General features: G+C 40.0%; 1 protein-coding gene and 1 long non-coding RNA gene across 4 annotated transcripts; one reads left to right on the top strand and one right to left on the bottom strand.

Moving 5' to 3' along the window:
• Positions 1-19,365: 19,365 nt before the first annotated feature.
• On the top strand, positions 19,366-30,589 carry LOC128655645 (uncharacterized). Its single transcript, XR_008401864.1, has 3 exons — positions 19,366-19,441; positions 28,454-28,537; positions 30,466-30,589. It is a non-coding gene; the product is annotated as an uncharacterized LOC128655645 (long non-coding RNA).
• A 50,858-nt stretch (positions 30,590-81,447) lies between these two features.
• LOC128657278 (gastrula zinc finger protein XlCGF26.1-like) lies at positions 81,448-136,785 on the bottom strand. 3 transcript variants are annotated; one of them, XM_053711557.1, is made up of 8 exons: positions 136,653-136,785; positions 133,877-133,939; positions 99,061-99,208; positions 98,628-98,726; positions 98,324-98,410; positions 97,575-97,682; positions 89,832-89,939; positions 81,448-83,674 (listed from the first exon to the last, which is right to left on the bottom strand). In XM_053711557.1, the coding sequence occupies exons 1-8, from the start codon at positions 136,728-136,730 to the stop codon at positions 82,434-82,436; spliced, it is 1,932 nt and encodes a 643-aa protein (XP_053567532.1). In that variant the 5' UTR covers positions 136,731-136,785; the 3' UTR covers positions 81,448-82,433. The 3 variants fall into 3 exon arrangements, with proteins under 3 accessions (XP_053567532.1, XP_053567533.1, XP_053567534.1); XM_053711558.1 differs by lacking the exon at positions 98,628-98,726; XM_053711559.1 differs by lacking the exons at positions 133,877-133,939; positions 136,653-136,785 and adding an exon at positions 131,854-131,927.
• Between the last annotated feature and the right edge of the window lie 7,394 nt (positions 136,786-144,179).

Here is a 144,179-nt window from a genome sequence, read left to right as displayed (position 1 = left end):
GGGTAGATACGCTGCACTCCCGGCTCTCGTTGCCATAAAGGAGAGAAGGCTGTGTAATAGCTTGTAACTCCGGATCAGCTCGACAGATACTACAGGTTTCTAGGGTTGAGGAGCTAGCGAACTAGATACCCTCGATGGCTCCCATGCTTGTGCAGGCGAGCACCATGTGGCTTTCCTGTCGGGCTTAAATCCGTCTTGCCATCCAAGTCACAGTTTTTGAAGCCTGCCCATATGTAGTAGGGAACCTCAGTTTGTTACCGTGAAAGTTGTGGCCCATGAGAGGCAGATAAGCTTAGAGGCTCCGCCCCCTTTTCTTATAATTTTTATATATAACATATCACTTCACATAATCGTGAGTAGGAGGTCTCCTAATACAGCATCATGCAGAGTAAAGACCAGAGGACTAATAATAGGCTGGCTCTAAGGGATAATGATAAATCTATGGAGATTTCAGGGAGAGTACCTTGGAACTATCCATGGTTCAATTATTCTACAAACTAGAAGATACTCTAAAAAGAGAACACAGACATTGGTGGGATGTAGATACCCTAAAAAAATATAGGGAAAGGGGACACATCCCTAGAGGTTTAAGGATCTTAAAAATTTGTTCTTTTAAAAATGATAATGATTTTACTAGTAAATGGCAAAACATCTTAACTGAATGCTCACTGAAACTTAAAGATTTGTTGATTGAATATAGAGAGAGTGTGTTAAATGACACTGGTTTAGAAATAGAAAAAACTCAATCAGCTCTTGTTAAATATGAATCTAACTCTGATTATTCAAGGAAAATGAGTGAGATACAAGAGAAGGTAGATGCATATCAGAGGAAACTTATACAGACTAAATTGAAAAAAATAGCTAGAGACGAGAAAGACTATTTAGAGGGAAATGTATATAATTATAATTCCAAAATTACAGCTGAAGGTAGAATATCTGAAAATTCCGGTAATGACCAGGTAGAAAAAGAACATAAAACTGATACTTGGGTGAAAGTGGGGTATAGGAAACCAAAAAATAAGAGGAAACATCTGAATGAGAACTATAAGAATAACTTTTCCCCTAGAACATTTAAACAACCCTCACATTTTTTAGACAACAAGATTCAACATTTTATGTAAATGGAGATTCTGGAGAACAAGGTTTATATGAGAAATTTGAGAATGATGAATATAAATCCCAACAACCTCAACAGAGGTATGACTATAGACATAAAAGGGAGGGATATAGTCATAATTTTGAAAGAGAGGGATTACACCATGAGAGAGCAGGAACATCATACCAGGGGTACAATAACCACCATGGAAATTCATATGTGGGGAACGAACCGAAACATATATATACACCTTATGAAAAGAGACAACACTATAATGGGAGTAGACAACAACAGTTTAAACCACAGGTTTTTTATTCCAATCAGAACCCGAAACCCAGATTTCAACAACACGACAAATACCCATACGTTTGAAACAATTAGAGAGAGAACAGATAGACAACAAAGTGACAACACCTCCTCACAACATAAACAACTACAACAATCACAAAAAGAGATCCTACGCGGGGGGGCGGAGCTAGCCACTGATCTGACTAGACGTGTGCACACTGAGCTCCGTGAAATAACTTTCTAAAAGAGACTTATAAAGCATTAATTTCGGTTTAACCCAAAGATAAAATCATCCATTCTGCTGCTGGACATTACTGTAATGCAGAGTGACCTCTTTTATACACCCTGGTAGCAGCCGAAAACCATCGCAGAAGGGGACGAGTGGTCCCGCTACCCGCTAAGGAGAGTGCAGACGGGTGTTAACGACAACTTGAGGAGTTTATGGTTCCCTCACCGGACTTTCTGCAGTTATCCGGACTAGCCTGATTAGATACAACTATCCTCTCTGCCTCTGCTGCCACCCGTTTGTGAACTGTGGTCCACACAGCAACCCCTCACCTCTGGCGGCAGCCGTTTCCTAACTCCGGAGGGTCGGGGCTCCGCTCCGGAGTTGCGGCCTTCCCTCACACCAGCTAGCATCGAACACCTGCCGTCGCCGACTGACTTCGCTCCGGAGGGCCGGGGACCCGCTCCGGAGCACTCAGCTGTAGCCAATTCCTGCGGGAGGAAGAACGGAATACTAGCCTCGGGACTTACCTGGAAGTCTTGAGATACATACCCGCATACCTCCAGTGCCAGTCGGATTCAAGAGAGAGCTCAGAACGCCTAGATTCTCAGCGGCCAACAAGTTCTTGCCGTGCGGTGGACCCGGTAGCCACCTTGGAAGACTGCCCATTACCGGAGCTGGTGTTACTCACGCCTTGGCCCCTACTGTGACCCGGGGGACCCGGGAACGGCCCTCACAGGCCGCTTCATCTAAGTCCCGATTTGGCGCGAAAGATCGCCATTTTGAGGCCTATGTGGAGGACTCACCAGTGTTCTACGCAGAGAGCATCTTGTCACAAGCGGAGTGTGAGGTAAGAGTACATGCCTGGCCACAACTCCATACACTGCTCGCATAAGCATAGCTAGTCCGTGGATGGTTAGGACATAAACGGCTCCATTGCAAGCATAATTTTTGGTACAAGCAAGCTGCAGGCAGGTCTGAATAAAGTAATCTGTATCTTCACTACATGTGGGTGTTACCAGCTGGATCTACTGAATAAAACTCTGACACTAGCTCTGATATTTAATATTTAACATTTGCTTCCTTTGCCTATAAGCCCACAGAGCTAGATTTAACTAACTTGCTGTCAAGGCAGGGTACTGACACCCCTCCATATCTTACATAACATTCTGCCATCTAGCAGACAGATTACCTAACAGTAACTGAACTCAAGCCTGCATTCAGAGCAATAGCTTGGGACACTAAGTGATATTTTCATACAGCTGCTGCGTCAGCCAAATGTTCTCTGTTACAAACAGAGTGGAGTGTAACTTTCTTCAGTGTATTGCTGTATATGTGTGCTGTCTCTGCTTATGGTTTAAGAGTACTGATTATGTACAATAGTCTCACTACACACCTTCTCCTTTTTAAACTCTAAGATACCCCTCACAACTGGTACAACATACTGACAACCTTTTAGAGCCCGCACTACACTCCCCCTACTGTAAAAGACCTTCTGCAATTTTATATCCAGAAGCACATCATCTTCACCTACACTCCTGAACTAACAATCTAAGGACTCAATAGCAGGGTACCTTATCCACCCCTGTCTGTTAATTCTCTCTGGCACCTCTCCCTTTCCGGTCCAGCCAGTCTGGGCTGGTCACTTCCCTTCTCCCTTTTCCCTTCTATATAGTCGTATCCCACCACTCCCTGGGGTGCCAGTGACTCACATACTTGCATTTACATGTTGGGACCGAAGGGTTCAATTACTACCTACTATTTGATGTTGTAACAAAATGTCATAAATATAGAAAGTGTTATTGACCCCTGCTCCGCAGTCTAGCAATACATAACAGACCTAGTAAACTTTACTGTACGGTGCTTTATACTTTTCAGATTGTTTTCAGAGCGCTCTATAACAGAAGGCTGGTGTTAATTTTTAACCTATAGACATACCTAACAGTCTTAACACAATGCCCCATGGGCCCAGACGTCAGGGGAAACCCTCCACTAACACTCAGAAGACTGTTTATGATCATTTTACTCAATCAGGAAAGGAATCTAACCCTGTCACCAACGAGGAGATGAGCGACCCTGAGTCGATCGATGCTGAATCTCATTCCAGTGTGCGCTCAGAAGCGCCATCACATCATTACATTACTAAGGCTACCCTACAACATATGTTGGCCAGTCAAACACGCTCTATCACCCAGGAAATTCAACGGTCCTCTGCGGAACTGAAAAAGGAAATCTCAGAGATTGGAGAAAGAGTTGAAGCACTAGAGCGGAAACAGGATGATCTAGCAGTAGATCAATCAAACCTGCTCACTTACTCTGAAACCCTAGCGGATCAGATGACTCAACTTGAATTTAAAATGGCAGACATTGAAGACAGATCTCGCAGAAATAATATCCGGTTTAGGGGCATCCCAGAAACCGTGGAAAATACTCATCTCCAACCCTACCTTAAGGAGCTGTTTACAGTACTCGTGGGCACCCCAGATGGACACACTGATACAATGGAGAGAGCCCATAGAGCTTTAAGATCACGACTTACTCCTGCCGATAAACCAAGAGATGTAATTGTCTGCTTCCACAGCTACATATATAAAGACAAACTTATGCAAGCAGCCTTCAAAAGACCACCTATGCCAGAAAAATTCAAGGATGTTCAACTCCTGCCTGACCTCTCAACTCATACACTACAGTACCGTAAAACCTTTCAACAAATTACTCTGACACTCAGGAAGGCTAATATTAAATACAGGTGGGGCCACCCCACAAACCTAGTGGTCACCAGAAATAACCAGAGCCACACAATTAACTCCATACCTCAAGGTATGGCTCTCCTGGCCACATGGGGCCTACACCAGGAACAACCTCCACCGTTACAGCCAACTTACCCAAAGCTGAGAGCTTCGGCTCCCGAATGGTCTATTAAAGAGCAAAGAGCCAAGAAACCTAAAACCAACCCACCGTAAAAACACGTCTAGTAGCCTTTAACGGAACTTACCTAGACTCTATTAAACCTGGAAGTTTGACCTGTCTCCAACAGATCATAACTGAGACTGAGCTAAAGTTTAAAAAGTTTACTACTAGATAGTACAATTAAGTTATGTGTTTGATTGTTATTTTAAGGTTGTTGTCTTAATTTAAGTATTGCACATATGTAATAGCAAGTTAATTTACAATGATTACTGCGGAGCAGGGTCCATTCCAAAAACCCCTGTTTCTATTAGCTTCTCGCCCCCCCACGGGCAGCCCACACTAGGGCTCCACCATAGCGAACTATTTTCGCTAACTTTTCTTTACTCTATCTGTTGTCTATTTCCCTCCCCCTATCCTCCCCACCTACACTAACTCTCATTGGTAAAGGACCTGACCTACTTCCAATACTTCCCCATGCCACCCCTCAAAATACTAACCCATAATGTAAGAGGCCTAAACTCCCCACATAAGCGTAGCCTTTTAGCTAGATCACTCAAATTCCATAACCCTGACGTAGCATTCCTTCAGGAGACACATTGGTCGTCAGACAATCCTCCTTGCACAATATCTAAAGACTACACTGTCCTCGAATACACCTCTTTTTCAAAAAAAGCCAGAGGTACGGCAATTTTAATACATAAAAGAATAGCTTATGAACCAATCCAAGTTCTAAAAGACCCCCAATCTAGATTTCTCATTCTAACATGTAAGCTGGACCATATTGATCATACCTTAGTTTCTATCTATCTACCTAACTCACATCAGCCTAGATACCTCAAACGGATCCTACACACAGTTGACCGGATAAAAATAGGTAGAGTCTTGCTAGCGGGGGACTTCAACATGACTTGGGATCCAGCACTGGACAGAAAAAGAACTACCCGGACAAAACACACCACCCCTCCTGCCCAACTCTCCCAAAAGTTCAGACAAATTATTACCCACTTCTGCTACTTCGATGTATGGCGTTCACTCCATACTAGAGATAGAGACTACACTCACTTCTCATTCCCTCATAAAACATACTCCAGACTCGATTATGTTTTTTGCTCAGCAGAAACCCTTGACCAAGTCAAACATTCTAACATCTCCCTATGCCCATGGTCAGATCATGACCTAGTTTCAGTAACTCTCCGCTCAGCGGAGCGACACCATGTGAAGCCTTCATGGCGCCTCCCACATGACATCCTACAGGATGCTGCATTTAAGGAAACCTTGAGAAAAGACATAACCTTCTACTGCCAAACCAATGATAATAATCAGGTCAGAGATGACACGCTATGGGGGGCGGCCAAGGCCACCTTTAGAGGTCTCATAATTAAAAAGCAAGCTCATCTTAAAAAACTATCTGGCCTACCCCTTTCCAAATCTCACATTGAATTGCGTCGACTAGAGCTCCTAAATAGAAGTACACCCTCAGATGAAACCACAGCTCAAATTACACTGATTAAAAACCATATTAACCAACTAGAGCTAAAACGCACCCAGGCTAACTTATTTAAACTGAAACAGATTACTTACCATAAGAGTAACAAAGCAGATACACTACTAGCAAATAAACTTAAAAACAGGGCGAGTACCTCAATAATTCACCAGATTCAATTTGAGAACCAGACATACCGCAAACCCTCAGACATTGGTACTTGTTTTGAGAAATTCTACTCAAACCTGTACAATCTAGAAAAAAATGCAAGCGACAAACTAACTCCTGTTGACAAAATATGCTCCTTCCTTCGCAGCTTAAATCTCCCCTAATTGTCGCCTGACGACCAAGAAACACTCTCATCCCCCTTCACCTCTATGGAAATCAAACACGTAATAAAGCATCTAAAGCCTTTCAAAACTCCGGGTCCAGATGGCTACTCAGCAGCCTTTTACAAAACATACACAAACAAACTAACCCCACTACTCCTAAGATTTTTTAACCACGCTAGAGATCAGGGTAGGTTTAGTCAGGAATTCTTGGAAGCAACGGTGATTACTATTCCTAAGCCCCAAAAAGACCCATCCTTATGCTCCAATTACAGGCCAATCTCCCTGATTAATTTAGACATTAAAATTTATGCTAAATTATTTGCTACACGCATCTCTAAATTACTTCCGAAACTCATAAACTTAGATCAAGTAGGATTTATCCCTCACCGCGAGGGACCAGACAATACTAGACGTCTCCTAAACATCTGCACTGAATCCACCAGACTAAATAGGCCATTCTCTGTCATCTCATTGGATGCAGAGAAGGCTTTTGACCGCGTTAGATGGTCCTACTTATGGGAAGCTCTTAAAATCTTTGGTTTCCCAGATCAAATTATCAAAGCGATACAGGCTCTTTACTCCACTCCCACAGCAGTAGTTAGAGGCCTAGGCTTTGCCTCACCCCCCTTCCCAATATCTAATGGCACCAGACAAGGATGTCCACTCTCACCCCTTCTCTTTGCCCTGGCAATCGAGCCACTAGCAGAACAAATCAGACAAGATAAAAAAATTGATGGCATTCGCCTACATGGCACTATTCACAAAATTGCACTCTTTGCAGACGACATTACTATATTTTCAGCAGACCCCCTATCTTCATTCCCGAGACTGATAGAAATTTTAAACTCCTTTGGAGACATGTCACTCTACAAATTAAATCTAGATAAAACAGAACTCTTTACCTGGGGAATTCCACAGAACACAGTAGACACCCTCAGGGTCCAATACAGAGTACATTGCGTCAATAACTTCATCTCCCACTTAGGTGTTAAGATATCGAATAATATCCCTCAGATGATCAAAGACAACTACCTGCCCCTTTTAACCGAACTACGTACCCTGAAAGACAAATGGGACTATACTCACATCTCATGGATAGGTAGGTTAACAGCCCTTAAGATGTCTTTTCTACCTAAAATTACTTATCTATTTAGATGTCTTCCTCTCCGCATCCCGGGATATCTCCTTCACCAATTTCAGAGTGAATTTACAAAATATATATGGCAGCACAAACCCCCCAGAGTGGCGCACAAAATCCTTCAAAGCCCCCTTAGTAGAGGAGGTATAGCCTCCCCATCAATAACTAGGTATTATGAAGGAGCCATGCTCACCCACATCTCACAATGGGGTGCTAAAGACTCCCCTAGCAAATGGAAAACCATAGAACAAGCCTCCCTCCCAAATCAGATATTTTTACCCGACTTAATTTGGATTCCTGCCCACCTAAGACGTACCACAGACATCAGAAATGACATAATACGAGAATGCCTCGCCATGTGGGACAAGCTTAGACACTATCCACACATCGCCCCACACCCTTCACCTATTACTCCCTTGACAGGTCTCCTACGAGGCTTACCTGACTCTCATCCTTATGGCTGGACTAGATTTGGAATACAAACAGTAGCTGACCTTTGGGTTACTTCACCAACCCCGCGCTTCATGACACTTTCAGAAATAAAGGCTGGCTCCAATTTACCCAGATACATGACATACGAATACACAAGACTAAAGAGCTTTCTTACTAGTTGGGGATTTCAACCTGAGTTACACCGACCCCGTACACCCTGGGAAACGACTTGGCAACAAGGTAACAAACTACACAGACCGTTATCAATGCATTACACCTTAATAGGAAACACAGACCCTGAGAATAAACTTCCTCACTTACTCACTTGGGAATCAGTTCTAAACCTGACTCTACCCCCACAAGTATGGCAACATGTAATTTCCCTCACTAAAAAAGCACTGCACTGTGTCACACTCTTCGAAACATATTACAAACTCTTAACGAACTGGTACCTTACCCCTGCGAGACTTAATAAAATGTTTGTCTCTACCTCTCCCCTATGCTGGCGTAATTGTGGCAAAAAAGGAGACTCTCTACACATATGGTGGGAATGCCCCAAGTTAAAACCCTTATGGAGTACCTGCTTCCGTACGCTAGGGAGATTAGGCATAATACTTCCTGCAACTCCCTCTAATGCCCTCTTACACATAGGCATTACTAAATTACCTAAACACCAAGCATTTCTAGCAATTTATTTGCTAACCGCTACTAAAGCGACAATAGCCAAGGCATGGAAAACTGAGACGCCCCCAAAATGGTCATGCATCCTAAACTATATGGCATACATCTACAATATGGAGAAACCTATCTTTTACTCTCTAAATAATTCAGATCTATTTGAATTAGTATGGGCAGATTGGCAATCTAACCACACCACTACTTGGGCCCCGTACACTAGAGCAAACACACACTAGGTAACCCTCTCCAAGTACCACCCGCATACGAACCAAAGCTCTGCCTCTAACAACTACCCTTCCTTTCCTCTCTCCCCAGTCCCTTCCCCCCACCCCAGTTAACCCACCCCACCTGACTTGAGCTATATTTCGTTCACCTTTTCATTTTAGGAACGCATTCTAACCTGACATATTTTTAATGTTCCAATTTTTCTGTTCATACTTTCTGTAGGAGCCTACGTGCTCCAAGTCATCTAATATGTCATTGTTGTATTTGAGAAATCTTTACCAATAAAAATCTGAAAATTTAAAAAAAAAAAAAAAAAAAAGAGATCCTACGCAAGCGTGGCAGCCGAGGGAGAGCTAAATCAGTCAAAAAGGAGAAACTTGAACGAATGAAAAAGGGAATTTTCAATCTGTCCAGCCATAGTCTAAGTAATGAAGAGATTTGTGTACTGAATAGAGGCTTGTCATTTTGTCCCTCAAATAACCATAAATTGTTTGAGCTATTTGTTGACCTAAATAGGTTTATACGAAAATTGTCCATTCAGAGGTATTTCTGTGATAAAAAAAACTTACAGAATACAGATCAGATATCCATTGTAACGGATATGGTGGAGAGACCTTTATCAGAGATTATATACTTTGAATCGGACATGCTTTGTGAAGAATTATTTGAAAGTTATATTCACACAGACTTAACAGCGAAGTCTAATTTTAATCCCCCCATTACTAGTTATAGTATACAGTTATTTCAAAATTTGGTTTTAGAAGAGTTTGGGAAATTAAAAATGGGGAAGAATAAGAATTCAAATTTTTACGAGTATAAAGCACTATGCAGATTGGCTGCTAATAAAGATTTGGCCATCAGGCAGGCGGACAAGGGAGGTGGTATAGTAGTGCAGGATTTCGGTGATTATCTTAAAGAAGCCAATAGGATCATTTTGGACACCGAATATTACAAAAGGTTAACATTCAATCCCACAAACAAATTTCTTGCCAGTTTAATCAAAATAGTAGATACTGGAGGGGGGGCGGAGTCTGGAGCCTAGGAGAATGGCCGCATAATCTGGCTGCTCTGATCCTACCTATCCAATATACACCTTTATTTATCGTTTCAACATAGAGATAAATCCTGAGAAATCCTCTGAACACACCTTGGACTCTCATCTAACAGTTGGTGTAAGCCAAATTTATCCTCAGGTGTTACTTTCTTGAATCGGGACTAGGCCTTTATTCTGAACCTACATAAGTGGCGGCCCGGACTACCAAGCTATACTGAGGACTTTTACCACCATTTAGACCCCCAGGCGGGTTCTCTCTGTAGGCCTGTCGTTAAGGAGCAGTGCTACCTCTTTAATCACTGCAATAAGAATACTACTCAATATAACCCGCTAGAAGTGTATCAGCGCAACATTCATTGTGAACAAACAGAGCTCTCTTTATTTCTGTATAGCAGATACTCATGAGTCTTTTCTATGGAGATCCCTCTAAGTTTCTGGGAGGACCTGCGTGACTTGTTTACTGCCCATTATGCCGCCTTAGAAGACCAGCTTGGCATATCATCCAGGAACAGGGGTAACGGCTCTTTGGGTGAACTCACCCAACCGGCACCTCTAGATGTGGGAGGCGGAGGTGGTGGCGCTTTGGGGCCCCGGCGTCAGCACTCTGTCCTTAGCATGCCAACAGGAGCTAGAAATGAAGAAAGGATACAGATTCAAGGCGACTCAATGATAGAGGTGAGCCGCTCTACTGTTTTACTTCCAGACTACCCCACAGCAGTTGCAGGACTACGGGTGGTAGAACCGCTGAGCAGAGAAGATAAATGGCGCAACGCTCATCAGTCTGTGGTGCTATATTCGGACCGTTTACATATGGCACTGTTTATCATTTTCCCATCCACGGCTGCAGTAAATTCATGTGGGCTTATATTGTGGCCGCGGTTTTGTTTTCTCACAGTCTGGGATCCAGGAGGATGGCTGACTGAGAGGTAATATGGATGTTGACAACTATTGTAGGGTGGTATATCAGTTGGTGCAGGGGATCGCGAGTGTTATCCATTGGCGCAGCCTGTGGTCTTTCTATTATGGGACTGTAAGGTATTCAAAGATGTTGGCACCTTAAAAGGGGACATAATGCAGATTGCCGGGAGGTAACATCACTGTGGGTTACTACTTCAACATGATATATGAGTGGATACAGGGGATCGCAAGTGTTATTTACTAAATGCAGCTTGTTGTCTCTTGCTACGGGGCTGTATTGTCGTTAAAACTGTTGACACCTTAAGATGAGACATGATGACACTCATTTGCGATCTGATAGTCGCCCGCAAGCAAGATTCTCATCTCATGACATATGTTAAAATCTCCTGAAATCGCATAAGTGTTTGGACTAAGCAGCTGTTACCCCTGAACTGTAGCATGGAGACCGTTGCTTTACTGTTTTTCTTTCCGTTATTTTTACTATGCTAAGTTTATGTATGTATTAAGCTTTGAACAAATAGCGGATATCATGTTTGTTTTTGCATGATGGGTTATGTTAAAAACCTACTGTACTATTTTACCTTCATATGACATCCCGGAGCCTAGCACAATGACAAGTGGCCCTTGGAGTTCAGCATATTTTATCCATGTCTCCATCCTTCTGTATTGAATCCCCAGTTCCTTATTACAACTACTACACACACTCATCACAGTTCTCTTTGCTCAGCCTAAAATTCAGTAAGCTATATGAATGGTATTTTGGATGTTATAGACTCTTTTGGGTCAAACAGTACACTCACTCTCACATAGTCGTGGCTTCAAATGCAGGCTGGTCCTGCTCAAGTGGCACTCTAAAAACATATAGCATGTATGTTCCGTATGACACAAAAGAGAGTGCATTGTAGGTATGAGAAAGCTAAGATTGCAGCTAGACCCTATATAGTTATATTCAGTAATCCAAAACCTGATTCTGCAATATCACTGGCTGGGTATGCTCCTTGTCACTCACATTTTATTCTACTCAGTAAGACGAGGCAGTCTGTAGTGGACTTTAATGTATATGTAAATATGTCACATTGCCGACAGTATAGCAGTAAAATTCAGCCAGCTGCAAATTATGCCTGAATAACCCTAGTAGGGACCTCAGTCCTGTAGGGCATTATCATTATTATATCAGTTTGGCCCCCATCATCCCTTCCTCAACATGTTATTGGGGATTTCTTGGCAATAATTAAGGTCTTTGTTAACATACTATTTGCTTCTATCAACTTACTGTCAGATAATAAGTACCTACACCATGTTTTCTGTGCCTTTTTTAAATGTATTAAGTATAGCGTTAGAAATCCCATCTGCAATCAATTCTTAAGAAATCATAGCATACCATATGGCCTGTGAGGTCCAAGCGTTTGTTTGTTGTCTGTAACTTAACCTCCTATCTCTGCCCATTTAACAGTAAGGATCTCCAATATTGGGGATACATCCTGTATCTTTAATAAGCATAGCTTTTCCTACTACCACTTTTCATATTCTGAGTATCTGCACCATGTTTCATTGTGTTCTTTTGTTCTACAGCTATTAGTTAAAGTTTTCAAAGATCACGTAAGCATTTTTCGCAGATCTTAATAAAATTATAAAAGAAGATTTGTCACTAAGATCCAAAAGTGATCTTCTCAGTTGGTAATACCTCCCAAACTGTGAACTTGCATTGATGCGGTCCAAAAGTGGCCCCTCGTAGTATTTTGGAGGTATATTGATCGTTAGGCAACTAATCTATATTTGCTTTCTCCTGAAGATCTTTATTTCAAGACTGTATAATGTACACTTAACATCTTGTATCACAACTTCATTTGAATGTTATTATGTTGTTATTTCAAGATCTTTGTATGTATGCCTTGTCACAAATCTTAAATAAAATCTATACAAATAAAAAAATAAATAGTAGATACTGGTTGGCTGGAAGGTATACTCACTAAGAAGGAGAGAGATTACTTGATACCACATTCACCGAATCTTGCGTACTATTACCACCTCCCTAAGATCCATAAATCAACCATAGATCCCCCAGAAGACCCATTATTTCGGGCATTGGGAATTTGACCTGTAATCTATCAGAGTATGTAGATCAATTTTTAAATAAAAAAAAAAAACGGTTTGTATGTTGCCATCATACATTAAAGACACTCCAGATTTGATCTCTAAAATATCTAATATAAAAAAACTTGATAGGAACCTGATATGGATGACCTGTGATGCATCATCACCATATTCTAATATCTCCCATCAAATAAGCTTAGAATCCATTAATTCCTTTTTAACAAGAGATATTTATTTACCTGAAAAACAACGAATATTCATTTTAGAATCAACCGCGTTTGTAATGAAACACAATTATTTTGTGTTTCAAGAAGAATTCTTTATACAAATCAAGGGGACGGCCATGGGGACCAGGTTTGCCCCTAGTTTTGCCAACTTATTCATGGGGATCTTTGAGGAGACATACATTTACTCCTCCCCCCTAGGGGCAAGCCTGGTGTTCTATGGCCGTTTCATTGAGGACCTCCTGTTTATATTGGAGGGATCATCTATTCAAACTGAGGATTTTGCCAAAACACTTAATTCCAATGATATGGGAATAGAATTTACATATAAAATAGAGGAAAATTGTATTGAATTTTTGGATCTTATTCTGGAATGGGACATTGATGGAAACATTATCACCAGTACATATTTTAAGCCAGTAGATACTAATAGCTATCTTAATTACAATAGCAATCACTACAAACCTTGGAAAACCAACATTCCATATAATCAATTTTGTAGGATCCGTAGGAATTGTACGAACCTTTAATTTGATGAACAATCTTTAATTCTTAAAAAAAGATTTGTAGAAAAAGAATATCCTAGGGAGCTAATTGAAGAGAGCTACATAAGAGCTTGAAACAAAGATAGAAGGGATTTTCTTAACAATGGGAATAAAGTAAATAGGATGGATAATAGTTCTTTCAATGTACCAAGTAGATTAAATAGGAATACAATAGTAGCAACTGTAGAGGAAAATAAAATGAGAAATGGTATGATATTTACTACTCAATATAATAATAAAGAAATTAGAAGAATTTTAAATAAACACTGGTTTGCACTTCAGGGAGATCCACTTTTAAAGGATATTATAGATTAATACCCTATGTGTACGTTCAAAAGGGCACCGACCATTAAAAATAGACTTGCACCTAGTAAAATTTTGATGAGAAAACAATCATCAATATATAAAGATAAGTATAACAAAAATAACAATTCTATATTAAAGAAACCTGGATTTTATAAATGTAGTAGACCAAATTGTGGCCTATGTGATTTCACTTTAGGAACAAAAATAATAGTTACTTCGTTTGCAACCAAGGAGATATTTGAGATTGAAGCACACTTTACATGTGATTCAGCATTTATTGTTTATTTACTTGAGTGTAAATGTGGCCTCCAATATATTGGAAGGACCTCTAAAACCCTCAAAAAAAGATGGGGGGAGCATAAGAGAAATCTAAAAAATAAGGTAAAAAATCACAGTGTACCTAGACATGAGAACAAATGCCATTTGGGAGAGAAGGATATCTTCAAGATTATTCCATTAGAACAAGTCAATGCTAAATGGGGTAGAAATAGACTCATCTACCTAAGACAAAGGGAGACATTCTGGATCTGGAAGATAAGGACTCTAAACCCCTATGGGTTAAACGAAAATATAGATATGGCAGCATTTAACAACTAGGACAGTAGAACTCCGGTATATAGAAAGATCATACCAGCCCCCATGTACTCATTCTAATATGGAAAAATATAGATATGGCCATATTTAACAGTTAGGGCACTAAAACAGTTCCCTTGCCCCTTACATAATGAAAGTTACATTCTGGTATTTGAAAGATACATTAAAGTATGGGTTGAACGATAATATAGACATGGTAACATTTAATAACTAGGACATCAAAACTTGTGTTTTTAGAAACATCATAGTAGTTCCCACGCCCCACACTACATCAAGCCTATTTTTGTATTTAAAAGATACATACGGGGAACAAGTATACATAGGAACATGAATGTACTTTTATACTGATGGTGCATATACGTGCATTTCTTAAGAGACAAGATGGACACATATATACTTTTACACATATGGTCAAATATATTCTACACCATATGGGCTTTAAGGTTATAGGACATTAGTATAGATTTCACACTTTGGATCTAGGTGAGGATCATATAATAACAACTATGGTGTTTCTATTCAATAGTGTACTAGGGTAATTTTAGAGTACAGGTATAGGAGTATCTAATAGGATAAATGGATAAAATATAGGTATAGGATATTTATGTCCTATACTACACGTATACTAATATAAGCTTATCTCATCAACAATACTTTTAACATACAGATATGTATCAAGATGAGGAAGCTATAATATTACATCGTGGATTGTATACGATTGATTGAATAGATTAGTTATAGGGGACTATCTGAACAAGATAAGTTATAGGGGAAAATCAGGATCGAACATATCAGCTTTTAGGAGTACATCAAAATGTGGGTACATTGGAGATGTGATCTTTATTTTTAAATTTAAAAATGTATATGATTTTATCTATTTTTATAGTTTTAATTTTGTTTTTGTATCTATATCTGTTTATTTGTAGTACAGTATATAGTTGTATTTTGGGAGAGTCCAGATTGCAGGGGGCGTGTGATACTGTGCTTTGCTTGTAAAACCGGCTGATAGATTTATGTATGTATCAAGCGTTACAAGGATGACAGTTAATGGGTTAATGTTCTAACACTGTTGCGTATGGAGCCTAGAGGTGTGTCAGATGCTCATTGATTTTGAGCGGAACAACAGCCCGGGAAGGTTGGGCTGAACAGCTAACACCTAATATCCGATTGGATATTTTAGACCAATCCGATACTCTTGCAGGCTACAGCAACAAGGTTACTAATACGCAAGCGCAGTAAAACCCCTAGGACGCAAAAAAAAAAGTGTATTTAAGCCGTAGGTATTTTAATTTTGTAATTACACCTGATGAAATGGTCAATATAGATTGTGAAACATTGTGTTTTTATTGAAATAAAAGTCTTTTTTTTTTATACTATTAGACTTATCCACAAGCTTTATTTGTATTTCTATATCAGTATAACCCTTTATTATTACACGCAAGTGTATAGAGGTATACTTGATCACTGCAGTCTTACACAACTTCTGTGAACACTGTACGGTGGAGGCTGATTTGAACATCGAGAGGCTTGGAGAACACGGGAAAAGTTGTCTGGGCGACTTTAAGAGCCCAGGAAGCCTTTGTTGCACTTCTCAAGTGCCTTGAATCCCGTGGGTACATTTATTTGTGCGCTGGTCTTAATTTATCATATTGATTGTGCACTATGGTGGAGCCTTCTTTTTTTTCTTTTTTATATGATATAGTACTCTAATTTGTATACCAACAAATTTGGAAGAAGCAGCTTACCACGACCCTCTGGGATTTGCTGAATATTGATGCGATACCATTCAAGAGGTGTTGGGAGAAACCCTATACAGACTTTGGACAAGTGATATCAAGTATCACAAAGCGTATGAACTTTTCACTGATGTTTATACATCACTTTATGTCACTATTTATTATTAACATCAGTATATTTGATATTATCACTATTTGGTGCTAGGGAGTGCAGTGTATTTACGCATAATATTACCCTGAGCAATCCAATATTTATATGGCTATGAGTGTATTTTGAAATTTAATGTGTATAATATTTAAGATTATACATTGGCGCATTCAATACTCTAAACATATTTTTTTTACCACCCAGACTGGGCCCCTGAATAAGTGAACCCTAGGATAAAATATATAATGATGCTTAAATCTGGGCAATAAAGTGCCACATAGATTAGTAAATGACAAAATCCAAAAGATGTATTACTACATCTGCTGTAAGGCTGCTCCTTATACCTAGTACCCTCTGTACAGATGCGATTGTGCTTTTGTTTCCCAACTTCATATCATTATACAGACATTGCTCTGTGACAAAAGGTTTACTTGTAATATTTAGTTAAACTGATTCATATAACATTTTTCTGCTCTATTAATCTCAGTGTCTTTCATACACCTTAATAATAATAATAAAAAAAATATTATCAGCATAATCATGACTATATTTGTTTTTAAAACATTTCACAATAATGTCACTAAACTAACACACATGCAAATCATTAATTGTAACACACAGACTGTACCTCATCCTCTTACACCAGAACCCTTCACAAAGCCCCCTTTTCACCCTCTAATCCCCCTCTCCCTCACACAGCTACCTCCTCAACCTCTAACCTCGCACGCTCAGCCACCCTCTCCCTCACACACAGTCCCTCCTCATCTTCTAACCCTCCCACTTTTTTTACACACAACCCCTTCCTCACTCTCTAAACCACTCTCACGCATAGCTCCCTTCTCTAGAGATGGGAAGTCCGATTCTTCTAGATGAATCGGTTCATTTCGGACGGTTCGTTTAAAAGAACCGGTTCATGAACCGATTAATCAGTTCACTTGTTGAGCTGCAGACACAGCAGTCAGTGGTGCACACAGGGCAGACAATTTTCCGATTATAGACGATTATACCGTTCTTGACACACAAAGTAGAACCTTTCTCCACAAAACAAAAAAGTTTTTTTTGTGCTGCTATAAATGATCTTCCATTATAAGCATAATTTTAAATATACTGTATATTACAATCCATCAGTTGATGTATAGTTGTGGGTTTTACAGTCTGATCACTTTTTACTTAGCAAAACAAATCTGTTTTTATTTATTGTATACTAGGTTACACTCATCAATTAAAAGCAATTGTTCCACACTTCTAATGATGTATATTGCATACACATTTCAATGCGTGATTATTCGATGTGCATTTTATTTAATTTAAAGAGGCAAATCACTGTTAGTGGACTTCCCATAGCTGCCATTCCCACTCCCCATGCTATGTCATGTCTATCTGTAAAGCTGTAGCAGTTTCCTATGTCTCACTATAGTGCTTTCTGCTAAGCTCCACAGCAATATTTGGGGATAATTTAGGAGGTAGTTAGAGTTAACAGGAGTCCTTATGGTGAGGAGTATTTATGGTAAGGGGCAGTAAGGGTTAATTTAATGTGCAGTTAGGGGTAAAGGCAGGGGTCTATTTAGAACTGCTGTGTCCTGCTATTTGAATCAGTGAACTGTTAACTGAACGATTCATTGCAAAGGAGTAAAAGATTCATTGCAAATGAGTTAGTTAACAGCACACTGATTCAGTACACTGATACAACAGTACTGGTAATATGATCCTAGAGTGAGGATGTCTTATTCTGCTGAGTGATTCGTTGCAAAGGAGGAGTTAGCAGAAGCAGAACTCACTCTAGGATCGTATTACCAGTGCTGCTGCAGAGTCAGGAAATGAACTGTTTCAAACGAATCAGTTCAGTCTGGTGAACTGATTCATACAGCTCAGTGAAAAGATCCGGTTCAAAAGAACGATTCGTTCACTACCCTTCTCAGCAATCAGCATCTAATCCCCTCTCCCTCACACACAGATATCTTCTTAACTTCTAACACCCCCTCTTCTTCACATGGCCCCTCATTAACCTCCATCCATCACACACAGCCCCCCTCACCATTTAACCCTCACACACAACTGCATCTTTACCCCCTCTACCACACACACAGCACCTTCCTAGTCCTCACCCTCTAACCTCTCTCTCCCTGACAGCCCCTCATCACCTTTTTATGCCCCTGTCCCTTACACACAGTACCTACCTCACCCTCTAACCCTCTTTCCCTCACAGACAACCCCCTCCTCACCCCTCACAGAAAGCTTGTCCTCACCATCTAACCCTCGTCTACTTCACAAAGCCCTCTTTTCACCCTCTAAACCCCCTCTCCCTCACACACAGCCCTGAGAGCCCTCACCCTCTAACCCCCCCCCCCTTACACACAGCCCCCTCCTCAACCTCTAATCGCCCTATTCCTTACACACAGTCTCCACCTCACACAAAGCCCCTCTGCCCCCTCCTAGTCCTCACCCTCGAACAACCCACTCAAACTCACACACAGCCACCTCCTCACCCTATAGCCCCTTTTCCTCACAAAAAAGCACGCTCCTCACCCTCACAGCCCCCTCTACCTCACCCACAGCCCCCTCCTCATTATCTAACCCTCCTCTATTTTACAAAGCCCCCTCCTCACCCACACAGCCCCCTCATCATCATCAAACTCTCCTCTCTTTTACAAAGCACCACCATAACCCACTAAGCCCCCTACTCACACAACAAGCGGATTCCATTAGCTGTCACACGCAGTCCTCTCCTCACCCTCAGACAATAAGCTGCTGCCGTTACCTGTTACGCTGCTTCCTGTGTCTCACACACAGCCGCTATCTCACATAAGGTATCACTATACACAGTTGTAGGGTGTTGTGTCGGATTCCCGATTTTGATAGATCACCAGTTTCCACACAACACCTGTAACGGCTAGATTCCAAAACGCTAAAGGACCTAAATATGTCACATGGTACAGGCAAGAGGAGGGAGTGGGTGGAGATATTACTTCGGCTTTGTTCCTGCTTGCCTGAATGCCTGTTGTGTTTATAGTGCGGTAAGTACATAATGTGATATGTGTAATTTACAGAGTGTAACTGTGTCATGTGTGTAATTCACTGTGTTCAGCTCTGTAGTGGTTTATGTCTGTGTATAAGATGCTGTGTGTTTGTACTGATGGCACCTCTCTACAGTGTGATATGACTGTGTATAAGGTGCTGGGGAGAGGTGATGTGAGTGTGAGATAGATGGTACCTCTCTACAGTGTTATATGTCTGTGTATAAGGTGCCGGGGAGAGGTGATGTGAGTGTGAGATAGATGGCACCTCTCTACAGTGTTATATGTCTGTGTATAATGTGCTGTGTGTTTGTAATGATGGTACCTGTATACAGTGTTATATGTCTGTGTATAAGGTGCTGTGTGTTTGTACTGATGGTACCTCTATACAGTGTTATATGCCTGTTTATAAGGTGCTGTGTGTGTGAGATATAAGATTGTACCTCTGTATAGTGTTATTTGTCTGTGTATAAGGTGCTGGGGAGAGTTAATGTGAGTGTGAGATAGATGGTACCTCTCTACAGTGTTATATGTCTGTGTATAAGGTACTGTGTGTTTGTACTGATGTACCTCTCTACAGTGTTATATGTCTGTGTATAAGGTGCTGTGTGTTTGTACTGATGGTACCTCTATACAGTGTTATATGCCTGTTTATAAGGTGCTGTGTGTGTGAAAGATATGATTGTACCTCTGTATAGTGTTATTTGTCTGTGTATAAGGTGCTTGGGAGAGGTGATGTGAGTATGATATAGATGGTACCTCTCTACAGTGTTATATGACTGTGTATAAGGTGCTGGGGAGAGGTGATGTGAGTGTGAGATAGCTGGTACCTCTCTACAGTGTTATATGACTGTGTATAAGGTGCTGGGGAGAGGTGATGTGAGTGTGAGATAGATGATACCTCTCTACAGTGTTATATGACTGTGTATAAGGTGCTGGGGAAAGGTGATGTGAGTGTGAGATAGATGGTACCTCTTTATAGTGTTATATGTCTGTGTATAAGGTGCTGTGTGTTTGTACTGATGGTACCTCTCTAGTCTCTACAGTGTTATGACTGTGTATAAGGTGCTGGGGAGAGGTGATGTGAGTGTGAGATAGATGGTACCTCTCTACAGTGTTATACGTCTGTGTATAAGGTGCTGTGTGTTTGTACTGATGTACCTCTCTACAGTGTTATATGTCTGTGTATAAGGTGCTGTGTGTTTGTACTGATGGTACCTCTATACAGTATTATATGCCTGTTTATAAGGTGCTGTGTGTGTGAAAGATATAAGATTGTACCTCTGTATAGTGTTATTTGTCTGTGTATAAGGTGCTTGGGAGAGGTGATGTGAGTATGATATAGATGGTACCTCTCTACAGTGTTATATGACTGTTTATAAGGTGCTGGGGAGAGGTGATGTGAGTGTGAGATAGATGATACCTCTCTACAGTGTTATATGACTGTGTATAAAGTGCTGGGGAAAGGTGATGTGAGTGTGAGATAGATGGTACCTCTCTACAGTGTTATATGTCTGTGTATAAGGTGCTGTGTGTTTGTACTGATGGTACCTCTCTAGTCTCTACAGTGTTATATGACTGTGTATAAGGTGCTGGGGAGAGGTGATGTGAGTGAGAGATAGATGGTACCTCTCTACAGTGTAATACGTCTGTGTATAAGGTGCTGGGGAGAGGTGATGTGAGTGTGAGATAGATGGTACCTCTCTACAGTGTTATATGTCTGTGTATAAGGTGCTGTGTGTGTGTACTGATGGTACCTCTCTGCAGTGTTATATGACTGTGTATAAGGTACTGGGGAGAGGTGATGTGAGTGTGAGATAGATGGCACCTCTCTACAATGTTATATGCCTGTTTATAATGTGCTGTGTGTGTGTGAGATATGATTGTACCTGTGTATAGTGTTATTTGTCTGTGTATAAGGTGCTGGGGAGAGTTAATGTGAGTGTGAGATAGATGGTACCTCTCTACAGTGTTATATGTCTGTGTATAAGGTACTGTGTGTTTGTACTGATGTACCTCTCTACAGTGTTATATGTCTGTTTATAAGGTGCTGTGTGTTTGTACTGATGGTACCTCTATACAGTGTTATATGCCTGTTTATAAGGTGCTGTGTGTGTGAAAGATATAAGATTGTACCTCTGTATAGTGTTATTTGACTGTGTATAAGGTGCTTGGGAGAGGTGATGTGAGTATGATATAGATGGTACCTCTCTACAGTGTTATATGACTGTGTATAAGGTGCTGGTGAGAGGTGATGTGAGTGTGAGATAGATGGTACCTCTCTACAGTGTTATATGTCTGTGTATAAGGTGCTGGGGAGAGGTGATGTGAGTGTGAGATAGATGGTACCTCTCTACAGTGTTATCTGTCTGTGTATAAGGTGCTGTGTGTTTGTACTGATGTACCTCTCTACAGTGTTATATGTCTGTGTATAAGGTGCTGTGTGTTTGTACTGATAGTACCTCTCTACAGTGTTATATGTTATATGTCTGTGTATAAGGTGCTGGGGAGAGGTGATGTGAGTGTGATATAGATGGTACCTCTCTACAGTGTTATATGTCTGTGTATAAGGTGCTGGGGACAGGTGATGTGAGTGTGAGATAGATGGTACCTCTCTACAGTGTTATATGTCTGTGTATAAGGTGCTGGGGACAGGTGATGTGAGTGTGAGATAGATGGTACCTCTCTACAGTGTTATATGTCTGTGTATAAGGTGCTGGGGACAGGTGATGTGAGTGTGAGATAGATGGTACCTCTCTACAGTGTTATATGTCTGTGTATAAGGTGCTGGGGAGAGGTGCTGTGAGTGTGAGATAGATGGTACCTCTCTACAGTGTTATATGTCTGTGTTTAAGGTGCTGGGGAGAGGTGATGTGAATGTGAGATAGATGGTACCTCTTTATAGTGTTATATGTCTGTGTATAAGGTGTGGGGAGAGATAGATGGAACCTCTCTATAGTGTTATATGCCTGTTTATAAGGTGATGTGTGTGTGATAGAGATTGTACCTCTGTATAGTGTTATATGTCTGTGTATAAGGTGCTGGAAAGAGGTAATTTGAATATGAGAGAGATGGTACCTCTCTATAGTGTTATATATCTGTGTATAAGGTTCTGGGAAGGGATGGTGTGTGTGATAGATGTTACCATTCTGTAGTATTAATGTGTCTGTGTATAAGGGGTTGTGTGTTTGTACTGATGGTACCTCTCTACAGTGTTATAGGTCTGTGTATAAGGTGCTGGGGAGAGGGGATGTAAGTGTGAGATAGATAGTACCTCTCTATAGTGTTATATACCTGTTTATAAGGTGCTTTGTGTGAGAGAGAGAGATTGTACAATTGTATAGTGTTATATGTCTGTGTATAAGGTGCTGTGTGTTTGTACGGATGTACCTCTCTATTGTGTTATATGTCTGTGTATAAGGTGCTGGGAAGAGGTGATGTGAGTATGAGATAACCCACCTGAAGTTAGACACTTTTTCGTTATTTATTATTCAAAACCTTATGGGGATTTCCATGTTAAATAAAAACAAAGAAAAAATATGAAAAAGAAGCTTTGAGTCACTTAATGACTACTACCCAACCATACCCCTGACCGAGCATAACAAAATAATATCAAAGTTACAAATCTAACTTGGGGATAGGACCCCTCAGGAGCCCCCTGAATGCACTGCCACTATCCACTCTCATAGGTGATAATGCAAATACAAACATCATATTAACATTTACCCTATAAAAACTAGGCTTTGTGTCACTTAGTGACTATTATTCAAGAAACCCCCAGAGAGAGCAGAATTCAATGACATCAAAGTTAGGACCCTAACTTTGGGATAGGACCCTACAAGAGCCCCCTAAATGCACTGCCCATGTCCACTCTCATAGGTAATAATGCAAATACATACATTGTATAAACACCTACCATATAACAACTAGGCTTTGTGTCACTTAGTGACTACTACCCAAATGTACCCCTGACTGAGCACAATCAAATGACACCAAAGTTAAGACCCTAACTTGGGGACAGGACCCCTCAAAAGCCCCCTGAATGCACTGCCCCATCCACTTTCATAGGTGATAATGTCAATCACATACATTGCTTAAACTAGGTTTTGTGTCACCTAGTGACTACTACCCAAATATACCCCAGATTGAGCATAATCAAATGACACCAAAGTTAAGACCCTAAATTGGGGATAGGACCCTCAAGGGCCCCTGAATGCATTGGCCCATATCCACTCTTATAGGTGATACATACATCATATAAAGAGCTGCCCTATAAAAACTAGGCTTTGTGTCACTTAATGACTACTACCCACGTATACCCCAGACTGAGCAGAATCAAATTACACCAAAGTTAGGACCCTAACTTGGGGATAGGACCCCTCAAGAGCACCCTGAATGCACATCTCCTATCCACTCTAATAGGTGAACATGCAAATACATACTGTACATCATATAAACATCTGCCCTATCAAAACTAGGCTGTGTGTCACTTAGTGATTACTATCCAATAAAATCCCAGACAGAGCAGAATCCAATGACATCAAACTTAGGACCCTAACTTGAGGATAGGACCCCTCAAGAGCCCCCTGAATGCACTGCCCCTTTCCACTCTAGGGGAATTTCGAAGGGTCCTATCCCCAACTTAGGGTCTTAACTTTGTTGTCATCGGATTCTACTCAGTCTGGGGTATACTTAGGAAGTAGTCATTAAGTTACACAAAGCCTAGTTTTTTAAGGCAGATGTTTATATGATGTACGTAGTTGGATTATCACCTATGATAATGGATAGGGGCTATGCATTTAGGGTGCTCTTGACGGCTCCTATCCCCAAGTTAGGGTCTTAAATTTAGTGTCATTCGATTCTACTCAGTCTGGGCATTACTTGGGTAGCAGTCACTGAGTGACACAAAGCCTAGTTTTTATAGGTCATATGTTTATATGATGTATGTGTTCGCCATTTTCACCTATGGGAATCAAAAGGGGCAGTGCATTTAGGGGGCTTTTGCGGGGTCCTATCCCCAATTTAGGGTCCTAAGTTTGATATCATTGGATTCTGTTCAGTCTGGGGTTTACTTGAATACTAGTCACTAAGTGACACAAAGAACAGTTTTTATAGGATAGATGTTTATATTATGTATATATTTGCGTTATCACCTATGAGAGTGGATAGGGGCAGTGCATTCAGGGTACTGTTGAATGGTCCTATCCCCAAGTTAGGGTCTTAACTTTGGTGTCATTTGATTATGTTCAGTATGGGGTATACTTGTGTAGTAGTCACTAAGTGACACAAAGGCTAGTTTTTGTAGGGCATGTGCTTATATGATGTATGCATCACCTATGAGAGTGGATGGGGTAGGGCATTCATGGGGCTCTTGAGGGGTCCTTTCCTCAAGTTAGGGTCCTAAGTATGATGTCATTGGATTCTGTTCTCTCTGGGGTTTACTTGGATAGTAGTCATTAAGTGACACAAAGCTTAGTTTTTATAGTGCAGATGTTTATATGATGTGTGCATTTGCATTATCACCTATGAGAGTGGACAGGGGTAGTGCATTCAGGAGGCTTTTGAGGGGTCCTATCCCTAAGTTAGGGTCTTAACTTTGGTGTCTTGATTTTGCTCAGTCTGGAGTATATTTGCGTAGTAGTCACTAAGTGACACAAAGCCTAGTTTTTATAGGTCAGATGTTTATACGATTTATGCCTTTGTCATTATCACCTATGAGTGGATAGGGACAGTGCATTCAGGGGGTCTTGAGGGGTCCTATCCCCAATTTAGGGTCCTAATTTTGGTGTCATTTGATTATGCTTAGTCTGGGATATACTTGGGTAGTAGTCACTAAGTAACACAAAGCCAGGTTTTTATAGGTCAAATATTTATACGATGTATGCATTTGCCATTATCACCTATGAGAGTGGAAAGGGGCAGTGCATTCAGGGGGCTCTTTAGGGGTCCTATCCCCAAGTTAGGATCCTAAGTTTGATTTCATTGGATTCTACTCTCTCTGGGGTTTACTTGGATAGCAGTCATTAGGTGACAAAAAGTCGAGTTTTTATAGGGCAGATGTTTATATGATGTGTGCATTTGCATTCTCACCTATGAGAATGCATAGGGGCAGTGCATTTAGGGGGCTCTTGAAGGGTCCTATCCCCATGTTAGGGTCCTAACTTTGGTGTCATTGGATTCTGCTCTCTCTGAGGGTGACTTGTATAATAGTCACTAAGTGACACAAAGCCTAGTTTTTTATAGGGCAGATGTTTATATGATGTGTGCATTTGCATTATCACCTATGAGAGTGGATAAGGGCAGTGCATTTAGGGGGCTCCTGAGCGGTCCTATACCCAAGTTAGGGTCTTATCTTTGGTGCCATTTGATTATGCTCAGTATGGGGTGTACTTGTGTAGTAGTTACTAAGTGACACAAAGCCTAGTTTTTATAGGGCAGATGTTAATATAATGTATGTATTTGCATTATTACCTATGAGAGTGGACATGGGCAGTGCATTCAGGGGGCTCTTGAGGGGTCCTAATTTTGGTGTCATTTGATTATGCTCAGTATGGGGTATACTTGTGTAGGAGTCACTAAGTGACAGCCTAGTTTTTGTAGTTTTTATGATGTATGTATCACCTATGAGAGTGGATGGGGCAGTGCATTTAGGGGGCTCTTGCGGGGTCCTATCCCCAAGTTAGGGTCCTATCTTTGATGTCATTGGATTCTGCTCTCTCTGGGGGTTACTTGGATAATAGTCACTAAGTGACACATAACCTAGTTTTTATAGGGCAGATGTTTATATGATGTATGTGTTTGCATTATCACCTATGAGAGTGGATAGGGGCAGTGCATTCAAGGGGCTCCTGAGGGCTCAGTCAGGGGTATGGTTGGGTAGTAGTCATTAAGTGACACAAAGCTTCTTTTTCATATTTTTTCTTTGGTTTTATTTAACATGGAAATCCCCATAAGCTTTTGAATAATGAATAATGAAAATGTGTCTAACTTCAGGTGGGTTTTATAATATTAATTATCTGTATATAAGGTACTGGGGTGTGGAATGTTTGTTTGTGGTAAAGGGAACCATTCTATAATATTATATAGCTGTATATAAGGTACTGGGGAGGAGTGGTGTGTATGAGAGAGTTAGAGGGAACCTCTCTATAATATTTATATCTGTATATAAGGCATTGGGGTGGGGGATGTGTGTAAGGCAGAGGGAACCTCTATAATATTATATATGTGTACATAAAGTATTGGGGAGGGGGATGTGTGTGTAAGGCAGAGGGAGCCACTCTATAATATACGTGTGTTAAAATATGAGTTTAGCGTTCGAAATATTTTTCAGCCATACACCATTATTTTACTTTAGAAATTGGTATGGGGTTTCAAATGAGGGCTACCAAAACTCAGATTTTACATATATCTGGATATAGGGTACTGGAGAGAGGTCTGTGTGTGTGGCAGAGGGAATCTATTTATAATCCTATATGCCTGTATATTACATACTGGGGAGGGAATGTGTGTGTGTGTGGGACAGAGGGAACCTCTCTATAATCTTATATAGCTGTATATAACAAACTGGGGTGAGGGCTTGGTGTGTGAGGCAGATGGAACCTCTCTATAAGATATACCTGTATATAACATACTGGGGAGTAGATGTGTTTGTGTGGGACAGAGGGAGCCTCTCTATAATCCTATAAAGCTGTATATACCATACTTGGCTGAGGGCTTTGTGTGTGTGAGAGGGAGTGGGAACCTCTCTATAATGTTATATATCTGTATATAGTGTTCACAAAAGATGTTGCTAGCCAGGTGGCATTATGAAGTAGCCTGGAGGGGGCAGTGTAATTCTTTGCAATATTATCAAATTTTCTGTCATTTATAAATGTTACTTACCAAGTGATGGTAAACTTTCCAATTCTATAATCAGATCCTGAATGTTAGTGATGTTTTAGATAGACTTTAAAGGGACAGTCTAGTCAAAATTAAACTTTCAGGATTCAGATAGGGCATGCAATTTTAAACAACTTTACAATTTACTTCTATTATCTCATTTGCTCAATTCTTTAGATATCCTTTGTTGAAGAAATAGCAATGCACATGTGTGAGCCAATCACACAAGGCCTCTATGTGCAGCAACCAATCAGTCGCTACTGAGCATATCTAGATATGCTTTTCAGAAAGTGATATCAAGAGAATGAAGCAAATTAGATAATAGAAGTAAATTAGAAAGTTTTTTAAAATGACATGCTCTTTCTAAATCATGAAAGAAAAAAATTGGGTTTCGTGTCCCTTTAATTGATCACTTCTAATGAAGATGCGCTGTAACTTACTTTTTAATCTTGTGATTCATTCTAATACCGCACGCTCCCACTTCAAAAGTAATATCTTTGTGAGCTAACGGTTTGAACTGTTCTCTGATCAGCGCCCTCCTTATACGGCACTTTTATTGTAGCTAGAGCACCTATTGGAGAACAGTACAAACCATTAGCTCATAGAAAATATTACTTTTGAAGTGGCCAGTGGGAGCGCAGGGTATAAGACTGGCATGGCTAGATTAAAACGTAAGTTACAGCGTTTAGTCATTAGAATTGATCAATTAAAGTCCATCTAAAATATCACTAGCATTCAGGATCTGATTTTAAAAAGTGGAAAGTTTGCAATCACTTTTAAAGGGACATTGTACACTCCTTTTTTTCTGAAAGATATCTGTATTATTGTGCTTTGTTCTGTTTGCCTTACATTTTTTGCCCTTTGTACAACCTTGTATTTTTTAAAACATTTTTATAGTAAAGATGCCGTTTTTCACAGCACTTACGAAACCCAAGCTGCCTGTATGTATAAGTTTGTCTACATAGCAGGTGCGTTCCCTTCTCATATCTCGCTCCTGTGTCACCTTCTGTGTTTGTTAATGCACTGCGCATGTCTGGAATCTCTGACGTCATTTTCAGTGTTAACTTTGTAAGGCACTGATTAAAAGCTCGTTCACAGCTACAGTCCCTCATAACATTTGTGGCTTTGTTCCAGATTGCTAGATGCTGAGGCTTGGATTCCCTACATTAAAAAACTGACAGTGCAGGATCGTCTGTACTCTGGGAGCTGCAGCGGCAGGTAATATGCTTTTACAAACTGAGCATTCATATACTGTTGTGGGGCACCTGTGCAGTGATTCAGTGAAGCGCTCTCTCTGTTTTTTTTTTTGTTTTTTTTTAAACTGGAAATGTAAAACTGTAAAAAAGAAAAAAAAAAAACTGGTAATAATATTGCCTGTCTTTGCTGCTCCCACCGTACATACTATTCTGCTCTGTTAGTTCTGCAACGCTTTGTTCCAATTTGCTACATGCTGATTATTGACAGGCTTCAAATCCCTACATTGAAGAGCTCTCAGTGCAGGATTGTATGTACAGTGTGAGCTGCAGCGTCGGCCAATAATAATTTTTAAATTGAAAAAACTTTGTTACTCCACTTCTGGACAGTGTATATGTTTATCCATAAGAGAAAAAAATGCACGATAGAGCTGTGCACCGGTACCCTCTTTGTTGCTGGTAATTGAAAATGTATAAAAAAATAATTAAAAAACAATCCAATCACACTGCCTTGCATATTCTATATTGTTAAAGTATACTCCATACAGGGTAATCAATATGTGGATGATATGGATAACATACTACAGCTGCATTTGTACCTAGTTTATTAGCAAAGATGGGATTATAATTTTTTTATGGTGTAATGTATGAAACATGTGAACTGCCCACTTTCTGAAGCTGTCAGTTTTAGTTTGTTATGCAGCAAATTCAAGGTATTATGTACAGTTATTTCAAAACAAATTCAGAATGTGTAAAATCACTGCAAGAGCTAAATCTAAATGTATTCAAATATAAATGAGAAAGTACAAGCTGCTTAAATGCTATAATATTAAAAGGACCCAATCTGAAATGTATAGTAATATAAAATACAAAGCACAAAGTGTAAGTGTAATAAAACTGTCATATCATGCAGTGCTGTATTGCACTGGGCTTGTCTCTCCTTCATATATAGAAATGAGAGGGATCTTGAAGTGCTGGAAAGTTCAGCCCATGTAAAGTCTGAACTGCAATTTCTCTCCAAGCTGGACATATTTGAAAACGAGAGAAATCTCAATGTATCCTTCCTGGTAAAATATTTTATAAATAAATAAATATCAGGGCCAATGTGAGAATTCTTCACACATATTTGTAGTTTTTTAGTGATACACAATCATTGATGGAACCAGACATAAATCTTATTCCTTTAGGAATGCATTATGTGTACTAACTGACTATTATAGGTTTATATAAATACACTTATATCTATAAATATTACTACTTGCAAATATAAATCTCTCTCTCCTGTATAAACAATTTTCTTCTTATTATTATTGTCATTATTATTCCCATTTTCTTTAAATATTAATCAAATCATGTCTATGTCACATTTGAAAAATGTAAGATAAACAAATGTTGTAGACAGACAATGTACATAATACTACTGCAGCATTAGATTTGTCATTGATATTACATTTTAAAAAAAAAATAAAAAATGTTTAGTACGAATTCCATAATTCTGTTCACCGTGAAACTATTTGCTTCATTGGACTGTAAGTTTCTTCAGATTTATGTTTAGTATATGTACTATGGTATGTACTGTATGATAAAATCAGAGTTATAGAAACAGACGTAAACAACAATATATTATCTAATTTAGCAATAGTAACATGGCCTAATACACCTTATACATGCATCATAATGGTAGTGATTTTTGTAAACATCACTATACTTTTATAGTCTGACACAGAACCATTATATAATGTTGCATAACGGAGGGAATAACAAATAGTAATATATTCTTTAATTATCATTACATCTAAATTGTTGCAATTATACTGTTCTTTCATATTTATATACAGTATATATATATATATATATATATATATATATATATAAATATACATTTTATTTTTTAAACGGGTACATTTGAGTTGAATAATGTTTCTCATTACACTTTTCATGAACTATTTATAGTTATCTACTCTTCAAAGATGCCACGTTGTTTTGCAATTGGTTGCTCTACAAAACAAATAAAGGGGAGAAAAACAAGCGATATCTCTCTGCATTGCTTTCCGACATCGCCTAACAGAATAAGGACATGGATACATAGCACCGGACAAGCTGTGGCAGATATGGATCATCTAGTTGAAAGAATAATTAAAACAAAGAGAAACTCTATATTCCGAATGTGCTCAAGGCATTTCAGGGAAAATGATTATGAAATGATTGGAGTACGCAAATACCTAAAGAAAGACGCAATACCATCCATATTTGACAGTCATTCAACAAATCCTGACATTTCAAATATAAATGAACCACAACCTACAGAAAGCATTCAACCTCCACCCAAAAAGAAAAGGACATGGTCACACAAAAGTAGACACAATACTACACAAGGTCTAATAACACGGTCTATAGGAACCATGACAATGAGCAGTTATAACACTACAACACAGGAGAAAACAACATGCAATATAATAAATAGTCCTTTGAAAGTTACAGACATCAAACCAACCTGTACAAGTGCACCGCGAACAAGCGACCCTCGAACATCAATGGTCCTTAGCCCCATTACAAGGCAAGTGGAAAATTATGTTGAAATAGGAAACAATAGCACTGTTTCTGGGGTATCTATGCTTCAAGATAAAACAAGTGAAAGCAAATGATGTAGACCCGGCTTATAATAATGTTTAATTAGTCAGGGAGTATGTTAGAGACACCCGAAAATGATTATTTTTGTTTTGTAAATATCTAAAAAGCTTTTTGAGTCTGAGGCCTTTTTAGCTTTTGATGTTTGGAGACTTTTTTGTATTATGTTTATCATTTGTAAGTACTAAATACATCATTTGCATTTCTCACTTTTTCTTTTATGTTTTTTATAATCCCACTCTTACACCTAGATTTAGAGTTTTGCGGCCAAAGGGGTGCGTTAGCTACGCGTGTTTTTTCCCCCCCCGCACCTTTTAAATAACGCTGGTATTTAGAGTTCTCTGAAGGGCTGCGTTAGGCTCCAAAAAGGGAGCGTACAGGCATATTTACCGCCACTTCAACTCTAAATACCAGCGTTGCTTACGGTAGCGGCCAGCTTGAAAAACGTGCTTGTGCACGATTCCCCCATAGGAAACAATGGGGCAGTTTGAGCTGCAAAAAAACCTAACAACTGCAAAAAAGCAGCGTTCAGCTCCTAACGCAGCCCCATTGTTTCCTATGGGGAAACGCTTCCTAAGTCTACACCTAACATGAACCCTGAGTCTAAACACCCCTAACCTTACACTTATTAACCCCTAATCTGCCGCCCCCACTATCGCTGACCCCTGCATATTATTATTAACCCCTAATCTGCCGCTCCGTACACCGCCGCCACCTACATAATACCTTTGTACCCCTAATCTGCTGCCCCTAACACCGCCGAGCCCTATATTATATTTATTAACCCCTAATCTGCCCCCCCCCCAACGTCGCCGCTACCTTACCTACACTTATTAACCCCTAATCTGCCGACCGGACCTCGCCGCCACTATAATAAATGTATTAACCCCTAAACCGCCTCACTCCCGCCTCGCAAACCCTATAATAAATAGTATTAACCCCTAATCTGCCCTCCCTAACATCGCCGACACCTACCTTCAAGTATTAACCCCTAATCTGCCTACCGGACCTCGCCGCTACTCTAATAAATGTATTAACCCCTAAAGCTAAGTCTAACCCTAACACTAACACCCCCCTAAATTAAATATAATTTTAATCTAGCGAAATAAATTATTTCTTATTAAATAAATTAATCCTATTTAAAGCTAAATACTTACCTGTAAAATAAACCCTAATATAGCTACAATATAAATAATAATTATATTGTAGCTATTTCTCTTGCAAGGTGTATCCAGTCCACGGATTCATCCTTTACTTGTGGGATATTCTCCTTCCCTACAGGAAGTGGCAAAGAGAGCACACAGCAGAGCTGTCCATATAGCTCCCCCTCTAGCTCCACCCCCCAGTCATTCTCTTTGCCGGCTCTAAGCACTAGGGTCTCTCTCGGGAGGGTAAAGTGAATGTGGTGTTAGAATTGTAGTTTTATTATCTTCAATCAAAAGTTTTGATACTAGTGGTGCAATCTTATTAAGGCTTTAGGTACATACTGTGAAAATTTCAAAAGGATTGCTGCATTTTTCACTGTTTTGTAAAATTGTGTGCCTTTTTTATCTCTTAAAGGCACAGTAACGTTTTTTCAAATTGTGTTTACTATTTGATTAAAGTGATTTCCAAGCCTGTTTGTGTATACTACTAGTCTGTTAAACATGTCTGATACCAAGGAAAATCCTTGTTCTTCACTTGCTAAACGCACAACCATACCAATTGAAGACAGTTGTGCTTTTAAAGACCCTATGGATAAAAAGTTAGAGGGTTTACTTAAGAAAATTTTTGTTCAACAAGGTTTTCTTCTCCAACCTATTGCCTGCATTATTCCTGTAACTACTGCAGCTGCTTTCTGGTTTGAGGCGCTGGAAGACTCACTCCAGACGGAGACCTCATATTAGGAAATTATGTATAGAATTAAGGTTCTTAAGCTAGCTAATTCTTTTATCACTGACGCCGCTTTCCAAATAGCTAAGCTAGTAGAAAAAATTCAGGTTTCGCCATTTTGGCGCGCAGGGCGCTATGGCTAAAGTCCTGGGTGGCCGATGTGTCATCTAAATCAAAGCTTTTGAACATTCCTTTCAAAGGAAAGACCCTCTTCGGGCCTGAATTGAAAGAGATTATTTCAGAAATCATTGGGGGAAAAGGCCATGCTCTCCCTCAGGACAAGTCCTTTAAGACAAAGAACAAAGCTAATTTTCATTCCTTTCGTAATTTCAGGAGCGGCCCTGCTTCATCCTCTCCGGCTGCAAAGCAAGAGGGGAGCGCTTCACAGCCCAAGGCAACCTGGAAACCTTACCAGGGCTGGAATAAGGGTAAACAGGCCAAAAAGCCTGCAGCTGCCACCAAGACAGCATGAAGGGGTAGCCCCCGATCCGGGACCGGATCTAGTAGGGGGCAGACTCTCTCTCTTCGCTCAGGCCTGGGCAAGAGATGTACACGATCCTTGGGCATTAGAGATTGTATCCCAGGAATATCTTCTAGAATTCAAGGACTCTCCTCCAAGGGGAAGGTTCCACATTTCTCGTCTGTCCACAGATCAGACAAAGAAAGAGGCGTTTTTACCCTGTGTAGAATATCTACATACAATGGGAGTGATCCAACCAGTTCCAATTGCGGAACAAGGGTTGGGTTTTTACTCAAACCTGTTTGTGGTTCCCAAAAAAGAGGGAACTTTCAGACCCATCCTGGATCTAAAAATTCTAAACAGATTCCTCAGCGTCCCATCATTCAAAATGGAGACCATTCGGACAATCTTACCAATGATCCAGGAAGGTCAATATATGACTACCGTGGATCTAAAGGATGCATACCTACACATTCCTATCCACAAAGATCATCACCAGTTTCTCAGGTTCGTTTTTCTGGACAAGCATTACCAGTTTGTGGCTCTTCCCTTCGGCTTAGCCACTGCTCCCAGAATTTTCACAAAGGTGCTAGGGTCCCTCCTGGCGGTGCTAAGACCGCGGGGCATAGCAGTGGCACCTTACCTAGACAACATCTTAATTCAGGCGCCGTCTTTCCAAAGAACCAAATCTCACACGGAGATTGTATTGGCCTTTCTGAGGTCTCACGGGTGGAAGGTGAACATCAAAAAGAGTTCTCTTTCCCCTCTCACAAGGGTTCCCTTCCTAGTGACTCTAATAGACTCGGTAGAAATGAAAATATTTCTGACGGAGGTCAGAAAATTAAAACTCTTAACTACTTGCCGAGCTCTTCATACCATTCCCCGGCCATCTGTAGCTCAGTGCATGGAGACAATCGGATTAATGGTAGCAGCAATGGACATAGTCCCTTTTGCGCGGATACACCTCAGACCACTGCAACTATGCATGCTCAAACAGTGGAATGGGGATTATGCAGATTTGTCTCCTCAAATTCAGTTGGACCAGGGGACCAGAGATTCTCTTCTCTGGTGGTTGTCTCAGGATCACCTGTCTCAGGGAATATGTTTCCGCAGACCAGAGTGGATCGTTGTAACGACCGACGCCAGTCTGTTAGGCTGGGGTGCAGTCTGGGACTCCCTGAAAGCTCAGGGCTTATGGTCTTGGGAAGAAACTCTTCTCCCGATAAACATTCTGGAACTGAGGGCGATATTCAACGCTCTTCAGGCATGGCCTCAACTAGCTGCGGCCAAATTCATCAGATTTCAGTCGGACAACATCACGACTGTAGCTTACGTCAATCATCAGGGGGGAACAAAGAGTTCCTTAGCGATGACGGAAGTAACCAAGATAATCAGGTGGGCGGAGGATCACTCCTGCCATCTATCAGCAATTCACATCCCAGGAGTAGACAACTGGGAGGCGGATTTTCTAAGTCGTCAGACTTTTGACCCGGGGGAGTGGGAACTCCACCTGGAGGTATTTGCCCAGCTGACTCGGCTATGGGGCACTCCAGAGTTGGATCTGATGGCGTCCCGTCAGAACACCAAACTTCCTCTCTACGGGTCCAGGTCCCGGGACCCCAAGGCGGTATTGATAGATGCTCTAGCAGCGCCTTGGTCCTTCAATCTGGCTTATGTTTTCCCACCGTTTCCCCTTCTCCCTCGTCTGGTCGCCAGAATCAAGCAGGAGAAGGCTTCGGTGATTCTGATAGCGCCTGCGTGGCCACGCAGGACTTGGTATGCAGACCTAGTGGACATGTCATCTGTCCCACCATGGACACTGCCAATGAGGCAGGATCTTCTAATACAGGGTCCGTTCAAGCATCCAAATCTAATTTCTCTATGTCTCACTGCTTGCAGATTGAACACTTAATTCTATCAAAGCGTGGTTTCTCTGAGTCAGTTATAGATACTCTGATTTAGGCTAGAAAGCCTGTCACCAGGAAAATCTACCATAAGATATGGCGGAAATATCTTTGTTGGTGTGAATCCAAGGGTTACTCATGGAGTAAGATTAGGATTCCCAGGATACTGTCTTTTCTCCAAGAAGGATTGGAGAAAGGATTGTCAGCTAGTTCCTTAAAAGGACAGATATCTGCTCTGTCTATCCTTTTACACAAGCGTCTGGCAGTGGTACCAGATGTTCAAGCGTTTGCGCAGGCTTTAGTCAGAATCAAGCCTGTCTATAAACCTGTGGCTCCGCCATGGAATCTAAATCTAGTTCTTTCAGTTCTTCAAGGGGTTCCGTTTGAACCTTTACATTCCATAGATATTAAGTTGTTATCTTGGAAAGTTTTGTTTTTGGTAGCTATCTCTTCTGCTCGAAGAGTCTCAGAATTATCTGCCTTACAGTGTGATTCACCTTACCTGGTATTCCACGCAGATAAGGTAGTTTTGCGTACCAAACCTTCTAACAAGAATATTAACCAGGAAATAGTTGTTCCTTCTCTGTGTCCTAATCCTTCTTTGAAGAAGGAACGTCTGTTACACAATCGTGATGTAGTTTGTGCTTTAAAGTTCTATTTACAAGCAACTAAGGATTTCAGACAAACATCTTCCTTGTTTGTTATCTATTCTGGTAAGAGGAGAGGTCAGAAAGCGACTGCTACCTCTCTTTCCTTTTGGCTGAAAAGCATCATCCGTTTGGCCTATGAGACTGCTGGCCAGCAGCCTCCTGAAACTATTACTGCTCATTCTACCAGAGCAGTGGCTTCCACATGGGCTTTAAAAAAGAGGCTTCTGTTGAACAGATTTGTAAGGCAGCGACTTGGTCTTCACTGCATACTTTTTCCAAATTTTACAAATTCGATACTTTTGCTTCTTCGGAGGCTATTTTTGGGAGAAAGGTTTTGCAAGCAGTGGTGCCTTCCGTTTAAGGTACCTGCCTTGTTCTCTCCCTTCAGCTGTGTCCTAAAGCTTTGGTATTGGTATCCCACAAGTAAAGGATGAATCCGTGGACTGGATACACCTTGCAAGAGAAAACAGAATTTATGCTTACCTGATAAATTACTTTCTCTTGCGGTGTATCCAGTCCACGGCCCGCCCTGGCAATTAAGTCAGGTAAATTTTTTTTTTTTAAACTACAGTCACCACTGCACCCTATGGTTTCTCCTTTTTCTTCCTAACCTTTGGTCGAATGACTGGGGGGTGGAGCTAGAGGGGGAGCTATATGGACAGCTCTGCTGTGTGCTCTCTTTGCCACTTCCTGTAGGGAAGGAGAATATCCCACAAGTAAAGGATGAATCCGTGGACTGGATACACCGCAAGAGAAAGTAATTTATCAGGTAAGCATAAATTCTGTTTTTAGGATTTATATTTATTTTACAGGCAACTTTGCATTTTTCTGCAAACCGTTCTCTGTATTGTTAGCATGTTAGATAATATTGGGTCTGCACCTATTCTATGCATTTCAATCTGCTGTGATTAATAGGCAGTTAGGCACACTCACCTCGAGAAGCTGGACAGGAAGATAAAAGGGAAGTGCCTGCTAGATCTTGTTGCTCGATAGGTTTGGTCTGCTCTGTGTACTCAGATCAATTTCAGTCTGCTAAGCTTGCATTACTTTGCTGCAACACAAGCGGACAGCTCCACCTACTGGCTGTTTTAATTAGTGCACTGCTTTCCAATGATTTTCACTAGCAGTCACAAAAAAAGTTTGTTTTTCTGAACCGGCGCAAATTGAACCGGCGTAAACCGAGGGCCACCTGTACTTTGTTTGTAGTAAAGGTGGAGACTTCATTCAGGTTTATTATTGCATTTCAGATACCTTTTCTGTGAGTGTAAGTTTCTGTTTTCTTTATGATGGTTATTTATTGAGATTTTGAAAATCCAGATGTTTGTAGTCTCAGCTATTTCTGCTATACTGGGCTCAAGGACCCTTAAAGTTAAAGTTTCTATTCTTATGTCTTGGCTTATATGTTACTTTCCAAGGAATAGCTGTACAGTCTTGGGACCTTCCTTTAAGTTTAGTAGCATTTATGGTAACACCACTTAGACCGTTCTGGGGGTCTCTTACTGTTTAGACTACTTAGTTTTACTTTTGAATAGTCTTGAGATGTTTTTATGAGAGCTGTCACTTTATCTTAGTCTTTTAAGACAGAGGCTTTACCTGGGTGGATTTCTTAAACAGTAGTTTGAATTTGTTTCGTTTTAATTCTTGACGTGCCAATCTGCTGCTAAAAGTTGATTGTTAAATTTTGTTTAACATGTAATCTTAGATAACGTCTATTTTTTGCAGTATAAACTTATATTTGTAGTCTTTACCATCCATCTTATATTGTGTATAGCTTTATAAAAAAAAATTTCACTGATAAGTATTACCAGGGAAGGACAAGATAACTAGAAATTACCAACCAAATATAAGCAATTTCCATATCTTGGCCTATATCCGTGGATAATACTTACCCAGGCTACCTTAACCTTGTTGCTGGGCAGCTCTATGGAGAGGAAGGGGAAGTGCTTGAGGATTACCTCTATAGGTAATCAGGGGAGTGGGCAGTTCTGTCCATGCCCTTTGGGGGAGGTGTTTCACTGGTAATATTACCCAGGGATATAGGCCAATATATAGAAATTGCTTATATTGTTATTTTCTAGTTATCTGTATATAAGGTACAGGTAGGGGGCTATGTTTATGTGAGGCAGAGCAGACTTTTTATATTGGTTTGTGCAAGAGGCAGAGGGCACCTTTTTATAATAGTCCTAAAGCCCATGCACACGGGCCATTTCTTGCAGTACAGCAGTCACACCCCTTGCTCTATCTCTCCCCCTCTCTCTTTTGCTCTCTCTCCCCCCTCTCTTTTGCTCTCTCTCTCTCCCCCTTCACTTTTGCTCTCTCTTCCTCTCTCTTCTCTCTCTTTTGCCCTCTCTCCCCCTCTTTTTTGCTTTCTCTCTCTCCCACTCTATTTTGCTCTCTCTCTCTCCCCCTTTCATTTGCTCTCTCTCCCCTCTCTTTTGTTCTCTCTGCCCCCTCTTCCCCCCCTCTCTCTCTCCCCCCCTCTCTTTTGCTTTCTCTACCCCCTCTCTTTTTCTCTCTCTCCCCCTCTCTTTTGCTCTCTCTGTCCCCTCTCTTTGGCTCTCTCTTACCCCTCTTTGGCTTTCTCTCTGTGTTCTTTTGCTCTCTCTCTCCCCCTCTCTTTTGCTCTCTCTCCCCCTCTCTTTTTCTCTCTCTCTCTCTGCCCCCTCTCTTTTTCTCTCCCCCCATCTCTTTTGCTCTCTCTATCACCCCCTCTCTTTGGCTCTCTCTCTTCCCTTTCTTTGGCTCTCTGTCCAACTCTTTTGCCACTCCCGGCTGTCCACGCCCCCATTATGGTGCCACACCCCACCATGGCGCTCCCGTAGGTTACACCCACCAGACCACACCCCCATTGCGGCGCAACGGCCGGTCACGCCCCCATTGCGGTGCTCCCGCTGGCCACGCTAGTGACACCACACCATCTCTGTTGTCAGGATCCTAAAGGCCAGGTGTGTTTGTCCTCGCGCAGTCTCTACTGTGCATGACAGCTTCGGAACAAACACACTTGGCCTTTTATATTATAGGATATCTGTATATAAGGTACTGGGGAGGGGGCTGTGTGTGCATGTGGCTGGGGGAACATATCTATAATATTACCTAGCTGTGTATAAGATACTTGTACTTGTGCATTTCTGTATATGACAGTTCCCCTGTAAGACTCCCATACACAACCCCCTCTCCTTCATTCATAAACAGCCTCAGGCTCCCCTCTCAACCCCCTCTCCTCTTGCTTTGGCTGGGGTTAAACCAAAATAGTGATTATCATATGTTTAGTGTGTGCCTGGTGTATATGTATGTATGTATGTTTGTATATGTTTATGTGACATATATATATTATATATTTCAGGGTTGGAGTTTAGATATATGTGTGTGTGTAGATATATGGATTATATAGACGTGTGAGTGCATATGTATATTTGTTGGTGTATGTATGGCCATTATACCCATATTTGTAGTTACTGTATGTGCCACTGTTACAGGTCTCAGTGTTACAGAATATCACTGACCATGAACAAGATAAAGAAGAAGCTGCCTGAGCAGATCCTGAATCACATCCTGGAGATTCTCTACCTGCTGACAGGAGAGGTGAGAAAACATCATAATGACACCACGGTAACCTCCTGCAGTGAATATGTGTATTAGTTGCTTAGCAACAAGAGGTGACAGATGCACAGAGGTACAGAAAGAGCCAGTGTTTAAAGGGACATGAAACCTAAATTTTTTCTTTCATGATTCAGATAGAGAATACAATTTTAAACAACTTTCCAATTTACTTCTGTTATTTAATTTGCTTTGTTCTCTTGTTATCCTTTGCTGAAATGTTTATCTAGGCAAGCTCAGGAGCAGCAGAGAACCTAGGTTCTAGGTGTTGATTGGTTACTGCATATATATATTTATCGATTGTGATTGGCTCACACATGTGTTCAGTTAGAAACTATTAGTGCATTGCTGCTCCTTCAACAAATTATACCAAGAGAATGAAACAAATGAGATAATAGAAGTAAATTAGAAAGTTGTTTCAAATTATATTCTCTATCTGAATCATGAAAGAAAAAATTTGGGTTTCATGTCCCTTTAAGGTGTTTGTGCAAATTCAAAAGTGTAGAGTTGTTCTGGGAATATTCTGTTGTAGAAATTCACCTGAGGAGACCGTTATTTCCCAGCAGCCTTTTGTTATTTGTTCCATCATCCCCATACACAGGCAGCAATAGACAGCTCTTTAGGTTTCCTTCAGCATTTATACAGCTTTATTATGTGTGCAGACCGTTTGCAATGCTGCATTTAAAGAGCTATTCTAGTGAAAAAAATGACCGTATAATTTATTATTAGTGACGCTGTAAAGCTGTGTTTAACACCTAAAAAGGAGTTAATTGTTGTTATATACTATACAGATATACAACATTTATTGTATGTACATAACTTTTGCAATGCTGTGCTTAACTTCTGATATATACTGTGCACACATATAAATATTTATTCTGTGTGCAGACCTTTTCCATTGCATCACTTAATTGCTTGTATATGTACTGCGCATATATAACATATATTGTGTCTGCAGACCTTTTGTAAATATGGCGTTTTTTTTTTTTTTAGATTAGGGTTTTTTTGGGCTTGAAAAAGAGCTGATTGCCCTTTTAAGGGCAGTAAAAGAGCTGAATGTCCTTTTAAGGGCAATGCCCATACAAATGCCCCTTTGGGGGCAATGGATAATTTAGTTTTTTTTAGTGTTATTTTTTTTTTTTATTTTGGGCGGTTTGGTGGATGGGGGGGTTTACTGTTAGGATGGGACTTAGTATTTTTAGAGGTAAAATAGTTGTTTAACTTAGGGCAATGCCCTACAAAAGGCCATTTTAAGGGCTAATGGTAGTTTAAATTAGCGGGTGTTTTTATTTTGGGGGGATTTTTATTTTCATAGGGATTAGGTATAAAACATTTTTTTTTTATTTTAATTGTCATTTAGTTTTAATTGGGGTTAATTTAAAGTGTGTTAGTTTAGGGGGCTTAGTAATTAAATTAGTTATTTGCATTGTGGGGGGTTTAGAGGTTAATAGATTAATTAGTTTGATTGCGATGTGGGTGTTTGGCGGTTTAGAGGTTAATAGGTTAATTAGGTTTATAGCGATGTGGGGGGTTGGCGGTTTAAGAGTTAATAGGTTAAATAGGTTTATTTCGATGTGGGGGGTTTGCGGTTTAGGGGTTAATAGGTTAATTAGGTTAATTGTGATGTGGGTGGTTGACGGTTAAGTGGTTAATATTTTTATTATGTTATCTGCTGATTAGGGGTTAATTACTTTATTGTTTTGTTATGTGGGGGTTGACGGTTTAGGTGTTTTTTTTGTTAAACTTCGTGCGGGCAGTTACATGTTTTTACTTTTATTTCTTGCAGACGGTCACGTGCTTTTTTAGTTATTGCATGTTTTGTTTTGTTTTTAGACTTCGGGTTTGCCTACGCTTTGCAGATGCATTGCAACTGGCGACGGCGATGAACTCGTTACAAACGTGATTATAGTATATATTTGCTTCATTCTCTCTATACCCAGCTAGCTGAACACATCGGTTGAGCCTATGACAAGAAGCATATGTGTAGCCACCAATCGGCACCTAGTTCACTGTAGTGCATTTGAACAATGGTTACCACGAGAATGAAGCAAATTAGATAGCAGAAGTAAATTAGAAAGTTGCATAAAACTGCATGCCCCATCTGACTCCTGAATGTTTAATGTTCCTTTAACTAAGATGATGTTTAGCAGTCACACTATGTGCTCAGAATGTGACCATGATGAGATGGAGAATATGGTAACAGGATACACACAGGTGATGTGAGAGGCGTCAGTGATGTTTTTATGTTTCACTCTTGCAGCGTGTGACTAACTTACTGACAGCGAGTCACATGACCAGGGACAAGATGACAACAGAGAGGATACTGACCCACACCCTGCAGATCATGCACCTGCTGACAGGGGAGGTGAGAGCTGATGGAATATGTCATAACTAAGAGCGTAGATCTCATATGATGCAAAAAATCTTTTCTTTATTTAAATGTCCAGGATTGGAACACAGAACACCATGACGTGTCTGGGTCAAAACCCCTTAATCATGTGATACAAATACAATTAAATCACCAAACTTATATAGGTGTGCACACAGGATTAACCCTATACATGTCTTCTGAAATTAAATTCATACATAATTGCCCCACCTAAAGGATAAACAGGTTAAAGAAACCTTAAAAAATCAGCTATGTAGCCACTAGGAAAAAAATGCAACAATAATACTGTTACAGAAACAAAAAAACATCTTACAAGAGGGTCAATGTAATGTTAACTACAGCAATATCAAGAGTATAACCCTGACTGTCAAGCATATCAGTAAATCTTAAAAACCAGAAGAACAATAATACAATACCATCCATTACAGATAAAGTTAAAGAGGTGATTATAAGATGACAATTAAAAATATTTACACTCTCGTCAGGCAAATTAACATTTTATCCATAAACTGTCACATTAGGAACATAATTAATAAAAAGCATCCCAATTGATCACACTGTTCATCCCCCTAGACTCCAGTGTATCTAATTTAAAGATCCAATAGGTCTCACGTTGTTTGAGTAATAGATTCCCTATTACCTCCTCTCCTAGGGGTTTTAACCTGTTCAATAACTTGATTAATTTGATGTCCTGCTGCCAGGAAATGATGGGCCACAGAGGCTGTGAGTACCTTGCATCTAATATTGCTTTTGTGTTCTGTTATCCAACATAGCAAGTATTACATGTAACGTTATCTCTATACTGATATTTATGCCCAGTGTGTGGATGTAAAAAATAAGGGCTCCTAATAATAGAACTGCAGTTATTACAGCAAAAACATGGAAAACAGCCTACATTTTTTTTTTTTTGGTAATAAACTGTTGTTCCAAAATTTTCCCCGTTCCAATGTCAGCCTTAATCAATATATCACGCAAACTCTTGCTCGGTTTGTAGGCAGGCATTGGAAATTGTAAGAATTTCTCTATATCCGGATTGCATCTATACAAAATATCCCAAGTCACTGTTAAACATGCAGTGGCGAATTCCATCATAGATGACAAAACGGCAACATTCTTACAGGTCAAAGACCCATTGACACCTGTTTTATACATCCTTCTAAAGATTCACAAGTCTTTGGTTGCTCCCCCTGGTTGTCCCATTGTCGCTGGCACTAATTCTGTGTTCTCCAATATAGCGACTTATTTGGAAAAGATACTTAGACCTTTGGTGGAGCAATCAAATTCTTTTGTGAAAGACACTAATGATTTTTTGAATAAATTGACTAATCTGCAGTTAAATACTGATACATTAATTTTATTCAGCTTAGACGTTGCAAGTTTGTATATATCCATACTGCATGAAAGTGGGTTAAGTGCTGTTAAGTTTGCTTTAAATTCTACAGGGGCTTACACTAAAGATCAGATTCATTTCATCATGCAGTTGCTTTAGATTATTTTGTACAATAACTACTTCCTATTTGAAGATGCTTTTTATCTTCAATTACAAGGAACTGTTATGGGCTCCAATGTGTCCCCTAACTATGCCAATATATACAAAAACATCTTTGAAGAAAAATTAGTTTTTGAGAACAGATTGGTTCGTCAGTGTGGCGCTACATTGACAATATTTTTGGCATATGAGTGGGCGACATTGGAGCCCTAGAAATGTTCATTGATGAGTTGAACCATTCTACTTCTAACATCAAATTCAAATTGGTCCTTAGTGAAGTTAAAATTGATTTTTTTGGATGTCACTGTAGTTAAGGATGTTTTTGGCTTTAAGACAGATATCTTTAGGAAAGACACTGACAGAAATAGTCTGTTACATTATGAGAGTGCTCATCATCCTTCATTAATTAAATCATTATCATGCAGTCAGATGCTAAGGGTTAAACGTATTGCGTCTGCCGAATCTCAAGTCGGTATTAGGCTTGAGGAAATGGGCAATAAATTCCTTCAGAGAGGATATCCCCACACTTTGCTTGATAGTGATCTACAAGCCATTCAGAGAGATACTTTGTTAAGATTAGGGAAAAAAATTGAGAAGAAAAGGATGACATTTGTATCTTTATTCTCAAGACAAAGCAGAGAGGTTGCTAGGATTGTTCGTAAACATCCGGATTTAGAGGCATTATTGCAATTTCCGATGCCTGCCTACAAACGGAGCAAGAGTTTGCGTGATATATTGATTAAGGCTGGCATTGGAACGGGGAAAAATTTGGAACAACAGTTTATTACAAAAAAATGTAGGCTGTTTTCCATGTTTGGGCTGTAATAACTGCAGTTCTATTATTTGGAGCCCTTATTTCTTCTACAAGATACGCTGAGTCCACGGATTTCATCCTTACTTGTGGGATTTATCCTCTGCTAACAGGAAGTGGCAAAGAGCACCACAGCAGAGCTGTATATATAGCTCCTCCCTTCCCTCCACCTCCAGTCATTCTCTTTGCCTGTGTTAGTACTAGGAAGAGGTAAAGTGAGGTGTTAGTTTTAGATTCTTCAGTCAAGATATTTTTTATTTTAAATGGTACCGGTGTGTACTATTTTTCTCAGGGAGATACCATCAGCTGGATTCATGAGAGGAATGAAGAGATCTTTTTTTCTACCCTGAGATTGATGATCTTAGCAGACGTTACTAAGATCCATTCTGTTTCCCACAGAGTTTCTGAAGGTAGTGCAAGAAAAATCTTCAGTGTGGAGACCGGTGTCATGCTACAAACAGCATTGAGGTATGTTCAGTCTTTTATTTCTGAGGAGACTTGTTATATCAGAACTGGCTGACATTATTCCCTGTAAGGGAAAGGGTAAGCAGTAGACATATAAGTATTATGGGTTTCTGTGTTTACTAGTGTATACATAAGGGTTACTACGTTTATGTAGATCACTTGGGGCTTGACACTGGGAGAGGCAGCTGTGATATTTGCTATGTTTATTAAACAGAGGTAAACTATTTGGCATGATAAATGTGTACATAGGCACTTTTGGGGGACCACATGGCTTTTCGAAACCGCTTCCCATGCGGTTATGGAGTTTAATACGACGCCCATGGTGGGCGGGGCCTGTTTCGCGCACTCAGACGCGCAGTTTCCTCCTCACTAGAAGACAGCAGGCACTAGCTCTGGTGGGGCCTAAAGTAGATATTCAATCACTGGATTGTTGAATCTTTCCTGAGTTCCCTGGGGGCAGGTAGGCGCCACAGGGGATGTTATTTTTGTTTAATGTTTATTTACCAGATTAAAATACTTTTTACAGGGTAATTTAGCTTTGTTACGTTAGTGCAATAATTTTTGGCAAATTGGAACTGCTCGGAATAATTTTTTTAGTAATAAAAAATAGTTTTGCTGCAGTACAGTAAAATTGTTGCGCTTTTATTATTTAAAGGCGCAGTAGGTTTTTTTCTGAAAAGATTTTTAATCGATTAAAGAGGTTAAAAGACGACTATTGTGGTTTTTGCTAGTCTGTTAACATGTCTGACCTTGAGGAAACTCATTGTCCTATGTGTTTAGAGGCCATTGTGGAACCCCCTCTTACTTTGTGTACTTCTTGTACTGAAAGAGCCTTACAATGTAAAAAGCATATTTTATGTAAAGAAAGTGTGCGTAAGGATGATTCTCAGTCTGAAGAGAATCAGGATATGCCGCCTAATTCTCCCCAAGTGTCACAACCTTTAACGCCCACCCAAGCGACGCCTGGTTCCTCAACCGCGTCTAATTCATTTACTCTGCAGGATATGGCTGCAGTTATGTCAACTACCCTTACAGAGGTATTATCTAAGTTACCAGTGTTACAGGGCAAACGCAGTAGGACAGGTATCAATGTGAATACTGAGTCCTCTGATGCTTTGTTGGCTATTTCCGATGTACCCTCACAGAGATCTGAGTTGGGGGTCAGGGAATTGTTGTCTGAGGGAGAACTTTCGGAATCGGGAAGTGTGTTACCTCAGACAGATTCGGATGTCATGTCCTTTAAATTTAAGCTGGAACACCTCCGCCTGTTACTTAGGGAGGGCTTAGTGACTCTGGATGACTGTGAACCTATTATGGTACCACCAGAGAAATTGTGTAAAATGAACAAATATCTAGAAGTGCCCACTTACACTGATATTTTTCCGGTTCCTAAGAGAATCTTGGAAATTATCAAGACAGACTGGGTATACCGTTCTCTCCTCCCCCTAATTTTAAGAAAATGTATCCCATATCAGACACCATTCGGGACTCTTGGCAGACTATCCCTAAGGTGGAGGGAGCTATTTCTACCCTGGCTAAGCGTACAACTATTCCTATTGAGGACAGCTGTGCTTTCAAAGACCCTATGGATAAGAATTAAGAGGGTCTTCTAAAGTAGTTATTTATTCATCAGGGTTTCCTTTTACAACCAATAGCCTGCATTGTTCCAGTTACTACTGCAGCAGCTTTCTGGTTCAATGCCTTAGAAGAGTCTCTCAGAATGTAGACCCCCTTAGAGGACATTTTGGATAGAATTAGGGCGCACAAGCTAGATAATTCTTTTATCACAGATACCGCCTTTCAAATGGCTAAGTTGGCGGCTAAGAATGCAGGATTTGCCATTCTAGCACATAGAGCGTTATGGTTAAAATCGTGGTCTGCTGATGTGTCATCTAAGTCAAAGCTCTTGGTTATTCCTTCAAAGGTAAGACTCTATTCAGGCCTGAGTTGAAGGAAATCATTTTTGACATTACTGGAGGTAAAGGTCACGCTCTACCTCAGGATAAGTCTGTTAAGATGAGGGGTAAATAAAATAATTTTCGTTCCTTTCTGAACTTTAAAGGAGTACCCTCTTCTTCCTCTTCCTCTACCGAACAGGAAGGGAATTTTACTCAGGCCAAGTCCGTCTGGAGACCTAACCAGACTTGGAACAAGGGTAAACAACCCAAGAAACCCTCTGCTGCTACCAAGACAGCATGAAGGGGCGGCCCCCGATCCGGGACCGGATCTAGTAGGGGGCAGACTTTCTCTCTTTTCCCAGGCTTGGGCAAGAGATGTTCAGGACCCCTGGACACTAGAAATCGTGACCCACGGGTATCAATTGGAATTCAAAGGTTTTCTCCCAAGAGGGAGATTTCTTCTTTCACGATTGTCTGTAGACCAGATAAAAAGAGAGGCGTTCTTACGTTGTGTAAAAGACCTCTCTACTATGGGAGTAATTTGTCCCATTCCAAGACTAGAACAGGGACAGGGGTTTTACTCAAATCTTTTTGTGGTTCCCAAAAAGAGGGAACTTCAGACCTATCTTAGATCTCAAGAGTCTAAACAAGTTTCTCGGAGTCCCATCTTTCAAGATGGAAACTATCCGAACAAGTTTACTAATGATCCAGGAGGGTCGATATATGACTACCGTGGACTTAAAGGATCCATACCTTCATATTCCTATCCACAAGGATCATCATCAGTACCTAAGGTTTGCCTTCCTGGACAAACATTTTCAGTTTGTGGCTCTTCCTTTCGGGTTGGCCACAGCACCCAGGAACTTCACAAAGGTTCTAGGGTCCCTTCTGGCGGTTCTCAGGCCGCAGGGCATAGCAGTGGCGCCTTATCTGGACGATATTCTGATTCAGGCGTCGACTTATCATCTAACAAAGCCTCATACAGACACTGTGTTGTCCTTTCTGAAAACTCACGGATGGAAGGTGAATCTAGAAAAGAGTTCACTAATTCCACAGACAAGGGTTCCCTTCTTGGAAACTCTTATAGATTCTATAGCCATAAAGATTTTTCTGACGGAGGTCAGAAAGTCAAAAGATTCTAAATACATGCCAAGCCCTTCAGTCCAATCCTCGGCCATCAGTTGCTCAGTGTATGGAGGTAATTGGATTGATGGTGGCGGCAATGGAAATCATTCCGTTTGCTCGGTTTCATCTCAGACCACTGCAACTGTGCATGCTCGGACAGTGGAATGGGAACTATGCAGATTTATCCCCTCTGATAAATCTGGATCAAGAGACCAGAAACTGTCTTCTTTGGTGGTTATCGCCGGAGCATCTGTCCCAGGGGACGTGTTTCCGCAGACCCTCGTGGGTGATAGTGACAACGGACGCCAGTCTGCTAGGCTGGGGTGCAGTCTGGAATTCCCTGAAGACTCAGGGTGTAGGGACTCAGGCGGAGTCTCTACTTCCAATCAATATTCTGGAATTGAGAGCAATATTCAATGCGCTTCAGGCGTGGCCTCAGTTGGCTTCGGCCAGATTCATCAGATTCCAGTCGGACAACATCACGACTGTGGCTTACATCAATCATCAAGGAAGAACGAGGAGTTACTTAGCGATGATAGAGGTATCCAAGAGAATTTGCTAGGCAGAGTCCCACTCTTGTTATCTATCAGCAATCTACATCCCAAGAGTGGACAACTGGGAAGCTGACTTTTTAAGCCGGCAGGCTTTTCATCCGGGGGTGTGGGAACTCCATCCGGAGGTATTTGCCTCACTGATTCTCCGATGGGGCAGACCAGAATTGGATCTGATGGCGTCTCGACAGAATGCCAAGCTCCCAAGATATGGATCCAGGTCGAGGGATCCTCGGGCCGAACTGATAAATGCCTTGGTCGTTCAACCTAGCCTATGTGTTTCCACCGTTTCCTCTCCTTCCCTGGGTGATTGCTCGGATCAAACAGGAGAGAGCTTCAGTTATTCTAATTGCGCCTGCGTGGCCATGCAGGACCTGGTATGCAGATCTAGTGGACATGTCCTCTCTGCCTCCGTGGAAACTTCCAGTGAGACAGGACCTTCTCTTTCAAGGTCCTTTCCAACATCCAAATCTAGTTTCTCTGCAGGTGACTGCTTGGAGCTTGAACGCTTGATTTTATCTAAGCGGGGTTTCTCTGATTCGGTCATCAATACTTTAATTCAGGCACGTAAGCCTGTCACCAGAAAGATCTATCATAAGATATGGCGTAAATATCTTTTTTGGTGTGAATCCAAGGGTTACTCATGGAGTAAAGTTAGGATTCCCAGGATTTTGTCCTTTCTCCAAGAAGGATTGGTGAAAGGTTTATCAGCGAGTTCCTTAAAGGGACAAATTTCAGCCTTGTCACTTTTGCTACACAAACGTTTGTCAGATGTTCCAGATGTTCAGTCCTTTTGTCAGGCTCTAAACAAAATTAAGCCTGTATTTAGACCAATTGCTCCACCCTGGAGTTTGAATTTGGTTCTTAATGTTCTTCAAGGGGTTCCGTTTCAACCCATGCATTCCTTAGATATTAAGTTGTTATCTTGGAAAGTTTTGTTTTTAGTTGCTATTTCTTCTGCTCGTAGAGTTTCTGAGCTTTCAGCATTACAATGTGATTCACCTTATCTTATCTTTCATTCTGATAAGGTGGTCTTACGTACCAAACCTGGTTTCCTTCCTAAGGTTGTTTCTAATAAGAATATTAAGGAAATTGTTGTTCCTTCATTGTGTCCTAACCCTTCTTCTAAGAAGGAGCGTATGTTGCATAACCTGGACGTGGTCCGTGCCCTGAAGTTTTACTTGCAGGCGACTAAGGATTTCCGTCAATCATCTTCATTATTCGTTGTTTTTTTTGGAAAGCGTAGGGGGTCAGAAAGCTACGGCTACCTCCCTTTCTTTTTGGCTGAAGAGTATCATCCGTCTGGCGTTTGAGTCTGCTGGACAGCAGCCTCCTGAAAGAATTACGGCTCATTCTACTAGGGCTGTGGCTTCCTCATGGGCTTTTAAAAATGATGCTTCTGTTGAACAGATTTGCAAAGCTGCAACTTGGTTGTCTCTTCACACTTTTTACAAATTTTACAAATTTGATACTTTTGCTTCTTCTGAGGCTGGTTTTGGGAGAAAGGTTCTTCAAGCAGTGGTGCCTTCCGTTTAAGTTCCTGTCTTGTCCCTCCCTTTTATCTGTGTCCTATAGCTTTGGTATTGTATCCAACAAGTAAGGATGAAATCCGTGGACTCATCGTATCTTGTAGAAGAAAAGTAAATTTATGCTTACCTGATAAATTCATTTCTTCTACGATACGACGAGTCCACGGCCCACCCTGTCAATTTTAAGACAGATTTATATTATTTTTGTTTTTATAAACTTCAGTCACCTCTGCACCTTTGGCTTTTCCTTTCTCTTCCTTACTTCGGTCGAATGACTGGAGGTGGAGGGAAGGGAGGAGCTATATATACAGCTCTGCTGTGGTGCTCTTTGCCACTTCCTGTTAGCAGGAGGATAAATTCCACTCGTCGTATCGTAGAACAAATTAATTTATCAGGTAAGCATAAATTTACTTTTTTTACATCCACACACTGGGCATAAATAGCAGTATAGAGATTACTTTACATGTAATACTCGCTATGTTGTGTATCTGGTTATGTGCCCATGTGGGCGTTTCTATGTTGGTGAGTCCACTAGACGGATCCGGGATCGGATAACAGAACACAAAAGCAGTTTTAGATGCAAGGTACTCACAGCCCCTGTGGCCCATCATTTCCTGGCAGCAGGACATCAAATTAACCAACTCCATTTTCAAGTTATTGAACAGGTTAAAACCCCTAGGAGAGGAGGTAATAGGGATCTATTACTCAAACAATGTGAGACCTATTAGAAACATAGAAACATAGATATTGACGGCAGATAAGAGCCATAGGCCCAGCAAGTCTGCCCCACCTTACCTAACAGTATAAACTTATCTAGTTCGTAGGATAGCCCTATGCTTGTCCCATGCATTTTTAAAGTCCCCCACAGTGTTTGTTGCTACTACCTCTTGAGGAAGTTTATTCCATAAATCAATCACTCTTTCTGTAAAGAAGTGCTTCCTCAAATTACTCCTGAATCTACTACCCTTTAGCTTGAGCTCATGACCCCTTGTTCTTGAATTTTCCATTTTATGTAAAATACCCACAGCCTCAGTTTTACTAAACCCTTTAATGTACTTGAAAGTTGCTATCATATCACCTCTTTCCCTTCTCTCCTCTAAGCTATACATATTTAGGTCATTGAGCCTATCCTGGTAAGTTTTATTTTTTAGACCATGTACCATTTTGGTAGCCCTCCTTTGCACAGATTCAAGTTTGTTAATATCCTTCTGAAGATATGGCCTCCAGAACTGCACACAATACTCAAGATGAGGCCTAACTAATGATCTATAAAGTGGCATAAGAACCTTACTATTTCTGCTGCAAATACCTCTACCAATACATCCAAGCATTCTGCTAGCCTTACTCGCTGCCTTACTACATTGTTTACTAAGTTTTAAATCATCTGAAATAATAATTCCCAAGTCCTGTTCCTCGTCTGTAACAGTCAGTAAAGTGTCATTGAGTCTGTAATTAACATTTGGATTTTTCTTGCCTAAATGCATTATTTTACACTTTGCTGTGTTAAACTTTAGATCCCAGTCGTTTGTCCAATCCTCCAATTGTTGTATATCACTTCTCATTTTGTCTACCCCCCCTGGAACATCCACTCTGTTGCAAATTTTTGTATCATCTGCAAAGAGACATACTTTCCCCTGTAGCCCTTTGCTGATATCGCAGATAAATATGTTAAACAAAACAGGCCCCAGAACTGACCCCTGAGGAACACCACTAGTAACAGCCCCCTCTGCTGAATGAACTCCATTTACTAAGACACTTTGTTTTCTGTCCTTAAGCCAGCATTCCACCCAGTTCACAATTTTTGAATCTAGACCAAGGAGATATAGTTTGTGAATAAGTTTATTGTGTGGGACGGTGTCAAATGCTTTGCTGAAATCTAGATATGCTACATCAACTGCTCCTCCCTTGTCTAATACTTTTGTTACATAATCAAAGAAGTCAATTAGATTAGTCTGACATGATCTCCCTGAAGTAAAACCATGCTGATTTTGGTCCTCTAAATTGTTTGTCTTTATGTAAGTCATAATTCTTTCCTTTAAGAGGCTTTCCATTAATTTCCCTACTACTGAAGTTAAACTAACTGGCCTGTAGTTGCCAGATTCTTCTCTACTGCCCTTTTTATGAAGAGGTATTACATTTGCTATTCTCCAATCATCTGGGACAGCTCCTGTTAATAGTGACTGATTAAACAGATCAGTTAATGGGACAGTTAGCACTGAACGAAGTTCTTTTAAAACCCTTGGATGAATATTATCAGGACCCACTGCCTTTGTAACATTTATTTTTGATAATGCTAACAAAACCTCATCCTCTGTAAAAAGATTACTGTTAAGCTTGTTTCTATTTTGCATAGCATCCCTTAATGTAGACATTGTATCTTCACAATCTTTAGTGAAAACAGAACAGAAGTAATCATTGAGACAGTCTGCAATCTGCTTATCTCCTTCTATTATTCTACCATCAACTGATTTCAATTTTACTATTCCTACCTTATTTTTTCTTCTTTCACTGATATATCTAAAGAATGTTTTGTCCCCATGTTTTACTGACTGTGCTATCTTCTCTTCTGCATCAGCTTTAACCTTCCTAATTAACTGCTTATTTAAAGAACTGCTATTGGTTCTTTAAATAAGATACACTGGAGCCTAGGGGGATGAACAGGGAGATCAATTGGGCTGCTTTTTATTAATTATGTGGCCAACCAATCCCTAACCATCTAACACAATTTCAAACTCTAATACACAATCTTTGTTTACAAACATTCAGTTGCAGCTTTGTTTATAAACATTCAGTCACAGCTTTGTGTACCTTGATGGAAATATTATGTCAACATTACATATGGTATCACTGGACTTATATACCTCTATTTTAATCCCAAACATAAAACATTATACCTAAGAGGACCTGTTATTATAAGCAGCTGTGCCTACAACCACTCTATATATAGACTGATGTGAATCTTTCAATTGATAGTGGGATAAATATGCACAACACATCAGTGGATTTATTGCATCAACATATAGTGTTCTGTACCACGATGTAAGTATAGTGTACTAAAATAGAGAATGTATTTTCCTTAGCTAATCTATTAGTATAGCGTATTTTAAATAAAAAATAAAAAAAGGAAAGATCCTGTAGCTATCTATGCATCAATGTGTTTATTCATGGAGCTGTTAAAATATGTGTTACACTCTGTTTGTTATCCAAATTATAGTTTAATAAAAGGGGGAGATCCTGTATTATGCAATTGCCTAACTATCCAATCATTAATGTGTGTGTTAATGAAACTATTGATATATGTATTACACTCAATGTTCGTAAAAGATGATTCTATAAATACCTTAATGTTCGATAGGGGTTTCTTATAAGCCTACTTCAAATAACATGAAAATACAAACGGAATTGCTTCCGTTAACAACGTTAACGGAAGCAATTCCGTTTGTTTTTTTCATGTTATTTGATAACCAACAATTTACATCATATTTTCAGCATTTCTAATCACCGCAAAACTGCCACATTTGAAAGAAAACAGGTCCAAGCACCTTAGGGGTTAATGGTGGTTAGTGGGTTTTTAGTGTTAGGGGTTTATTATTATTGATGGTCTGGCAGTTTAGGGGTTAAACATAAGGGTACAGTAGATTGTGCGATAGTATCACTTTATACCAGCTATTTAAAAGCATATTATCATGTACATCTGGTGATATAATGGTAAATTTGATTAGCTGCTAATTATCGAGTCCTATTATTAATACTGGATGCACTTATATAGCTGCCAACAACAAACAAGTATTTTATTAGAATTTTTTAAATGTAATACTTCTAATACCAAATTAAACAATACTGATGGTGCAAGGCCTTGAACAAAGTAGCGCACCTCACACAATCAGTATCACTAGACTTGTACTCAGCACCTAGTCATTAGTTTAGATAAGTGACTGCATTTGTATCTTATGAAAAACATTCCAGCCCTTGTCTGATGGTTGGAAAATTTGTTTCATAGAAATTCATGATTATAGAAAAAATTAACTCCCCCCCCAACACAGCAGCATTCACTGGCTGAGCACTGCTGGAGAATATCACATTATACCAGAGTCAGGTCACAGTGACTTCCACCACAGCTCATCTGGCCCGTTGTGTGTATTTCCTACCTTCTGTCTGTGTCTCTGCTTGTTCTCAGTAACAATACCCCCCCCCCCCACACACACACACACACAGCAGCATTTGCTGGCTAATCAGAGAGGTGAGCTCTGCTGTGGGGTATGTGCCATTATACCAGCATCAGGTCAAAGTGACTCCCGTTACTGACTCATACAGCCCTATACATATTTCCTACTTGCTGTCTATGTATGTTCTCAGTAACATTATCTTAGCTCTGTCAGTAAAAGTGTGTGACAGAACCAGTCACTGAATGAGTTGTGTGTGTTTCAGGTGCCTATAAAGTGTGATGATGTTGCCGTGTATTTCTCTATGGAGGAGTGGGAGTATATAGAGGGACACAAGGAGCTTTACAAGGACGTCATGAGGGAGACTCACCAAGCACTAAGGACTATGGAGATCCCAGGAAATGAGAGCTCAGGTAACGCTGTGTAGTAATAAATATCTCACTCAGGAAATGCACAAACACTACTGACGTGACTGACACAGAGTAAATCTACAGTGAATCCATCATGTGTAAGCTAATGAACTGCCTGATTATAAACATTTTGTACAGAAGTGTGAGGCAAACAAAGTTAGTCAGGAACATTAGAGTGATTTATTAATGTTTACAAAGATGCTTATTTCCTTCCTAACGCCTAGATTACGAGTTTTGCGGTAAGAGGGGTGCGTTGCTAACAGTTTATTCTCACAGCTTACTTCCATACAGCGCTGGTATTATGGGTTTTTACAAACCCGGCGTTAAAAGGCAAGAAGTCAGCGTAGAGCAAAATTGAGCTCCACACTGCACTCCAGTACCAGCGCTGCTTAAGTCAGCGGTGAGCTGGTTGTACGTGCTCGTGCACGATTTCCCCATAGACATCAATGGGGATAGCCGGCTGAGAAAAAGTCTAACACCTGCCAAAAAGCAGCGTAAATCTCAGTAACGCAGCCCCATTGATTCCTATGGGGAAACACATTTTATGTCTATACCTAACACCCTAACATGAACCCCAAGTCTAAACACCCCTAAACTTACACTTATTAACCCCTAATCTGCCGCCCCCGACATCGCCAACACCTACATTATACTTATTAACCCCTAATCTGCCGCTCCGGACATCGCCGCCACCTACATTATACTTATGAACCCCTAATCTGCTGCCCCCAACATCGCCGACACCTACATTGTATTTATTAACCCCTAATCTACCGTCCCCAACATTTCCGCCACTATTCTAAATTTATTAACCCCTAAACCTAAGTCTAACCCTAACCCTGTTAATGAGTGGGGAGGCGGACAGCGCCTAGGACTATATACCGGCTACACTATTAAGAAGACCCCCTATTGGGTCTGAAAGAGATAACAGTGAAGGGTAAATAGGAGCGCCTGGGGCTTAGGTATAATCAGGAATCACACTTTCAATTAAAAATATATAAAGCAGTTTATTACAACATACCCGAATAAAAACAGAAAAGGTTAGAAAAAATAGAATAGATTCAACCTTTCGGTGGTTGAACTAAGTTGTTAGGACCCTTATTTGAGGGTCTTTGCGTAAATGTATCAGTATATCATCTGATTAACATACATGGCTGATTGGGGACTTTTAAATCCTCCAAAAAATGTAAGATTGTATATAAAACAAATATTGTACTTTGACACAATAATAAATCAACAAATTAATTAACACAATAACAATTGACACAAATTTACAATGTATATTGTGTAACAGCAGTGGTGAAAATCAGTGGTTCCAAAAATGTGTTTAAAAATGGTGTGAAAAAAAGGATAAAATCCAATAATTCTTTTGTCAAAAATTAAAAGATCTTTATCAAAAAATAAAAAATTAAAAAATATATTAAAAAATTTGAGAATTAAAACCGGTTCAAAAAAGATATTCTCGTGGGTAAAAGTGTGGAATAAAAATTGTGGAATAAAAATTTGGTGATAGTGACAATGGTTAAGAAGTTATCTTAACTGATGGCATTGTCATTGTATATTTAGTAAGATCATCTTTTCAATCAGAACTAGTATTATGGCTGATTAGAGATCTGATTAAATCTCTGTTTAAATTACTATTGTCACTATCATCACACATCACCATTGTCACTATCACCAAATTTTTATTCCACAATTTTTATTCCACACTTTTACCCACGAGAATATCTTTTTTGAACCGGTTTTAATTCTCAAATTTTTTAATATATTTTTTAATTTTTTATTTTTTGATAAAGATCTTTTAATTTTTGACAAAAGAATTATTGGATTTTATCCTTTTTTTCACACCATTTTTAAACACATTTTTGGAACCACTGATTTTCACCACTGCTGTTACACAATATACATTGTAAATTTGTGTCAATTGTTATTGTGTTAATTAATTTGTTGATTTATTATTGTGTCAAAGTACAATATTTGTTTTATATACAATCTTACATTTTTTGGAGGATTTAAAAGTCCCCAATCAGCCATTTATGTTAATCAGATGATATACTGATACATTTACGCAAAGACCCTCAAATAAGGGTCCTAACAACTTAGTTCAACCACCGAAAGGTTGAATCTATTCTATTTTTTCTAACCTTTTCTGTTTTTATTCGGGTATGTTGTAATAAACTGCTTTATATATTTTTAATTGAAAGTGTGATTCCTGATTATACCTAAGCCCCAGGCGCTCCTATTTACCCTTCACTGTCTAACCCTAACACCCCCTAACTTAAATATAATTTAAATAAATCTAAATAAAATTACTATCATTAACTAAATTATTCCTATTTAAAACTAAATACTTACCTATAAAATAAACCCTAAGCTAGCTACAATATGACTAATAGTTACATTGTATCTAGCTTAGGTTTTATTTTTATTTTACAGGCAAGTTTGTATTTATTTTAACTAGGTAGAATAGTTACTAAAGTTATTAACTATTTAATAACTACCTAGCTAAAATAAATACAAATTTACCTGTAAAATAAAACCTAACCTAAGTTACACTAACACCTAACACTACACTACAATTAAATAAATTACCTAAATTAAATACATCAAATACAATTAGCTAAATTACAACCCCCCCCCACTAAATTACAGAAAATAAAAAACAAATTACAAGATCTTTAAACTGATTACACCTAATCTAAGATCCCTATCAAAATAAAAAATCCCCCCCCCCCCAAATAAAAAAACCCCTAGCCTAAGCTAAACTATCAATAGCCCTTAAAAGGGCCTTTTGCGGGGCATTGCCCCAAAGAAATCAGCTCTTTTACCTGAAAAAAGAAATACAAACAATCCCCCCAACAGTAAAACCCACCACCCACAGAACTAACCCCCCAAATAAAACCCTAACTAAAAAAAACCTAATCTCCCCATTGCCCTGAAATGGGCATTTGGATGGGCTTTGCCCTTAAAAAGGCATTTAGCTCTATTGCTGCCCAAAGCCCTAACCTAAAAATAAAACCCACCCAATACACCCTTAAAAAATCCAAACACTTACCCCCGAAGATTCACTTACCAGGAGAAGTTTTCATCCAAGCGGTCCTCAAGGAAGCCGGCAGAAGTGGTCCTCCAGACGGGCAGTAGTGGTCCTCCAGGCGGGCAGAAGTCTTCATCCAGACGGCATCTTCTATCTTCATCCTTCCGACGCGGAGCGGCTCCATCTTCAAGACATTTGGCGCGGAGCATCCTCTTCTTCTGACGTCTTCTTGCTAAATGAAGGTACCTTAAGTGACGTCAACCAAGATGGCGTCCCTTAGATTCCGATTGGCTGATAGAATTCGGAATTAAGGTTGAAAAAATTGCATCAGCCAATAGGATTTTTTCAACCTTAATTCCGTCACTTAAACGTACCTTCATTCAGCAAGAAGACGTCGGAAGAAGAGGATGCTCCGCGCCGGATGTCTTGAAGATGGAGCCGCTCCGCATCGGAAGGATGAAGATAGAAGATGCCGTCTGGATGAAAACTTCTGCCCATCTGGAGGACCACTTCTCCCGGCATCCTTGAGGACATCTTGCCGCTTGGATGAAGACTTCTCCCGGTAAGTGAATCTTCGGGGGTTAGTGTTAGGATTTTTCAAGAGTGTATTGGGTGGGTTTTATTTTTAGGTTAGGGCTTTGGGCAGCAATAGAGCTAAATGCCCTTTTAAGGGCAATGCCCATACAAATGCCCTTTTCAGGGCAATGGGGAGCTTAGTTTTTTTTAGTTAGGCTTTTATTTTTGGGGGTAGGTTGTGTGGGTGGTGGGTTTTATTGTTGGGGGGTTGTTTGTATTTCTTTTTCAGGTAAAAGAGCTGATTTCTTTGGGGTTTTTCTTAGGTTTTTTTTTATTTTTTTTATTTTGATAGGGCTCTTAGATTAGGTGTAATTAGTTTAAAGCTCTTGTAATATGTTTTTTTATTTTCTGTAATTTAGTAGTTTTTTTTTGTAATTTAGCTAATTTTATTTAATTTATTTAATTGTATTTCATTTAGGTAATTTATTTAATTGTAGGGTTAGGTTAGGTGTTAGTGTAACTTAGGTTAGGTTTTATTTCACAGGTAAATTTGTATTTATTTTAGCTAGGTAGTTATTAAATAGTTAATAACTATTTAATAACTATTCTACCTAGTTAAAAAAATACAAACTTGCCTGTAAAATAAAAATAAAACCTAAGATAGATACAATGTAACTATTAGTTATATTGTAGCTAACTTAGGGTTTATTTTATAGGTAAGTATTTAGTTTTAAATAGGAATAATTTAGTTAATGATAGTAATTTTATTTAGATTTATTTTAATTATATTTAAGTTAGTGGGTGTTAGGGTTTGACTTAGGTTTAGGGGTTAATAAATTTAGAATAGTGGCGGCGACATTGGGGATGGCAGATTAGGGGTTAATAAGTATGATGTAGGTGGCGGCGATGTTAGGGGTGGCAGATTAGGGGTTAATTATATTTAACTAGTGTTTGCGAGGCGGGAGTGCGGCGGTTTAGGGGTTAATATGTTTATTCTAGTGGTGGCGATGTCCAGAGTGGCAGATAAGGGGTTAATAATTTTATTTTAGTGTTAGCGATGTGGGAGGGCCTCGATTTAGGGGTTAACAGGTAGTTTATGGGTGTTAGTGTACTTTTTAGCACTTTAGTTATGAGTTTTATGCTACAGCTTTGTACCATAAAACTCTTAACTACTGACTTTAAAATGCGTTAGGAATCTTGGAGGTAGTTGGTGAACCGCTCACTTTTTGGCCTCACAGGACAAACTCGTAATACCGGCGCTATGCAAGTCCCATTGAAAAAAGACTTTACAAAATTTACGTAAGTTGATTTGCTTTAAGGCCAAAATAGTGTGCAGTGCCCCTAAACCTGCAAGACTCGTAATAGCAGCGGTAGTAAAAAAGCAGCGTTAGGACCTGTTAACGCTGCTTTTTCAGCTTACCGCAAAACTCGTAATCTAGCCGTAAGATAGGGAGAGTCCACAGCTTCATTCCTTACTGTTGGAAAATACTGAACCTGGTCACCAGGAGGAGGCAAAGACACCCCAGCCAAAGGCTTAAATATCCCTCCCACTTCCTCATTACCCCAGTCATTCTTTGCAGTTCGTCACAGTTGGAGGTGGCAGAGAAGTGTCAGAAGATTCGGAGAGTTCTGAAAAATAGTATCTGCCCTTCGAGATAGGACTGGAGTTTTAAGTAGTCATGTCAACCTCTCAGTGAGAGTATTGATGTAAGTTAGAGTCTGGAGATGCAGGGAAAGTTTTTCTGTGAAACCATTCAGACTACTGCTAACAGCTCCTAAGCAATCAGTGTTGACGAGTTTCACTGCTTGTTTTCTCTCACTCAAGTTCATGTCGGGAGCGCTGCTATAAGACTGTCACACTTGAGAGGCTATGTTCTGTTTCCTCCATTCCGGATGAGACTTTAACCTGAGGAGAGCAATTCCTCTGTTAACAGTCTGGGTCTAGGAGGTGGTGAGTGCCCCAGCCATTGGGAGTATAAAGGGGCAGTTTTCTATAATAAAAAAACATTTTTATTTGTGTCCTTCTGTGGGTATAACCTGAGCTATGGAGGACTTTGACATGTTAGAAGGTACTCCTTCTGTACTACCTGTTTGTATTGTAAAGAGGCTGTGGTTTTCCCGCCCATTTAATTATGTTCTACATGTCTTAACACCATTATAAAGTTTAAGAAGGGAGACAAACCTGCTAAGGCTCTTAGTCCCTCTGATCCGTCTACCTCTCAGGACTCTGCGTCCCGTGAGATTAATTACCTTTACTACATTATCCATTCCACATGCAGTTCCCCGTAGCACATCTAATCCTCCATCCGGAGGGGGCCTTTTTCATGCGGACTTTGCCACGCAGTTACAAACGGCTGTGTCTAGTGCCCTCAGTGCATTACCTCGCTCTAACAAATGCAAGAGAAAGGTTAAACATAGCTCTCCTAACCCGGAGTCATCTAAATATTTATCGGATTTAGCTATTATGTACCAGTTATCCTATGATGAGTTAACCTCTGTAGCTTCATAGGGTGAACTTTCTGGGTCGGAGTCCTTAGAGTCTAAGCCTCCCGCTTCGGAGGAAACATCCTTTAGATTTAAAATTGAGAACCTGCATTTTTTATTAAAGGAGGTTCTGTTTACGTTAGAGGTTCCAGAGGCTGTGCTGCCTGAAGAACCTATGATACCTAAATTAGACAGCGTTTACGAAGACAGGAAAGTTCTTTGACTTTTTGTGTGCCGGTTTTGATGGCGAACATTATTAATAATGGGAAAGAATTGGTTCTTCCTTTTCCCCCTCATTTACTTTTAAAAAGTTGTTCCTGGTCCCGGACTCTCAACTGGATTTGTGGGGCTCCATTCCTAAGGTGGATGGTTCTGTCTCTACACTTGCTAAATGTACTACTATACCTCTTGAGGATAGTTCTTCGTTCAGAGAGCCGATGGATAAGAAAATGGAAACCTTTCTGAGAAAGATGTTTCAACATATGAGATTTTTGTTTCAACCGGCAGCTGCAGTTGCCACGGTTGCCGGAGAGGCTACCTACTGGTGCAACTCTTTGTCAGAACTCATTGAGGTGAAGTCTCCCCTCGAGGATATTCTACACAGAATTAAAGCTGTATAAAGGTAATTGGTCTCATGGTGTCCTGCATGCACATCATTCCCTTTGCCAGGTTCCATCTCAGACCTTTACAACTGTGCATGCTGAGGCAGTGGAACGGCGATCATTCAGATCTGTCTCAACAGATTGTAGTAGACAGCCAATCGAGAGAATCACTCTCTTGGTGGCTCTGTCCAGGTCATCTGTCCCGAGGGACATGCTTCTTAAGACCATCCTGGGAGATTGTAACTATGGATGCAAGCCTATCCAGATAGGGAGCTGTTTGGAGTGCCAGGAAGGCACAGGGGTTGTGGACTCAGGAGGAGTCCTCCCTCGCAATCGATATTTTGGAACTACAGGCAATCTTCAAGGCCTTGAAGGCTTGGCCACTTCTGGGTTCGTCCCAGTTTATCAGATTCCAATCTACTGATACAAGGTCCAGTTGTTCATCAAAATCTAGATTATCTGAGGCTGACTGCGTGGAGATTGACGTTTAGTCTAAGCCAAGAGAGGTTTCTCTGAGAGTGTCATTGATACTCTTATTGAAGCTCGTAAACCAGTTACTCGGCGTATCTACCACAAGGTGTGGAAAAGAGCGTGGGTTTTCCTGGCACAGAGTTAAGGTTGCCAGGATTTTATCTTTTCTCCTGAATGGGCTGGAGAGGGGCCTTTCTGCTTGTTCCCTGAGAAGACAGATTCCGGCCCTGACGGTTTTATTGCACAAGAGACTGGCTGAGCTTCCAGACGTGTAGTCCTTTGTTAAGGCTCTGATAAGGATCAGACCTGTTTTTAAATCTGGGGCTCCTCCTTGGCATTTACATTGGCCTGTATTGGGGAGATAGACTAATGTGTCTGAGAATTGATTGAGTTTACATTTTAAAATTGTATATCTGGCATGGGGGTCCTTTTCTACAAATATGATCTTGCACGCAAAGTGTTTATGGATGAGGATAGCAACCCCTCTGGTTAGCCATTTACCTGTGCTTTAGGTATGTATAGCAAGAGCCTGCTGGAGGGGAGGGAAAGGGAGGGGTTGAGGGTATAAAACATATATAACATTATGAGATTCATCAGTAACAGAAGAAAAATTGTTGTGGTGGAATTAGTACACCCCACTGTTGGGCCTGGATGAAGACTTCTTGCCGCATGGATGAGAACTTTGCTGTCTGGATGAAGACTTCTTGCCGCATGGATGAGGACTTCGCCGGCTGGATGGATCCTTCAAGAGGGACTTCAAGAACTATAAGTATATCGTCGGGGTTAGGTTTTTTTTTAAGGGTTTTTTGGGTGGGTTTTATTTTTAGATTAGGTTCTGGGCAGTAAAAGAGCTAAATGCCCTTTTCAGGGCAAGGTTTAGCTTAGGTTATTTTAGATTTTTTAGTTTAGTTTAGTTTTTTTATTTGGGGGGGGGTTGGTTTGGTGGTGGCTTTTACTGTTGGGGGGTGTTTGTATTTTTTTTGCCAGGTAAAAGAGCTGTTATCTTTGGGGCAATGCCCCAAAAAAGGCCCTTTTAAGGGCCATTGGTAGTTTATTTTAGGCTAGGGTTTTTATTTTGGAGGGCTTTTTTATTTTGATGGGGCTATTAGATTAGGTGTACATTTTTATTTTTTATAATTTGGTTTGTTATTTTTCGAAATTTAGTGTTTGTTTTTGTAACTTAGTTTTTCTTCTTTTTGTAATTTAGGACTTTGTAAGAATGTTTAATTGTATATTTAAATAATTTTAGTAAGGTTAGGTTTTTTTAATATGTAATTTAGTTTATTTAATTGGTAGTTTAATTTAATTGTAGTATAATAGTTAGTGTAGGTTAATTAATAGTTTAAAATTAATTAATTAAAACTTTAATTTATTTGAAGATAGGGATGTTGTAATTTTAATTTAAAGTTAAGGGGTTGTTATGTTTAGGGGTTAATAGCTTAATTTAGTTTTTTGCGATGTGGGGGCTGACTGTTTAGGGGTTAATAAGTTTAGTTAGTGGTGGTGATGTGGGAGGACAGGTTTAGGGGTTTAAAAAGTTTAGTTAGTGGCGGTGGTGTCGGGGAGCGGCGACATAGGGGTCAATAACGTTACTTAGGTTGCGGCGATGTCGGGGAGTGGCAGGATAGGGGTTAAACATTTTAGTATAGTGGCGGCGTTTAGGGAAATTGTATAAAGTTGGGAAAAAAAAACAAATAGATGCAAGATCGATGACTGCTAATTAACAACAGTCCGATGCTCATCGCCCCATACTTGGTGCGCGTGTTTTTGACTGCTTTTTTTATAAATAAGGAGAGCGTATTGAAATCCGCGGCCGCGATGTTAGGCGAGCGTATCGATGACGGCGAATGCAACATAGTTGACACTTTGATAAATATCCCCCACTATTTGGTGCCATAATCTGACCTAATGTTTCTCACAAGAATGTGAATATAAGTTAAATAGATATATCAGAGTTTCAGCTACCACCATCAATAGAGAATAATAGATTGTATATGGAGATATAGTGTTGTGCCTCCTCTCTTATTGTATAATAACTGAATCTGTTTGATAGCTGCTATCTTGTTTTGGGTGGCAAAAGGCCATAACCTCACTTTTTTTTCTTCTTTTTTTTTTATGGCCATGAATATCCTAAAAGATGAATAAATTCACTTATTTTAAAAAACAAAAAAACACAAATTCACTTGGTTTTGAACACAAAAGGCATTATTGTTGTGCCATTATAATTCAAGTCTAGTAATCTCAATAACTAGACTAGCACAATAATATAATTTCTAGTGATTTTATATTGTACTGTTTTTTCACTTTTTTTTTTCTTGTGTACTCACATCTGCATTTTTTTTTCTCACATGGAAAGGTAAATGTCACACAGTAAAGGTAGTTCACCAGTTCACCAGCCATGCCAACAAAACATAGAGAGAAAAATCACCAAAGGCATAGAAACCAGTACAGAATTCCTTTAAGTTCAGATGGAGAATAGTCTAACACAGGAATATCTGATATAGCTATGCAGATATCTAAAATAATCTCTCCACAGTTAAACTCGCTTTAACATGAAATCAAACTGAAAATTAACATCCTAGCTAATGAGGTAAGAAAATTTGCCTCTAGACTAAACAAAGTAGAAATGAGGGTCTCTGATATGGAAGACAGAACCAACGAAATAGAACATACAAACGAAATACATACCAATAGTATAGCATCATTACAGGCACAACTAGAAGACCTAGAAGTCTGCTCTTGGGGAAACAATATTATAATTATTGGAATACCCGAAAGCTATGAATACCAAGATCTAATGCACTTTGTTATAGAAACAATACCAAAACAACTCAAGTTACAAACTATATCACACCCTATACACGTAGAGAGGATACATAGGGTAGGCCCAGTTCGGAAAAATCTAGATCACTCAGTTAAGCCCAGACCCATTGTTTCCAGATTTCTGAACTTCCAGGACAAAGTCACCTATCTTAGGAGCTTTAGAGAAAACAATCCTTTTATTATAGATCAGAATAAGATTTTATTATTTCAGGACTTCTCAGCTGAGATGTCAGCTAAGACGAGGTTAATGGCTCCCTATTTTACCAAATTACTGAAGGCCAACTTTAACGTCAGATTAGTATATCCTGCAAAACTGTTTCTGAATATTAATGGCAACACTAAAATTCTAAACATTGTTCAAGAGGCACATTTTTTTGCAAAGAAAATGGGATTGAATACATATCAAAATGAATATGTACCTTAATCAATCCAGTGAAAAATGGAGGTTCTTTGTTTATAAGGATTTGTTATTTATGCTATAATATTTTAAGAAATAGGGAACATGAATACATGACAATAGTATATAGGTTGGTAAGGAAGAGAATAATCTCTAACCCCCATTCCCCTTTTACTCCTTTATTTAAAAAAAAAAAAATACCCCTCTCTCCATTTCCACTCCCCCCCCCCTCATAGATCTTAAGTCTACATTTAATTGTCCCTCCCTTCCCTCCTTTAGTTTGGTTTTAATCATTGTGACTTTGCCATATTAACTTTCAAATAATCTTGGTAGAATTTGATGCAGAGAAACTCACTTAAATGTTTTTCCTGGAATATAGGGGGGATAACCTCTCCAATCAAAAGGAAAGAAATAATTAAACAATTAGGTAATTACAAGCCAGATATAGTAATACTTCAGGAAATACATCTAAAAGACCCTGAAATTGTTAAGTTAAGAACTAAATGAGTTTGGGAGGTTATCCCCGCTTCTTGTAACGTCAGGAAAAAGGGAGTTGCAATTCTAAACATTTAAAATACAAAATCCTACATAAAATAATAGACCCAGAAGGTCGATCCTCACCAATTTTTGTAACATATATGGCACCAACACGGTAGATAATAATTTCTGGGATGCACTCACACTAAGGTTAATGGAATTTAGAGGGGAAAACCTGGTAATAGGAGGAGACTTAAACTTAACCCCAAAGCCAAATCTAGACAGGATGAATAATACGTTCTCAAATACAAGAGACAGGAATACACATATTTTTCAAAGATTTTGCAAAAAAACAGGGGTTCGAGATATTTGGCGCATTAATAATCCAGATGTAAGAGCCTTTACGCGTATGTCCAGCGCACATCAATCATTGTTACGGATAGATATGTTTCTAGTAGCTGATACACTGGTTGGGCTTGAACTAGTAGCCAACATTAAAGATATATCATTATCGAATTATGCGATTATTTCACTAGAAATCAAAACAGACGCTCTTCAGCCAAGCAGGTCAAACAATTTATTTTTCCCAAAATATCTACTTCACAATATTAAATTTCAGAATTGGCTTAAAGTCAGGTGGCAGGAATTCGTAAATTATAACGATAGTTATAGAGAGAAAATATTTTTTTTTTGGGAAGCAGGGAAAGCGGTAATGAGGGGTGATATTAAAGCTTACCTATACCTAAGCTTACTTAAGAAAAAATCTAAGCAACAAGAATTACAATTATCTAACAGCGTAAAGAATAGTTATAATACATATCTTGCAAATCAAACCAGATGTGCTTGGAACAAGATACGTAAATTTTAAAACACAAAGGGGTCTTCTCTTAAAACAGAGATCAACACAGGAGCTTTTGAAGCAAAGTGCACTTTATGGGGGCTTCAAGGGCAGAGCAGCTAAATATTTAGCCAGTATAACAAGACAAAAATCTAATAATTATATTGAGGCAATTAAAGCAGGATCAAATGGATATACAACTAATGAAGAGTTTAGGAAAACAATTCTCAATTTTTTTTTCAGAAACTATACACTAATAGAAGCTATGATTCTGAACTAAAAACTACTTTCTGGGAGGATTTGAATCTCCCTAGAATATTCTGTGAATTAGTTTAACAACTGAATAGCCCAATTACCCTACAAGATATTAGAGAGGGAATATAAAATGCTAAACTTAACAAAGCACCCAGGCCAGATTCGCTACCATCTGAATTCTATAGGATTCTCACAGAGCAAATTTCTCCTATATTATACAACCTATTCAATACATATTATAACAAGAATATCCTTTGCTCAACTTACTTCACGGCATCTAATATTTCTTTAATACTAAAAAAGATAAGGATCCAGAAGATCCATCTTCATATAGACCTATATCGCTGCTCAGCTACAATTACAAACTATTAACATTGTTAGCGCTGCGGAATCTGTTGGCGCTTTACAAATAACAGATAATAATAATAATAATTGCCTATCGGCTAAAACCACATATAAACAAAATAATACATGAAAACCAAGTAAGGTTTATCCCGGGTCTAAATCCAGCAAAAAAAATACGTAAGACTATGTTAATGTTGGAATTCTTCTGGAATAAATTTAAACATTAAAAACTACATCAAACAGTGGACGCAGCAAAATTAACAGTAGAGGCAGAGAAAGAGTTTGACTATATAATTTGGGATCATCGCCTCTTCTCAATAGAAACATTTGTTTTTTCGGGTAATTTTACTAAATTTATAATAATCCTACGTCTGCGATTGTAGTTAATGGAACAACAACAGATAACTTTAAACTGAATAGAGGAACCAGACAAGGATGTCCCCTATCTCTTTTTACTATTTAATATATCCCTAGAACCACTGGCAAGTTTGCTCTGCCAGCATCTAACAGGGATTTGAGTAGGAGGACAGAATTTTGTTCTATCACTTTATGCAGATGACCTGTTATTATACCTAAGTAACCTACAAGAAACTCTCCCAAAGCTACTAACTTACATACAATTATTTGTATCAATAACAGGATATAAAATCAATCTGGGGAAATCGGAGTTACTGTGACTTAATAAACTCCCTAAATTCATCACCCCTTCAGAGAAGTCTATCAAATAAAATATTTAGGAGTGATTTTATCTAGAAACCCTCAAGTATGGTATAAATTAAATTTTGCTAAATTTTTCCTAGAATGAAGGAGGAAGACAATAGAATGGATGAACCTTCCATTATCCATCACAGCTCGTATTATGTTGATTAAATTAATTTTTGCCTAGATTACGAGTTCTGCGTTAGGGTTAAAAAGCAGCGTTAAGGGGTCCTAACGCTGCTTTTTAACGCCCGCTTGTATTACGAGTTTGGTAGGTAAAGGTGTATCGCTCACTTTTCTTCCGCGACTTTTGGCTACCGCAAATCCCCTTACGTCAATTGTGTATCCTATCTTTTTAATGGGATTTGCCTAACGCCGGTATTACAAGTCTTGGAAGAAGTGAGCGGTACAGTCTCTACCTCCAAGACTCCTACTGCATTTAAAAGTCAGTAGTTAAGAGTTTTATGGGCTAACGCCGGAACATAAAGCTCTTAACTAAAGTGCTACAAAGTACACTAACACCCCTAAATACCTATGAACCCCTAAACCCCCACATCGCAAACACTATAATAAAACATTTTAACCCCTAATCTGCCAACCGGACATTGCCGCCACTTTAATAAATGTATTAACCCCTAAACCGCCGCACTCCCGCCTCGCAAACACTATAAAAATGTTTATTAACCCCTAATCTGCCGTCCCTAACATAGCCGGCACCTACAATTATTAACCCCTAATCTGCCGCCCCCAACCGCTACTATATTAAATTATTAACCCCTAAACCTAAGTCTAACCCTAACACCCCCCTAACTTAAATCTATTTTTAATAAATCTAAATAAAATTGCTATAATTAAATAAATTATTCCTATTTAAAACTAAATACTTACCTATAAAATAAACCCTAATATAGCTACAATATAACTAATAGTTACATTGTAGCTATTTTAGGATTTATTTTTATTTTACAGGCAACTTTGTATTTATTTTAACTAGGTAGAATGGTTATTAAATAGTTATTAACTATTTAATAACTACCTAGCTAAAATAAATACAAATTAACCTGTAAAATGAAACCTAACCTAAGTTACAATTACACCTAACACTATACTATAATTAAATTAATTAACTAAACTACCTACAATTAAATACAATTAAATTAACTAAACTATAGTACAAAAACAAACAAACACTAAATTACAGAAAATAAAAAAAAATTACATGAGGTTTAAACTAATTACACCTAATCTAAGCCCCCTAATAAAATAATAAAGCCCCCCAAAATAATAAAATTCCCTACCCTATACTAAATTACAAAAGTAATCAGCTCTTTAACCAGCCCTTTAAAGGGCTGTTTGCGGGGCATTGCCCCAAAGTAATCGGCTCTTTTACTGTAAAAAAAAAAATCGGAATTCGAGGGACGCCATCTTGGATGACGTCACTTAAATGAACCTTCATTCGTCGTTAGGACTCCGGATGAAGAGGATGCTCTGCGTCGGCTGGGATGAAGATGGACCTGCTCCGCGCCGGAAGGATGAAGATAGAAGATGGAGCCTGGATGAAGACTTCTGCCGTCTGAAGGACCTCTTCTGCCCTGCTTGGATGAAGACTTCGGCCGGATGGAAGATCACATCGCCCGGATTGGATGAAGAATTCTGCTCGGCTGGGTGAAGACGGCTCAAGGTAGGCTGATCTTCAGGGGGTTAGTGTTAATTTGTTTTAAGGGGGATTGGGTGGGTTTTAGAGTAGGGGTATGTGGGTGGTGGGTTGTAATGTTGGGGGGGTATTGTATTTTTTTTTACAGGTAAAAGAGCTGATTAATTTGGGGCAATGCCCCGCAAAAAGCACTTTTAAGGGCTGGTAAAAGAGCTGATTACTTTTGTAATTTAGTATAGGGTAGGGAATTTTATTATTTTGGGGGCTTTATTATTTTATTAGGGGGCTTAGATTAGGTGTAATTAGTTTAAACCTCTTGTAATTTTTTTTTATTTTCTGTAATTTAGTGTTTGTTTTTTTGTACTATAGTTTAGTTAATTTAATTGTATTTAATTGTAGGTAGTTTAGTTAATTTATTTAATTATAGAGTAGTGTTAGGTGTAAGTGTAACTTAGGTTAGGGTTTATTTTACAGGTAAATTTGTATTTATTTTAACTAGGTAGTTATTAAATAGTTAATAACTATGTAATAACTATTGTACCTAGTTAAAATAAATACAAAGTTGCCTGTAAAATAAAAATAAACCCTAAGCTAGCTACAATATAACTATTAGTTATATTGTAGCTATATTAGAGTTTATTTTATAGGTAAGTATCTAGTTTTAAATAGGAATAATTTATTTAATTGTAGTAATTTTATTTAGATTTAATAAAATTAGATTTAAGTTAGAGGGTGTTAGGGTTAGGGTTAGACTTAGGTTTAGGGGTTAATAACTTATTATATAGTAGCAGCGATAATTATAAATTATAGTAGCAGCGACGTTGGGGGCGTCAGATTAGGGGTTAATAATTGTAGGTAGGTGGCGGCGATGTTAGGGACAGCAGATTAGGGGTTAATACAATTTATTATAGTGTTTGCGAGGCGGGAGTGCGGCGGTTTAGGGGTTAATACATTTATTATAGTGGCGGCGATGTCCGGTCGGCAGATTAGGGGTTAATAAGTGTAGGTAGATGGCGGCGACGTGGGGGGGGGGGCAGATTAGGGGTTAATAAGTATAATGTAGGTGTCGGCGATGTTAGGGGCAGCAGATTAGGGGTTCATAGCTATAATGTAGGTGGCGGCGATGTCCGGAGCGGCAGATTAGGGGTTAATAATATAATGCAGGTGGCGAGGATGTCGGGGGCGGCAGATTAGGGGTTAATAAGTGTAAGGTTAGGGGTGTTTAGACTCGGGGTTCATGTTAGGGTGTTAGGTGTAGACTTAGAAAGTGTTTCCCCATAGGAAACAATGGGGCTGCGTTAAGAGCCGAACGCTGCTTTTTTGCAGGTGTCAGGTTTTTTTTCAGCCGTCTCAGCCCCATTGTATCCTATGGGGGAATCGTGCACAAGCACGTTTTTCCAGCTTACTGCTACCGTAAGCAGCGCTGGTATTACAGGTAGAAGTGGAGCTAAATTTTGCTCAACGCTCACTTTTCTGAGGCTAACGCAGCCATTCAGAAAACTTGTAATACCAGCGTTGTTTAAAGTAAGTGCTGAAAAAAAAGGAGCGTTAGCTCCGCAAGTTTTTACCGACAAAACTTGTAATCTAGCCGTATGTTTCCTTAATTATTGTATCTGCTACAAAACCTACTGCTTCTCTTATATAGGGTGGAATTGGCAAATTTTAACCAAATATGTACAATGGGAAGAGACCCTGAATTTAGCTTAAAAAAAAAATGTTTCCCAAAGAACCCGCGGGCTTAGCCTTTCCCAATGTTAAATATTATAATCTCACTTCATTATTACCTTGGCCAGGTTTTCAGGATTACCTTGGATGAGAGCAGGTAAACTAACCATGTTTACTAATCAGCTGATAATTTCACCTGTGCTCTAGTTCAGATATCCACAAAATGTGGTCTGTTAGGGAGGCCTGAGGACAGGTTTGAAAACCAATGATTTAAACTGACCTTTCCCCTGACCCTTCCTCAGTCAGATGTGTACAGAAGAAAGTAGCTATCAGAATGATATAAGAAGATATCAACTGCCTTGAACACTTAGAGAATTGCATACCACATCTTAACAAAATATTCCAAAGGTTATTAATTATTTATTAATAAGGATATTTTTGAATTATTAAAAACTGTGAATCTGTCTTCAGTAACTCAGCAACTCTTTTTCTGCAGTGCCCCACCCGTGGGGCATGCAGAAAACATAATTTATGCTTACCTGATAAATTCCTTTCTCCTGTAGTGTAGTCAGTCCACGGGTCATCCATTACTTATGGGATTATAACTCCTCCCTAACAGGAAGTGCAAGAGGATCACCCAAGCAGAACTGCTATATAGCTCCTCCCCTCTACGTCATACCCAGTCATTCGACCGAAAACCAAACGAGAAAGGAGAAACTATAGGGTGCAGTGGTGACTGGAGTATAATTTAAAATTTAGACCTGCCATAAAAAACAGGGCGGGCCGTGGACGGAAGGAACCACTGCCTGAAGAACCTTTCTCCCAAAAACAGCCTCCGAAGAAGCAAAAGTGTCAAATTTGTAAAATTTGGAAAAAGTGTGAAGTGAAGACCAAGTCGCAGCCTTGCAAATCTGTTCAACAGAGGCCTCATTCTTAAAGGCCCAAGTGGAAGCCACAGCTCTGGTAGAATGAGCTGTAATTATTTCAGGAGGCTGCTGTCCAGCAGTCTCATAGGCTAAACGTATTATGCTACGAAGCCAAAAAGAGAGAGAGGTGGCCGAAGCCTTTTGACCTCTCCTCTGTCCAGAATACACAACAAACAGGGAAGAAGTTTGTCGAAAATCCTTAGTTGCCTGTAAATAAAATTTCAGGGCACGGACAACGTCCAGATTGTGCAGAAGTCGTTCCTTCTTTGAAGAAGGGTTAGGACACAATGATGGAACAACAATCTCTTGATTGATATTCCTGCTGGTAACTACCTTAGGTAAGAACCCAGGTTTAGTACGCAGAACTACCTGGTCTGAATGGAAAATCAGATAAGGGGAATCACAATGTAAGGCCGATAACTCAGAGACTCTTCGAGCCGAGGAAATAGCCATCAAAAACAGAACTTTCCAAGATAACAGCTTGATATCAATGGAATGAAGGGGTTCAAACGGAACACCCTGTAAAACGTTAAGAACTAAGTTTAAGCTCCATGGTGGAGCAACAGTTTTAAACACAGGCTTAATCCTGGCCAAAGCCTGACAAAAAGCCTGAACGTCTGGAGCTTCTGCCAGACGTTTGTGTAAAAGGATGGACAAAGCTGAGATCTGTCCCTTTAAAGAACTAGCGGATAAACCCTTTTCTAAACCTTCTTGTAGAAAAGACAATATCCTAGGAATCCTAACCTTACTCCATGAGTAACTCTTGGATTCGCACCAATGCAAGTATTTGCGCCATATTTTATGGTAAATTCTCCTGGTAACAGGCTTCCTAGCCTGTATTAAAGTATCAATCACTGACTCCGAGAACCCACGCTTTGATAGAATCAAGCGTTCAATCTCCAAGCAGTCAGCTTCAGAGAAATTAGATTTGGATGTTTGAAAGGACCCTGCACCAGAAGGTCCTGTCTCAGAGGTAGAGACCATGGTGGACAGGACGACATGTCCACTAGGTCTGCATACCAGGTCCTGCGTGGCCACGCAGGCGCTATTAGAATCACCGATGCTCTCTCCTGTTTGATCCTGGCAATCAATCGAGGAAGCATCGGGAATGGTGGAAACACATAAGCCATGTTGAAGGCCCAAGATGCTGTCAGAGCATCTATCAGAACTGCTCCCGGGTCTCTGGACCTGGATCCGTAGCAAGGAAGTTTGGCATTCTGGCGGGACGCCATGAGATCCAGATCTGGTTTGCCCCAACGCCGAAGTATTTGGGCAAAAACCTCCGGATGAAGTTCCCACTCCCCCGGATGAAAAGTCTGACGACTGAGAAAATCCGCTTCCCAGTTCTCCACGCCTGGGATGTGGATCGCTGATAGGTGGCAAGAGTGAGACTCTGCCCAGTGAATTATCTTTGAGACTTCCATCATCGCTAGGGAACTCCTTGTTCCTCCCTGATGGTTGATGTAAGCCACAGTCGTGATGTTGTCCGACTGAAACCTGATGAACCTCAGAGCTGCTAACTGAGGCCAAGCCAGAAGAGCATTGAAAACTGCTCTTAATTCCAGAATATTTATGGGAAGGAGACTCTCCTCCTGAGACCATGATCCCTGAGTCTTCAGGGAGTTCCAGACAGCGCCCCAACCTATCAGGCTGGCGTCTGTTGTTACAGTCGTCCAATCTGGCCTGCTGAAGGGCATCCCCTTGGACAGATGTGGCCGAGAAAGCCACCATAGAAGATAATTTCTGGTCTCCTGATCCAGATTCAGCATAGGGGACAAATCTGAGTAATCCCCATTCCACTGACTTAGCATGCACAATTGCAGTGGTCTGAGATGCAGGCGTGCAAAGGGTACTATGTCCATTGCCGCTACCATTAAGCCTATTACCTCCATGCATTGAGCCACTGACGGGTGTGGAATGGAATGAAGGACACGGCAAGCATTTAGAAGTTTTGTTAACCTGTTCTCTGTCAGGTAAATTTTCATTTCTACAGAATCTATAAGAGTCCCTAAGAAGGGAACTCTTGTGAGTGGCAATAGAGAACTCTTTCCTTCGTTCACTTTCCACCCATGAGACCTTAGAAATGCCAGTACAAACTCTGTATGAGACTTGGCAGTTTGGAGACTTGACGCTTGTATCAGAATGTCGTCTAGGTACGGAGCTACCGATATTCCTCGCGGTCTTAGTACCGCCAGAAGAGAACCCAGAACCTTTGTAAAGATTCTTGGAGCCGTAGCTAACCTGAAGGGAAGAGCTACAAACTGGTAATGCCTGTCTAGGAAGGCAAATCTTAGGTACCGGTAATGATCTTTGTGAATCGGTATGTGCAGGTAGGCATCCTTCAAATCCACTGTGGTTATGTACTGACCCTTTTGGATCATGGGTAAGATTGTCCGAAGAGTTTCCATTTTGAACGATGGAACTCTTAGGAATTTGTTTAGGATCTTTAAATCCAAGATTGGTCTGAAGGTTCCTTCCTTCTTGGGAACCACAAACAGATTTGAGTAAAACCCTCGTCCGTGCTCCGACCGCGGAACCGGGTGGATCACTCCCATTAGTAAAAGATCTTGTACACAGCGTAGAAACGCCTCTTTCTTTATCTGGTTTGTTGACAACCTTGAAAGATGAAATCTCCCTTTTGGAGGAGAAGCTTTGAAGTCCAGAAGATATCCCTGAGATATGATCTCTAACGCCCAGGGATCCTGGACATCTCTTGCCCAAGCCTGGGCGAAGAAAGTCTGCCCCCTACTAGATCCGTTTCCGGATTGGGGGCCCTCACTTCATGCTGTCTTAGGGGCAGCAGCAGGTTTTCTGGCCTGCTTGCCCTTGTTCCAGGTCTGGTTAGGTTTCCAGCCCTGTCTGAATCGAGCAACAGATCCTTCCTGTTTTGGAGCGGAGGAAGTTGATGCTGCTCCTGCCTTGAAGTTACGAAAGGCACGAAAATTAGACTGTCTAGCCCTTGGTTTGGCTCTGTCTTGAGACAGGGCATGGCCCTTACCTCCAGTAATGTCAGCGATAATTTCTTTCAAACCGGGCCCGAATAATGTCTGCCCTTTGAAAGGTATGTTAAGCAATTTAGATTTAGAAGTCACATCGGCTGACCAGGATTTTAGCCACAGCGCTCTGCGCGCCTGAATGGCGAATCCGGAATTCTTAGCCGTAAGCTTAGTTAGATGTACTACGGCATCAGAAATAAATGAATTAGCTAGCTTAAGGGCTTTAAGCTTGTGTGTAATCTCATCCAATGGAGCTGTGTCAAGGGTCTCTTCCAGAGACTCAAACCAGAATGCCGCCGCAGCCGTGACAGGTGCAATGCATGCAAGGGGTTGCAATATAAAACCTTGTTGAACAAACATTTTCTTAAGGTAACCCTCTAATTTTTTATCCATTGGATCTGAAAAGGCACAGCTATCCTCCACTGGGATAGTGGTACGCTTAGCTAAAGTAGAAACTGCTCCCTCCACCTTAGGGACCGTCTGCCATAAGTCCCGTGTGGTGGCGTCTATTGGAAACATTTTTCTAAATATAGGAGGGGGTGAGAAAGGCACACCGGGTCTATCCCACTCCTTGTTAACAATTTCTGTAAGTCTTTTAGGTATAGGAAAAACGTCAGTACACGTTGGTACCGCAAAATATTTATCCAACCTACATATTTTCTCTGGTATTGCAACCGTGTTACAATCATTCAGAGCCGCTAACACCTCCCCTAGTAACACGCGGAGGTTCTCAAGCTTAAATTTAAAATTTGAAATGTCTGAATCCAGTTTATTAGGATCAGATCCATCACCCACAGAATGAAGCTCTCCGTCTTCATGTTCTGCCAATTGTGACGCAGTATCAGACATGGCTCTAGTATTATCAGCGCACTCTGTTCTCACCCCAGAGTGGTCTCGTTTACCCCTAAGTTCTGGTAATTTAGATAAAACTTCAGTCATAACATTAGCCATGTCTTGCAAGGTGATTTGTATAGGCCGCCCTGATGTACTTGGCGTTACAATATCACGCACCTCCTGAGCGGGAGATGCAGGTACTGACACGTGAGGCAAGTTAGTCGGCATAACTTCCCCCTCGTTGTCTGGTGAATTTTTATTAACATGTACAGATTGACTTTTATTTAAAGTAGCATCAATGCAATTAGTACATAAATTTCTATTGGGCTCCACATTGGCCTTTGAACATATTGCACAAAGAGATTCCTCTGTGTCAGACATGTTTAAACAAACTAGCAATTAGCCTAGCAAGCTTGGAAAATACTTTTCAAATAAATTTACAAGCAATATAAAAAACGTTACTGTGCCTTTAAGAAGCACACAAAAAACTGTCACAGTTGAAATAACAATGAACCGGATTAGTTATAGAAACCAAATTTTCACAGTAAATGCATTAAGTTAGCAAAGGATTGCACCCTCTAGCAAATGGATGATTAACCCCTTAATACCAAAAAACGGATAACAATTGAAAATATAAACGTTTTTATCACAGTCAAAGCACAGTCTCACAGGTCTGCTGTGAGTGATTACCTCCCTCAAAACTAGTTTTGGAGACCCCTGAGCTCTGTAGAGACGTCCTGGATCATGCAGGGAGAAAAAGGCAGACTGTGACTGAATTTCTACTGCGCAATAAAGCGCCAAAATAGGCCCCTCCCACTCATAATACAACAGTGGGGAAGCTCAGAAAACTGATTTTATTCAAAAACAAACGACAGCCATGTGGAAAATAATGCCCATAAAATTTTTCACCAAGTACCTCAGAGAGAAAAACGATTAACCTGCCAGTAAAACGTTTTAAATATAATATATGAAATGAAATTAAAAGCCTGTTGCTAGTCGCTATCACTGCAGAAAGGCTATAAGTTATATGTATACAGTATTTTCTTAGTGAAGTGCCATTCCCCAGAAATACTTTAGTGCCAACATACATACATATCAGCCTGATACCAGTTGCTACTACTGCATTTAAGGCTGTACTTACATTATATCGGTATTAGCAGTATTTTCTCAGTCAATTCCATTCCTTAGAAAATAATATACTGCAACATACCTCTTTGCAGGTGAACCCTGCCCGCTGTCCCCTGTTCTGAAGTTACCTCGCTCCTCAGAATGGCCGAGAACAGCAAATGGATCTTAGTTACGTCCGCTAAGATCATACACAAACTCAGGTAGATTCTTCTTCTAATGCTGCCTGAGAAAAAACAACACACTCCGGTGCCGTTTAAAATAACAAACTTTTGATTGAAGAAATAAAAACTAAGTTTTAATAACCACTGTCCTCTCACACATCCTATCTATTAGTTAGGTGCAAGAGAATGACTGGGTATGACGTAGAGGGAAGGAGCTATATAGCAGTTCTGCTTGGGTGATCCTCTTGCACTTCCTGTTAGGGAGGAGTTATAATCCCATAAGTAATGGATGACCCGTGGACTGACTACACTTAACAGGAGAAATAGTGTGATCTCGCAATTTTGAGCGAGATTGCGGCAGAGAGACGTCCATCGTTAAAGGGGCAGTAAACTGAAACAATGTTATATAATTCTGCACATAGTGCAGAATTATATAACATTAATTTAGTGCCAACTTTATACTTCAAAGTACTTGAAAGATTTTTAATGCCAAAGTAGAAATTTGTAGAACGCCGCTCCTGGCTCTACTGAGCGGGTCTGGTCTTTTCAGAAGCGCATCGCAGTACGCTGTCTAGTCACAGCCGGTCCGAACGCATTATTAAACTCAAGCGAGCTACAGTGAGTTTATTAGCATGATTGGGCTGGCTGTGACTAGACAGCCTGCCGCGATGCACTTCTGAAAAGACCAGACCCGCTCAGTAGAGCCAGGAGCAGCGTTCTACAAATTTCTACTTAAGCATTAAAAATCTTTCAAATACTTTGAAGTATAAAGTTGGTACTAAATTAATGTTATATAGTTCTGCACTATGTGCAGAATTATATAACATTATTGTTTAGGTTTACTGCCCCTTTAAGATACAAAATATTCCAAAGGTTATTAATTATTTATTAATAAGGATATTTATTAATTATTAAAAACTGTGAATCTGTCTTCAGAAATAACAAGCCTCTTCTTCAGAGCAAAAATGTTACAGAATAAACAAACTTGAGAAATAGACCTTTAATGGACATAAACCTCAAATGTTTCTGTTATGATTCAGATGGAACACACAATTTTATACAACTTCTATTATCAAATGCATTCTCTTGGTATCCTTTATTGAAGGAGCAGCAATGCACTACTGGGAGCTAGCTGAACACATTGGGCATGCAGCCACCAATCAGCAGCTAGCTCCCAGTAGTGCATTGCTGCTCCTGAGCCTACCTAGGAATGTTTTCAACAAAGGATACCAAGAGAACATAGCGAATTAGATAACAGTAGTACATAGGAAAGTTGTTCCTAGCGATTTACACTAGAAACATTACCGCAATCTCAGAGCCGTGGTTAACTTAACAAAACACATCAAAAATACATTACAAAGTACAGTTACACTCATAATAACATCTAACCAAATTTATTCAAAAACATATTGCACAAAAAAAGTTAAAAGTGCACATAGATATGAGATCTCCATGAATTAGAAAAAAAATGGTAGTCAAAGGACTTTAACATAGACATGTAGTACATAAAGATGTATGTGTGTGTGTGTGTGTGTTTATATATATATATACACACACACACACACACAGTATATATATGTGTAAATATGTATTTACAGACATACAGTATCTCACAAAAGTGAGTACACCCCTAACATTTTTGTAAATATTTTATTACATCTTTTCATGTGACAACACTGAAGAAACTGAAGCGCCAAATTAAACCCCTCCCCCTCACACACAACAGTGAGGGAGATCAGTAAACTGTCATAAACTAAATAAAATGCCCGCCAAGTGGATAATTAGTGCCCAACACAATTTTTCACCCAGTACCTCAGAAAATTAAACGATTTAACATGCCAGCAAAACGTTTAACCTCAAATAAATAAATTATCACAGAAAACCTACCGCTAGCCGTTCTCACTGCAATATAGGCTAAGGTCTTATTCATACAGTATCATTCCAGTGAAGTGCCATTCCCCAGAATACTGAAGTGAAAATATACATACATGACAGCCTGATACCAGTTGCTACTACTGCATTTAAGGCTGAACTTACTTTATATAGGTATTTGCAGTATTTTCTAGTCAATTCCATTCTCAGAAAATAATATGCTGCTACATACCTCTTTGCAGGTGAACCTGCCCGCTGTCCCCTGATCTGAAGTATACCTCACCCCTCAGATGGCCGAGAACAGCAACATGATCTTAACTTCTCCGGTTAAAATCATATAGAAACTCAGGTAGATTCTTCTTCAAATTCTCCCTGAGAATGAACAACACACTCCGTGCCGTTTTAAAATAACAAACTTTTGATTGAAGTCATAAAAACTAAGTAAAATCACCACAGTCCTCTCACACATCCTATCTATTAGTTGGGTGCAAGAGAATGACTGGGTGTGACGTAGAGGGGAGGAGCTATATAGCAGCTCTGCTGGGTGATCCTCTTGCACTTCCTGTTGGGGAGGAGTTAATATCCCAGAAGTAATGATGACCCGTGGACTGACCACACTTAACAGGAGAAATGACACTTTGCTACAATGTAAAATAGTGAGTGTACAGCCTATATAACAGTGTAAATTTGCTGTCCCCTCAAAATAACTCAACACACAGCCATTAATGTCTAAACCTTTGGCAACAAAAGTGAGTAAACCCCTAAGTAAAAATGTCCAAATTTGGCCCAAAATGTCAATATTTTTTGTGGCCACCATTATTTTCCAGCACTGCCTTAACCCTCTTGGGCATGGAGTTCACAAGAGCTTCTCAGGTTGTCACTTCTCCATGACATCACAGAGCTGGTGGATGTTAGAAACCTTGAGCTCCCCCACCTTCCATTTGAGGATTCTCCACACATGCTCAATAGGGTTTAGGTCTGAAGACATGCTTGGCCAGTCCATCACCTTTACCCTCAGCTTCTTTAGCTGTCGTTTATCATGTTGGAATTCTGCCCTACAGCCCAGTCTCCGAAGGTAGGGGATCATTCTCTGCTTCAGTATGTCACAGTACATGTTGGCATTCATGGTTCCCTCAATGAACTGTAGCTCCCCAGTGTCGGCAGCCCTCATGCAGGCCCAGACCATGACACTCCCACCACCATGCTTGACTGTAGGCAAGACACACTTGTCTTTGTACTCCTCACCTGGTTGCCGCCACACATGCTTGACACCATCTGAACCAAATAAGTTTATATTGGTTTCATCGGACCACAGGAAATGGTTCCAGTAATCCATGTCCTTAGTCTGCTTGTCTTCAGCAAACTGTTTGTGGGCTTTCTTGTGCATCATCTTTAGAAGAGGCTTCCTTCTGGGACGACAGCCATGCAGACCAATTTGATGCAGTGTGCGGCGTATGGTCTGAGCACTGACAGGTTGACCCCCCACCCCTTCAACCTCTGCAGCAATCATATGTCTATTTCCCAAAGACAACCTCTGGATAGGACACTGGGCAGGTGCACTCAACTTCTTTGGTCAACCATGGCGAAGCTTGTTCTAAGTGGAACCTGTCGTGTAAAACCGCTGTATGGTCTTGCCCACCATGCTGCAGCTCAGTTTCAGGTTCTTTGCAATCTTCCTATAGCCTAGCCCATCTTTATCTAGAGCAAAAATTATTTTTTTCAGATCCTGTTATTTGCCATGAGGTGGCATGTTGAACTTCCAGTGACCAGTATGAGAGTGTGAGAGCGATAACACCAAATTTAACACACCTGCTCCCCATTCACACTTGAGACCTTGTAACACTAACGAGTCACATGACACCGGGGAGGGAAAATGGCTAAATGGGCCCAATTTTAACATTTTCACTTAGGGGTGTACTCACTTTGTATTTACTGTAAATCTTTCACATTCCAATTTTCTGCACATAGCAGAATATGTTCTAAGTATATATATATCTGTGTATATCTATACCTATATATAATCATGTATATACAGTTAGGTCTGTAAATAATTGGACACTGACACAATTTTCATAATTCTGGCTCTGTATGCCACCTCAATGTATTTGAAATGAAACAACCGAGATGCAATTTAAAGGGACAGTATACTGTAAAATAGTTGTTCCCTTAATGTGTTTACAATTGCTTTTTTACCAACTGCAGAGTAAAAAAATTATGAAAATTAGCTTTTTAAGGTTTATTTGTGTATATTAAAGCTATGATTTTGTGTTTTGAAGCCACAACCTAATAAAATGGGTTGAGCTTGTAGGTACAATCAGATCTCATTACTGTATCACGTTGTGTACATATACCTGCTTCGTTATCTTATATCTGTCCATTAAACAATCACCAGTACTTGGAGAAAACAATGTACAATCAACATTGTATTACCTTATCTCTGCTATATCCCACTGGGGGTGTAATTTCTTCTACTGGCAGTGTTTACAAAGCTTATCTATAGCTTGGACCTGCGGCCACAAACTTTCACAATAGGTGGGGATACCACATGCTAAATAAACTATTTCAAATGCCAATATAAGGGTAAATGAGCTACTTGTAAACAATTTAATACACTCCAATAGGTAAAGTGGATAATTGGGAACAAATTAAAGTGGAGAAATATTTTGAGTAAACTGTCCCTTTAAGTGCAGGCTTTTATCTTTAATTCAAGGGGTTGAACAAAAATACCATATGAAACGATTAGGAATTGCAACCATTTTCATACACAGTCATCTTATTTCAGGGGCTCAAATGTAATTGGACAAATTAACACAATCATTAATAAAATGTTAATTTTTAATACTTTGTCGAGAATCTGTAGGCAATGACTGCTTAGAGTCTGGAAGTTCATCAAATGCTGGGTTTCCTCCTTTGTAATGCTTTGCCAGGCCTTTACTGCAGCTGTTGTCAGTTATTGTTTGTTCATGGGTCTTTCTGCCTTAAGTTTTTGGGTCATTGTCCATCTGTAAAGTGAAGCGCCATTCAATCAACTTCACTGAACTGTGAATTTGTATCTGCATAAATAACTGGCCCCTTCTTCACAGTAAAATGTTATAAAATTAACATAGAGTTGATAAATAGACCATAATCATGAAAGATAACTTTTGGGTTTCAGATAGAACATACCATTTTCAGATTTACTTCTATTATATTTTCTTCATTCTCTTGGAATCCTTAGTTGAAGGAGAGCAATGCTCTACTGGGGCCTATCTGAATACAATGGATGAGACAGTGACAACAGGCTAGCTCACAGTAGTACATTACATCTGAGTGAGTCTAACTATGCAGGCTTTTCAACAATGGATATCAAGAATTAGATATGTCAATTAGAAAATTATTAAAAATTTAATGTTCTTTCTGAATCATGAAAGTTTAATTTTGACTGTATTTTCCTTTAATGTCATTGCTCCCCTGCAAATCTATGTACACAGAATCAACACATACTAAATTTCAGGAAGTTCACTGAATAGAAGATTGTAGTGGAATAGATCTGCACAAGGACCTAAGTGTGAGGAGGGAGGGGCAAGCATTAAAATAAAAAATAATGTTATTGTTTTAGTTAAATAAAACTATTTCTATTGTTATTATTAATGTAATCCTACTGACTAGTGATTTAAATCACATCCACCCTGGGGTCACCTCATAAATGCTTGATGTGCAGAAAGGGAATCAAACAGCTCCAAAACTGCATGCTCCAGGGGGTCATGCAGTCATAATCAGCACTTGGTATTGTGTGGGTGACAACTACATACCACCCTCTGTACTTAGGAGGTTAAACTCTGATTTCTTTTAATATGAGTTTTCTGATGGTTAATAAGAGTTGTTTTCCGAGTAAAACATTTTCCGCATTTAGAACATGAAAATCCTTTCTCCCCTGTATGAATTTTCTGATGGCTAAGAAGAGTTGATTTCAGAGCAAAACATTTCCCACAGTCAGAACATGAAAATGCTTTCTCTCCTGTATGAATTTTCTGATGGCTAAGAAGAGTTGATTTCAGAGCAAAACATTTCCCACAGTCAGAACATGAAAATGCTTTCTCTCCTGTATGAATTTTCTGATGGCTAAGAAGAGTTGATTTCAGAGCAAAACATTTCCCACAGTCAGAACATGAAAATCCTTTCTCCCCTGTATGAATTTTCTGATGGCTAAGAAGAGTTGATTTCAGAGCAAAACATTTCCCACAGTCAGAACATGAAAATGCTTTCTCTCCTGTATGAATTTTCTGATGCGTACTAAGATTTGATTTCAGAGTAAAACATTTCCCACAGTCAGAACATGAAAATGCTTTCTCCCCAGTATGAGTTTTCTGATGCTTAATAAGAGTAATTTTCCGGGTAAAACATTTTCCACAGTCAGAACATAAAAATGCTTTCTCCCCAGTATGAATTTTCTGATGCGAAATAAGATTTGATTTCTGAGTAAAACATTTCCCACAGTCGGAACATGAAAATGCTTTTTCTCCTGTATGAATTTTCTGATGGCTAAGAAGAGTTGATTTCAGAGTAAAGCATTTCCCACAGTCAGAACATGAAAATGGTTTCTCCCCTGTATGAACTTTCTGATGGCTAAGAAGATGTGATTTCAGAGTAAAACATTTTCCACATTCAGAACATGAAAATGCTTTCTCCCCAGTATGAATTTTCTGATGCCTAATAAGAGTTGATTTCAGAGTAAAACATTTTCCACAGTCAGGACATGAAAATGCTTTTTCTCCTGTGTGAATTTTCTGATGATCAATAAGATGTGATTTCTGAGCACAATATTTCCCACAGTCAGAACATAAAAATCCTTTTTTTGCTCTATGTATTTTCCGATGAGCAACAAGATTTTTTCTATGGTTAAACAATTTTCCACATATAAGACAGGAAAATGGCTTTTTTCCTGTATGAATATTCAGATGTTTACAAAGATGTACATTTCCCACGTGGCTTCTTTGATTTTGCAGAAGATGTAAAGAAGCATCTGAACTATCAGGACTAGGATTATTGCCGTTTGTGAATTCACCTGTCAATAAGAAACAGAATAGGAGTAAATGTTATTAATTACATCATTATTTTATCATGAAAACATATAAACTGATCTGATTTAGTCAGTCCCCTACACTTGTAGTAGACACTGTGACAACTAGACCTATCCCAGCTTCCATACAAAGTCTTAAGGACAGTTTACTGGAAGTTAGGGACTATTTCTGAGAATTCACACTAAGTCAAAGACTGAACTTAATTGAAATTAATGTTTTTCTACCTAATGTATCTAGTTCTTTTAAAGTTGTGTTCACAGAAACTTTTAGTTATTATTTTAACCATAAATTAATCTTTATAAATACGTTTTCCAATGCTTATTATAATCTCACTATAGTCCATTTAATTATGTTAACATGTATTGCCTGGGTGAAAGAATGTACCACAGTGATATGATAGAAACAGCAAATATATAAAGGAATTTATATAGTTCAAGACAAAAGTATTTTCTACTTTTTAAATAAAGGAGGAAAATGAATAGAGCCATTTCATACCCTTGTGCTGAAGCAGTGTTCAGTCTTTTGCATTCATTGTATTTAGAATTTAGTCCTACATAAGTTATATCACAATCACCACAAATAACAGGTGTTTCCATCTATGTGTTTTATTAGGCAGGAGTAGTGGCTCTAAAAGTGAGACAAATACACTTACCTGTGCCCTGTTTCACAGAGACATGTCACATACGTACACTCACCTGTGCCCTGTGTCCCTCACATGTCACCCACTTTCACTCACCTGTGACACATCACACATGTACACTCACCTGTGCCCTGCGCCCTGTTTCCCACAGACACATCACACAAGTACACTCACCTGGGCACTGTTTCACAGAGACATGTCACACATATACACTCACCTGTGCCCTGTTTCCCACAGACACATCACACATGTACACTCACCTGTGGCCTGCATCCCTTACATGCCACACACGTACACTCACCTGTGCCAAGTGTCCCTTACATGTCACACACACACGCACTCACCTGTGTCCCTTAGACACATCACATGCGTACACTCACCTGTGCCCTGTATCCCTCAGGAACATCACACATGCACACTCACCTGAGCCTTGTATCCCCCAAACACCTCACACACATACACTCACCTGTGCCCTGTATCCCTTACATGTCACACTCATACACTCACCTGTGTCCCTCAGACACATCACACAAATACTCACCTGTGCCTTGTGTCCCTCAGACATATCACACATACACTCACCTGTGCCCTGCGACCCTTACATATCACACACGTACACTCACCTGTGTCCCTTACATGTCACACACGTATACACTCACCTGTGCCCTGTATTCCTCAGATATATCACACATGTACACTCTCACCTGTACCCTGTGCCCCTAGCATGTCACACACATACACTCACCTGTGCCCTGTGTCCCTCAGGCACATCACACATGTACACTTACCTCTAGCCTGCATCCTTTAAATGTCACACACGTGCACTCACCTGTGCCCTGCGTCCCTCAGACACCTCACACACATGTACACTCACCTGTGCCCCTTACATGTCACACACTTATACACTCACTGGTGCCCTGGGTCCCTTACATGTCACACACGTATACACTCACTGGTGCCCTGGGTTCCTTACATGTCACACACGTATACACTCACTGGTGCCTTGTGTCCCTAACATGTCACACACATACACTCACCTGTGTCCATTACATGTCACACACATACACTCACCTGTGCCCTGTGTCCCTTACATGTCATACACACACTAACCTGTGCCCCTTACATATCAGACACATACACTCACCTGTGTCCATTACATGTCACACGCATGCACTCACCTGTGTCCCTCAGACACATCACACACATGTACACTCACCTGTGCCCTGAGTCCCTTACATGTCACAGACATACACTCACCTGTGCCCTGTGTCCCTTACATGTCACACAAGTACACTCACCTGTGCCCTGTGTCCCTTACATGTGACACGTACACTCACCTGTGCCCTGTATTCCTCAGACACATCACACACGTACACTCACCTGTGTCCCTTACATGTCACACATGTACACACACCTGTGCCCTGTGTCCCTTACATGTCACACATGTACACTCATCTGTGCCCTGTGTCCCTCAGACACCTCACACACATGTACACTCACCTGTGCCCTGAGTCCCTTACATGTCACAGACATACACTCACCTGTGCCCTGTGTCCCTTACATGTCACACACGTACACTCACCTGTGCCCTGTGTCCCTTACATGTCACACAAGTACACTCACCTGTGCCCTGTGTCCCTCAGACACCTCACACACCTACACTCACCTGTGCCCTGTGTTCCTCGGACATCTCACACACGTACACTCACCTGTGCCCTGCGTCCCTTTCATGTCACACACGTACACTCACCTGTGCCCTGTATTCCTCAGACACATCACACACGTACACTCACCTGTGCCTTGTGTCTCTCAGACACCTCATACACATGTACACTAACCTGTGTCCCTTACATGTCACACACATACACTCGCCATTGCCCTGTGTCCCTCAAACACATCACACACATACACTCACCTGTGCCCTGCGTCCCTTACATGTCACACACGTACACTCACCTGTGCCCTGTATTCCTCAGACATATCACATACATACATACACTCACCTGTGCCCTGCGTCCCTTACATGTCACACACGTACACTCATCTGTGCCTTGTGTCTCTCAGACACCTCATACACATGTACACTAATCTGTGTCCCTTACATGTCACACACGTACACTCGCCCTTGCCCTGTGTCCCTCAAACACATAACACACATACACTCACCTGTGCCCTGCGTCCCTTACATGTCACACATGTACACTCACCTGTGCTCAGTGCCCCTTACATGTCACACACATACCTGTGTCCATCAGACACATCACACACGTACACTCACCTGTGCCGTTTCCCATAGACACATCACACACGTACACTCACCTGTGCCCCTTACATGTCACACACATAAACTCACCTGTGTCCCTCAGCCACATCACTCACGTACACTAACCTGTGCCCTGTATTCCTCAGATATATCACACATGTACACTCACCTATATCCTGTGCCCCTTACATGTCACACACGTATGCACTCACCTGTGCCCTGTGTCCCTTACATGTCACACACGTACACTCACCTATGCCCTGTGTCCCTTATATGTCACACACATACACTCACCTGTGTCCCTCAGACACATCACACACATGCACTAACCGGTGCTCCATTTCCCACAGCCACATCATACACGTACACTCACCTATGGCCTGCATCCCTTACATGTCACACATGTATACTCAACTGTGACCTGTGTCCCTCAAACATCTCACACACGTACACTCACCTGTGCCCTGTGTCTCTTACATGTCACACATGTACCCTCACCTGTGGCCTGTATTCCTCAAACACATCACACATGTACACTCACCTGTGGCCTGTATTCCTCAAACACATCACACACGTACACTCACCTGTGCCTTGTGTCCCTCAGACACATCACACACATGTACACTAACCTGTGCCCCTTACATGTCACACACTTACACTCACCAGTGCCCTGTGTCCCTCAGACACATCACACACGTACACTCACCTGTGGCCTGCGTCCCTTACATGTCACACACGTACTCACCTGTGCCCGGCGTCCCTTATATGTCACACACGTACACTCACCTGTGCCCCTTACATGTCACACATCAGACACATCACACACATACACTCACCTGTGCCTTGTGTCCCTCAGACACATCACTCACGTACACTCACCTGTGCCGTGTATCCATCAGAAACATCACACACGTACACTCACCTGTGCCCTGTTTCCCATAGACATATCACACATGTACACTCACCTGTGCCCTGTTTCACAGAGACATGTCACATACATACACTCACCTGTATCCATCAGCCACCTCACATACGTACTCACCTGTGCCCTGTGTCACTCAGACACATTAAACATGTGTACTCACCTGTGCCGTGTATCCCACAGACACATCACACACGTACACTCACCTGTGCCCAGTTTCCCACAGAAAAATCACACACGTACACTCTGTGGTGACATTTTATCACTGAAATATTAAAATATAGCTTACAGATTTTATACTGTACCTGGCATTTCACATAGCTGGTTTTAAAATTGAATATTCAAGTAGTTCTTTGGCCTAGTTTGATAAACCACTCCCTATTGAATTGGGGTATAAAAAAAACTGGAACACCAAAACCTCTCTTTTTCTTATCTTGTTCCTGCTGAAAAGATGGCTGATGGTGGACACACTGGAGGATGTGGTTAAGTATATTCCTATGATTATTTTAGCAGTGTTGCACAAATTGGGGTTGTAGTAGAGTTGCCCTGTATTAATTATTTGGACTTTTTTGCAGTAAAATAGATGTGTATATATATAGCTGTAAATCTTTCTCTTATTAGTAACATATATTGATTCCTAATAAACTGTTTGGAAAGAATGGAGACTCTTTTTAAAGTGTTTATTTCACAACTTACTTGTATTGGTTTAGTGGTTTTACCATAGAGATTGAGTACTAAATTAGAATTATATTTAGTATAAAGTAAAAATATTTTAAACTAATTAATAACCACACACTCACCTGTGCCCTATATTCCTGAGATACCTCACATACGTACACCCACCTGTGCCCTGTATCTCTCAGACACATCACACACGTACACTCACCTGTGCCCTGTGTCCCTCAGACACATCACACATGTACACTCACCTGTACCCTGTATCCCGCAGACACATCACACACGTACACTCACCTGTGCCCTATATCACTCAGACACATCACACACATACACTCACCTGTGGCCTGCATCCCTTACATGTCACACACATACACTCACCTGCGTCCCTTTGACACATCACAAACATACACTCACCTGTGCCCTGTGTCCCTCAGGCACATCACACATGTACACTCACCTGTGCCCTGTATCCCTCAGGCACATCACACACATACACTCACCTGTGCCCTGTATCCCTCAGACCCATCACACACGTACACTCACCTGTGCCCTGTTTCCCACAGACACAACACACAAGTACACTCACCTGTGCCCTGTGTCCCTCAGACACATCACAAACATACACTCACCTGTGCCCTGTATCCCTCAGGCACATCACACACGTACACTCACCTGTGCCCTGTATCCCTCAGGCACATCACACACGTACACTCACCTGTGCCCTTTGTCCCTTACATGTCACACACGTACACTCACCTGTGCCCTTTGTCCCTTACATGTCACACACGTACACTCACCTGTGCCCTGTGTCCCTTACATGTCACACACATACACTCACATGTGCCCTGTATCCCTCAGACACATCACACACATACACTCACCTGTGCCCTATGACCCACAGACACATCACACATGTACACTCACCTGTGCCCTGTATCCCTCAGACACATCACACACATACACTCACCTGTGCCCTGTATCCCTCAGACACATCACACATGTACACTCACCTGTGCCCTGTATCCCTCAGACACATCACACACATACACTCACCTGTGCCCTGTATCCCTCAGACACATCACACATGTACACTCACCTGTGCCCTGTATCCCTCAGACACATCACACACATACACTCACCTGTGCCCTGTATCCCTCAGACACATCACACATGTACACTCACCTGTGCCCTGTATCCCTCAGACACATCACACACATACACTCACCTGTGCCCTGTATCCCTCAGACACATCACACATGTACACTCACCTGTGCCCTGTATCCCTCAGACACATCACACATGTACACTCACCTGTGCCCTGTATCCCTCAGACACATCACACACGTACACTCACCTGTGCCCTGTATCCCTCAGACACATCACACATGTACACTCACCTGTGCCCTGTATCCCTCAGACACATCACACACATACACTCACCTGTGCCCTGTATCCCTCAGACACATCACACATGTACACTCACCTGTGCCCTGTATCCCTCAGACACATCACACATGTACACTCACCTGTGCCCTGTGCCCCTTACATGTCACACACGTACACTCACCTGTGCCCTGTATTCTTCAGACACATCACACACATGTACACTCCAGACACATCACACACATGTACACTCACCTGTGCTTATATTGGCACATATTTCCCGTTCTGCAGCTCCTGGCATATTTCTTAGCCACTGATCTTCAGTTTGTTTAGTGTTACATGAAATCTTAGCATCATTTACACCTGCAATAAAAAACAAACAATCTAAAGAGCCACTATTTACAGTGCCAATGGTCTCTTTTAAAATAAAATGTCAAGGGGCGGAGCCAACAGCACTAAGAAATGGTCGCACTTTCATGCTGCTCCAGAGCTAACATTTGTATTATTGCTTCTGAACGGCATCTAAATTTCATCTAGCCTCATGGAATTCTTGGATAACTTTGTAGACCCTTGTCCCATGCTTGGGGAGTGCTATATTTATTTACCGGAGTGAAAACATCAAGCTGAGATCGGAGACTTGTTCTCCTACGGCATACATGGCGGCCATTTTTACTCCCTTGGGGCTGTGAGATTACACAAACCCCTTGAGCTTATACTGAACATTGAGTCCAACCTTGCTATGACTGCCTAGGTGTTTGAAATTCGGGAACAACATGGTGGGAGCTAATAGCTTTATTGAGGCCATGCGCTGCATGCTTATGAGACATCACACCGCCTTTGAAGAGCTGCTTATTCAGACGTCTAGGCACGGGGACACCTGTGTATCTCAACTGACTACACAATCTGTGCTTGTTGTGGAGGAGGATGTGTATGACAGCACTTTAGAGCCTCCATACCCAAACGCTACCTTAACTAACTATGTGAAGGACCAGGTCCCTACCATCCTACAACCGGCGTTGGCGGGTAAGACACTTACAACTGTCAGCATGACTCTGCACATTACTGACTCATCGTCGCCTAGTACAAATGGCTCTATCGCAACTCAGGCGGCCTCAACGCTGAGCTCAGCAAATAGGACACAGAAGCTGAGAGGGCCTATAGATGGGGTTCATCTCCAAGACCTAAGAAAGATGTCGTTGAAACGGCAATCGCTTATGAGTTCTGCAGCCCTTTTCTCTTCCATAGAACTATCGGACTTTGATTGGGACCCTGATGCTGCCCATGAACTGGATGCATCTGAGAACTGGTGGTCTATGATGAAGGTTAATTGGGAGCTCTCAACACACTTTGCTTGTCACATTTACTTTTGCGCATTACTATTCAGGCTATGGGACGCCAGAAATTAGGTATAGGGTGAATAAAATTTGCCGTGTAGTGGCTATAGTTATATGAACACCACAATAGTTATTGAATGTTTGCAATGTCCCTAGGGAAACTTGTATTTTCTGTTTGGAATGCTGGACTCATACTGCCATACACCATCTATACATGACGACCAGGGAGTCTGATGTTAAGACTGGTTCACTCCAATCTGTTGAAATGAGCGTAATGCAGTTTTAAACAAGAGTCCTTTTTATGTTTATGTGCTACTCATTACCACCTATGGTAATTCAGGTCCTTATGTTTGGTATATCTGAGAAACTGTTTTTTTACTACTATATAGCTTAGCTTACAACTGCAAGAGATGTATTCTGATCGGTACAATGTGCATTTGTTTTATCTAAAGGGTGGCCTAAGTTGTCTGTTTCAGAACTACATAGGACAGTAAAATGTATTACTTACAATGGCCCCTTAAAGTTTTGCCTGATTCCCCCAGTATAATTTAGAAAATTATGGTTGTTTCTGTGCTTCTTAGTATTGAAATAACTTTTATCTCACATCTTATATTTGCAAGATTGGCTTTTCCTTTCATTGTTCCACTTATATCCTTCGATGTATCTGTATAGATTAAAAGAGCTTCTCCTATAATATAGTATTATGTATAGGGATTTTGGCTTTGTTTAAGGTTATACAAAGCTACTCATATTTTATTTAAAAGTAGCTACCTTGGTGTTGTCTTTCGAATGTAACTGGATGTATATAGTTTTTAATCTAGGGGGAACCTTCGATTTAACAAGCACAGTTTCATATGTCAACATTGTACTAACCTTTCCCCATGTGTAGTAGATAGATAATTATATCTTTTAGCGTGTGTGCTCTATCCTATTTGTGATGCCCTGGGTATAGGGATGCAGACAAGATAATAATGAGGCTTGTTGTCTCAACCTTTTTGTCCCCTCCAGGCTATAGCTGGGACTATACATACTCTTCTGCACCTCTCGACTAGCCAGGAGTCACGTGTGTCATAGCATCTTATACATTAGATTCCACTAAAGTAATTTTTGTGGTATTCTTGTGCTGGGTATAGGGCCCATACCTGGCCAACGGGATTTGCCTAGAATTATGATTCTTCCTATTTTAGTAAAGATGCCTATATAATTTACCTTAGGTTAATTAAGGTCATCCAGTGGCGATGGTTTAGAAGAGGGCTAACGGTTCCCACACCTGGTGACTTTATATGTTTAGTTATACTTTTATCAACAAGTTAATGACCCTTACTTTCTTAGAAAATATAGGAGAGATACTGTTTTGCTGTAGGATTAATCTATGGCCCAATCATTATACTCAACCATGGTATAAAATTCACAAATACCTGTCTAAGCTGCTTTGTATATTGATATATATTATGTTTGACCTAATGGTAGCTAATATTGTTTACATGTTTCTCCACACTCCATACTATATATTGCCACATATTACATTTTTGTATATTCTGTTGCATATGCTGTACTATTGGAATCCTACGTTGCCCTGTCTGAAACAATTGGATATACCTAACTTTTATATTTGCTTCTAAAAATATTCATTTAAAGGCCGCCATTTATGCTAAACAACTTGATTAGAATTCAGAAGAGAGCCATTGTCCTGATATTAGGTTGGTCTCCGCCTTCCACCCCCTTTCCCTTCCCTTCCTTTTCCCTTCCCCATATATCACACTCTGGTCTACGCGTGCGTGTCCGGGTGTGTGTTGAGTGGTTTTCCTCGTAAAATACCACAATTATTGTCCCTCCATCCCTTACTACAATGTTTGATTTTCAGTATAGATTATACATTTGTTATGATATGCCAATGCTATTCTATTATATGTTGTATTAAGGTTACAAAAAAAACAAAAAATGTGAGGTCTGTTTTCTTTTTCCCTTGCTCTGTGATGTAACAGGATTGATTTATTGTTGTCGTTTTTTTATGACCACTGTATCCTTTTGCCTTCTTCGGGATATTTGTAATAGTATTTGTTTTTGGTGATCTCAATAAAAATTACTTAAAAAAAATAAAAAATAAATAAAATGTCAAAAATTGTGTAATTTAATTTAACTAAACCTGAGCAGAGATCACTATCTGTCACATCTGGAAGAAGTACCATGTAGTAACAGCATAAGTACAGCATGTAGTAAAGCAAGTTAGCAAGGATTTAGTGACTTTACTAGCTGCAAATACACCCCCACCGTAGCCAATCAGAATTCCCTTGTATATTAAAAATAAAATCCATTCTAATGTTTTTCATTAAAACATCCCATATGCTTTGCAAATGCACTCATATCACAATAACACCCGTTATACCTGACATGGGGACAATACAGCACTAGTATTCCAACATGGCTCCTTGACCTGACATGAAACAATACAGTAATAGAATTCCAACAGCACCCAAAGTTCTCCCCAGGACCTTTTTAGTAGGAGTACCACCCAGCTGATTTTACTGACTACCTGCTAAAAGTTTAGCTATCTTAAGCTAAAATTAGCTAATATTAAAAATGTTAAATTTGTATTCCACAATTTATCATTAAATACATTCTGTTCAATTCTTAAATTAATTCTGTCTAGATTACAAGTTGTGCATTAGGGTAAAAAAGCAGCGTTAAGAGGTCCTAACGCTGCTTTTTTACGCCTGCTGGTCTTACGAGTCTTAAAGGTTTAGGGTGACTGCACACTTCTTACCGCAAAACGAGTTACAAAAACTCTGTAAAGTCTTTTTTCTATGGGACTTCCATAGCGCCGGTATTACAAGTCTGTCCTGTGAGGCCAAAAAGTGAGCGGTACACCCTACCCTGTCAAGAGTCCTAACGCATTTAAAAGTCAGTAGTTAAGAGTTTTATGGTACAACGCCGTAACATAAAACTCATAACTAAAGTGCTAAAAAGTACACTAACACCCATAAACTACTTATTAACCCTTAAACCGAGGTCCTTCCGCATCGCAAATACTAAAATAAAAATTTTAACCCCTCATCTGCCGCTCCGGACACCGCCGCCACCTACATTATATTTATGAACCCCTAATCTGGACATCGCCGACACCTACATTATATTTATTAACCCCTAATCTGCCGCCCCCAACGTTGCCCCCCACTATAATAAACATATTAACCCCTAAACAGCTGCACTCCCGCCTCACAAACATTAGTTAAATATTATTAACCCCTAATCTGCCGTCCCTAACATCGCCACCACCTACCTACATTTATTAACCCCTAATCTGCCGCCCCCAACGTCGCCGCCACTATATTAAAGTTATTAACCCCTAAACCTAAGTCTAACCCTAAACCTAACACCACCCACTAACCTAAATATAATTTAAATAAATCTAAATAAATATTCCTATCATTAACTAAATTATTCCTATTTAAAACTAAATACTTACCGGAAAATAAACACTAAGCTAGCTACAATATAACTAATAGTTACATTGTATCTATCTTAGGATTTATTTTTATTTTACAGGCAAGTTTGTATTTATTTTAACTAGGTAGAATAGTTATTAAATAGTTATTAACTATTTAATAACTACCTAGCTAAAATAAATACAAATTTATCTGTAAAATAAAACCTAACCTAAGTTACACTAACACCTATACACTATACTTAAATAAATTAACTAAATTAAATACAATTACGTAAATTAAATTAGCTAAAGTACAAACCCCCCCCACTAAATTACAGAAAATAATAAACAAATTACAGAAATTTAAACTAATTACACCTAATCTAATAGCCCTATTAAAATAAAAAAAGCCCCCCAAAATAAAAAAAACCCTAGTCTAAACTAAACTACCAATTGCCCTTAAAAGTAATCAGCTCTTTTACCTGTAAAAAAATACAAACAACCCCCCCAACAGTAAAAACCCACCACCCACACAACCAACCCCCTAAATAAAATACTATCTATTTTAGATTAGGGGTTCATAAGTATAATGTAGGTGGCGGCGGTGTCCGGAGCGGCAGATTAGGGGTTAATAAGTATAATATAGGTGTCGGCGATGTCGAGGGCTGCAGATTAGGGGTTAATAAGTGTAAGATTAGGGGTGTTTAGACTCGGGGTTCATGTTAGGGTGTTAGGTGTATACATAAAATGTATTTCCCCATAGGAATCAATGGGGCTGCGCTACTGAGTTTTACGCTGCTTTTTTGCATGTTTTAGACTTTTTTTCAGCCGGCTCTCTCCGTTGATTGCTATGGGGAAATCGTGCACGAGCACGTTACACCAGCTCACCGCTGACTTAAGCAGCACTGGTATTGGAGTGCGGTAATGACCAAACTTTTAACTGCGGGTTTCTGAAAACTCATAATACCAGCACTGTAGGTAAGTGAGCGATGAGACAAAACTGCTCGTTAGCACCACATAGCCTCTAACGCAAAACTCGTAATCTAGGTGTGTGTGTGTTTTGGATAGCTGAAAATGGTAAAATATCACACTACCCCCACCCTGCTACTTCATAATGCCACCTGACCTGGCTGGCAAAAATTTTTGTGGAGAACACTGAGCACCTATATCTGACACGAGGATAATAGAGTACTAGTATTTCAATAGCCCCTATACCTGACATGTTGACAATAAAGCACTAGAATTCCAACAGCTCCTATACCTGACATGGGGAAAATACAGCACTAGTATTCCAAATGCCCTTATATCGGACATGAGGACAATATAGCACTAGTATTCCAACAGCCTTTATACCTGACGTGGACAACACAACTCTTGCATTTCAACAGCCCCTATATCTGACATGGGGACAATACAGCACTAGTATTCCAACAACCCCTATACCGGATATAGGGACAATACAGCACTAGTATTCCAACAACCCCTATACCTGACATGGGGACAATACAGCACTAGTATTCAAACCCCTATACCTGATATAGGGACAATACAGCACTAGTATTCTAACAGCCCCTATACCTGACATGGGGACAATATGCAGCACTAGTATTCAAACAGCCCCTATACTTGACATGGTGAAAATACACATACAAACATACAGATATGCACATGGAAACATGCACAGACACACTACACAAGCACACACAGTCAAAACCTAATTACGTTATACAAACAAATACAATATTATAGAAAGGTTTCTGGTCTTTCTTAATAAATGTAACTAAAAAATAAATATTCACCCATAGGCCACATCTCTGCATCTACATGTGTGTGTCCACATGTACAGCTCATTAGCATACACAATTCAGCTAGGTACACTACTACACGCTATTACAATTTCCATGTTCACTGCTGCTGCCACTTCTCACCACAGTAATTATTACTAATATTGCCTTTTTTCATATGTGTGTTGTGCTCAATGCATCTGCTTGGTTAGTTCTATATTTAATGCCGTTGCTTGCTGGAAGAATACAATGTCCCTTTAAAACATTTTCCACATAAAAATAGGAACATGCTTCTCTGATGGTCTTTCACATGTATGATAGAGGGTTTAAATACGTCTCTTTAACTCACAATATAAAGACAGGACAAACAGATGTGATAAATCCCTTTTATGCAAGGAGAAAGACTGGCTAAAGATCTCAGAACTTCCCAGAAATAGTCGCTGTGAGAGTGTGGCACAGCATAAATTGACATACACATCTTTAAACTTCCAAGGTAGATACTTTGTATCAGAAAGGAAAGAGTATCTTCAATGTAGAATTATTAAGATTGTAATGTAGATTTCCCACCACATGGTGGCAGTGTCCCTCTGTTTTTGTGAACCACACTGCAGTGTACAGGAAAACAACACAGGGTGATACAGGCTGAAGATTCACAGCAGGAATGTCTGTAAACTTAAATACTGCCAGCAGCGATTCAGGTTTATGAATTGGTGAGTTACCAGTGGTGGTTAGAGGAGAGGAGATCTGTCTTTGTACAGGTGCAGCAGAAGGAAAAGTAAACTTCAGCAGCTCCAAGAAATGGGGAAAGGAACTTTCTCAGTTGTAAGAGGTTAGAAAACACACTGCAGGTGGAGAGGCTGGAGTAAGAGGTGCAACACAGAGTAGCGAGTATCCCCTGGATCCTCACTGAACAGCGGTCCTGCTGTTTTGTTACTGCAGTGGAAGTAAAACCTCCTGCTTTGCTTAAGGATTTATCTATCTAGCAGTCAGAACCAGGAGAGGTTAAGCAAATCTTGTTGAAAACTGAGAGGATAGATCAGGATTAATCTGAAGAGAGAGGTAAGAACTCAGCAAGCAGAGTCTAAGAATGTTCTGCAGAACACACAAGTGAAGTCTTAAAGCAATTAGCTTGTTAACAATCAAGTAAGGATATTCAGGCTAGGTGGGGTTAAATTTGCAGTGGTGTTAAAGGTATATTACAAGTGGCTTTAAAGATAACAGCAATGTAAGATTTATTTTATGCTCCTATAAAGTGCTACCTGTGTATCCGTAGCTAAAAACACTAGAAATTTGACAACAGTCAGTGAGTATCAGGCTATATTGTACTGTGACACTCAGTGTGTGATTGAGGTGACACCCTGACTGGTGATATAATGTACAGCACTTACAGACAATAAGCTATAAACACCAGGCAATACCCCATAAACAGAAGACACGTCACACGTGCACTTACCTGCATTGTCACTGTCACACATTTCCTGCATTGGAGCTTCCAGCTGACACGTTACACTCAAATCTTCTGTTTTAACATCTACGTCAGTATTAATATCATCATCATCATCTGTAAGAACATTTAATGCAGACAATATTTCATGGTTTAGGGTTTTATTTCACCCCAAAATCAACTAGTAATAGGTACTTTATAATTTCCTTACACCTAATATTTGAGGGATATTGAAATTGATCAATAATATCAAAATAGAGGGCATGTGCGTACTATTCACATAAAGCAGAGGGTGAGAGAGAAGAGAGGGCATGTGTATGTACTATTCACATAAAGCAGTGAGTGAGAGAGGAGGGCATGTGTGTGTACTATTTACATAAAGCAAAAGGTGAGAGAGAAGAAGAGGCATGTGTGTGTACTATTCACATAAATCAGAGGGTGAGAGAGAACAGAGGGCATGTGTATGTACTATTCACATAAATCAGAGGGTGAAAGAACAGAGGGCATGTGTGTACTATTCAAATAAAGCAGAGGGTGAGAGAGAAGAGAGGGCATGTGTATGTACTATTCACATAAATCAGAGGGTGAGAGAGAAGAGAGGGCATGTGTGTGTGTGCGATATGTTTGTGCACCAAATAGATGTTATCATTGCAATCTGTTTGTACTGAAGCTCATCATTTACATAGTAATTAATAGGGTTAAATCATTTCAGCATCTGAGTTTTTCGAATTGTGAAGCTTATACCATAGATCCCTCACCTGCAGAGACATCTGAAGGCTGAATATTCTGTACAAGGTCTCCTTGTGATCCTGTGTCTAGATTTTCATTACTGTGACCTGTTAGTTCTAATAAAGAATACAATTAGTTTTTTGGTTAAATGGATTTAAGTGCAGTTATCTCACACACATCTGATTATGTAGTAATATTACACAACACATCATTAGTTTAACTGGTCTGTCTTCAGGTTCATCATTTACATAACTATTAGTAAGGGTTAAAAAATTTCAGAATCTGAGTTTTCACTTTGTAAATACACATTAACAGCAGCCATAGATCTGTCACCTGCAGAGACGTCTGATGGGCTCTCCACTGGCTGAATATTCTGTACAAGTTCTCCTTGTGTTTCTGTGTCTAGATTTTCATCTCTGTGACCTGTTAGTTCTAATATTTTTTTTGTAAAATGGATATGAAAATTTTTATTGCAACTATAAAAAGGCATCTTAAAATGTTAAGAACAAAAACAAATAATCTGTTACTTGTTGCGTTTAAAATATTTACATATATAAATTGATATACTATATAATTGGTTTAACATTAATCCCTCTTGGCCCTTTAAATGTGTATTTATTATTTTTGTTGAGTATAAAACTAGTTTATGATCAGACAGCTCATTAGATCACACATGACAAGTTAACTGTAAATTTACTCTGTGTCAGTCACGTCAGTAGTGTATGTGCATGTCCTGAGTGAGATATTTATTAGTACACAGCGTTACCTGAGCTCTCATTTCCTGGAATCTCATTAGTCCTTAGTGCTTGGTGAGTCTCCATCATGACGTCCTTGTAAAGCTCCTTGTGTCCCTCTATATACTCCCATTCCTCCATAGAGAAATACACGGCAACATCATCACACTTTATAGGCACCTGAAACACACACAACTCATTCAGGCCCTGATATTTTAAAACTCTCTGCTCAGGTGACATATTCTAAAATTGTCCTCCAGCACTGCGAGATCCCTAGTGAAATTTTCAAAAGTCAGATTTGGCTTTACGTCTCCAAGGGGCGTTCCCTGCATATCTGTATGTAAAGGAGAGACAAATCCAGTGTAATATAGCACTGCATGATGTGACAGTTCTGCTGCATTTACACTTTGTGCTTTCTATATTATATAACTTTACACTTCAGATTAAACGTTATTACATTTAAACTTTGCACTTTCTATTTTGTATTTTATTTTGTATACAGCAGTGTAGTTAGGATTGTGATTTTACAAATTATTATTATAGAGCAGACTTCACAGAGGCCTTCCATAGAAAGTAAAGAAGCTATATGGATACAAAATTTCACATGGAAGAGAGAAGGTAACTGGAAAACCCCTGGGGCTGATATAAAGGCTCTTAGTGCATAAAATATATATACACACACATATATACAGGGAGTGCAGAATTATTAGGCAAATGAGTATTTTGACCACATCATCCTCTATATGCATGTTGTCTTACTCCAAACGGTATAGGCTTGAAAGCCTACTACCAATTAAGCATATTAGGTGATGTGCATCTCTGTAATGAGAAGGGGTGTGGTCTAATGACAGCAACACCCTTTATCAGGTGTGCATAATTATTAGGCAACTTCCTTTCCTTTGGCAAAATGGGTCAAAAGAAGGACTTGACAGGCTCAGAAAAGTCAAAAAGAGTGAGATATCTTGCAGAGGGATGCAGCACTCTTAAAATTGCAAAGCTTCTGAAGCGTGATCATCGAACAATCAAGCGTTTCATTCAAAATAGTCAACAGGGTCGCAAGAAGCATGTGGAAAAACCAAGGCGCAAAATAACTGCCCATGAACTGAGAAAAGTCAAGCGTGCAGCTGCCAAGATGCCACTTGCCACCAGTTTGGCCATATTTCAGAGCTGCAACATCACTGGAGTGCCCAAAAGCACAAGGTGTGCAATACTCAGAGACATGGCCAAGGTAAGAAAGGCTGAAAGACGACCACCACTGAACAAGACACACAAGCTGAAACGTCAAGACTGGGCCAAGAAATATCTCAAGACTGATTTTTCTAAGGTTTTATGGACTGATGAAATGAGAGTGAGTCTTGATGGGCCAGATGGATGGGCCCGTGGCTGGATTGGTAAAGGGCAGAGAGCTCCAGTCCGACTCAGACGCCAGCAAGGTGGAGGTGGAGTACTGGTTTGGGCTGGTATCATCAAAGATGAGCTTGTGGGGCCTTTTCGGGTTGAGGATGGAGTCAAGCTCAACTCCCAGTCCTACTGCCAGTTTCTGGAAGACACCTTCTTCAAGCAGTGGTACAGGAAGAAGTCTGCATCCTTCAAGAAAAACATGATTTTCATGCAGGACAATGCTCCATCACACGCGTCCAAGTACTCCACAGCGTGGCTGGCAAGAAAGGGTATAAAAGAAGAAAATCTAATGACATGGCGTCCTTGTTCACCTGATCTGAACCCCATTGAGAACCTGTGGTCCATCATCAAATGTGAGATTTACAAGTAGGGAAAACAGTACACCTCTCTGAACAGTGTCTGGGAGGCTGTGGTTGCTGCTGCACGCAATGTTGATGGTGAACAGATCAAAACACTGACAGAATCCATGGATGGCAGGCTTTTGAGTGTCCTTGCAAAGAAAGGTGGCTATATTGGTCACTGAATTGTTTTTGTTTTGTTTTTGAATGTCAGAAATGTATATTTGTGAATGTTGAGATGTTATATTGGTTTCACTGGTAAAAATAAATAATTGAAATGGGTATATATTTGTTTTTTGTTAAGTTGCCTAATAATTATGCACAGTAATAGTCACCTGCACACACAGATATCCCCCTAAAATAGCTAAAACTAAAAACAAACTAAAAACTACTTCCAAAAATATTCACCTTTTATATTAATGAGTTTTTTGGGTTCATTGAGAACATGGATGTTGTTCAATAATAAAATTAATCCTCAAAAATACAACTTGCCTAATAATTCTGCACTCCCTGTATGTGTGTATATATATATATATATATATATATATATATATATATATATATATATATATATATATATATATATATATATTTATCCAAGCTGGTATAGCACTCACAGAAACTTAGTATATAAGTCCATAAGACTGACGAATCTGACCTATTGTGTCTGCCAGGGATTCGTTATGTTCTAAAGTGGCTGAGTATATTGATCATCACCTACAGCCAGTAGTGAAAGAATCTCTTTTATATTAGATTCACCATCATTAATTAAAAAACTGCTTAATAGAGACTGGTTGGAGGCCGATGATCTCTTGGTGACAATGGACGTTGACAGCCTGTACACCGTGATTCCTCCTGTTGGGGGTGTACAGGCTGTCAAAACCATGCTTAGTCTCTCGTTGGCATATGCGGGACCACCCATTGAGTTCCTGCTAGAATTATTAACTTTTTGCTTAGAGAAAAAATTCTTTAGATTCGAGAAAGAGTATTTTCTACAAATAGCGGGGACTGCGATGGGTTCCAGTATGGCTCCCGCATATGCCAACTTATACATGTTATGGTATGAGACGTTTGAAATTTAAACTTCTTCTATCCCCGAGATCAAGCTATATGGCCGCTATATAGACGACGTGCTCCTGGTATGGAGGGGTATGGTTGAATCACTACATGAGTGGGTAGGAAAACTTAATATGTTAGATTCTCCAATCCGATTTAAATATGAGGTTAACAGTGAAACCATTTCTTTCTTGGATTTAAAAATTTCTAAACATAGGACAGGTGGACTTACCAGGTTCAGTACATCACTATACACAAAACCAACTGATAGAAATTCCCTTCTACTATCCACAAGTTTCCATCCAGCACACCAAAAGAAAGGCGTAATTAAGTCTCAGCTCATGCGAGTCGCCCGTAATAACACACTCACGGAGACCAGGGTCCTCCAAGAGAAAGTCATGAAAGAAAAATTGAAGGAGCGAGGATATAGATGGACTGATATAGAGAACTCTTCACTGGAATTGGCCCAACTTGACCAAGGTGCACTCCTCCACAAGGCAAAAGCGGAGAAGACAAATGACAAAGAAATTAACTTGATTACCACATTTACCCCCCTACATCAAGCACTTGAAAAATCAGTGCGGGAGAATTGGGAGATAGTGAGGACGGACAAGTCTCTCCCCTTTGCTTCAACAAAACCACCACGGTTGGTTTATAAAAAATCTTCTACCTTGAAGGACATTCTGGTCCACAACGATCCTACACACTGTTACCAAAAAGGCACTTGGATGGATACCACCAGAAAACCTGGTTGTTTCAAATGTGGTGACTGCACCACATGCAACAGCATGTGTCAGCCGCTTTGGAATCAGTCCGGAATGCAACCCAACTGCTAGCGTGAATAGAAAGCACACGCTAGCACACTGAGAAATATCCAGGACGTGACCCACTCAGGAAACAGATGAGAAAGTTAACAAAAATAATTATTGCTCCAGTATGCAGGGAAGTCACAAAGGAAAAAACGTCCCTTTAAGCAGGTCAAAGAATATAAAGGAAATGCTCTTATTTGCAGCTTTGAAAAAAGGTCCTCTTTAGCAGGCTTGTATAAAAGGCAAAGTTCTTCTTTTGCAGCTTGTAAAAGTAAATGTCCCTTTAAGCAGGCTTATAACAAACAGAAAGGCAAAGTTCTCTTTTGCAGCTTGCAAAAGTAAATGTCCCTTTAAGCAGGCTTATAACAAACAGAAATGCAAAGTTCTCTTTTGCAGCTTGTAAAAGTAAAGATTGAGGATTAAGGCAAAAGCAAGGTCAGGCAGGCAGAGGTCGGTATCCAAATATCAGTAAGAGGTTAAGGCAAAAGGCAAGGTCAGGCAGGCAGAAGTCGGTATCCAAAACATCAGCAAAAAGGGTTAAGGCAAAAGGCTTGGTCAGGCAGGCAAAAGTCGGTATCAAAACATCAGCAAAAAGGGTTAAGGCAAAAAGCTTGGTCAGGCAGGCAGAAGTCGGTACACAAGGAAACAGAATTAAGATATGGTACTCACAAACTCCAAGGGAAACAAACAAACGGGCCCCGAGTAAGATCTCCCGCCGTGGTTTAAAGGCAGGAGTGGCCACGTCATCAGAGGGGTGTGTCGAGAAAGCGTCACGTTGCTAAGCAACGTGACGTCATTCACACAGAGAAGATCCGGGAGCCGCGGCGACACGGCAATGAACGGACAGAATCATGACAGCATGCTTACATGATCCATATTCCACCACCCTCGCACAGGAAAGAAATACAAAATTTATCACAGATTGACCTGCACTAGCAGTTTTGTGATATACATCCTGACATGCCCATGTTCTTTGGTGTATGTCGGAAAGACCTCTACTACGTTCCGGGAGAGGATGGCGAATCATCGCCACGCAATAAGAACTGCGATTGAGAAGAAGGAATCAGATCAACCTGTCGCTAGACATTTTATGCAGGCAGGACACACGGCTGCGAGTCTAAGAACAATGGTCATTGATCATGTACCACCCATGAAGAGGGTTGGGGATAGACATACTAGGTTACTACAGGTTGAAGCTTCCTGGATATACCGTTTGGATACTGTTACCCCTAGAGGTCTTAATGCACAACTCGATTATAATGTGTTTATTTAAACTGGACTTGGCTATGATTCATCAGTCTAGGTCTATGTCTGGACATTTACCATTATTTCTTGTTATAATGATCTTTTTTACCCTTAGAGGTTGCAGTCTTTTATAGGACCAAGGTCTCCGACGTGAGTGTGTTACCATATAAAATAAAACAAAATATGTTTCGCCATACCTTGAGAGATATGAAGAGGGATTTGTGGCCTCCTTTTGACCACTATTATTGATTCATTTTGATTGTTGGCATGAATTGTTACATATGCTTTTCCAGTTGCATAGCTAAGTTAGTGCTAAGTTTAGCCGTTTTTATTATTATTTGTTATAATTTGTCACTATGCTTGTGGTTTCTTGACACTATTATTGATAGCGATTACCAGCCTGCTGCGGTGTTATGCGCCCACTACTATACGCTACTGTGACGATATGTCTATTCGTCACTGGAGGTGGGGATATGCTAATTAGCCATGCGGCTATTCCCCTGTCCAGCATTGTTGGCGGTAGTGACGCGATACATCCGCTCCGGTTTGGTAATACCGGAAGTGAAGAGCACGTTTAGGGGTTTAAATAACATAATTTATGTAAGAACTTACCTGATAAATTCATTTCTTTCATATTAACAAGAGTCCATGAGCTAGTGACGTATGGGATATACATTCCTACCAGGAGGGGCAAAGTTTCCCAAACCTTAAAATGCCTATAAATACACCCCTCACCACACCCACAAATCAGTTTAACGAATAGCCAAGAAGTGGGGTGATAAGAAAAAAAGTGCGAAGCATATAAAATAAGGAATTGGAATAATTGTGCTTTATACAAAAAATCATAACCACCACAAAAAAGGGTGGGCCTCATGGACTCTTGTTAATATGAAAGAAATGAATTTATCAGGTAAGTTCTTACATAAATTATGTTTTCTTTCATGTAATTAACAAGAGTCCATGAGCTAGTGACGTATGGGATAATGACTACCCAAGATGTGGATCTTTCCACACAAGAGTCACTAGAGAGGGAGGGATAAAATAAAGACAGCCAATTCCTGCTGAAAATAATCCACACCCAAAATAAAGTTTAACGAAAAACATAAGCAGAAGATTCAAACTGAAATTGCTGCCTGAAGAACTTTTCTACCAAAAACTGCTTCAGAAGAAGAAAATACATCAAAATGGTAGAATTTAGTAAAAGTATGCAAAGAGGACCAAGTTGCTGCTTTGCAGATCTGGTCAACCGAAGCTTCATTCCTAAACGCCCAGGAAGTAGATACTGACCTAGTAGAATGAGCTGTAATTCTCTGAGGCGGAATTTTACCCGACTCAACATAGGCAAGATGAATTAAAGATTTCAACCAAGATGCCAAAGAAATGGCAGAAGCTTTCTGGCCTTTCCTAGAACCGGAAAAGATAACAAATAGACTAGAAGTCTTACGGAAAGATTTCGTAGCTTCAACATAATATTTCAAAGCTCTAACAACATCCAAAGAATGCAACGATTTCTCCTTAGAATTCTTAGGATTAGGACATAATGAAGGAACCACAATTTCTCTACTAATGTTGTTGGAATTCACAACCTTAGGTAAAAATTCAAAAGAAGTTTGCAACACCGCCTTATCCTGATGAAAAATCAGAAAAGGAGACTCACAAGAAAGAGCAGATAATTCAGAAACTCTTCTAGCAGAAGAGATGGCCAAAAGGAACAAATCTTTCCAAGAAAGTAATTTAATGTTCAATGAATGCATAGGTTCAAACGGAGGAGCTTGAAGAGCTCCCAGAACCAAATTCAAACTCCAAGGAGGAGAAATTGACTTAATGACAGGTTTTATACGAACCAAAGCTTGTACAAAACAATGAATATCAGGAAGAATAGCAATCTTTCTGTGAAAAAGAACAGAAAGAGCGGAGATTTGTCCTTTCAAAGAACTTGCGGACAAACCCTTATCTAAACCATCCTGAAGAAACTGTAAAATTCTCGGTATTCTAAAAGAATGCCAAGAAAAATGATGAGAAAGACACCAAGAAATATAAGTCTTTCAGACTCTATAATATATCTCTCGAGATACAGATTTACGAGCCTGTAACATAGTATTAATCACGGAGTCAGAGAAACCTCTTTGACCAAGAATCAAGCGTTCAATCTCCATACCTTTAAATTTAAGGATTTCAGATCCGGATGGAAAAAAGGACCTTGCGACAGAAGGTCTGGTCTTAACGGAAGAGTCCATGGTTGGCAAGATGCCATCCGGACAAGATCCGCATACCAAAACCTGTGAGGCCATGCCGGAGCTATTAGCAGAACAAACGAGCATTCCCTCAGAATCTTGGAGATTACTCTTGGAAGAAGAACTAGAGGCGGAAAGATATAGGCAGGATGATACTTCCAAGGAAGTGATAATGCATCCACTGCCTCCGCCTGAGGATCCCGGGATCTGGACAGATACCTGGGAAGTTTCTTGTTTAGATGAGAGGCCATCAGATCTATCTCTGGGAGCCCCCACATTTGAACAATCTGAAGAAATACCTCTGGGTGAAGAGACCATTCGCCCGGATGCAACGTTTGGCGACTGAGATAATCCGCTTCCCAATTGTCTACACCTGGGATATGAACCGCAGAGATTAGACAGGAGCTGGATTCCGCCCAAACCAAAATTCGAGATACTTCTTTCATAGCCAGAGGACTGTGAGTCCCTCCTTGATGATTGATGTATGCCACAGTTGTGACATTGTCTGTCTGAAAACAAATGAACGATTCTCTCTTCAGAAGAGGCCAAAACTGAAGAGCTCTGAAAATTGCACGGAGTTCCAAAATATTGATCGGTAATCTCACCTCCTGAGATTCCCAAACTCCTTGTGCCGTCAGAGATCCCCACACAGCTCCCCAACCTGTGAGACTTGCATCTGTTGAAATTACAGTCCAGGTCGGAAGAACAAAAGAAGCCCCCTGAATTAAACGATGGTGATCTGTCCACCACGTTAGAGAGTGTCGAACAATCGGTTTTAAAGATATTAAATGATATATCTTCGTGTAATCCCTGCACCATTGGTTCAGCATACAGAGCTGAAGAGGTCGCATGTGAAAACGAGCAAAGGGGATCGCGTCCGATGCAGCAGTCATAAGACCTAGAATTTCCATGCATAAGGCTACCGAAGGGAATGATTGAGACTGAAGGTTTCGACAAGCTGTAATCAATTTTAGACGTCTCTTGTCTGTTAAAGACAGAGTCATGGACACTGAATCTATCTGGAAACCCAGAAAGGTTACCCTTGTTTGAGGAATCAAAGAACTTTTTGGTAAATTGATCCTCCAACCATGATCTTGAAGAAACAACACAAGTCGATTCGTATGAGACTCTGCTAAATGTAAAGACTGAGCAAGTACCAAGATATCGTCCAAATAAGGAAATACCACAATACCCTGTTCTCTGATTACAGACAGAAGGGCACCGAGAATCTTTGTGAAAATTCTTGGAGCTGTAGCAAGGCCAAACGGTAGAGCCACAAATTGGTAATGCTTGTCTAGAAAAGAGAATCTCAGGAACTGATAATGATCTGGATGAATCGGAATATGCAGATATGCATCCTGTAAATCTATTGTGGACATATAATTCCCTTGCTGAACAAAAGGCAATATAGTCCTTACAGTTACCATCTTGAACGTTGGTATCCTTACATAACGATTCAATAATTTTAGATCCAGAACTGGTCTGAAGGAATTCTCCTTCTTTGGTACAATGAAGAGATTTGAATAAAACCCCATCCCCTGTTCCGGAACTGGAACTGGCATAATTACTCCAGCCAACTCTAGATCTGAAACACAATTCAGAAATGCTTGAGCTTTCACTGGATTTACTGGGACACGGGAAAGAAAAAATCTCTTTGCAGGAGGTCTCATCTTGAAACCAATTCTGTACCCTTCTGAAACAATGTTCTGAATCCAAAGATTGTGAACAGAATTGATCCAAATTTCTTTGAAAAAACGTAACCTGCCCCCTACCAGCTGAACTGGAATGAGGGCCGTACCTTCATGTGAACTTAGAAGCAGGCTTTGCCTTTCTAGCAGGCTTGGATTTATTCCAGACTGGAGATGGTTTCCAAACTGAAACTGCTCCTGAGGACGAAGGATCAGGCTTTTGTTCTTTGTTGAAACGAAAGGAACGAAAACGATTGTTAGCCCTGTTTTTACCTTTAGATTTTTTATCCTGTGGTAAAAAAGTTCCTTTCCCACCAGTAACAGTTGAAATAATAGAATCCAACTGAGAACCAAATAATTTGTTTCCCTGGAAAGAAATGGAAAGTAGAGTTGATTTAGAAGCCATATCAGCATTCCAAGTCTTAAGCCATAAAGCTCTTCTGGCTAAGATAGCCAGAGACATAAACCTAACATCAACTCTAATAATATCAAAAATGGCATCACAGATAAAATTATTAGCATGCTGGAGAAGAATAACAATATCATGAGAATCACGATTTGTTACTTGTTGCGCTAGAGTTTCCAACCAAAAAGTTGAAGCTGCAGCAACATCAGCCAATGATATAGCAGGTCTAAGAAGATTACCTGAACACAGATAAGCTTTTCTTAGAAAAGATTCAATTTTTCTATCTAAAGGATCCTTAAACGAGGTACCATCTGACGTAGGAATGGTAGTACGTTTAGCAAGGGTAGAAATAGCCCCATCAACTTTAGGGATTTTGTCCCAAAATTCTAACCTGTCAGGCGGAACAGGATATAATTGCTTAAAACGTTTAGAAGGAGTAAATGAATTACCCAATTTATCCCATTCTTTGGAAATTACTGCAGAAATAGCATTAGGAACAGGAAAAACTTCTGGAATAACCGCAGGAGCTTTAAAAACCTTATCCAAACGAATAGAATTAGTATCAAGAGGACTAGAATCCTCTATTTCTAAAGCAATTAGTACTTCTTTAAGTAAAGAGCGAATAAATTCCATCTTAAATAAATATGAAGATTTATCAGCATCAATCTCTGAGATAGAATCCTCTGAACCAGAAGAGTCCAAAGAATCAGAATGATGGTGTTCATTTAAAAATTCATCTGTAGAGAGAGAAGATTTAAAAAACTTTTTACGTTTACTAGAAGGAGAAATAACAGACAAAGCCTTCTTTATGGATTCAGAAACAAAATCTCTTATGTTATCAGGAACATTCTGCACCTTAGATGTTGAGGGAACTGCAACAGGCAATGGTACATTACTAAAGGAAATATTATCTGCTTTAACAAGTTTGTCATGACAATTATTACAAACAACAGCTGGAGGAATAGCTACCAAAAGTTTACAGCAGATACACTTAGCTTTGGTAGATCCAGCAGGCAGTGATTTTCCTGTAGTATCTTCTGGCTCAGATGCAACGTGAGACATCTTGCAATATGTAAGAGAAAAAACAACATATAAAGCAAAATAGATCAAATTCCTTATAAGACAGTTTCAGGAATGGGAAAGAATGCCAAACATCAAGCTTCTAGCAACCAGAAGCAAATGAAAAATGAGACTGAAATAATGTGGAGACAAAAGCGACGCCCATATTTTTTAGCGCCAAATAAGACGCCCACATTATTTGGCGCCTAAATGCTTTTGGCGCCAAAAATGACGCCACATCCGGAACGCCGACATTTTTGGCGCAAAATAACGTCAAAAAATGACGCAACTTCCGGCGACACGTATGACGCCGGAAACAGAAAAGAATTTTTGCGCCAAAAAAGTCCGCGCAAAGAATGACGCAATAAAATGAAGCATTTTCAGCCCCCGCGAGCCTAACAGCCCACAGGGAAAAAAGTCAAATTTTTGAGGTAAGAAAAATATGATAATTCAATGCATAATCCCAAATATGAAACTGACTGTCTGAAAATAAGGAAAGTTGAACATTCTGAGTCAAGGCAAATAAATGTTTGAATACATATATTTAGAACTTTATAAATAAAGTGCCCAACCATAGCTTAGAGTGTCACAGAAAATAAGACTTACTTACCCCAGGACACTCATCTACATGTTTGTAGAAAGCCAAACCAGTACTGAAACGAGAATCAGTAGAGGTAATGGTAAATATAAGAGTATATCGTCGATCTGAAAAGGGAGGTAAGAGATGAATCTCTACGACCGATAACAGAGAACCTTATGAAATAGACCCCGTAGAAGGAGATCACTGCATTCAATAGGCAATACTCTCTTCACATCCCTCTGACATTCACTGCACGCTGAGAGGAAAACCGGGCCCCAACTTGCTGCGGAGCGCATATCAACGTAGAATCTAGCACAAACTTACTTCACCACCTCCCTTGGAGGCAAAGTTTGTAAAAACTGATTTGTGGGTGTGGTGAGGGGTGTATTTATAGGCATTTTAAGGTTTGGGAAACTTTGCCCCTCCTGGTAGGAATGTATATCCCATACGTCACTAGCTCATGGACTCTTGTTAATTACATGAAAGAAAGAGGGATAAGGGTGGCGGGTAGTTAGATTGTTTGTCAGGGAATTGGAAACAGACCCATTGAAAAAGGTGCCAGAGGCGCACCGAAACGTTTGGGGTATTTATGTGATGGACTTTGTCATTTGTACACATTAAAGAAACTTTTTGCTACAAGACCGAGGGAATTGGAAACAGACCCATTGAAAAAGGTGCCAGAGGCGCACCGAAACGTTTGGGGTATTTATGTGATGGACTTTGTCATTTGTACACATTAAAGAAACTTTTTGCTACAAGACCGGTGAGTGCAGCATTTTTTTACTCTTAAGGAGTGAGATCTGGAAACGACTATATATATATATATATATATATATATATATATATATATATATATATATATATATATATATATATACACATATACATACATACATACATATACATACATACATATATACACACACAATATCGTGTCCCCAATAAAGCCAGGGATTTCAGCACTCAAGTTACTTGCATGAAACAACTAACAATCACTCATATTTGGATAAGTCAAAAAAGGGAAAATGTATTCTGTTCATTCTCACTCCGGTGCAAAATACACAACAGCTGGGTCCCCTAAATGAAACCTAGTACGGATTACAAACATAATATTATAATTATGCGCAAAAGATTTAAAGCATCTTACATGTTGTTGTGTAAAATAATAAAAATAAACAAACAAAAGCTGGCCAGCTTGCATATGGTTAACTCGGTATATGTAAATTACAGATATATTACTAAATTGCAACACCCCTACCAGAGGGTAGCCCTGCACTCCCATAGGAAACTGCTACCATGGAAAACAAATGGGGATCCATGCAATATAGTAGTTACGAATAAGTGGCAACACCTCTCTCAGAGGATAACCCAATTATTATTGGAAATCTGTTATCATGAGACATATACCTGAGGATCTATGCCAGATAAATAATACCACTATGCATGCAGACAATTATGTATAACCACTGTATACATCACGTTTATTTACGCATTATATAAAAATGAACAACTCTCCAACCAGAGGGTAGCACCAATATATATATTTAAAGGTTATCGCTACCATGGAAACAAGTGGGATCTATGTTCAAATAAATAATAAATGCGTAATTACAGCCATATATAAAGATACATATATATTTTGCAAAGTATCAATATAAACTGTTGCTCATATGTTAGCAAAATGTATCTAAATAATAACATGTCAGTTCCAATCCTGCACTGTATGCATTAGGGTGCATCGAAGTTTAAACCACTTCTTTCCGTGGGCAACTGCTTAGTATTTTATCAAGTGTGAACTCGTAAGTCCATTAATACATTACAACAAGTTGCTTGTATTTAAGGAATCCTCCACATCCAGAGTCCTTAAGATAATTTATCCGGAACCAAGACATATTTATTTCTCCATGGCTGTAAACAAACTTTATGCGGTATCTATCGAGTGAACCAAGAAGCCATGTCTCAGCTGCAAGAAATGACGTCACACGCCAACGGCCGTTTCACCCCCCACGTGACCAAGCGTCATAGGGGCTTCCTCAGGGCGTCTACATTAGCACTCCATGTGCGATCCTTTTAAGCACAGCCCATATTTTGGATTGGTGAAATATCGATAGTGTGGTTTTAGTAGCAACGATCAGGTGACTTTTATACATCCAGATCCATTCCATGTCACTACTAAATAAACAGAAAACTCTATTTATTTGCACATTAATATTTAATTTATTAATCAATGGACAAATGGGTGCAAAAGTGGATGAGCATTAGGAACAACTATATAGATAAATTAAAAACATAATTTATGCTTACCTGATAAATTCCTTTCTTCTGTAGTGTGATCAGTCCACGGGTCATCATTACTTCTGGGATATTACTCCTCCCCAACAGGAAGTGCAAGAGGATTCACCCAGCAGAGCTGCATATAGCTCCTCCCCTCTACGTCACTCCCAGTCATTCGACCAAGGACCAACGAGAAAGGAGAAGCCAAGGGTGTAGTGGTGACTGGAGTATAATTTAAAAAATATTTACCTGCCTTAAAAAACAGGGCGGGCCGTGGACTGATCACACTACAGAAGAAAGGAATTTATCAGGTAAGCATAAATTATGTTTTCATCTGTTAAGTGTGATCAGTCCACGGGTCATCATTACTTCTGGGATACCAATACCAAAGCAAAAGTACACGGATGACGGGAGGGATAGGCAGGCTCTTTATACAGAAGGAACCACTGCCTGAAGAACCTTTCTCCCAAAAATAGCCTCAGAGGAAGCAAAAGTGTCAAATTTGTAAAATTTGGAAAAAGTATGAAGTCTGAAATCTGTTCAACAGAGGCCTCATTCTTAAAGGCCCAAGTGGAAGCCACAGCTCTAGTAGAATGAGCTGTAATTCTTTCAGGAGGCTGCTGTCCAGCAGTCTCATAAGCTAAACGAATTATGCTACGAAGCCAAAAAGAAAGAGAGGTAGCAGAAGCCTTTTGACCTCTCCTCTGACCAGAGTAAACGACAAACAGGGAAGACGTTTGTCGAAATTCCTTAGTTGCCTGTAAGTAAAATTTTAGGGCACGAACTACATCCAGATTGTGCAGAAGACGTTCCTTCTTCGAAGAAGGATTTGGACAAAAAGAAGGAACAACAATCTCTTGATTGATATTCCTGTTAGTGACTACCTTAGGTAAGAACCCAGGTTTAGTACGCAGAACTACCTTATCCGAATGAAAAATCAAATAAGGAGAATCACAATGATGACATGTCCACCAGGTCTGCATATTAAGTCCTGCGTGGCCATGCAGGTGCTATTAGAATAACTGATGCTCTCTCCTGTTTGATTCTGGCAATCAATCGAGGAAGCATCGGGAAGGGTGGAAACACGTAAGCCATCCTGAAGTCCCAAGGTGCTGTCAAGGCATCTATCAGGACTGCTCCTGGATCCCTGGATCTGGACCCGTAACGAGGAAGCTTGGCGTTCTGTCGAGACGCCATGAGATCTATCTCTGGTTTGCCCCAATGACGAAGTATTTGAGCAAAGACCTCCGGATGAAGTTCCCACTCCCCCGGATGAAAAGTCTGACGACTTAAGAAATCCGCCTCCCAGTTCTCCACTCCCGGGATGTGGATTGCTGACAGGTGGCAAGAGTGAGACTCTGCCCAGCGAATTATCTTTGATACTTCCATCATTGCTAGGGAGCTTCTTGTCCCTCCCTGATGGTTGATGTAAGCTACAGTCGTGATTTTGTCCGACTGAAACCTGATGAACCCCCGAGTTGTCAACTGGGGCCAAGCCAGGAGGGCATTGAGAACTGCTCTCAATTCCAGAATGTTTATTGGTAGGAGACTCTCCTCCTGACTCCATTGTCCCTGAGCCTTCAGAGAATTCCAGACGGCACCCCAACCTAGAAGGCTGGCGTCTGTTGTTACAATTGTCCAGTCTGGCCTGCTGAATGGCATCCCCCTGGACAGATGTGGCCGAGAAAGCCACCATAGAAGAGAATTTCTGGTCTCTTGATCCAGATTCAGAGAAGGGGACAAGTCTGAGTAATCCCCATTCCACTGACTTAGCATGCACAGTTGCAGTGGTCTGAGGTGTAAGCGTGCAAAGGGTACTATGTCCATTGCCGTTACCATTAAGCCGATTACCTCCATGCATTGAGCCACTGACGGGTGTTGAATGGAATGAAGGGTGTGGCAAGCACTTTGAAGTCTTGTTAACCTGTCTTCTGTCAGGTAAATCTTCATTTCTACAGAATCTATAAGAGTCCCCAGGAAGGGAACTCTTGTGAGTGGAACGAGTGAACTTTTCTTTTCGTTCACCTTCCATCCATGTGACCTTAGAAATGCCAGTACTAACTCTGTATGAGATTTGGCAGTTTGAAAGCTTGAAGCTTGTATCAGAATGTCGTCTAGGTACGGAGCTACCGAGATTCCCTGCGGTCTTAGTACCGCCAGAAGAGCACCCAGAACCTTTGTGAAGATTCTTGGAGCTGTAGCCAATCCGAATGGAAGAGCTACAAACTGGTAATGCCTGTCTAGGAAGGCAAACCTTAGGTACCGGTAATGATCTTTGTGAATCGGTATGTGAAGGTAAGCATCCTTTAAATCCACTGTGGTCATGTACTGACCCTTTTGGATCATGGGTAAAATTGTCCGAATAGTCTCCATCTTGAACGATGGAACTCTTAGGAATTTGTTTAGGATTTTTAAGTCCAGGATTGGTCTGAAAGTTCCCTCTTTTTTGGGAACCACAAACAGATTTGAGTAAAACCCTTGTCCCTGTTCCGACCGTGGAACTGGATGGATTACTCCCATTAACAAAAGCTCTTGTACGCAGCGTAGAAACGCCTCTTTCTTTGTTTGGTTTGTTGACAACCTTGACAGATGAAATCTCTCTCTTGGAGGAGAGTATTTGAAGTCCAGAAGGTATCCCTGAGATATTATCTCTAGCGCCCAGGGATCCTGGACATCTCTTGCCCAAGCCTGGGCGAAGAGAGAAAGTCTGCCCCCCACTAGATCCGATCCCGGATCGGGGGCCCTCAATTCATGCTGTTTTAGGGGCAGCAGCAGGTTTCCTGGCCTGCTTGCCCTTGTTCCAAGACTGGTTAGGTCTCCAGCCTTGTCTGTAGCGAGCAACAGATCCTTCTTGTTTTGGAGCAGAGGAAGTTGATGCTGTTCCTGCTTTGAAATTCCGAAAGGAACGAAAATTAGACTGTCTGGCCTTAGGTTTGGCCCTGTCTTGAGGCAGGGCGTGGCCTTTACCTCCTGTAATGTCAGCGATAATTTCTTTCAAACCAGGCCCAAATAAGGTCTGCCCTTTGAAAGGTATATTAAGTAATTTAGACTTAGAAGTAACATCAGCTGACCAGGATTTTAGCCACAGTGCTCTGCGTGCCTGAATGGCGAATCCTGAATTCTTAGCCGTAAGTTTAGTTAAATGTACTACGGCCTCCGAAATGAATGAATTAGCTAGCTTAAGGACTCTAAGCTTGTCCGTAATGTCATCCAGAGTAGCTGAACTAATGGTCTCTTCCAGCGACTCAAACCAGAATGCCGCCGCAGCCGTGACCGGCGCAATGCATGCAAGGGTTGCAATATAAAACATTGTTGAACAAACATTTTCTTAAGGTAACCCTCTAACTTTTTATCCATTGGATCTGAAAAGGCACAGCTATCCTCCACCGGGATAGTGGTACGCTTAGCTAAAGTAGAAACTGCTCCCTCCACCTTAGGGACCGTTTGCCATAAGTCCCGTGTGGTGGTGTCTATTGGAAACATCTTTCTAAATATCGGAGGGGGTGAGAACGGCACACCGGGTCTATCCCACTCCTTAGTAATAATTTCAGTAAGTCTCTTAGGTATAGGAAAAACGTCGGTACTCGTTGGTACCGCAAAATATTTATCCAACCTACACATCTTCTCTGGTATTACAACTGTGTTACAATCATTCAGAGCCGCTAACACCTCCCCTAGTAATACACGGAGGTTCTCCAGCTTAAATTTAAAATTTGAAATATCTGAATCCAATCTGTTTGGATCAGAACCGTCAGCCGCAGACAGAAGCTCTCCGTCCTCATGTTCTGCAAGCTGTGACGCAGTATCTGACATGGCCCTAGTATTATCAGCGCACTCTGTTCTCACCCCAGAGTGATCACGCTTGCCTCTTAATTCTGGTAATTTAGCCAAAACTTCAGTCATAACAGTAGCCATATCTTGTAATGTTATTTGTAATGGCCGCCCAGATGTACTGGGCGCCACAATATCGCGCACCTCCCGAGCGGGAGATGCAGGTACTGTCACGTGAGGCGAGTTAGTCGGCATAACTCTCCCCTCGCTGTTTGGTGAAATTTGTTCAATTTGTACAGATTGACTTTTATTTAAAGTAGCATCAATACAGTTAGTACATAAATTTCTATTGGGCTCCACTTTGGCATTAGCACAAATAGCACAGGTATCTTCCTCTGAATCAGACATGTTTAACACACTAGCAAATAAACTTGCAACTTGGAATACTATTCAAGTAAAATACTATGAAAACGTACTGTGCCTATAAGAAGCACAGAAGATTTATGACAGTTGAAAATTAATAAACTGAAAAAGTTATAGCATCAATCTTTGTAAACAACACAACTTTAGCAAAGGTTTGTTCCCATTAGCAAAAGACAACTAACCCTGATAGCAGAAAAAAAATTACCGAATAAACGTTTTTTATCACAGTCAACTACAATCTCACAGCTCTGCTGTGAATGATTACCTCCCTCAAAACAAGTTTTGAAGACCCCTGAGTTCTGTAGAGATGAACCGGATCATGCAGGAAATACAATGAGCTGCTGACTGAATTTTTTGATGCGTAGCAAAAGCGCCAAAAAATGGCCCCTCCCCCTCACACACAACAGTGAGAGAGATCAGAAACTGTCAGAAACTAGATCAAGCAACTGCCAAGTGGAAAAATAGTGCCCAAACATTTTATTCACCCAGTACCTCAGAAAATGAAAACGATTTTACATTCCAGCAAAAACGTTTAACATAAATTAAGAGTTATTAAAAGCCTGTTGCTAGTCCCTGCAAAATAGGCTAAAGTCTTATGTACACAGTGTAATTCCAGTGAAGTACCATTCCCCAGAATACTGAAGTGTAAAATATACATACATGACATTATATCGGTATGGCAGGATTTTCTCATCAATTCCATTGTCAGAAAATAAAAGCTGCTACATACCTCTTTGCAGATTAATCTGCCCGCTGTCCCCTGATCTGAAGTTTACCTCTCCTCAGATGGCCGAGAAACAGCAATATGATCTTAACTACTCCGGCTAAAATCATAGTAAAAACTCTGGTAGATTCTTCTTCAAACTCTACCAGAGAAGGAATAACACACTCCGGTGCTATTATAAAATAACAAACTTTTGATTGAAGGTATAAAACTAAGTATAATCACCATAGTCCTCTCACACATCCTATCTAGTCGTTGGGTGCAAGAGAATGACTGGGAGTGACGTAGAGGGGAGGAGCTATATGCAGCTCTGCTGGGTGAATCCTCTTGCACTTCCTGTTGGGGAGGAGTAATATCCCAGAAGTAATGATGACCCGTGGACTGATCACACTTAACAGAAGAAATATGGATTAAAATATGCTGCAGCTATATATCCATATAATATTTAGAAGATAATGCTTAAGAGGCAACAATTTTATTTATTTTATTTTATTGTATTACTGGAAGAATATACAAAGCTACATTGTCTGAAAGAATATTCAAAGCTACATTGTCTGGAAGAATATACAAAGCTACATTGTTATAGAAAAGGGGCAAAGTCTAATTTTTCATTTAATCCTCTTGGGGACAGGGTTTTCAACCTATAGATCCATGCTCCTTCCTTTCTAAGTAACAAATTATCAATATCTCCTCCTCTGCCATGTAAAGAGCATTTTTCAATACCTATTGCCCACGGAAAGAAGTGGTTTAAACTCTGATGCACCCTAATGCATACAGTGCAGGATTGGAACTGACATGTTACTATTTAGATACATTTTGCTAACATATGAGCAACAGTTTTTATTGATACTTTGCAAAATATATATGTATCTTTATGTATGGCTGTAATTACACATTTATTATTTATTTGAACATAGATCCCACTTGTTTCCATGGTAGCGATAACCTTTAAATATATATATTGGTGCTACCCTCTGGTTGGAGAGTTGTTCATTTTTATATAATGCGTAAATAAACGTGATGTATACAGTGGTTATACATAATTGTCTACATGCATAGTGGTATTATTTATCTGGCATAGATCCTCAGGTATATTTCTCATGATAACAGATTTCCAATAATAATTGGGTTATCCTCTGAGAGAGGTGTTGCCACTTATTCGTAACTACTATATTGCATGGATCCCCATTTGTTTTCCATGGTAGCAGTTTCCTGTGGGAGTGCAGGGCTACCCTCTGGTAGGGGTCTTGCAATTTAGTAATATATCTGTAATTTACATATACCGAGTTAACCATATGCAAGCTGGCCAGCTTTTGTTTGTTTATTTTTATTATTTTACACAACAACATGTAAGATGCTTTAAATCTTTTGCACATAATTATAATATTATGTTTGTAATCCGTACTAGGTTTCATTTAGGGGTCCCAGCTGTTGTGTATTTTGCACCAGAGTGAGAATGACCAGAATAAATTTTCACTTTTTTGACTTATCCAAATATGAGTGATTGTTAGTAATTTCATACAAGTAACTTGAGTGCTGAAATCCCTGGCTTTATTGGGGACACGATATTGTTCCCCAGTGTTTCTCTCTGTTTTTTTCCGCTTTGATACATGTTTTACAGGGCCTGCACCTAACATACATTTAAATTTAATACTGATGTTGTTTCCTCTCCCCATATAATTAGTACATATATATATGTACTTTCTGGATATATATATATATATATATATATATATATATATATATATATATATATATATATATATATATATATATATATATATATATATATATATATATATATATAACATAATTTATGCTTACCTGATAAATTCCTTTCTTCTGTTGTGTGATCAGTCCACGGGTCATCATTACTTCTGGGATATAACTCCTCCCCAACAGGAAATGCAAGAGGATTCACCCAGCAGAGCTGCACATAGCTCCTCCCCTCTACGTCACTCCCAGTCATTCGACCAAGAATCAACGAGCAAGGAGAAACCAAGGGTGAAGTGGTGACTGGAGTATAATTTAAAAGATATTTACCTGCCTTAAAACAGGGCGGGCCGTGGACTGATCACACAACAGAAGAAAGGAATTTATCAGGTAAGCATAAATTATGTTTTCTTCTGTTATGTGTGATCAGTCCACGGGTCATCATTACTTCTGGGATACCAATACCAAAGCAAAAGTACACGGATGACGGGAGGGATAGGCAGGGTCATTATACAGAAGGAACCACTGCCTGAAGAACCTTTCTCCCAAAAATAGCCTCCGAAGAAGCAAAAGTGTCAAATTTGTAAAATTTGGAAAAAGTATGAAGCGAAGACCAAGTTGCAGCCTTGCAAATCTGTTCAACAGAGGCCTCATTCTTAAAGGCCCAAGTGGAAGCCACAGCTCTAGTAGAATGAGCTGTAATTCTTTCAGGAGGCTGCTGTCCAGCAGTCTCATAGGCTAAACGAATTATGCTACGAAGCCAGAAGGAGAGAGAGGTAGCCGAAGCCTTATGACCTCTCCTCTGACCAGAGTACACGACAAACAGGGAAGACGTTTGTCGAAAATCCTTAGTTGCCTGCAAGTAGAACTTGAGGGCACGAACTACATCCAGATTGTGTAGAAGACGTTCCTTCTTTGAAGAAGGATTTGGACACAAGGATGGAACAACAATCTCTTGATTGATATTCCTGTTAGTGACTACCTTAGGTAAGAACCCAGGTTTAGTACGCAGAACTACCTTGTCTGAGTGAAAAATCAGATAAGGAGAATCACAATGTAAGGCTGATAACTCAGAGACTCTTCGAGCCGAGGAAATAGCCATTAAAAACAGAACTTTCCAAGATAACAATTTTATATCAATGGAATGAAGGGGTTCAAACGGAACACCCTGTAAAACGTTAAGAACTAAGTTTAAACTCCATGGCGGAGCAACAGTTTTAAACACAGGCTTGATCCTAGCTAAAGCCTGACAAAAGGCCTGGACGTCTGGATTTTCTGACAGACGCCTGTGTAACAAGATGGACAGAGCTGAGATCTGTCCCTTTAATGAGCTAGCCGATAAACCCTTTTCTAAACCTTCTTGTAGAAAGGACAATATCCTAGGAATCCTAACCTTATTCCAGGAGTAACCTTTGGATTCGCACCAGTATAGGTATTTACGCCATATCTTATGGTAAATCCTTCTGGTAACAGGCTTCCTAGCCTGTATCAGGGTATCAATAACCGACTCAGAAAAACCACGTTTTGATAAAATCAAGCGTTCAATTTCCAAGCAGTCAGCTTCAGAGAAGTTAGATTTTGATGTTTGAATGGACCCTGTATCAGAAGGTCCTGTCTTAGAGGTAGAGACCAAGGCGGACAGGATGACATGTCCACTAGATCTGCATACCAAGTCCTGCGTGGCCATGCAGGCGCTATTAGAATCACTGATGCTCTCTCCTGTTTGATTTTGGCAATCAATCGAGGAAGCAGCGGGAAGGGTGGAAACACATAAGCCATCCCGAAGTTCCAAGGTGCTGTCAAAGCATCTATCAGTACCGCTCCCGGATCCCTGGATCTGGACCCGTAGTGAGGAAGTTTGGCGTTCTGGCGAGACGCCATGAGATCTATCTCTGGTTTGCCCCAACGTCGAAGTATTTGGGCAAAGACCTCCGGATGAAGTTCCCACTCCCCCGGATGAAAAGTCTGGCGACTCAAGAAATCCGCCTCCCAGTTCTCCACTCCCGGGATGTGGATTGCTGACAGGTGGCAAGAGTGAGACTCTGCCCAGCGAATTATCTTTGATACTTCCATCATTGCTAGGGAGCTTCTTGTCCCTCCTTGATGGTTGATGTAAGCTACAGTCGTGATGTTGTCCGACTGAAACCTGATGAACCCCCGAGTTTTTAACTGGGGCCAAGCCAGAAGGGCATGGAGAACTGCTCTCAGTTCCAGAATGTTTATTGGCAGGAGACTTTCCTCCTGATTCCATTGTCCCTGAGCCTTCAGAAAATTCCAGACAGCGCCCCAACCTAGTAGGCTGGCGTCTGTTGCTACAATTGTCCAGTCCGGCCTGCTGAATGGCATCCCCCTGGACAGATGTGGCCGAGAAAGCCACCATAGAAGAGAGTTTCTGGTCTCTTGATCCAGATTCAGAGTAGGGGACAAGTCTGAGAAATCCCCATTCCACTGACTCAGCATGCACAATTGCAGCGGTCTGAGATGTAGACGTGCAAAGGGAACTATGTCCATTGCTGCTACCATTAAGCCGATCACCTCCATGCATTGAGCTACTGACGGGAGTTGAATGGAATGAAGGACACGGCATGCATTTAGAAGCTTTGTTAATCTGTCTTCTGTCAGATAAATCTTCATTTCTACAGAATCTATAAGAGTCCCCAAGAATGGAACTCTTGTGAGAGGAAAAAGAGAACTCTTCTTTTCGTTCACTTTCCATCCATGCGACCTTAGAAATGCCAGAACTAACTCTGTATGAGACTTGGCAGTTTGAAAGCTTGAAGCTTGTATCAGAATGTCGTCTAGGTACGGAGCTACCGAAATTCCTCGCGGTCTTAGTACCGCCAGAAGGGCACCCAGAACCTTTGTGAAGATTCTTGGAGCCGTAGCCAATCCGAATGGAAGAGCTACAAACTGGTAATGCCTGTCTAAGAAGGCAAACCTTAGATACCGGTAATGATCTTTGTGAATCGGTATGTGAAGGTAAGCATCCTTTAAATCCACTGTGGTCATGTACTGACCCTTTTGGATCATGGGTAAGATTGTCCGAATAGTTTCCATTTTGAACGATGAAACTCTTAGGAATTTGTTTAGGATCTTTAAATCCAAGATTGGCCTGAAAGTTCCCTCTTTTTTGGGAACCACAAACAGGTTTGAGTAAAACCCTTGTCCTTGTTCCGACCGCGGAACCGGATGGATCACTCCCATTAATAACAGATCTTGTACACAGCGTAGAAACGCTTCTTTCTTTATCTGGTTTGTTGACAACCTTGACAGATGAAATCTCCCTCTTGGGGGAGAGAATTTGAAGTCTAGAAGGTATCCCTGAGATATGATCTCTAGCGCCCAGGGATCCTGAACATCTCTTGCCCAAGCCTGGGCAAAGAGAGAGAGTCTGCCCCCCACTAGATCCGGTCCCGGATCGGGGGCCCTCGGTTCATGCTGTCTTTGGGGCAGCAGCAGGTTTCCTGGCCTGCTTGCCCTTGTTCCAGGACTGGTTAGGTTTCCAGCCTTGTCTGTAACGAGCAACAGCTCCTTCCTGTTTTGGTGCAGAGGAAGTTGATGCTGCTCCTGCTTTGAAATTCCGAAAGGGACGAAAATTAGACTGTCTAGCCTTAGCTTTGGCTTTGTCTTGAGGCAGGGCGTGGCCCTTACCTCCTGTAATGTCAGCGATAATTTCTTTCAAACCGGGCCCAAATAAAGTTTGCCCCTTGAAAGGTATATTAAGTAATTTGGACTTAGAAGTTACATCAGCTGACCAGGATTTTAGCCACAGCGCCCTACGTGCCTGAATGGCGAATCCTGAGTTCTTAGCCGTAAGTTTGGTTAAATGTACTACGGCCTCCGAAATGAATGAATTAGCTAGTTTAAGGACTCTGAGCCTGTCCGTAATGTCGTCCAGCGTAGTTGAACTAAGGTTCTCTTCCAGAGACTCAATCCAAAATGCTGCCGCAGCCGTAATCGGCGCGATGCATGCAAGGGGTTGCAATATAAAACCTTGTTGAACAAACATTTTCTTAAGGTAACCCTCTAATTTTTTATCCATTGGATCTGAAAAAGCACAGCTATCCTCCACCGGGATAGTGGTACGCTTAGCTAAAGTAGAAACTGCTCCCTCCACCTTAGGGACCGTTTGCCATAAGTCCCGTGTGGTGGCGTCTATTGGAAACATCTTTCTAAATATTGGAGGGGGTGAGAACGGCACACCGGGTCTATCCCACTCCTTAGTAACAATTTCAGTTAGTCTCTTAGGTATAGGAAAAACGTCAGTACTCGCCGGTACCGCAAAGTATTTATCCAACCTACACAATTTCTCTGGTATTGCAACAGTGTTACAATCATTAAGAGCCGCTAAAACCTCCCCTAGTAATACACGGAGGTTTTCCAATTTAAATTTAAAATTTGAAATATCTGAATCCAATCTGTTTGGATCAGAACCGTCACCCACAGAATGAAGCTCTCCGTCCTCATGCTCTGCAAGCTGTGACGCAGTATCAGACATGGCCCTAGTATTATCAGCGCACTCTGTTCTCACCCCAGAGTGATCACGCTTGCCTCTTAGTTCTGGTAATTTAGCCAAAACTTCAGTCATAACAGTAGCCATATCTTGTAATGTTATCTGTAATGGCCGCCCAGATGTACTAGGCGCCATAATATCACGCACCTCCCGGGCGGGAGATGCAGGTACTGACACGTGAGGCGAGTTAGTCGGCATAACTCTCCCCTCGCTGTTTGGTGAAATTTGTTCAAATTGTACAGATTGGCTTTTATTCAAAGTAGCATCAATACAGTTAGTACATAAATTTCTATTGGGCTCCACCTTGGCATTGGAACAAATGACACAGGTATCTTCCTCTGAATCAGACATGTTTAACACACTAGCAATAAACTTGCAACTTGGTTACAATCTTATTTAACAAAAACGTACTGTGCCTCAAAGAAGCACTAAACGATTAAATGACAGTTGAAATAATGAACTGAAAAACAGTTATAGCATCAATCCTTAAAAACAACACAACTTTAAGCAAAGGTTTGTTCCCATTAGTAAAGTAACAATAATTAAATTTGAAAATAAAAATTACAGAGCAACGTTTTTAATCACAGTCAATATATAAGTCTCACAGCTCTGCTGAGAGAATCTACCTCCCTCCAAAGAAGTTTGAAGACCCCTGAGTTCTGTTAGAGATGAACCGGATCATGCAGGAAATACAAGAGTAACTGACTGGAAATTTTTGATGCGTAGCAAAGAGCGCCAAAAACGGCCCCTCCCCCTCACACACAGCAGTGAGAGAGAAACGAAACTGTCACAATTAAAACAAGCAACTGCCAAGTGGAAAAATAATGCCCAAATATTTATTCACTCAGTACCTCAGAAAATGCAAACGATTCTACATTCCAGCAAAAACGTTTAACATGATAAATACCTATTAAAAGGTTTAGTGTACTTTTAACAGAGTACTTCCGGTGAAATACCATCCCCAGAATACTGAAGTGTAGAGTATACATACATGTCATTATAACGGTATGGCAGGATTTTCTCATCAATTCCATTCAGAAAATAAAAACTGCTACATACCTCAATGCAGATTCATCTGCCCGCTGTCCCCTGATCTGAAGCTTTTACCTCCCTCAGATGGCCGAGAAACAGCAATATGATCTTAACTACTCCGGTTAAAATCATAGTAAAAACTCTGGTAGATTCTTCTTCAAACTCTGCCAGAGAGGCAATAACACGCTCCGGTGCTATTGTAAAAACATAATTTATGCTTACCTGATAAATTCCTTTCTTCTGTTGTGTGATCAGTCCACGGGTCATCATTACTTCTGGGATATAACTCCTCCCCAACAGGAAATGCAAGAGGATTCACCCAGCAGAGCTGCATATAGCTCCTCCCCTCTACGTCAGTCCCAGTCATTCGACCAAGAATCAACGAGAAAGGAGTAACCAAGGGTGAAGTGGTGACTGGAGTATAATTTAAAAGATATTTACCTGCCTTAAAACAGGGCGGGCCGTGGACTGATCACACAACAGAAGAAAGGAATTTATCAGGTAAGCATAAATTATGTTTTCTTCTGTTATGTGTGATCAGTCCACGGGTCATCATTACTTCTGGGATACCAATACCAAAGCAAAAGTACACGGATGACGGGAGGGATAGGCAGGCTCATTATACAGAAGGAACCACTGCCTGAAGAACCTTTCTCCCAAAAATAGCCTCCGAAGAAGCAAAAGTGTCAAATTTGTAAAATTTGGAAAAAGTATGAAGCGAAGACCAAGTTGCAGCCTTGCAAATCTGTTCAACAGAGGCCTCATTCTTAAAGGCCCAAGTGGAAGCCACAGCTCTAGTGGAGTGAGCTGTAATTCTTTCAGGAGGCTGCTGTCCAGCAGTCTCATAGGCTAAACGTATTATGCTACGAAGCCAAAAAGAGAGAGAGGTAGCAGAAGCTTTTTGACCTCTCCTCTGTCCAGAATAAACGACAAACAGGGAAGAAGTTTGGCGAAAATCTTTAGTTGCCTGCAAGTAGAACTTGAGGGCACGAACTACATCCAGATTGTGTAGAAGACGTTCCTTCTTTGAAGAAGGATTTGGACACAAGGATGGAACAACAATCTCTTGATTGATATTCCTGTTAGTGACTACCTTAGGTAAGAACCCAGGTTTAGTACGCAGAACTACCTTGTCTGAGTGAAAAATCAGATAAGGAGAATCACAATGTAAGGCTGATAACTCAGAGACTCTTCGAGCCGAGGAAATAGCCATTAAAAACAGAACTTTCCAAGATAACAATTTTATATCAATGGAATGAAGGGGTTCAAACGGAACACCCTGTAAAACGTTAAGAACTAAGTTTAAACTCCATGGCGGAGCAACAGCTTTAAACACAGGCTTGATCCTAGCTAAAGCCTGACAAAAGGCCTGGACGTCTGGATTTTCTGACAGACGCCTGTGTAACAAGATGGACAGAGCTGAAATCTGTCCCTTTAATGAACTAGCTGATAAACCCTTTTCTAAACCTTCTTGTAGAAAGGACAATATCCTAGGGATCCTAACCTTACTCCAGGAGTAACGTTTGGATTCGCACCAGTATAGGTATTTACGCCATATTTTATGGTAAATCTTTCTGGTAACAGGCTTCCTAGCCTGTATCAGGGTATCAATAACCGACTCAGAAAAACCACGTTTTGATAAAATCAAGCGTTCAATTTCCAAGCAGTCAGCTTCAGAGAAGTTAGATTTTGATGTTTGAATGGACCCTGTATCAGAAGGTCCTGTCTTAGAGGTAGAGACCAAGGCGGACAGGATGACATGTCCACTAGATCTGCATACCAAGTCCTGCGTGGCCATGCAGGCGCTATTAGAATCACTGATGCTCTCTCCTGTTTGATTTTGGCAATCAATCGAGGAAGCAGCGGGAGGGGTGGAAACACATAAGCCATCCCGAAGTTCCAAGGTGCTGTCAAAGCATCTATCAGAACCGCTCCCGGATCCCTGGATCTGGACCCGTAGCGAGGAAGTTTGGCGTTCTGGCGAGACGCCATGAGATCTATCTCTGGTTTGCCCCAACGTCGAAGTATTTGGGCAAAGACCTCCGGATGAAGTTCCCACTCCCCCGGATGAAAAGTCTGGCGACTCAAGAAATCCGCCTCCCAGTTCTCCACTCCCGGGATGTGGATTGCTGACAGGTGGCAAGAGTGAGACTCTGCCCAGCGAATTATCCTTGATACTTCCATCATTGCTAGGGAGCTTCTTGTCCCTCCCTGATGGTTGATGTAAGCTACAGTCGTGATGTTGTCCGACTGAAACCTGATGAACCCCCGAGTTGTTAATTGGGGCCAAGCCAGAAGGGCATTGAAAACTGCTCTCAATTCCAGAATGTTTATTGGAAGGAGACTCTCCTCCTGATTCCATAGTCCCTGAGCCTTCAGAGAATTCCAGACAGCGCCCCAACCTAGTAGGCTGGCGTCTGTTGTTACAATTGTCCAGTCTGGCCTGCTGAATGGCATCCCCCTGGACAGGTGTGGCCGATAAAGCCACCATAGAAGAGAATTTCTGGTCTCTTGATTCAGATTCAGAGTAGGGGACAAATCTGAGTAATCCCCATTCCACTGACTTAGCATGCACAATTGCAGCGGTCTGAGGTGTAGGCGTGCAAAAGGTACTATGTCCATTGCCGCTACCATTAAGCCGATCACCTCCATGCATTGAGCTACTGACGGGTGTTGAATGGAATGAAGGACACGGCATGCATCTTGAAGCTTTGTTAACCTGTCTTCTGTCAGGTAAATCTTCATTTCTACAGAATCTATAAGAGTCCCCAAGAATGGAACTCTTGTGAGAGGAAAAAGAGAACTCTTCTTTTCGTTCACTTTCCATCCATGCGACCTTAGAAATGCCAGAACTAGCTCTGTATGAGACTTGGCAGTTTGAAAGCTTGAAGCTTGTATTAGAATGTCGTCTAGGTACGGAGCTACCGAAATCCCTCGCGGTCTTAGTACCGCCAGAAGGGCACCCAGAACCTTTGTGAAGATTCTTGGAGCCGTAGCCAATCCGAATGGAAGAGCTACAAACTGGTAGTGCCTGTCTAAGAAGGCAAACCTTAGATACCGGTGATGATCTTTGTGGATCGGTATGTGAAGGTAAGCATCTTTTAAATCCACTGTGGTCATGTACTGACCCTTTTGGATCATGGGTAAGATTGTCCGAATAGTTTCCATTTTGAACGATGGAACTCTTAGGAATTTGTTTAGAATCTTTAAATCTAAGATTGGCCTGAAAGTTCCCTCTTTTTTGGGAACCACAAACAGGTTTGAGTAGAACCCTTGTCCTTGTTCCGACCGCGGAACCGGATGGATCACTCCCATTAATAACAGATCTTGTACACAGCGTAGAAACGCTTCTTTCTTTATCTGGTTTGTTGACAACCTTGACAGATGAAATCTCCCTCTTGGGGGAGATAATTTGAAGTCTAGAAGGTATCCCTGAGATATGATCTCTAGTGCCCAGGGATCCTGAACATCTCTTGCCCAGGCCTGGGCGAAGAGAGAAAGTCTGCCCCCCACTAGATCCGGTCCCGGATCGGGGGCTTTCGGTTCATGCTGTCTTTGGGGCAGCAGCAGGTTTCCTGGCCTGCTTGCTCTTGTTCCAGGACTGGTTAGGCTTCCAGCCTTGCCTGTAACGAGCAACAGCTCCTTCCTGTTTTGGTGCAGTGGAGGTTGATGCTGCTCCTGTTTTGAAATTCCGAAAGGGACGAAAATTAGACTGTCTAGCCTTAGCTTTGGCTTTGTCTTGAGGTAGGGCGTGGCCCTTACCTCCTGTAATGTCAGCGATAATTTCTTTCAAACCGGGCCCAAATAAAGACTGCCCCTTGAAAGGTATATTAAGTAATTTGGACTTAGAAGTAACATCAGCTGACCAGGATTTTAGCCACAGCGCCCTACGTGCCTGTATGGCGAATCCTGAGTTCTTAGCCGTAAGTTTGGTTAAATGTACTACGGCCTCCGAAATGAATGAATTAGCTAGTTTAAGGACTCTAAGCCTGTCCGTAATGTCGTCTAGCGTAGATGAACTAAGGTTCTCTTCCAGAGACTCAATCCAAAATGCTGCCGCAGCCGTAATCGGCGCGATACATGCAAGGGGTTGCAATATAAAACCTTGTTGAACAAACATTTTCTTAAGGTAACCCTCTAATTTTTTATCCATTGGATCTGAAAAAGCACAGCTATCCTCCACCGGGATAGTGGTACGCTTAGCTAAAGTAGAAACTGCTCCCTCCACCTTAGGGACCGTTTGCCATAAGTCCCGAGTGGTGGCGTCTATTGGAAACATCTTTCTAAATATTGGAGGGGGTGAGAACGGCAAACCGGGTCTATCCCACTCCTTAGTAACAATTTCAGTTAGTCTCTTAGGTATAGGAAAAACGTCAGTACTCGCCGGTACCGCAAAGTATTTATCCAACCTACACAGTTTCTCTGGTATTGCAACGGTGTTACAATCATTGAGAGCTGCTAAGACCTCCCCTAGTAATACACGGAGGTTCTCCAATTTAAATTTAAAATTTGAAATATCTGAATCCAATCTGTTTGGATCAGAACCGTCACCCACAGAATGAAGCTCTCCGTCCTCATGCTCTGCAAGCTGTGACGCAGTATCAGACATGGCCCTAGTATTGTCAGCGCACTCTGTTCTCACCCCAGAGTGATCACGCTTGCCTCTTAGTTCTGGCAATTTAGACAAAACTTCAGTCATAACAGTAGCCATATCTTGTAATGTTATCTGTAATGGCCGCCCAGATGTACTAGGCGCCATAATATCACGCACCTCCCGGGCGGGAGATGCAGGTACTGCCGCGTGAGGCGAGTTAGTCGGCATAACTCTCCCCTCGCTGTTTGGTGAAATTTGTTCACATTGTACAGATTGACTTTTATTTAAAGTAGCATCAATACAGTTAGTACATAAATTTCTATTGGGCTCCACCTTGGCATTGGAACAAATGACACAGATATCTTCCTCTGAGTCAGACATGTTTAACACACTAGCAATAAACTTGCAACTTGGTTATAATCTTTTTTAGTAAAAACGTACTGTGCCTCAAAGAGGTACTAAACGATTAAATGACAGTTGAAATAATGAACTGAAAAACAGTTATAGCATCAAACTTTAAAACAACACAACTTTTAGCAAAAGTTTGTTCCCATTAGTAAAATAACAATAATTAAATTTGACATAAAAATTACAGAGGAACGTTTTTATTCACAGTCAATATAAAATTCTCACAGCTCTGCTGAGAGAAACTACCTCCCTCCAAAGAAGTTTGAAGACCCCTGAGATCTGTCAGAGATGAACCGGATCATGCAGGAAATATAAGAGTAACTGACTGGAATTTTTTGATGCGTAGCAAAGAGCGCCAAAAACGGCCCCTCCCCCTCACACACAGCAGTGAAGAGAAACGAAACTGTCACAATTAAAAGCAAACAACTGCCAAGTGGAAAATAATGCCCAAATATTTATTCACTCAGTACCTCAGCAATGTAAACGATTCTACATTCCAGCAAAAACGTTTAACATGATAAATACTTAATAAAAGGATTAGTGACTTTTAACAGAGTAGTTCCGGTGAAATACCATCCCCAGAATACTGAAGTGTATACATACATGTCATTATAACGGTATGGCAGGATTTTCTCATCAATTCCATTCAGAAAATAAAAACTGCTACATACCTCAATGCAGATTCATCTGCCCGCTGTCCCCTGATCTGAAGCTTTTACCTCCCTCAGATGGCCGAGAACAGCAATATGATCTTAACTACTCCGGTTAAAATCATAGTAAAAAACTCTGGCAGATTCTTCCTCAAACTCTGCCAGAGAAGTAATAACACGCTCCGGTGCTATTGTAAAATAACAAACTTTTGATTGAAGTCATAAAAACTAAGTATAATCACCATAGTCCTCTCACACATCCTATCTAGTCGTTGGGTGCAAGAGAATGACTGGGACTGACGTAGAGGGGAGGAGCTATATGCAGCTCTGCTGGGTGAATCCTCTTGCATTTCCTGTTGGGGAGGAGTTATATCCCAGAAGTAATGATGACCCGTGGACTGATCACACATAACAGAAGAAATAACAAACTTTTGATTGAAGTTATAAAAACTAAGTATAATCACCATAGTCCTCTCACACATCCTATCTAGTCGTTGGGTGCAAGAGAATGACTGGGAGTGACGTAGAGGGGAGGAGCTATGTGCAGCTCTGCTGGGTGAATCCTCTTGCATTTCCTGTTGGGGAGGAGTTATATCCCAGAAGTAATGATGACCCGTGGACTGATCACACATAACAGAAGAAATATATATATATATATATGTGTATATACATACATAAACATACAAAGTATGATCCTAATTTGTTACGTAACACAGAAACTTTCAAAACATACTCAGAATTTGGAAAATCACTGCTAAAGCTAAATCTAAATGTATTAAAATATAAATGAGAAAGTGCAAAGCTTAAAGTTATGGAAAATCCTAGCGTTTGTGAAACGCTAGGATTTACCAGTGGAACAAATAAAAGGGAATTAACTTTCAGTCATGAAGTATAATATACTTCATGCTGAAAGTTCCTTTATTTGTCTGAAGCTTTGCAGCACTGAGCTCCTCAGGCAACCCATGGCAGAACTCTATTTTGCTGTGAGGGGATGTTTCCACCTCTTAGTCAATAGTCGTGTGTCCAGCTGGTGCCATGCCGGATAGCTAGCATGCTATTGGCTAAGATCACCTCACAGCAAAATAGCATTCTGCCATGGGCTGGCTGAGGTGAACGCTTCAAACAAATAAAGGAACTTTCAGCATGAAGTATTTTATACTTCATGACTGGAAGTCCCCTTTATTTGTTCCACTGGTAAATGCTAGAGTTTCATAAACGCTACGATTTACCATCACATTAAAGGGCTATGAAACCCATTTTTTTCCCCTTTCGTTATTCAGATAGAGCAGGCAATTTTAATCAACTTTCTAATTTACTCCTATTATCACATTTTCTTTGTTCTCTTGGTAATCTTTATTTGAAAAAGCAGGAATCTAAGCTTAGGAGCGGACCCATTTTTGGTTTAGCACCCTGGGTAGCCCTTGCTAGTTGGTGGCTACATTTAGGAGTCAATTAGAAACTTGCTTAAAATTGCATGCTCTATCTGAATCATGAATTCCTTTAAATGCAATAATACTGAAAGGACCCAGTCTAAAGTGTAAAGCAATCTAAAATACAAAGTGTAAGTGTAACAAAACTCTCATACCACACAGTGCTGTATTGCAATGGGTCAGTCTCTTCTACATATATATAAATTAAATAGATCTCACAGTGCTGAAGAGTTCTGACCTTTTTCTTTTTACTATTCAGTGAGGTCAGGCCTATAAAGTGTGAAATGCAATTTCTCTCCAAGCTGGACAAACGTTGATTATTAGATCCTTAGCACTGAGACAGGGACTTCAGATACTTAAAGGGACAGTCAACACCAGAATTTTTGTTGTTTGAAAAGATAGATAATTCCTTAATTACCCTTTCCCCAGTTTTGCATAACCAACACAGTTATAATAATACACATTTTACCTCATTACCTTGTATCTAAGCCTCTGCAGACTGCCCCCTTATTTCAGTTGTTTTGGCAGACTTGCATTTTAGCCAATCAGTGCTCACTCCTCGGTAAATTCACATGCATGCGCTCAATGTTATCTATATTAGAGCTGCAACAACTAATCGTCATAATCGATAATAATCGATTATGAAAATAGTTGTCAACGAATCTCATAATCGATTAATCGATTAGTTGGTTTGCAATTAGTTGGTCTGTGCACAACACCAGCTGTTTCACTCCAATGAACTCCTGCATATGGTATTGTGTTTTATGGTTATGTCCTTAGCCTAAAGGACGTCTACAGACGTATACTTTTTACTTTTTCAGGACAGCATAAGTTTAGAACTACCCCTGGCTTATGTACAACCCAGATATAATAGGAGTCATCATTTGGATTGTTTATATTAAATCTGGTTATTTGGAACTATGCTTTGCATGATATAGTGCCAAGCTTGTTGTTTACACCTTGCCCCTAGATTGATGGGAGTTATTTAAATTGATGTGCACTATTATCTGTTTGCACAATTATTAGCGTATTGCTTGCTATTGCTGATTATATGTACTGTATAAATAAATGTGTAAGGCTTTGTCCTGTTATTGATATACAGTCCTTAGCGCTTCTGATTTTGTTTTTTATTGTTTTTTTATATTTTTAATAAATTGTGATAATATGTACCAGATTCAACCTCAATAATTAGTTCTTTTTAGAGCGGACTAGATATTTCCCCTAACCTTATAGCTGGTTATTTACCAATGCATATAGATATTCAAGATATTTTTATGTTAGAATGAAGTCAAGGGTTATTGAGAGGCCCCTTGCCAAGGTAGAAAACACTTAGCATTGGTGAAGAGCTAACAAAGATAAATATCCCACTTTGGTGAAATTGGCAAAACACTACTTATACACCTCAACAGCCTTTTCTCTGCTGCAGGAAATATAGCTGCAAACAGAGAACCAGACTTAGCCAGAAGCATGTGGACATGTTGAGATTTTTGCATTTTAATGCAAAGTTTCTGAAAGAGTGAATAACAGAATGTTATTAACAGTAATAGTCTAACTCTTTCTAGTTCTACCTCTTTTCAAATAGTTTGTGGTTTTGTTTAGTTTAATTATAAAACTGTGCTCTGCTGCTTAAAAGTTTAAGAAACAGTTGTGTTAATGTAAAGTTTTAGTCTGAAGATTATATTTGTAACACTCATTATGTGGATTTTATTTAAAACATAGAAAACTATTATTGATTCTCTTTTTATCCGATTAGTCGATTAATCGAAAAAATAATCTGCTGATTCATCGATTATGAAAATAATAGTTAGTTGCAGCCCTAATCTATATGAAACACATGAACCAACGCCCTTTAGTGGTGAAAAACGTTCAAAATGCATTTAGATTAGAGGCGGACTTCAAGGTCTAAGAAATTAGCTTATGAACCTCCTAGGTTTAGCTTTCAACTAAGAATACCAAAAGAACAAGGCAAAATTGGCGATATAACTAAATTGTAAAGTTGTTTAAAATGACATGCCCTATTTGAATCATGAAAGGTTTTTTTTGGACTTGAGTGTCCTTTTAAATAGGGTCAGCACATGTGTCCTCAATCTCTGCGTGCAGACTACAGGATCCCTGCAGAAACCCCAGTAATACCAGTAAATACAGAAAGTAGTCGCACAGGTTCCAATAAAAACTGCTTTATTCAGGGACTGGTTCTGCCAAACACTTTTACTGACAGAGCTAGGATAATGTTACTTAGAACATGCAGAGACACAGACAGCAGATAGGAAATACACACAAGGCCAGATGGGCAGTAAAGGGCATCACTGTCACATGACTCTAGTATAATGTCACATTCCACAGCTGTGCTTACCTCTCCTCTCAGCTGGTGAATTGCTGCTGTTGGGGGATAATGTTACTGAAAACATGCAGAGGATCAGACAGAAGGTAGGAAATACACACAGGGCTAAATACGTCACATGACAGTTGATATAATGTTACATTCTCCAGCAGTACTCACCTCTCCGCTGCTCTGCAGGTGAATGCTGCTGTGGGAGGGCCTCTTCTTCATAATGACATATTCCTATAAAATATATAATAGAAAATTATCAGACTATTTCCATGGATAAGCAATAAAAAGGAAAAGCGGATCCTTGTATAAAAGTTCAAACTTTATTCGCCAAAATAAAAACAGAATGACAAGTGCTCACAGGAACAAAACAAAATTGGCACAGGAACTGCCATAGGAGATCTCTATTTTGTTGGTGAATAAAGTTTGAACTTTTATACAAGGATTTGTTTTCCGCTTTTCCATTTTATTGCTCATCTATTCAAGGAGTTGGGGGTATCCTTTTTTGGATCACGGATGTCGCTTGTGGAGCACGCCCACGGTGTACAGCAGTGAAGCAGGTGAATATTGACAGTCACACTTTGATACACCCCCTAGACAAGCCTCCTAGTATTTCCATGAGCGGATTGGTGGACACGAAGATTGACAGTTGCATGGACGAATGGGAGCCGACCACACCGTGAGTAATGTATGTGACGTATAGCACGCCGTGGAGGCGCAGTCACTACTGCGGAGAAAAGAGTCTTGTTCTCTATAATGACAAGCAGCTTGGATGCACATGGTAGGAGCAGTTATATACTGCGATCCGGTTGAGAAGGATCAGAGGTCCAGGGAGGAGGAGGGGTGAGTGTGTTTTAAAGGGACACTCAATCAAATTTTAATTATTCAGATAGAGAATGCCATTTTAAACAGTTTTCCAATTTACTTCCATTAACTAAATGTGCACAGTCTTTTTATATTTAAACTTTTTGAGTCACCAGCTCCTACTGAGCATGTGCAAGACTAAGTGTGTATGCATTTGTGAATGGCTGATACATGGTACGTGTATGCATTAGTAATTGGCTGATGGCTGTCACATGGTACAGGGGGAGTGGAAAAAGACATAACTTTTAAAATTAGTTATTGGTAGTAAGTGCGCTAAAAAGAAGCTAAAGGTATCCAAAATTAGAGGCAAATATATATTTTTTGAGAATTTTAGTCTTTTTCCACATTTTTTGATATCTAGCTATATTAATAGTGTATGTTTTTTGCACTTCAGTTAAACACATTGTTTATTCTTAACACTTTCGTTAGAAAGTAACTATAGATATTCACCTTTTAGTATCACAGTATACTTTCCCACAAATATATTGTTACACTGCTATTTGCCACATATTTTTACGTATTTATTTTTCCTCAATAGTACATATTTAATAGACTGCTTAACTATCATCATCCTACAGTAGGAATTTTAACACCATTATATCTTTTTCATGGACACTGTTACATTTTTATAGATCCACTATCCCCTTCTGCCCCCCCCCCCCCTTTTTTTGTTAATAGGACTGTGGAACTTTTATCACACTTATTACACTTTGCACTTTGGATATTTCTAACTATTTTTAATATATACACTAGATATACCTAATATTTGCCTCTAATTTTGGATACCTTTAGCTTCTTTTTAGCGCACTTACTACCAATAACTATTCTTATCACATTCGAAAAGATAGAAGGATCTTTTCTCCTTTGTAAGTTGTGTGGTATCCTCTTTATAACCAGCACTCTGCTTAAACACTTAATATAACTTTTAAAATTGTCAGAAACAAAATCTACTACTCATTTGAAGTTCAGACTAAGTGCTATTGCATTGTCTTGTTATCTTGCATTTGTTGATTATGCAAATATACTGTGTTGACTGGTCCTTTAAGTCCTGCGTATCTGCACTGAAGTATGCCGACACAGTTGAAAGCTTACCTGTGCTAGGGTTGTTTACTTTTTAGTGAAGGGGCCCCTGGGTTGTGGTGGAGGTTGTGCAGAAGGGACCCTGAGTGTTTGAGAACCGGGGTTATGCTTGCTTATTGGTGGCTAAATGTCAGCCACTAATAAGCAAGTGCTATCCATGGTGCTGAACCTAAAATGGTCCGGTTTCTAAGATTTACATTCCTGCTTTTAAATAAAGATAGCAAGAGAACATAGAAAAATTGATAACAGGAGTAAATTAGATAGCTGCTTAAAATTGCATGCTTTATCTTAAGCATTAAAGAAATAATGTGGGTTTAGTATCCCTTTCAAGTGAACAGTTGTGTAGAAGACACTGGGTGCTGGGGAGGTAGTTTGATGGAAGGTTATGCAGGGGATTATTGGTGCTGGGGTAGGTTTAGTAGTGGAAGGTTTTCCAGGTGACCCTGGGTGCCAGGTAGATTTTATGGTGGATAGTTGTGCAGGGGATGATGGGAAGGATTTATAGTGTAGGGGAGTACAGGGGATCCTGGGTGCTGGGGAAAGTTTTGTGGATGTAGGTTGTGCCGGTGGGTGAACTGAAGTCGGGGTTAGTGTGATGGCCTGGAAGAGCTGAAGTCTGGGTTAGTGAGATTGTTTGGGTGAGCTGATGTTTGGGTTAGTGAGATAGTCTGGATGATTTAAAGTGATGGTTAGTGAGATGGGTCTGGGTGAGTTGAAGTTAGTGTTAGTGAGATGACCTGGATGAGATGAAGTTAGGGTTAGTGGGATGGTCTGGGTAAGCTGAGGTTAGGGTTAGTGAGATGATCTGGATGAGGTTAAGTTAGCGTTAGTGAGTTGATCTGGGTGAGATGAAGTTAGGGTTAGTCTAGGTAAGCTGAGGTTAGGGTTAGTGAGATGGTCTGGGTAAAATTAAGTTAGGGTTAGTGAAATATGTATGGTGTATCAGAAGCAGTACAGTAAATAGGAGGACCAGTGTTACATGACATTACCCAGTAGCTCTCACCTCTCCGGTTAGCAGGCAGATGATGCCCAGGGCCTGACTCAGGAACTGCTCTGCCATCTGATTCCTGTATTTGTTCATCTTGTTTATAATCAGTGACGGAGTCAGATGCTATCAATTTGACACCTGCAAGAAGAATGGAAAACGGCAACATGAGAAATGGGAAATAATCCGAGCTCTTCCTGTATTTATATTATGGTAAAGAGCAGATTTGTTTGTGATATTAAACAAGTTTATTTTATTTATGCATATTCTAATACTACACATGTGACCAGCTGCATGTAGAGTAATAAATATACACAGTGAGAAAATGTGACAATATTTATAGAAATTTAATGGGAGATACATTTATTTAATAATATTTTAATAGGATCAGACAGAAGTCATGAAAAGTGATGTGGTAGTGTTTGTATAATATGATGTGTAAAAAATGATATTTATTTGAGCATACACTGATAATTAGATACAATTTATTAAAATACAGTATAATTCAAGAAACATCAGTATATAAGAAAATAAAGTGAGTAAGTCCAAAATTAAAAATAATTTAAACGAAGGGACGTCTCCCTGATAAAAGAACATAATCTTAAAAATTCAGGAGTATTCAAAACATAAGAGCTAAAAACGCTTCTAAAATAATATGAGCATATAGTGTTATACTAAGAGGCAATAACAAACAGGAAATAGATTTAAAGCATATAGTGCTGTACTAAGATGCAATAACAAACAGGAAATATATTTCAAAGATGTATACGATAGCATTAGCTAGACAGAACTGTCTCATTAGCCACATGTTAGCTCCAGAGTGATACTTTACCTACTTTGTAACAAAATTGCTTTGCTATTCATTACGAACTTATGAACTTTTAACTGATACAAGACGGTATTAGGGAGATCCCCTGCTGCCATCATTTCATAGACGACATCGCCAACTGTCTGTTTTAGCCTGACTAGCTAATGCTATCGTATACATCTTTGAAATATATTTCCTGCTTGTTATTGCATCTTTGTATAACACTATATGCTCATATTATTTTAGAAGCGTTTTTAGCTCTTATGTTTTGAATACTCCTGAATTTTTAAGATTGTGTTCTTTTATCAGGGAGACGTCCCTACATTTAAATTATTTTTAATTTTGGACTTACTCACTTTATTTTCTTATATACTGATGTTTCTTGAATTATACTGTATTTTAATAAATTGTATCTAATTATCAGTGTATGCTCAAATAAATATCATTTTTTACACATCATTATATACAAACACTACCACATCACTTTATTATACCTTTAGCTTTCTTAGCGCCCTAACCCTCTCCCTTTTGCTCATCCTTTTCTGAATAGAACAAAGGATCTATTCTTCTGTTAGGAGTTTGGTATCCCTGACTTGTTGCGCTCTACTTCCCCCCCATTTTCTCAGAAGTCATGAAAAGCAAGAGGTCGACTGTATACAGGAATATGAATCATAAGCCAACATGTCATGAAGCAGATGAAAAATAATTAGCAGCTGCCTGGATCACAGGATTTGTTAAAGGGCCAGTCTACACCAATTATTTTATTTAAAAAAAAGATAGATAACCCCTTTACTACCCATTCCCCAGCTTTGCACAATCAGCATTGTTATATTAATATACTATAAAACACTTTCACACCAGACAGGGTAAGTTCATGAGTACCATATAGATAAACATTGTGCTCACTCCCATGGAGTTATTCATGAGCCAGTATAATTGTCTAAAATACAAGTCTGTAAATAACTGTCAGGGTGCCAGGAATCAAACTGAGACAAGAAATGCAAAAATAATCACACCTTTATTAATAGCAAAAAATAATAAAAAGTCCACAGGTCAAATAACAAGCCAAGAGTCAAAACCAGAGCTGGTAGTCAGACAAGCGGAGTTAGGAGCCAAAGCAAATAGTCAGACGAGACGGAATCAGGAACAAGGAAAACAGCAGAGTCAGGAACAAGCCAGGGATCAGGAACCAGGAAGGACGTCAGGCAGCCAGGTAATACACAGGAACTCTCACAAACAGGTCTGAGACAACGCAAAGGCAAAGCATACTGAACAGAGGCCTTTAAATAATAAGTGATGACATCACAATTCTGAGACTGCATCCTGTCTCACATGGATGATGCACACCAGTCTGGCCATAAAAGGAAGTGCAGGAAATGAGTAGCATCCCCCACAATGCACCATAGTCAGGAAGAGAGGTGAGTAAAATGGCTGCCAGCAGCACATGGCAAACAAAACAGGGAAAAACCCTGACAATAACCCTGAGATAAGGGAACAGTCTGCAAAGACTTAGATACAAGGTAATGACAGAGGTATATTAATATAACAGTGTTGGTTATGCAAAACTATGGAATTGGTAATAAAGTGATTAACTATCTTTTTAAATATTTTGGAACAATTATCCTGTAATTTATAGGATTATCTCAAACTGGGAGCTCTGTCCTGGTGTTTCTCAGTTCCTCATCTATTTCTGGCCCACCAGACTAAGCCTCCGAATCAGTCTATCATGCCCATGCACCACCCAGACTGTACAATATAAAAAAGAAGAAGAAAAAAAAAAAGTCGCCACCATAGTGCATAATCAATATGATAAATCAAGACCAGCGCACAAATAAATGTACTCACAGGATTCAAGGCACTTGATAAGTGCAACAAAGGCTTCTTGGGCTCTTAAAGTCGCCCAGACAACTTCTCCCGTGTTCTCCAAGCCTCTCGATGTTCAAATCGGCCTCCACCGTACAGTGTTCACAGAAGTTGTGTAGACTGCAGTGATCAAGTATACCTCTATACACTTGCATGTAATAATAAAGGGTTAAACTGATATAGAAATACAAATAAAGCTCGTGGATAAGTCTAATTGAATAAAAAAGACTTTTATTTTAATAAAAACACAACGTTTCACGATCTATATTGATCGTTTCATCAGGTGTAATTACAAAATTAAAATACCCATGGCCTATTTAAATACACTTTTTTTGGGTGTCCTAGGGGTTTTACTGTGCTTGCGTGTTAGCAACCTTGTTACTGTAGCCTGCAAGAGTATCGGATTGGTCTAAAATATCCAATCAGTGTTAGCTGTTCAGCCCAACCTTCCGGTCTGTTGTTCCGCTCAAAAGCAATGAGCGTCTGACACACCTCTAGGCTCCATATGCAACAGTGTTAGAACATTAACCAATTAACTGTCATCCTTGTAACGCTTGATACATACATAAATCTATCAGCCGGTTTTACAAGCAAAGCGCAGTATCACATGCCCCCTGCAATCTGGACTCTCCTAAAATACAACTATATACTGTACAACAAATAAACAGATATAGATACAAAAACAAAATTAAAACTATAAAAAAGATAAAATCATATACATTTTAAATTTAAAAATAAAGATCACATCTCCAATGTACCCACATTATGATGTACTCCTAAAAGCGGATATGTTCGATCCTGATTTTCCCATATAACTTATCTTGTTCAGATAGTCCCCTATAACTAATCTATTCAATCAATCGTATACAATCCATGATGTAATATTATAGCTTCCTCATCTTGATACATATCTGTATGTTAAAAGTATTGTTGATGAGATAAGCTTATATTAGTATACGTAGTATAGGACATAAAAATCCTATACCTACAGATACTCATATACCTGTACTCTAAAATTACCCTAGTACACTATTGAATAGAAAAACCATAGATGTTATTATATGATCCTCACCTAGATCCAAAGTGTGAAATCTATACTAATGTCCTATAACCTTATAGCCCATATGGTGTAGAATATATTTGACCATATGTGTAAAAGAATATATATATATATATATATATATATATATATATATATATATATATATATATATATATATATATATATATGTGTCCATCTTGTCTCTTAAGAAATGCACGTATATGCACCATTAGTATAAAAGTACATTCATGATCCTATTTATACTTGTTCCCCGTATGTATCTTTTAAATACAAAAATAGGCTTGATGTAGTGTGGGGCGTGGGAACTGCTATGATGTTTCTAAAAACACAAGTTTTGATGTCCTAGTTATTAAATGTTACCATGTCTATATTATCGTTCAACCCATACTTTAATGTATCTTTCAAATACCAGAATGTAACTTTCATTATGTAAGGGGCAAGGGAACTGTTTTAGTGCCCTAACTGTTAAATATGGCTATATCTATATTTTTCCATATTAGAATGAGTACATGGGGGCTGGTATGATCTTTCTATATACCGGAGTTCTACTGTCCTAGTTGTTAAATGCTGCCATGTCTATATTTTCGTTTAACCCATACGGGTTTAGAGTCCTTATCTTCCAGATCCAGAATGTCTCCCTTTGTCTTAGATAGAGGAGTCTATTTCTACCCCATTTAGTATTGACTTGTTCTATTTTTAAATTTAAAATGTATATGATTTTATCTTTTTTATAGTTTTAATTTTGTTTTTCTATCTATATCTGTTTATTTGTTGTACAGTATATAGTTGTATTTTGGGAGAGTCCAGATTGCAGGGGGCGTGTGATACTGCGCTTTGCTTGTAAAACCGGCTGATAGATTTATGTATGTATCAAGCGTTACAAGGATGACAGTTAATGGGTTAATGTTCTAACACTGTTGCGTATGGAGCCTAGAGGTGTGTCAGATGCTCATTGATTTTGAGCGGAACAACAGACCGGGAGGTTGGGCTGAACAGCTAACACCGATTGGATATTTTAGACCAATCCGATACTCTTGCAGGCTACAGCAACAAGGTTACTAACAAGTACAGTAAAACCCCTAGGACGCCTTAAAAAAGTGTATTTAAGCCGTGGGTATTTTAGTTTTGTAATTACACCTGATGAAACGGTCAATATAGATTGTGAAACGTTGTTTTTATTAAAATAAAAGTATTTTTTATTCTATTAGACTTATCCACAAGCTTTATTTGTATTTCTATATCAGTATAACCCTTTATTATTACACACAAGTGTATAGAGGTATACTTGATCACTGCAGTCTTACACAACTTCTGTGAACTGTACGGTGGAGGCCGATTTGAACATCGAGAGGCTTGGAGAACACGGGAGAAGTTGTCTGGGTGACTTTAAGAGCCCAGGAAGCCTTTGTTGCAATTCTCAAGTACCTTGAATCCTGTGAGTACATTTATTTGTGCACTGGTCTTGATTTATCATATTGATTGTGCACTATGGTGGAGCCTTCTTTTTTTTCTTCTTTTTTATATGATATAGTACTCTAATTTGTATACCAACAAATTCGGAAGAAGCAGCTTGCCACGACCCTCTGGATTTGCTGAAGATTGATGCGATACCATTCAAGAGGTGTTGGGAGAAACCCTATACAGACTTTGGACAAGTGATATCAAGTATCACAAAGCGTATGAACTTTTCACTGATGTTTATACATCACTTTATGTCACTATTTATTATTAACATCAGTATAGTTGATATTATCACTATTTGGTGCTAGGGAGTGCAGTGTATTTACGCATAATATTACCCTGAGCAATCCAATATTTATATGGTTATGAGTGCATTTTGAAATTGAATGTGTATAATATTTAAGATTATACATTGGCGCATCCAATACTCTAAACATATTTTATTATACATTGTCACATTGGTCTTGGTTGGATAGCGACTATTAATTTATATTGAATTTACACTGTTATATACCGTTTATATACACATATAACATCACATATATAGTGAAATTTGCTCTATTATTTCTCTATATATAACATATCGCATCACATACTGTATATAGAGTAATTTGCTCTATTCTATATATATATTTTTCTTTATATATATATATATATATATTTTTTTTTTTATATTTTTTATTGAGGTTGTGAAAAGAGTTACAGAAAATATTGATCCAGTGACAATGAGAATATAACAGAGAAAGATACATTGTATACCCAAAAACATAGCAAAGAAGTAGAGACAAAACCATTCTGAGCTTGGATTCTGTGTGTCTCTGGAAGAATATCAGAACAATAACTGTATAATATAAAACAATATCTGGTATTCATATTGCAAGTATTATAGACAGTGAAATTTACAATCAATATCTAGGAAACAAAAGTACAAATTTAAGATATGTGTAACCAACATAAAAGTAACGGATAATGAAACCTCATTTTTATATTATATTATATTATTATATATATATATATACATATATATATATATATATATATATATATATATATATATATATATATATATATATATATATATATATATATATATATATATATATATATATAGTATATATGGTCACCACATTGCCATTCAATAAGTTATTTAATGTAATAGAAAGAAAACATTTGGGGCAATTGGGGATTAGTTTTTGTTTGGCCACTTTTGGACCAAGTTAGCGGGGAGGGGATAAGGAAGTTCAGCGGGCAAGAGCCGCTCAGAGTGGAGTGGGGGAGGAAATGGGGAGCGGAGCCTTATAAGATAACAAGATAGTAAAGTGCAGGGATTAAGTAAAAGTCATATTATATAATCAGAAGGGCAGACTTCAAAGGGACAACCTGTTGTATATTTCATTAATAGGGAGGGACCTAGTTTACTCAAGGTATAATAATAAACAAAAACAAAATTTATGCTTACCTGATAAATTCCTTTCTCCTGTAGTGTGGTCAGTCCACGGGTCATCATTACTTCTGGGATATTAACTGCTCCCCAACAGGAAGTGCAAGAGGATTCACCCAGCAGAGCTGCCATATAGCTCCTCCCCTCTACGTCACCTCCAGTCATTCGACCAAGGACCAACGAGAAAGGAGAAGCCAAAGGGTGTAGTGGTGACTGGAGTATAATTTAAAAAATATTTACCTGCCTAAAAAACAGGGCGGGCCGTGGACTGACCACACTACAGGAGAAAGGAATTTATCAGGTAAGCATAAATTTTGTTTTCTCCTGTTAAGTGTGGTCAGTCCACGGGTCATCATTACTTCTGGGATACCAATACCAAAGTACACGGATGACGGGAGGGACAGGCAGGCTCTTTATACGGAAGGAACCACTGCCTGTAGAACCTTTCTCCCGAAAACAGCCTCCGAAGAAGCAAAAGTGTCAAATTTGTAAAATTTGGAAAAAGTATGAAGAGAAGACCAAGTTGCAGCCTTGCAAATCTGTTCAACAGAAGCCTCATTCTTAAAGGCCCAAGTGGAAGCCACAGCTCTAGTAGAATGTGCTGTAATTCTTTCAGGAGGCTGCTGTCCAGCAGTCTCATAGGCTAACCGTATTATGCTACGAAGCCAAAAAGAGAGAGAGAGGTAGCCGAAGCTTTTTGACCTCTCCTCTGACCAGAATAAACGACAAACAGGGAAGACGTTTGTCGAAAATCCTTAGTTGCCTGTAGATAAAATTTCAGGGCACGGACTACATCTAGATTGTGTAGCAGACGTTCCTTCTTCGAAGAAGGATTAGGACACAAAGATGGAACCACAATCTCTTGATTGATATTCCTGTTAGTGACCACCTTAGGTAGGAACCCAGGTT

This window comes from Bombina bombina, chromosome 4, assembly GCF_027579735.1.
Source record: "Bombina bombina isolate aBomBom1 chromosome 4, aBomBom1.pri, whole genome shotgun sequence".
NCBI classification, from domain to species: domain Eukaryota; kingdom Metazoa; phylum Chordata; class Amphibia; order Anura; family Bombinatoridae; genus Bombina; species Bombina bombina.
This window is presented reverse-complemented; position numbering and strand designations above follow the sequence as displayed.

Bases quoted from the DNA above. Each gene is read 5' to 3' on its own strand.
- LOC128657278 (XM_053711557.1), bottom strand. From the start codon at position 136,730: ATGAACAAATACAGGAATCAGATGGCAGAGCAGTTCCTGAGTCAGGCC. The intron at 98,411-98,627 runs GTGACAGATCTA...ATTCTTTATTAG, and splicing joins CCCATCAGACGTCTCTGCAG to AACTAACAGGTCACAGTAAT. The intron at 89,940-97,574 runs GTAAGTGCACGT...TTTTTATTGCAG, and splicing joins GTGTGACAGTGACAATGCAG to GTGTAAATGATGCTAAGATT.